Source organism: Pteropus vampyrus, unplaced genomic scaffold, assembly GCF_000151845.1.
Source record: "Pteropus vampyrus isolate Shadow unplaced genomic scaffold, Pvam_2.0 Scaffold1, whole genome shotgun sequence".
Taxonomy (NCBI): domain Eukaryota; kingdom Metazoa; phylum Chordata; class Mammalia; order Chiroptera; family Pteropodidae; genus Pteropus; species Pteropus vampyrus.
The window spans coordinates 5,844,896-5,984,846 of record NW_011888782.1 but is presented as its reverse complement, the minus strand read 5'-3'; the positions used below and the strand labels follow the sequence as shown (position 1 = coordinate 5,984,846).

The 139,951-nt window shown below is 35.8% G+C and overlaps 1 protein-coding gene across 3 annotated transcripts; it reads left to right on the top strand.

The window, feature by feature from the left end:
* The first annotated feature begins 45,110 nt into the window (after positions 1-45,110).
* Positions 45,111-123,013, top strand: SATB1 (SATB homeobox 1). 3 transcript variants are annotated; one of them, XM_011355712.2, is made up of 12 exons: positions 45,111-46,869; positions 49,614-49,848; positions 53,550-53,726; positions 54,498-54,624; positions 55,384-55,507; positions 73,222-73,333; positions 75,627-76,081; positions 83,311-83,523; positions 91,398-91,553; positions 117,345-117,548; positions 118,126-118,221; positions 119,887-123,013. In XM_011355712.2, the coding sequence occupies exons 2-12, from the start codon at positions 49,638-49,640 to the stop codon at positions 120,382-120,384; spliced, it is 2,373 nt and encodes a 790-aa protein (XP_011354014.2). In that variant the 5' UTR covers positions 45,111-46,869; positions 49,614-49,637; the 3' UTR covers positions 120,385-123,013. The 3 variants fall into 3 exon arrangements, with proteins under 3 accessions (XP_011354014.2, XP_023386795.1, XP_011353807.1); XM_023531027.1 differs by lacking the exon at positions 118,126-118,221 and having other exon boundaries at positions 45,112-46,869; XM_011355505.2 differs by lacking the exon at positions 118,126-118,221 and having other exon boundaries at positions 45,112-46,869; positions 119,884-120,384.
* Positions 123,014-139,951: the final 16,938 nt, after the last annotated feature.

Below are 139,951 nucleotides of genomic sequence, written 5' to 3'. Positions count from 1 at the left end.
TCCTTTAGGTCACAGGCCATACCTCATACTCTGGTATGCTCAATAGTTAGTAATATCTAAATACCTAATAGACATTTAATAAATGTATGTCAGTTTAGCATTCATATCAACAAATCAGCCAATATAGTGAGTCATCAAAGAAATAGTTGAGCACTGGGAAGTTTCCAGGAGCTATCTTATCTACACAGGAATGTTAAAAACTACTCCTTAAGATACAAAGTTAGGATAGCTGTGAAAATTGCTTATGGCTTTGATGGTATTCCAAGAAAATGTAACTCTGAGCCAGGGCAATTCTTATTTCTTACCAGGAAATAATTCTTCAGGATATTTATGGCTCATCTATTAATAAAGTAAATCGCTATAATATTTTACACTACCCTTTCAGCTTTGTTTTAGAACAACTATCTGATCTATTTGTTTTTTTAAAATCAACTACCTGTTACAGAATTATTAACATGTAAAGCTATTCAATTTTAAAAGGACAAATGAAAGAGTATTAATATAATTTATTGATTTTTAAAAGATAAATATCATTGTTTTTCTTATTGAAAATACATAATTGTTGAAAAAAATCAAGAAAATATAAGTAAATCAAAAGAAAATAGTTCCATGATCTCGACACCCAGAAGTAGATACCGTTAACATATTTTTCCAGCTTTATTGAATTGTAATTGACCCATTAACATTTTGTTGTATAACATACAGTATGAATATATATGGGAGGTATGTACATGTGATCATTTTATACAAATTGTTTTCTAACTTACTTTTTCCCTTTAATGTTTCATATTTCTCCTATCATAAAACATTTTCCACATTATTTCTTTGTGACAGTAAATGGAATTTTATAGACTGGATACATTACAATTTATTAAACTAGTGTCTATGTTTCGATATTATGGTGTTTCCAATTTTTCCCCAATAAATGGCATGCCATAATGCACATTCTTATGCTTACTCATGAATCATAAATTTCCTTAGCATAAATTTCTAAAAGTGAATATCTCTGTATAAATAGCTGTACATAGTTTAAGGTTTTTGTTTCTGCTTTTTAAAGGCTGTTGTCCAACTGTTGTACCAATTTACCATCTCAATCAACAACTACCAAACAATCATTTTATATTTTTATTGATCATTTAAAAAAATTGTTTTTTAAATCATTTTATATTTTTAAAGGAACCATGCTCACCTTTAAAGATGATGAAATAAGGTTACATTTTCTTTTTTTATTATTATTATGGGAGTGCCCTTTTTCCTGAAACTTTGATCAATTTTTAAAATATTTCCTTCCTGATATAAAAAATGCAGAACAACACGCATTATTTAGTATGAGTTGCAAAGAAAATACGAGGTCATTTGAAATAGAAAAGTCCAAGGGAACATAGCTACAGCTAAGAAAAACAACAATGGAATTTATTAATCAGGCTCCTATTTAAAAATCTCTTGTCAAGAACAATTATTTTTTAAAGTATATTCTCTTGCTTTCTTTGGTACTATTAATATATTTGCATGGAAAATAATATTTAACACTTTTATTTCAGATTCGCCAGATTTTCTTGTAAAAAAAAAAGTCAGGCTCAGCCAAAACTTGTGTGTACATAATTGAGAGATAGTTGCTACATGTAAAATAAAAAATTCCCAGTAGAAATCTGATCATTAGTTATTTAAATGTTCTTATTTGTACACTCACCTCTGCACAACAAATTTGAGACAAGTATATTTATATTTTAAGTGACAAAAATAACAAATAAAATAATATAATTAAAATTAAAAACAGACCAATAAGGCCAAGAAAAAGGAAAATACAAATACATTAACATAACAGCTCTGCTTGAACTTCAAATTTGGTTTCATGAATTGTTTTCTCCTCTCTATTTATGTAGACACAAGTCTTTGCTGTTGACACATATATCAGATTTCTTTCATGTGAAACATTAAAATGATAATTTAATAATTTCCAATTATTAATATTCATTTCAAGACAAAAATGAACACAAGTGCTTAAAGAAATAGCTGATATATACACATTCCCAGTCAGAAGAGCGATGTAGGCTTAGATTACTTTCAAACCATTCAACAGTTTTAAAAACCAGTCCCCTCTCCCCTTCAAATATCTGAAAGGCAGAGGATAAAATCAACCTACATTTTTTTTCTACTCACCTAACATCAATCAGGGTGACTAAATCTCTACAAGGTTGCCTTAAATTGAATAGTCCTTTAAGCTAATACTGTATTCTTGAAGTGTTCTTAAACTAATATTGTATTCTTAAAGTATAAAGGAGACAAAGTTGGCATCTAGGAAAAAAGAAACTATTGATCCCCAAAGAGATATTAAGAAAGCCAAAGATTGCACAAACAGCCTGTTTGGCAGTGGCATTAGTGCAAGAAAAAGCTAATACTAAATAAGACTCTGCCCACCAGGGTACAGGAATCACATGAGATTTAATTTTGCTATTTGTGACACTACTTATATTTTTTTGCAAATTAGATAATATATATCAGTAAGACAAGCAACATTGCTTCTTAAACAAAGAAATAGTGGATAAAAGAATTGATAAATGATTAGCAAACTCATGTCTATTTCAGTTAAGTATATTGCAATATTTATAAATCCCACATACGAATGCCAGAGTGCCTTCAGGACTACTGAGCAAGTTTTCTAGAAAAATGTATTAATTTTAAATGCTAGGAGAGTGGCTTTATAAATGCATGTTACACCTCAAGAGCTCTTATTAATGTGGGGGTAAAAACACGCACACACACATGCATAATGCTTTATTCTTGTTGTGATGTTCCCAATTCTAAAAATGTATGTTTTCTGACTGGCATGAGTTGTCTCTATGATACAAGAAAATTACCTTTTTTCTAGCATAAAATCTTGGCAGAGCTTTTTTGTAGGTTAAGAGTATACATTGAAAAAACAATATATTATTTTCCAGAAACCGATTAGAAACTTTTGAAGGAGGGACAAGATTCATGTAAATCAGCACTGTACAACTCAGTAATTCTGAGACCTTTAGTTCCTCGTTAATAGAAAATGTTGAATTTTTCCTTTCTAGTGAAATGGTGTGACTACATACAACGGTTCTTATTTGGGGCTTCAAATTAAATTTCAAAAATGGCTTCATTATATCCAGTGCATGGATAGTCCATCTTTTACTCCATTTCAATGTGTGTGATAATATCATATTTTGATTAATATGTTACTTCTTTGTTGAACTCATTTGTTTTATTTCCTGTCTTACAGAGGTATTGTGCATTTCCTATCTGTTTTTCAGCCTCTGGCCAGTAAATACTTGTCTTATGCTCGCTATGCATGAGAGGAACTGCGTCAGAAAAGGCCCTCCATTCTTATTACTCAGAGACCAGCAGCAAGACTTCATCTGGAAATTTGATGGTAAATCAGAGTATGGGTCCCCATTACAAACCCACTGAATCAGAATCTGCATTTTAACAAGATCCCCCAGAGATGCAAAGACAAATTAAAGTTTGAGAAGCATTGCCCTACAGCACATTTACCCTTGGTTATTCAGGGATTCTACTCCCTGGCTATTCTTCTACTTAGAAAGAGATGGAGCTATGAGAACCATGGCCCATTTTCAGACAGACATGAAGTAAAGGTAATATTTTAAATTTATATTATTCTACTTTCTATATGACCCCCTTCGTTATCTGAAGACATTCACTTTCAGGGTAGGAGAATTCATTTTGTTAAAGCAAGGTTGTAAAGAGAAAAGAAATTAAAGAATTAATGTTCAGCCTACAACATGCAAAATAAAAGTTTTTATTCTGCAATAAAGACTCGAAAGCCAATCTTTGTTAAGAGAAAAAGACTTTCTACCATCCCCATCTTTTGTCTCTTTTATCATATAATGAAGCAGGTGGATTCAGATCATATGTTTTTTTTTCCATAGAATAGAAAAACATGTCTATTTCACCTGTTACCAAGGCCATGAATGTTTTTCCTTCATTAGTTTTATTCTGAAATAATTGTATATTGACATAAGAGCTGCAAATATAATTCAGAGAGCTTTTATATACCCTCACCTAGCTTTGCATAATGTTAACATTATAGATAACTATGATACAATGATCAAAATTAAGAAATTAATATTGGTACAATACTCAGATTTATTTGGATTTCTCCAGGGTTTTTTTTTTTTTTACTATTTTCTTTCTTTTCCAGTGTCCAATCCATGAGACTACATTAAATATAGTGCATTAGTGTCCTCCATGCTATAATATTTCTTGGTCTTTCCTTGTTTTTCATGATCTTGAGAGTTTTTAAGAGAATTAGGAAGATATTTTACAGAATGTCCCTCAATTCTCAAGTTTCTCTCATGTTTTCTCATGATTAGACTGAATTTATAGGTTTGGGGGAAGAGTATCAGAGGGCAATATTAGGCCATGAATGTTTATTCTTACTGCGTAAGGATAAGCTGTGAAGGAAATAAAAAGGCTGAAGATTGCTCCTTCTGGTCTCGAGAAATGGTAGGGAGAGAAGGGAGACAGAAGTAGGGCAAGAAGATATTCAGGTTCTAGTTTTCAATATCTCTTCCACGCATCATTGGAGGGCTAATATTCAGGGGAAGGGAAGCTTTGTAACATCTAGATAAGTAAAGGGTGAGAAGAGGCCATTGGGTTAGTGGCTCACTTTCTCAGATTTAGGCTCTAAACAGTAGTGTGCTGGTGAATGTATAACAACTGGCCATGGGGAGGCAGAGGTGAGGGAGAGTGGGGACCCGACTTATAATGTTTGCTCATTTCCATGGTATAAAGACTCTTGCCTTGGCTGACTTGGTGCTATCAACATGAGCTCACTGTACTGAGATGCGAAGAGCTATGCAGAGCTACACTATTCTATAGTATTTCCTCCACACGCATATAATAACATAGATAATAGTAAAATGTAGTAAAACAAATAAGAAATGATGATTTCGGGTATCAATTATCTTTGCTTTTAATATAATTCATTTAAATGTATATTTATATTATTTTATTTTTAATAATAACTGTGTTTATAACAACTGGTATGCAAAATTTCTGAAAAATTAACAATTGGATTAGTTATGAGCTCCCTCCAACACTCCACTGCTTCTAGGAGATGCTGATCATTTGGCTCAGCAATACCACATGGCTCAGAAGCAATAGTACAGAGGCAGCAGCAGCAGAAGTCTTTCCTAGCAAGACTTAGAAAGCATTCCTGTCTCCTCATGACCTATGTGTGGGAAGCAAGAGTCTTGGAGTTTCTCACTTCCCCAGTGGGACTGCTGATGGATTAGCCAAGGTCTAGAAGCAGGGAAAGAGGCCATGGGGGATGGAACTTTTTGATACTAGGGGAAGTATTCAGCAGTAGTGAGGGCCGGCAGACATCACCTCAAAAGATCAGATGGGACCTAGTCACATTTCAGTAGTCCCAATTCCAGGGAGAAGATGAATCCATACCCTCTAAGTGGGAGATCATTGAGTGTCCAGAAGATGGTGTGTGACCCAAAGGCGCCACAAGGATACAATAAGATCCCCCTCATACACCCCGATGCTATCTTGAGAAAGAGGAGAAAGAGGGAGGTAGAGATCTGAGAAAGATAAAGTCATTTAAAACAATGTTACTCAATCAAAATATAGTTCATAGGCCAGTGCTAGTCCACAGACTATACTGGTCTGAGGTGAGATAAATACAGGTGAGATTTTGTGTTTAGAAATTTTTATCAAAAACTCATATTGCTATGACATCCTAGCATATGATCGGTGGACTCATCTTGTTGAACAGGATATAGACCAGTTTAGGTGTGTTGGTCTGGCATGACGAAATGCTTGGGGCACAAGATGCACATTGGTCATATGCAGGAAGGCCATGTATTTGATCCACAATTAACTGGAAAAATCAATCAATTTGAGAAACATTAATCTAAAAGACTTTTGAAACCATCACCTTTGGATTGGAATAAAATGCTGAGTAGTTTGAACAGAGATTGTCAAAGTGTGTTCCTTGGACCTGCAATATCATCATCACCTGAGAACTTAGAAATGCAAACTCTAAGTCCCTACCTGATGTACTGAATCAGAAACCCTGGGAATGGGCCCAGCAACCTGTGTTTTAACAAACCCCCTAGGTGATTCTGCTGCATGTTTGAGTTTAAGAACCACTGGTTAGAATGTTTAAAGTGATATAATTATGTTCAAGCTAGAAGTAAATGAAACACTATTAATTAGGTGCAAATTATATCTGCTAGAATGCAGAGCTGGAGACTATGCAGATAGACCACATAGAGAAAAAGGAAGGAAACTAAACTTTCTTTGCATATCTGAGTTGCTATGCAAGCGAGTGAAGCCAACATGCTAAAGCCAAATATTTTTAGAGGGGTTTAAATCATTTTTTATTCTTCTCTACAAGCTTACACATAGTGCTGTGGCTCCACATATCCACGCATAACTCATTTCTCAGCCATCAGCCTATTTTTTTTTTCTACCAAAACAGGGTCACAGTAATAGGAACAGAAGAGAATTTCTCTAGCTTTACTCTCATTATATAATGTGGCTGTCCTCACATTCCCTACAACTACTACAATGAATAGTTCAGGAGGCACTTACCTCTTGGCTATTTTGTGTCATTCGTTCTTATGTATAATCTTTCCCACTGCTTCTGTTCCTTTCCAGGCAATGTTAATATGGCTTCCGCTTAGACTTTGGCTGATCTGAACATTAGCCATATCACAGCCAGGAAATTCTCTCTGCTCTCCATCAGTGCTATATTTTTTTACTAAGGGATGCCACCCATGGCTCACAGGCTTTTCTAAGGCAGGCTTTCTCAAAACAATGTGCAGACAAATCAGTTGGGGCTCTTGTTCTTCTGCAGATCTGATACTGCAGGTCTAGGGTGGCCCAAGAAATTACATTTCTAAAAAGTTCCCCAGGTGATGCTCATTTCATCAGTCCACAGATAATATTTTGAGCAACAAGGTTTAGAGTGGAGATTTTTCTGCTTTAACCGTCTTCTCCCCAGGTTCCTGTGTGGTCAGGGAACATATTCTTAGAGAGGCTTGCTGTCCCTGTTTGACAAGGATGGTCTTGAACATCCCGTGCCCTGAGAAACTGGCCAGTCCTGGGCAAACCCAGTGATTGGTTGTCCCAGCAGTCCCAACCCCCTCTAAACAGCCCTTATCCAGTTCTCCCCAACACAGCCCCCAACTGACCTTGTGTCTTAGCTACTTAACTTTTCTTTCTCTTAACATAAATGCTTTCCCTTAAGGGTCTTGATTTCTCCTCTATACAATGTCCTCCCCTTCGACGGACCTGTTTCCACCAGCCCTTGGGAAGCTGCACTTGCAGCCAGTGTAGTTAGTTTAGCCCAGTTTTAGAAAGTGCTGCCCATTTAACTTGCTTTGGAAGGTTCCATTTGATGTTTCCCCAAAGTTAGTCAGGAATAAGAGACCTTTGTGAGATTGGCTGGGTGCATATTTGACAGTTCACTCATTGCTCTCACATAAATAAGCTCAGACCACCACCAGGTCTCTGCAGACCAAGCAGGCCTTCCCTAGGACCTGGGAGCAATACCTGTCTGCTTTGCCTCTTAGGTGATGATGTGAATAATATCTGGAATTTAAAAAAAAACACACAAAACCTTCAACTCTGAGGCATGACAAATACAATGTGTTTTTCAGTATTTTCCATCGTTCTTTCTATGTTGAAGCCATAAATTCTTTTAGGCACAATTTCATGCCTCATCATCCTAGAAATATACCTCTGATTATGTTCATCTGCAGCTAAAATCTTCATTAACACTAAATTTACAGCAGAATAATTTCCAAACTCCCCACGTTAGTACAAAGTCATGGTTCTCAAAACTTTATTATGCATCAGAATGACCTAGAGGGATTGCTAAAACAGACTGTTGGCCTTATCCCTGAGTTTCAGATTCGGTAGGCCTGGACAGGGGCTCCAAAACTTGCGTTACTAACAACTTCCCAGGTAACACTGATGCTGCCAGTTGGTCCATGGATCACTCTGAGAACCATGGGCCTAGTGGACCCATTCTACCTAGGCACAGGTTATATTCCCAATGTCCAGCTATAGCACATGTTTTCAAAGACAACACTTTATTTTCTGTTCCTATGTACGTTTTCTTTCCTCTGTGCCTTTGTTTTGTTTCATTTACTTATTCACTCACTCATTGTCTTGGCTGCTCAGGCTGCTCTAACAAAATACCATAGACTATGTGGCTTATACAATACACATTTATTTCTCAAGTTCTGGAGGCTGGGAAGTCCAAGATCAAAGTGCCAGTAGATTTGGTTCTTGGTAAGGGCCCTCTTCTTGGCTTTGAGATGGCCACCATCTCACTGTATCCTCACATGGTGGAGAAAGAAGTGTTGATGTCCCTTCCTCTCATTGTGAGGGCACTCATTCCTCATGAGTTCATCTAAACCTAAGTACCTCCCAAAGGCCCTACCTCCTAATATCGCCACATTGGGGATTCGGGCTTTAACATATGAATTGAAGGGGGTGGGGACACAGTCATTCAGTTGATAATATTCATGGATTCATTCATTTTATCAATGGCTCATTTTTTTATCAAACTTTTATTCCAGCTTTAATGGACAAATAAAAATTATATTTAAGATTTATCATGTATGTATATATTTGCATATATATATATATAAAATTTCATCAAAACTTTTTTAAAGACCAACATGACTGGCTTTGTCAAGTGCCCTCATGAAATATATAGTATAAGGGAGGTGAGAAAAAATATATCCTTTTCATTTACAGAGTGGATTCATGGTTTTCAAAGAGCTTCCATATTTAAGCTTCCATTTGATCTTCTCCAGAACCCTAAAAGACCAACAGGGCAGAGATTACACATTTCACAAATGAAATTGAAGACCAGAGATAAGTGGTTCATCCAAGGTGAGGCCAAACAGGTCTTTCCAGTTCCAAGTCAATGTTTCTCCCACCCAATCACATTACTTCAGTCTCAGCTCATTGTATCCCCACTCTCCCTGCTGTCTAAATTGTATCCCTTCTTTAAAACCCAACCCAGCACTACCTTTTCCATGAAGCCTTCCTTGGCAACCCTAGTTAAAATAATTTCTCCTCCTTATAAACTAAGAGAGTATTTTATTTTATCCTTCTACTGGCATTTTTTAAAAAATATAACCTCCCTTTCTAGACCTCAAGCTCCTTGAAAATAGGCTCAATACTTCACTCACCTTTTTGTCTCAGTGCTTTGCTTATAGTAGATGAGCATCAAAGCACTGAGAAATAAATAAAGGAATGAAGGATGGAGAGAGAAAAATTTCACTTATTCTGGGTCAATGATTATATTCATAAGATAATCAATGAAAAATATATTGAAGATGGAGGAGAGTTGTGTGCTATCTCTTTGCTTCCTATCTCTATAAATAGGGATGGGGAGGATTAACATTAATTAAGTGATTGCTGGGTACCAGGTGTTTTTTGTTGTGACATTTTGCCTTCATACCTAATAGACAAATTGCTCACATTTTCAAGTGGAGATATTGAAGCCCAGAATTGTTTAGAAACTTGCCCAAGTTCAGACATTGATGGCATGTTAGAGAGAAAACCAAATCCAATTCAATTTAACTTCATGTGGCAACATAAACACATGAAATCACTTCCAATTATACTATGATAATAAGGAATTGTAAGAATTTATCTACATAAGAAATTAGACTTGTCATTGATCCACCATTTCCTGGATGAACCCTTTGATCCATTTTTCCAAAAGGAGAAAGGAATTTCACTATTACTGTACTGTTTCCTTGTTGTTCGTGTGACCAGTCATCACTAATTGTGAAATGCTAGCCTCTGATTTAGACATTATGTCATGCCTTAACAAGTAGTATTGTGTTAGAATATGCCTATTAGAAAAAGTGGATGAAAGGTTGGGGTAAATCCTGGAACAAAGTAGGGGGGCGGGGTAGATAAACCTAGCGATGTTTTCATGAATAACCTCAAAAGGAATAACAACTTTAGCAAAAATGGAAAACTCAGACATTTACCATATTATAGAGCTGAGAATTATCGGGGAGTTCAACCAAAGGACATTGCCAGTGAATGTCACAGAACCTTAAAAGAGGCACATAAGAGATAGACAGTATTAAAGAAATGGCCAATTTACCTAGAAGGGTTCATATGTTGGTTCTGCAGCTGATGTTTTACAAGAGCAGAGGCCTGCAACATCCTGAAAAGCAGAGACACATCAAAGGTCACTATTCTCACAAGTGTATGAAATACCAATTTGTAGCCTTTCCTTTTAAAAGTACTGCAATATTCTACTTGGTGACTACCTGTCAGCTTAATTGCTGTATCATTTCATTAGCCATTAAGACAGCTAACAATAAATTTTGGAATCTTAACAATTTTTTTTTCTTTTTCTTTTTTTTTCTTTTTTTTTTTTTACAATTTCAGTGAAACTGTTTCAAGTAATGAGGAACTTCTATCAAAGTCTTCCAAACTTTTTGGATTTGTCAGATGGAAAAAAGTTTTAAAGCTCATTTTCAGACCTCTTGGGGTATTCAATTCAGAAAATTCAAGTCACAACAAGTGTCCTGTTTCTGAAACAGCTTTCTGTTGTTACTTATTCTGTCAGATCAGGGAGCTGGTAAAAAGTTATGCATCTAGAGAAGAGTGAAAATTGGGAAAGTAGATAAATATTTTTTCTAACTGAGTGCTAAGGATGTTAATATAATATTGGCTTCAATGGGCATTTTCAATCACTCATGAACATATCCTCAGAGACACGTAGAGAAAGTGTAGAGAGATGGAGCTGCTTGAAAATAAAAAACATTAGCCATTTGATTTTTGTCACTTCTTGGAAAGAGTTCACAAGTGCCTCCTCAACCAATGGTAGGTAGGTTCCTTGACATTTCTGTATTGTGGAGGACAAAGTAAGATCTGTATACAGAAACAAAATGTGTTAATAATGGATGTACCTATCTAAGGACCCATTGGAGGGAATTGTCATTTTCTCTGGTCACTAAGAGGTTCTAAAACAATGAGGTTGGATTATGAAATAACAATAACAATACTATATCATGCTTACATATTTCCTAACTTACAGACACTGTTCTTAATACACTTTAAGCATATTTAATCCTCACAATCACCTTATGGGGTAGGTACTATAATAATCTTCGTTTTACAAGAGAAACTTAGAAACTTAGAAAGTTCAACAACTTGCCCAAGGTCACACACCTAACAAGTAGTGACACAGGCAGTCTAGTTCCAGAGCCCATTATCTTACTCAATATATTCTACTGCTTTTTTTATATATAGATGAAAGTATATTTTTTAATATAATTTAATTTCTCAAAATTAAAAATTTGAGAAAATAAGAAATGGAAGGAAAGAAACTATAGTACTTCTAACCTCAAATAATTTTGTTAATTTTGCTTTCAATCATATTTATATGCATATTTTTGATTCATTGTAGCTCTATGATTTTGATTTTTTTCTCTTCACATTTTATCAGAAGTATTTCCCATGTTGCTAAAAGTATTCATGATACTCATTTTTAATAACTGCATAATATTAAATAGATTAGGTATACTGTACTTACTTAACAAGTTTCCAGTTAGCTGTTTAGGTAGCTTCCAATAGCCTAGAGCAGGTTAAAGTGTAGGCTGTAGCATCAACATTCTGGTTCAAATCCTTGCCCCTCTACTCACTAGCTATAATCTTAAGTTATTTGAGCTCTCAATGTTTCCATTTTCTTTTATGTAAAATAAGGCTATTAATAGTAACTACCATCACCTCATTGTGTTTTTTGTGTGTGTGTGTGTGAGGATTAACTGCATTAATTGAAGTAAAGCACTTAAAACATTGTCTACATATAGTTATTACTACTATAAGTTCATTCATAAAGTAATTCACCTTAAAAAAAAGTGGTTCTTTATGATACAATACCAGACATAAGATTATTGGGCCAAAAGATATAAACCTTTTTTGTTGTAATATCTTATTTATGTTACCAAATATTTCCAAAGATTGTTACATAGATTTATATGCCACCAGTTATGTAAGAAGAAACCATTTTTCAATGCATTCTTGCTGACTTGGGTATTAACATTAAATTTTTGTCTGCCAGTTCATCAATCCATTCTTCAAAATTTTCTAATCTGCTCTTAAACCCATCTATTGAGTTTTTAATTCCTATTAGTTTATTTCTCAGTTCTGGAATTTCCATTCGATTTTCATTTATAGTTTCCAGTAATATTCTGCAATTCTCTATCTTCTCATCTAAAATCTGTTACTCCTATATCTGGATCTTCTGTAAGTCTGTTTTTGGTCATTTCCTCTTGTCTGTTGGTATATCTGGTAATTTTATCAAATGCTAGATATTGTGTATAAAAGATTATAGAGATAAATTGAGCCTCTGGATGATCATATCCCTGTCAAGTAATGTTTTACTTTAGCTTCTGACAGGCAGTTAGGTAAGTAAGATCTCTCTTGGATTCCCTTCTGTCTGGATTCTTGGCCTCTCAAGTGCTCTCTGCCTTGAAGCTCTCTGATACCTTTGAACAAATATTTGTGAGATATTTTATCCAGCTTTTCTACGTGCTCTCAGAAGATGACTTTCTCTAAATGAAAATAATCTGTAACAGCTGGGAATGTAAGTCATTGACACTAATTTAAAAATAATGCGTTAAACCTAAATATAACTTATTTTTGTTTTAATGCATATTCACTTGATTATTAGTAAGGCTAAATATCTTTATGTTTGCAAATGCATTATATTTAATTTTTTTGTAAGATGTGATTTTATTGGTTAAATGTGATTCTATTCTTATCTCATGTAGTAGTTCTCAGTTGCAGTGTTATTATAAGTTTGTAAGAGCTTTTATGTACTAATTATATTAACCCTTTCTGTTATTATGTCCAAATAATTGTACTTAGGCTACTGCTTGCTTGTTTTATTGTTGTTTTAATATAATCAAATCTATTTTATTTTTCTCTTTATATTTAGTTACAGTAGTCTAGTCTATAAAATAAATACTTGTAGACTTCCTATGGTTTGAGTTTTGCTAATTTATTATATGTGTATGATGAATATATAAATAAATGTTTCCAAACTGTTAATCAGTCCATGTATTGCAAAATATTTTCCCTCTCCACTGATTTATGTCCTGCTATTATCAAATATTTTATTCTTATATAATTATTTTGATCACGTATTTTGCCTCATTAATCTAACTATTTTGGTGCCAGTATCACATGGTTTTAATTATTATAACTTTATAATATATTTTAATATTTGATAAGACTAGTCTCTCCTCATTACTCTTCTTTCTCAAAACTGATTTTTGCTTGCTATGCTTGCTCATTTTCTTTCTCCAGATTTATGTCTAAATCAAGTTTCCCTCACCATTACCTCAAAATGTGAAAAATAAAAGCGAGATTATTAGATTTCCATTAAATCTATACTCTGGAAAGAATTAACTGTTAAAAAATATGTTATCTTTTAAAGTAGAAGCCAGTCTTTCAAGTATTTAATAATTTTATAGCTTCCCCACCCCCAAATTTTTTTAGAACTTTAACTATATAGAAAATAATTAAAATAACCAAATAATAATAATAAAAGTATTTTGATTATTTAATATTTTTGGCTACCAAAAACTTATAGATAGGCCACATATTTCTGTTTAAAATCAGTCATAGAGCTTTATATATTTTGTTCCTCTTTACCTTCAATGCTTAGCACTAATCTTTTTTCCTGCAATTCTCTATTCTTGGGTTTTTATATTGTCTCATTTCTCAGTGATCTAGAAGATACCTCTTTGCAATTTTTGCAGAAAATATTCTTCCTTGTTATATTCTCTGGCAACTTGCATATTTTACAATGTTCTTCTGTTGCTTTTATACATAATCTCATAATTGAGTAGGCATAAAACATGCAAAATCAAAGTTGTTTCTCATCAAAGTATGTAGAAATTTACCTGTGATCTTAAAAAAAAATTGTACTATATAAAAATATAAGGGCTATCTACAAAAGTATATCTTTTTTTTCTTAGATGTTTGCAGGATTTGTTTGTCCTAGAAATTTTTAAATTGACTAGTCTATGACTAGGCATTTATTTCTGTTACTTAATTTTGTTCAAAAGAAATTTTACAATGTCTGTGCACCTTTTTCTTAAGAAAGTTTTTTTCTATTATAGTTTTAATATTTACTTCTGAATCATAGGTTCTGTTTTCAGGAGAACATCAATTCTTTTATTCATAAATTCAAAAAAGTTATTTTTTTTTTAAAGTTAAACACTTTGTTAGGGGTAGGGTTACAATAATAGATGTTTATTACTCTCTGGGAGCTTGTATTCTAAGTTAGAACTCCATAATTTGTCTTTCTAATTTCCTCTTATCCATTTTCTTTGGATGTTTAGATTATTTACGAAGTGTTTCTTTTGTATCCCTGATTTCTGTTTCTGCAAAACAAAATTTCACCTACTGAATTTTTTATTTAGTCACAATCAAATCCTATTTTTACCTGTTCTTATTTAATTAAAAACAATATAGTCTGTCCTGCTATATTGTTATAATTGCATTTCTAAGAAACCTCATATTATCAAAAGGTTATTATAAAAACAATTATTTCCAAGAAAAAAGGGAGCTATGGGTTAGAAAGTTACAACTATAAGATCATTTTTACTACAGTAATTTCAATAATAAATTTGTTTTTATATCTCTAAGTGTTTTTTAACTCAAATGACAATTAATAAATTAGTCTATCAAAATAGTAAATACAATTCTCAACATTACTGATCATGTAATGTAAGACTTACAATGTAAAGTAAGACGAGATTTTAGACAAAGAGTTTCTAGGGCTATAAAATAAATTATATTACAGTTTGCAACTATCCAAGGTAACAAAAAGATTATAAAACCCATGGAGCAGCCGACCAGCCATTTAAACAAATCTATTCCAAATATTTTTATGAAATAACTTCATTTTTACAAGTATAACTTTAGTTCTAAATATGTCATTACGTTTAAACTAATAATAGCCAGTACAATGCAAATGATGTATCTTAATGTATCAATGATGTTATTTCCAGTTTTATTTCTAAAACCATGGGAAGTAGGAGGAATGGTTGAAGTCTTATATGAAAACAACCAGTTTATGATACACTTCATTTTTGGGACATGTTCACTGTACTATCTCCAAAAACTGCAAGGAGACGCAAGAAAATGGGAGCCCAAGAGGAAAAGCCCCCATGCCTTCAATGTGCTTCCATAAAATTTCCCTTTTCCTACAAGCTTGCAAGAGTCCATTTCTAACACTTACAATGAGAGCAATGGAAAAAAAAATAAACAAATGAAAACAAAGGAGAACATTTTTGTAATGTTCATATATTTCAAATCGCTGGTGCACAAGGCCCAAGAAGCCATCAAAGATAAGTCTTTTATGTTTGACCATTAAAATTCAGAAATGGCCAAGATTACCTTTCACTCTGCAAACATAGGAAATGCCCACGGTATGTCAGGGACAGCAACATTCAAGGTCACATGTGACCATGTTAAAGAGCAAATTGAAATTGATGAAGCAGATCACTCATTCCTTTTAATATCTGGAATATACTTATTCTTATATTTATTTGTTGCTGCATAAAATTCATTTTTAGGTGATTCTAAAGCTTTTTAAAAATTAATTCAGTGGAAGAATGTTCATATACTGCAACTATTTGGTGTCTTCCCAGAAGTCCTCCAAATTGGAGTCTTAAAATATGCACATTGGGATGAAAACACAGCTTAAAAACAGTTTTGTTAAATGTCTGTTTTTTTAATTCAATGAATGATTTTAAAAATTAGCTTCATTGTTTTTTAATTTACCATCTGTTAACTCAATAAATACAAGTTCTTAAAGTTAACCTAATTGTCTTGGAATTTGCTGTTTTCGAAGCTGATTAAAGTTATTTAAATTAATTTTATTGTATATTCAGACTAGAACAAAGCATGTCTGCATTTGGACAGATCTTGGCTAATAATTTACAAATAAATATGTCCATTTTTTAAAAAGATTAATTTCTTCTACAGCCATGCCACCCTGAACAAGCCCAATCCTGTCTGTTGGAAGCTAAGCAGGTTCAGGCCTGGTTAGTATTTAGATGGGAAACCACCTAGGAAGACCAGATGCTGTAGATATGAAAAATAAGGGATTGTAAACTGACAAGGTCCTTGCATTCTGTGAGGTCAACCAAGGATTGCCTTGCCTAAAAAAAAAATATATAAAATAAAATAAAATAAAATAAAATAAAATAAAATAAAACAAAACAGACTAATTTCATTTATGGTCCTTAATATATACTAGTCAACCTGTGAAGAGTCAGAGATGCTGATATCAGACAATCAAAGAGATAGTATATTAATACACCCAAACTTGTAGCCATTAAAACCTGTGACCATGTTCAAAAAGTTTACCAACTTTTGTCTAGTGAAGAGGTAATGCAGAGTGAATATTAACTGGAATGCAATTTCTTTTCATTCTACATTCCCATTGATAAAAAGAGCTGCTATGTTACATTATATATTGTTCTGTCTCAGGTAATAGTTTATTAGATTAATAGAGGTCTCTGGACCCAAGTGGGCCAATGAGACTCATCTTTGAGAATTGTACAGGACAGCAAGATGAGTCTTTCTCTGGATGGCTTGACCAGAACATCTGTGGCTCAAGAACTACTGGCAACCATGATCTGCTAGGTAACTGAGGAGAGGAAGGAGCTGGACTGCTGTGAAGAAGAAAGACAAAGAAGAGATATGAAGGGGGATGATTGTTTGGGTTCCCTATAGCCCTTAGATACTGCTTCTATTCCTATGGCCCATTACACCAACTTTGGATTCCATGAAAAGCCCTAATATGCTTTTTCTTTTTTGCTTAAGCTCACAATATTAGCTTCTATCACTCACAGGTCAGAATAACTTGAACTATTGCACGAGAGGAACCCCCACTGGTGGTAATGATTGTTTAATCAGGAATTTCAAGCTTTGTTCCTCCCCCTGCTTTCCTTTAGATACCTTTTTCATATTGACATGTAATTTATTTATTTTTTGTTTTATGGTTATTGCTTTTATGGCTTATGTAAGAAATCTTTTTCTATCTCCAAGTTATATTATCTTTTCCTCTAAAAGCTTTATAGTTTTAGCGTCTACATTTAGATATATAATCCATTGCAACTGAATTCTATATATGGTGTGAGGTATGGATCAAGGCTTTTTATGTGTTTGTTTGTTTTATTTCTATATGATATCTAGTTATTCTAGCACCACTTACTGAAAATAATTTTGCACATCAGGTTGCTTTGGTGGAGGTGAAAGAGGTGGGGGTGGAGAGGCCAACTGAAACTAAACTAATGAGTCAATATTAAAATAAAGAGGTAGATGTATTTCATTAATTTTCTGAATTTGTTTAAGACAATGATAGTAGCTTCTTCACTTAACAAAGGAATGTGTTAATAATTCATTCATCAGAATTGACTTCTTCCATAAACTCACATGTAATTCACCTAAAACATATCTAATAACCAATAATCAACTTAATTTTCTGTTCCATGCTGTTGCCAGCTTATCTCTTTCCATTATTTGTATAATATGCATCTATATATGCTCCAAACATTAAAAGGAACCATGCTAAGATCTAGGCTGGGGCTGTATCCATTAGATGGAACAGATTACATTTGTCCAAGAATATTAAATTGTCCTAATTCTTTGTACCATAACTGGAGCTTCCAATTGTATAAACCAGCTTCCAATTTATCTCATGAAAATCCAAGAGTAATAATATTATTGTATGTTTGAGATGACCTTAAAGCATGAATGATTCTCAAAATCTATTGATTCCCAATGTGCAAGTCACAGATAACCTTCATATAAATCATCTTTATGGAACACATAAAAATGCTTAATATTTGCCAAAAGCTCTGGGATAAATGAATGAAGCAACTGTTTCATGGATTCTGACCATCCGAGGCCATGCTCAGGCCCTGCTGGGTCAGCTTGAAGGCTGAAGGCCTCAATATCCTGGCACACTGGTTATCCTTTTGTAACATAGCATTTGGCTCATTCATATCTAAGTATTTCTTTAAAAATGTACAGTAGTGGATGAAAATCTATAGTCTGGCTAATAAACGTGCATTTCCCCTCTTTCTGGAAAAATTACCCCCAAATTATCTTGGAGCACTATACTTCCTTCACTCCCAGTCTACCTGAGTAACATTTACGGTAGCTGCAGTCCCAAATCCAAGACTGGTGAGTTAAAAAACCATAGCCCTTGACCAGAGTGATCAGTGTGGGTATTGGTACGTGATACAATTTGATCTAGTCAAAGTGACATGTAGTTCTTTTGCTGGAAACTTTGAAAAAGAGAAGTACTCTTTGTGCTGAGCTTTCTATATCAGAAGAATAGAAGCCTGGAGGGACTAGCTTACTAGAGTAAAGGGAAAACCAGATTAAGAACAAAATTAAGACAGAAGTTAACATAGAAGAAAGCAGAGCCAAGTGATAGTGACATTATTCGAGCAGCTAGATCTCATTATATCTATAAGCAGTCCTTGCACTGTATTTTCCAGTTTATGTATATGTTTGGTTAGGGGTGGGTGAATAAAAAATGAAACAAAACCAAACAAAATTTTCATTTTTGAGTTGGATTTCTGCCCCTTGTAGCCCAAGTTCCCTCAATTCCTGTGCATTTCTGGATCCCACCTTGTTTCTAGCAAATCTGAATTTAGGAACATGGAGCCATTTTTAATAAGCATTCCATTTAATTCCTATACACACTAACGTTTGAGATCTACTGATTTAGCCCCCTTATTTTATGGCTCAGGAAACTGAGAGTAACAAAGAGTAGGTGTCTTACTCAAGATCATTCAACAATACATATTTATTCTAAGTATGTGAGAATTATGAGTGAAAATAATAATCAAGATCCCCGCCTTCATGGTCATCAACAAACTAGATGGTTAGTTACATAATCAGAACTAGAATTCATTTCGGCTCTCTTCTTCCGGGTGACTTGATTTCCCCAAGGTCATGCTCTAATACTTTTATTCCCTACTCCAAGACATTTTTTTGGTCGAAAATGTGAACTATTACTAAAGGTAAATATTCTACATTTGGATAGCATTCAAAATATGTAAAAATAGGAGGCGCTTTAATGATTTTAAGGTAAATGTTACTACTGTATATGGTCCGGAATTTGCAAACATTTCCATCAAAGCAATAGAGGAGAGAAAGCAACAGAAGACAGAGAAAGCAATATCTACCCTTCTCCTCAAAGTCGTGGGTAGCCAAAAGGTCTTTGAAGACTTGTATTTTGTTTAAAAGTCATGAAAAATGTTAAATTCTATTGTATATGTACCTGTTTTATTAGAAAAATAATTTCTTCCAAAATCTTTAAGAATAAATATTGAGAAATAGGAGCCATGATTATTCTTTGGCTTCGTGTACTCCTGGCACACCAGCAAGTCACCGGGAGGCACTTATTTCTACCTCACCTATACTCCAGTCAATTCATTTTCTATTCTTGTTTAGATCCCAGAATTTCTTTTCTATGAGAACACTAATGACAATAATAACATTAACAAAAATAAACAAATAAACAAAAAATAATTGTTAGTCTTTACCAACTACTATCTATGTTGAAGCACTGTGCATCTGTTAACTCCAGGAGGCAGGTACAACTATTTTTCCCATCAAATGGATGAGTAAATTGAGACTCAAGGTCATGCAAGTAGTAACTAGTTGAACCAGGATTAGAATCCAGGCAGATTGATGCCTAAGGCTTCTTTGCCCATGTGTATTCATTGACTCTGAAGTTCACTTAAAATATTACAATTTTCCCATGTTGTTCCTTTGTATTCAAAATTCCCAGAACACATAAAATGGGTGAATTTTGTCGTATATAAATTATACTTCAAAAAAGTTGAATTAAAAAATGACAATTTGTAGTCCTAAGTTAAGAATTTAAAGACTTGCTTATTCAGTGAATTGAGTGGCTTTAAGAATATGGATGTGTCCATGGGAACATAAACCATAAGAAACCAGTCAGCATACCTTATGAAAGGATACCTAGTGTTTCTACCATTTTATGGGAGTTTATGGAAGAGTGTGAGGTGTTCTTGCAGATCACAGACTGTGGAGTGGTTAACAAGTATGGTTTCAAAGCAAGAGAGGAGCTTAGAAAATTTAAGTGTTTAGTGAATTCAGTTTTTTAAAAAATTGAAAAACATTGTAAAGACAGTCTTAGGCAAATGGCTATGGGACAGATTGTTCTATAATATAGTCTGACGGGTAGTAATAAAGAGTTTAGGCTTTACTAAAAACATACATGAACTATACAAATGGGTCTAGTGCAGTGTTGTAGAACCTGAGCGTACAGGGTTTTAGGGTCTGGGACAGGACCCACCTGGTTAGCTTGCCTTCCTTTACAACATGGCAGGTCAGTGAGCTTAATCTTAGACAATAGACATTCTGATGCTGTGCAGATCTCTGTGTTCTGCATGGAATGATTTATGTATTTTTAAAAAACAGTAAAATTTTCATAGATACAGAGAAGTTATATATGATCAATATAAGATCATTGTTCTCTTGAAAAAGAAGCACCCTAGCAAAGGATGAGTATGGCATAAAGAGCACTCAAAAATGTGCCCATCTTCTAAAACTTTAGCTTTATTTTCTTTCATTCATTAACTCTGCAAATATTTATCAGATACCTCCTATATACTATATGGAGAGTTGTGTACTATAAAATGGGCAGGGTTATAAAGGGCTTTGTATCATTGCTCAAATGATTATGGAGTATCAGCTATAGCCTCTCAGACTTCAGACTTCCTGCACACTTTGACACCAGAGTAATTTTCTAAGATTTGATGGCATAAACTCCCATCCTTACAACTTTTAATGACTCCCTATTTCATACATGAGACTCCTAATGTGTCACATAGGAGACATTGACTGGTCGATCCTTCTCCTCATTTTGACCTGTAGATATAATCCCCCCACCACACACACACACATGTACTTTGAAAAATGAAAAAGTTCTCAACATTTAATAATTTGATTTTTCATATAAACTGAATTAGCAGTTTCTCTTTAGAAATTGGAAAATCTAACATTTGGCTTCATTAACATTGACCATTTCATTTAGACAGAGAATATATTCTCTAGTTCCCACCACAACTTACGGTCTCGATTTGAACTACTTTGCTCATCTATATCCATGCCTGGCCCAAGGTACATGTAAGAGTTTGAAAACCCTAATGGATGGGATAATGTCTAAACTTTAGAGCATGTCTGCAAGGTCTTCCACACTTTGGAACTGTTTAGTTTCATCCTTCAAAATGAGTTTATGTTCCAGCCATACTGAATTCCACGTAGTTCCCTAAACAGCAAGCTTTGTTCTAATCAGGGCCTTTACTGGTGCTGGTCTCTTTGCTTGACATATCCTCCCTCCATCTTCCTTTTCTGCCTAAGAGAGTCTCATTTATCCTCAAGACTTTGTTCAATCCTCTATGGCACTCGCCTAAATCCTGTCAGAGTTATTTGCTTCTTCCTAAATGTTCCCATAGCACTGTGTGCCTCTATTAGCATTGCAATGAGTTTTTCTATCTGCTCAGTTGGAAAATGTATTTCTTGAAGAGGAGAACTCTTAATCATCTCCATATCCCTAATCCTTAATAGAGTCCCTGGCATCTAGTAGGTACACGCGAATATTTATTGAATGAAACACAAAGGTGGATGAATGAGTGAATGAATACTTCCAAGAGAACTTTTTGTTACAAGATTTTGAAGTTCAAAATAAGAGAAGTAATTACTCATGACCAAATTTCAAATTTTAATTATCATGACATCTTCAGATAACAATTCTTCAAAGTTCCTGTTCATTGTACCCTTTCCAGGAAAACAAGTCTTGAAAAAATAAAATGCATATAATATTAGTAAATATATAAACAGTGACTTAAAATGATAAGATGCCACACTTTGGGCGGTGGGGGTGGGATTACAGTACAGCATTCAAAGGTTAAGTAGGTGGTGAAAAAAGTCACAGAATATCTCCCTATAAGTTGCTGGCCTCTCTGGCAATGTTTACCCAGAAGAATGCAACATTAGGGTCACAAAGTGACAGAAAGGACTCATTTTGCTACAGGCTATCATGTTGACAAGGGTCACTACAGAGTATGGTAGTCCTTAGAGATGTGTACCATAGCTCTCTACTTTGGGGCATGAGATGGGCTGCACTATCTGGCCTCATTGTGATGATTCCAAGGAGCCACGCAACTAGTCCTAGTCAATTAGTTGTAAGCTCAAATGATGTGTGTCACTTCTGGCCATAGCATTTAAATGGAAGCATGAGATCCTCCAGAGTGATCTTAATATTTGCCATAGCCACATGATATATTCAAGATGGCAACTGTTTCATCAGCCTGGGACCCGGAATGAGGACACATGGAACAGGTCAGGTGACCTGCAGTGGGCTCATGGCATGACCGAGAAAACATCTTTTGCCGTTATAGGCCACTAAAATTGGAATGTTACTTCAGCATAACATAGGCTAAAATGTTTTGCTGAAAATGACAGAACAAAGACCAATGATTGGAAGTTTTAGGAAGATCAATTCTATATAATTTAAGAAAGTGCAATAAAGTATACAGAGATGAAATAAACTGCTTAGGATATTACTCATTCATCCACAAAATATACATTGAAGTCTACTTTGTGGTGTTCTGTAGATAAAATCCCTTCCTTTATGGTGGTAAGTGGTGAGAATTCCCCTTAACCCAAGATATTTGTGTTGATGATTCCTGAAGTTTTGACTGGACAAATAAACTTTAAAAATACCCTGCAACCTGGAGCCTCAGGATGTCTACTTACTCTGGTTTAAAAAAGAAAAAAAAAAAACAACCTATCTTCTCAAGCATTCTTTGATTAGAACCACTTACTGATCTATTGAGTTGTCTTTTCACATTTTAATGTTATTTTCCCAGCAAATAAGTTCCTTGAAGGAAAATACTGTTTTATCTCACCTTTGCATCTTTCTCATACTACTTAGTAGACAATATTTTATTGTCTATTCTTCTAGGAAAATAATCAGTGTCAAACTAGGTATTATTATTGGCCATTTGGTATGTTTCAGATTTACTTGTCTTTCAACCATTTAAGTTAGACTTGGACTTGTTTAAAAAATCTAGGAGCACAAATGTATTACCCTAATAACTTTCATATAAAATGTCTTTTTCTTCTGGGGAAAAAAATAAATAAATAAAAGCCTTAGCCAGTACTATTGAATTTGTGGCCAATTACAATATTTCATTAACATCTTAATTCAGTAAGTTTTTAATGTATTCCTACTATGTGCCAGGGGCAAGGTTTATACAAGAGTTTATCAAGATATGTTACTTAATGCACTGTACCCTTCATTACATAATTCTGTATTATAATAGAGCCTATGATTTCTCTACAAGACTATTTGGGGAGGAAAAAAGCAAATTCAAAAGGTTGGGGCAAAATGTTCCCTCAGTTTAATACAAGGGAGTATATCATATCACACCTTGAAGTCTGGGGTCTTAGCTGGTAACTTGGGGGAATAGATGTAAGAGTGTGCAAGGGAGAAAGAACAATCCTTTATATATATATATATATATATATATATATATATATATATATATATATATATATATTTCGATTTCTGTTAAGCTTCATTTCAGGCTTTCAGAATTGGAGAATCAGCTGCCTGCTACAAGAAATTGCTAATAAGCAGTAATTAAAGGCAGAGAATTTATTTTTTCCATTCCAAACCTGATGTCATTCCCAGATGAAGATATTGGTACCAGTTAGGCAAGTCTGTGTTTTGGTAAATCAAGGCAGGAGGATTTGGTGTCCCCTGGGTCTTGTAGAGGCAGGAAAAAACTTGTGTTTCATTTTGTTTTGCTCATTACAATCATTTATACCTCTTTGCTTTGCTTTACAGAACCAGGAGTTGAGGTGGGCACTTGTGTCCTAAAAACGAGGGCTAGTTCTCTAAAAGAAACTTTTTGTATTCTTATGTTTTTGGAATTGTTGTTTTTGCCTAAAATGACAACTGAAAAAGACAGATACATTCCAGTGAATTTAATACCCATTGATAGAAAAGAACTGGCAGATCAGAAAGCAGCATGAATACATGTGCTACTCTCCTTTATTTAGAAAAACCACACCGAAATACAGCACAGTTGATGTGTTTGTTACCAGGGCTTGAAAGTAGAATCAACCACTGTGTAAAAGATAAAATAAGACTGCACGGGATATCAGAATTTTCCCAGCGTGCTTTATTCATAGACATTTGACAGAGAGGACCTAAAAGAGCTTTTAGGAAAAACTGAATTCTCAGCCCAGTCACTTTCCAGGAACTTCGCTGCAAACTGTGCTCTAGGCTGGCAGGCTGGAGATCTTAGCATTCTCCCTCCTGCTTCCATAGTTTCCTTCTCTCTAAATACAATTATTTATGGGGACTTAATGAGAGAGCAAGCCTTGTGTGAAAGGCACTCAAGAAAGTGCAGCTTCTAAAAATACACTGAGGCGGCTCTGCAATTCTTATTGTTACAAACTGACGTTTTGCAGTTCAAACCACGAACCTAACAACCACACACACACCACACACACACACACACACACACACACACTCACATGCGCGCGCGCGAAGAAAAAAAGTAAAGACTGTTTTTTCTTTCTACAATCTCCTTAACTTTTGAGTAAACAGTAGTAATTTACTGTTGTCATACTCAATGCAGATTTCCCAAAGAGGACGCAACACAAAAACAAGACCTGTTAGCTTCCTCAGAGCTGGGGGAAGAAGGGTAGGAGGAGAGGGACAAAGTTGATGTATTTCAGTTTAGCCTTTGCCTGGGGCCTTGAACCTCCAGTCACACTGATCTTGCAGAGGTTTTTGGAGTTTCAGTCCCCTTTTGGGAAGGTTCCCTCGCCTCGGTCATTAAACCCTCATCATGTGACCACTTTGCTTCCAGCTTTTGGGAGAAACTGGACCTCAGTTTAGGAGTCTTCTTCCACTGGGTAGTAAAGAAGTACAGCTTCTGATGGGAAGATAAATAGTAAACACATGATCAGGGGCGCGGCCTGAAGGTCTGCAAGGGGCCCCCACCTCTTCCTTCCGCCACGTGTTCCACAGTTGGGGTGCAGCGCTCCTGTACCGGGTGCTGAGAGAGGCGAGAGTGGGGTGAAGAGAGATGGATAGAGAAGACTGTAAGGGAAGGAGGCCCTCTAGGAAAGATCGTCTCGACCGAACATTGACGAGAGAAAAAACTGGCCCACATGCCCCTAGCGGGGAGCGATACACCCCACGCAGGCTAGGGTGTGTGTGTGGCGGGGGGGGGGGGGGGGGGGGGCCTCTCACCTGACTTCCTCCTCTGCTGGCACACACACTACAATTACCCCCCTTGCCCCCTCCCCTCAAAAAAAAAAAAAAAAAAAAGCCCAGCCAAACAAGGAACGACAGGAGGAAGCCGCAGGCGGCAAGAGGAGGGGTGGGCGACGTGGGGGCCCGGGAGAGGTGAGGGGTAGGGTTGGCGGGCGTCGAGAACTGCGCCGCGCACCCCCGAGCACACTCCCAGGCGCCCACACTTACCCCTCGTGGCTGAGGGTCCGGTCTTCGGCACCAATCCTAGTGCGCGCCCCTCGCTCACCCTAGTCCCTCTGGCCTGCCGCCCCCCAAACCCCGGCCGGCGCGCTGGGAAGGAGCCTGGGAGCGGCGCGCGGCGGCCGCGGCGGCGGCGGCTCGGGCTCGGCTCGGCTCGGGCTTCAGCGCGCCTAGTGTTACTGGCGGCCACCGAGGCTCCACCGCCAGGGGGAGAAGCCGGGGCGGGCGCTGGGGAGGCGGGCCTGGTCCTTGCCGCCTCGCCGGCCAGCCCGCGCCACACAAGCTCCCAGGCAGAGGCGACGCTGAGTCCGCGGAGCCCCCGGGCGCAGCGCGCCAGGCCGGGAGAGCCGCGGCTGGATGCGCGCAGCGGGTGGCTGCGGGCTCCCGCGGGGGGCGCCCCGGCCGCTCCGGTGCGCCTCCAGACTGCGGGCGCGGCGACCGCCGAGCGGTGAGCAGCTCCCGCCGGCCCCTTCCCCCTCCCGCCCCCGCCCCCGCCCCCTCTTTCCCCCCCCTCTGTTAACATCTCCTCCCTCCCCCTTGTCTTCCTTCCCTCGGCCCCGCGCGCTCGCTAGCTCGCTCCTCGCCTTGCTCTCCCCTTTAAACGCCCACTTCGGATGGGGAAAGAAGACAACTTGAAGTCAAGTTGCAATTAACTTCCGCGGCAGCCGCAGCTTCTGCGGCGGCGGCGGCACGGGAGGCAGAAGCTGCCGCCTCGGAAGTCCGACGCCGGCGCGCCCGCCCGGGGAGCCGTTCCCGGTCTCCGGCCCGCACTCGACAGCCACGGCCGCCCCCAACGCCCATGCCTCAGTGAGTTCTGCTCCTTTACCCTCCTACACCTCACCCCCTGCTCTTACTCTTTTATCTCCGTCTCTTTTTTTCGGAATCTATCCAAACTTCTTTGTAGCACCCATCCGCCGCGCCCCGGGTTGGGGTGGCTCGGCTCCCCTCTCTGTGGGCGCCCGGAGGCGAGGATCTGCGGAGCCCCTTCTCTCACGCGCGCAGCCGGATCCCGGAGGGGTGGGCCGGTGGAGTGAGAGAGAGCACGCGGGATGGGGGACTTGAAGATGCCATTCGTTCCCTCTCAGGGTGTGGACACGCTAACACACCTGCCCGACAGACCCTGGCTGAACAAACTCCTTCAGGTCCTCAGTATGACCCCTTTTGGAAGAGAAGGGGGAGTCGAAAAGACCGAAGGAAGCACACGGGGAAAGGGAGAGCCTTTCTGTGCACCCCGGAGCCGGGCTGGCAGAAGGGTGCCGGGTGTCATAGGCTGGGGTAGTGGAAACGTTCCCGGGGCGGATCGCAAGTAAGCTCAGCATCCTTTCCCGGTCCATCTCCGCCTTCCTCCGCCATCCCCCCGCCCTCGCGGCTGTTTGGGAGCGGCGGCGGAGAGGGGCCTGGGAAGTTTGTGACAACTTCTTTCTCCATCCCGGGAACCACTCGGGCGCCGGGGCGCTCAAGTTGGAGCCGGGAGTTTGAAAGCCGCGGCACTCCACGTTTCGAACTCTCGCTGGTTGTGTTGAGATCGGTCCTGAAGCGGGTCTTGGAGTGAATGTGGGTTTGGAGTTGGGTTGGAGGCAGGAAGAGGTGCCGCCCTCTTTGCAGGGACGACGAGTATCACAGAAGCGGTCTCGGGGTCTCCCTCCTACGGTCCTGACCCGAGCTTGGCGGTCTTCTCCGAGCGCTCCACCTCCGAGGCTCCCGGGGCGGTGGAGCCTGGGTCTGGGCAACGACAATGAGAGGAACGAAGCAGGCAGGTGGCGGGTCCGAGGAGTGACGCGCGCGTACCGGGGAAATTCACTGAGCAGGACTCTCGGGATGACCTCAGGACACCGAGAGGGGCGTAGGGCTCTTGCTGGAGGTTTTGGCCGGGACCTCCACTAGGGCGTTGCAGATTTCACTTACTAGAGTCAGCCACAAGATCGCCTCTCAAATTGCCCTGATTAGCAACTTTGACCTCTACGCCCTTCCTCGGTGAACTTTCTCAGCGGCATTCGGGATTTCCAGGCAAATGTTGTAAGACTTGGACTCCACATGGTTGTAAAAGAGACAGGGAAAACAGAAGGACGTCCTATTCTCTGGAGAGAACCTTTCCGCCCCGACTGCCTAGGGTTCCATGCTTGCATCCTTGGAGGCCAGGGGACCTGACTTTCTCCAGAGGACATAGGAGGGGGTAAGAATGAGTAAAACGCGACTGCTGCGTGTCAGGTTTTGCCCTAAGCAGTCCCCGAAATCTACAGTGTTTGCGCCGCTGACAGAGAAACTCATCCCGTTGAAACTTTATTGAAATGTACACCCTGTCTAGAGTGGATTTTCCTGAGATAGCAGGAACGTGAGATGTATTCTATAGTTAAATGTAGCAGCAAAAAGAAAGAAGAAAAACCCATACTTTAAGACTGGAGAAAGCCAAGGTTGAGGTATTTGCTCTAGAAACCTTTAATCTGCTGTGTGGTACTAGGGCAATGATTTAGCAGCAGTTCTTTATTTCTATTGCATATTATTTTAGTAGAACAGTAGTACATTCATATACTGGCTGCTCCAGTCTGCTGGCAAACATTAGCATTCAAGCTTACATTTTTGACAAATGTGCAGACAGGAATAGCATGAATAGGCATCTTAAATATTAACAACCTAAGCATCTGTTGTGAAACAAATTTAATATATTTACTCTGTTTTTCTCACATTGTTAGAAAAGGTTATAATAAGTGCATAATTTCAACTTTAGTTAGCAGAAGTAACTGGCAGTATCTTTCACTACCTCTCCAAGTGTTTAACACAATCACTAGACATAAATACTTTAATTAACTTGGTTAGGCACATTATTAAACACACTTTAAACAATGTGTATACTGTGTAACGGGAGCAAAATATGGATCCTATTTGTGCACATTTTAAATGACTATGCATTTTATAAATATGCCAAGCATGTTTATTCTTCATCTCCATTTGACACTTATTACTTCATAGTTTTTCTAATAGAAACAATATTTTAAATGTAGTGTTCAGTCATATGTAATGCATAATATGTAAACAGTAGCTATAAAATACAAAAGATTGTTAAATTTAAGTATGGCTACATGTAACAAGATTATACAAGAGAAATAAAAATCACTGCTCAATTTCGCATTCCTTTCTGAATAATGAATACAAATGATGTACGAAAAACAACAAATAGGGATTTCCCTCCTAAAGTACTAGTGCCTTAAAATGTGTGTGTCTGTGGAGGGTGGGGAAGCAAGGGAGAGAAGGGGGGAGAAAGAGAAAGAAGACCTAAAGAACTTCTAGAAGTCTGAATAGTTATTTCCAGAATCAATGCATTCCTCATTTTCCCACAAGCTGAAATATGTAATAAATAATAGTTCTTTGTATGTAAAAGTATTCAAAAGGAATGCCTTTTGTTGAGTTGTTGTAATAAATTAATATATTCTTTGGTTGATAATCTACAAAAGTAGTTCTTTTGTCTCCCAGCATCTTAACTAAATGAATATTGGCTTATTTCTGCAAAGAAGTCTGTTGCTAGCTATATGAACCTGTGACTGAATAAGATATGATATGCTGAGTGATAGTTAAGAAAAACTACATTAAGTAAGCAAAGATAAATATCTGGAGGAAATTTTTAAATTATTTTTTCGTGTGACAGGTTGTGGGTTGTAAATTAGGCCTAAAAGGTCAGGTGACAGACACCTGTTCCTCATTATTGTAAAATATCTTTTGGTTACAAACACTATTAAGCTAAACACAACATGGATATACAGTAGGGACTCTATAAAGCACTCTAATGGGTTTTCATCTGCTCTGTAAATTTCCAAAAGGGCCATACATAGATATGCCCTTTACACAAACACATAGTTTCTTCCAAGATATGTTATCTTGGATGACTCTTATTATATTAGTACCTGGGGTTGATTAAGTATATAAAATAAATGCATGTGATTAAATCAATCTTCAGATCATATCTAGACATGTAGTCGAATGCAGAAATATTTCTAAACCCCTCTTTTCTTTACAATCCATTGATTATCAGAAACTGTTCATGTTTTAAATAGAATCCTTCCTAAAATTGTCTTTTATACTTTTTAGTTAAGATGAGTTCTCATTTTAAATGATGCCATGAAATATTTTGCTTGGTACTTATATATAAGAAGAAAACTAGTTGCTATATACTGTCATAGCTTTGTGGTATATAGAAAATGGGAAGAAAACCACATTTTACATGCATGCTTTGAGGAAGGGTATCATCATTTGATCTTCAAACTTGCCACTTCTCTCAGGAGAGTTCAGTAATATTTCTGTTAGAATTGAGGAGTGTGGTTTGAGTTTTTTTTTGGAATGATTCACCTTTAGATATTTTAGAGACCAGAATAAGCATACATACTGAGCAAACCTAAGTAGCACAAAGTTGCAAAATATTGAAGGTGCCAGTTGCCTTAATTAGCAAAGATGGAGAATTTTGAGTAAATTCTATAACTCAGATTATTAAATTCTATATTTAAATCTGTTCTTTTCTTTTTTTTTGGTCCTGTATTGTTTATGCTTATTATATTAAGTATTCATTTTTAGCATTTGTGATCAGATTACAGAACAGTCATTATTCTTGCTTTTCAAATTGATTTGGTTTTCAAACTCCAAAACTCTGGGATGATTTTAACAAATTGGTTTACATTTTGACAGAACAGAGTTAAGTTAATTAATAGATCAGGCACGAAAAATCATCCACGATGGGGTGTATTTTCTGGTAAAATGGAAGTTATGTTTCAGCATGATGAGCATCAGGCTTCAGTAATCTGTTCCTCGTGTGGAATGAACACTTCCTACTTCGAGCTAGCAGGCACCTACTGTTTATTTACGCTGCATTAAACTGACAGCTCAGCAATCAGAGGAAAAATATTACTTACCTTCCTGAAGTAAATACCAGTTTATAGGTTAGTGCACGTATTTATATTCCTGTCACCACTAAATAACGGCTCTGTCTCCATTTTAATATCTACCTGTGTTATAATCCAGGGCTTCAGATTCTTCCTGGTTGGGGGTAGGGGTCGAAAGGAGTTTTTCTTATCATTTCCCAGTGGCAAAACCTTAAAGAAGAGTAATTTCATCTTTTTCATTTCTGTCATGTGAGAACCAGTTGGAAGAAATGTTACTTTACATACCTCAACTATAACATCAAAACCCCCAAAGAATCTGCATGCCACTTAAAATAGTCATCTTAGAGCAACCTCAGGACAAATACGTTCAAACACATTCAAGTGTGTATTTGTTAAATTAACTTTCTAAAAAGTTCCAAATAAATTACTTAAACTCTAATTACTTAGATAATAAATTTGATAAAGTGTCTTCCCTTCCAAGTCTTAGATGGAATAGTTCAGGTTTTAAATAGAGATCTACAAATATTAGTACAAAGTGGGGCTCAATGATTGCTTGGTACTCTTGGCTTTCCTCTGAAAATATTCTTGCCTCTTTTCTTAATCTGTCAACCTTAAGATAAGGGAAATTTCAACTTTTTTATAATAATAAATGCATTTTTTTTTAAATTAAAAGTACCTTCTCTTTCAGACTCTTGGAAACATCAAAATACTGTTAAAGTTGAATTCTAAAATTTATGATTAACCTGAGAAAATGCTAATTTTCACTTACATTCTATAGATAGCTTTTACACTCATTGTCTACACACAGTTGTCAATCTCTAATCACATATTTATTCTATCGACATCAGAGCAGAATGTGGTCTTAATACAGCATATAAATCGAATCTGTTACACAAGGTTCTTCTGCTTCACTATATCAAAGAAAAAGTATCTACTATGGTAATTTATATATCATTCCTAAGTGCTATTCTCAATGGTAAGTCTATTTCAACTTGATGTCTTCATAGAGTGTGATCAACACATTAACACACATTATTTAGTACTTTTGAACTTATGCCAATGGTACCTTTTGCTGTTTATTTCTTTAAAGTCTTTTTTAAGATCAGATATTTCATTTCAGAGTAAATAGATACAGATTGTGTGTATATATATTCGGGGTGAGATTTAGTAGCGTAGCTTTTCTCCAGCATATTGGCCTATTTTTATTCTTTCAAGTTATTTGGTATCACTTCCACAGTTGTTGCTGTCTGAGAATTTCTAATATAAATTCTAATCACTTCTTTCAATGGACTTTCAAGGATATAATTCAGTTTATGTGGTGATCTAGTTTAGTTATTAGAGATGAAAATTAGTTAACTGGTATCCCAGCATTTATATCTCTAGATTCTGCTGAAATGTATTTAGATATTTGACATTTGGTAGTGAAGTGTCTTGTAATCAAAAATAAGAACTAGTTCAGTTTCCAGTGGAGGAACAATCTTGCTGGATAAAACATTTAACTGTGCAATATTTTATTACATTCATCGCTCATTTTAGAAACCGCTTATTGTTGCACAAAGTTTTGAGTACCTCGGGGTGCAGGTCCCCTGAATGAAGCTGAAATGCTTGCAGAAGATGTCAGCCTGCACCTGGTTGTGCCTTTACTAGAATGTCTGTGGACCTGCATTGGCCCCCCTCCTCTATATCCCTTCCCCCAGGTGTGCAGGAAGTGGAGGGCGTCGTATAGGGCGAAGTGGGTGGACTCTACCCAGAGCTATGACCTGATTTGTGACGCACCCGCACCCTCAGAACTGCAGTAATGGTCCAGCTGCTTCACAGGCAACTGATAACCACCTCATTTGGAGATGCTTCTGCTTTGCTAGCAGTGCCAGAGAGAACTTCGTCATTGTCACCTCATCAAAGACTACTTTTTGAGAGCTCTCCTGTAGGGCTAGATTCAGAGAGCAGCCTCTGATATTTGGAGGGTAAGTGCCAGAAAAGTTTCTATCAATTCCATATGGAGAATCAGGGCTTTAGCCACAGGGAGAGATAAGCATGTAATGCCCGGGGGAGGTCTCTGTGTTGGGATGTTGCTTTTTCTCAGCTAGAGATGATTTGAGACCAGATACCAACAAAAATTCTTCAGTGGTCATCCTTCTTTGGGTGGTAAAATATGTAAGAAGCTCCCATGAGAAGTTATTAGACCATCTTTCCTCGAGATGGTAAAAGAAAAGAGAATTCTTTAGATGCAGTTTTCCAGGAAGCCAGGCATATAGTAAACTTGATTGCTAAGGTTCCTTTCTAGTCTTACTCAATAGTTTCTGATGTGCCGTTAAGAGCATATAAATGAGAATTTTGCCATTTAATGTTTATCATGTTCAGGACTTTAAGGTAAAGGAGATTTTATTTTATAAATATTTTATCGTAATAATTGTTATAAATAAAATAGAACCCAGTGTACACAGATATCTTTTGAAATGGAGATAGTCTTGAATATAACACATCCATAATTAGCTGTTTGATGTTGAATGCAATTGAGTTTTCCTGTTCCAGTGAACCAGACAATGGAAATCATTGGAGATTAACAGGGCGATGTGATTCTTGATAGAGCTAACCTTTCTTTTCCCATTCAAACATTTTTTTTTCAGTGAATGAGGTACTAAACTAAAATGCTTATACCTTTAAACTTTAAAAGAATGTACAGAATTGATAAAATAATCCAAATGTTTCCCATTGTATTTTCACTAATTAAAATGATGCCTAGATAACCCTGTTGAATGTTAGGTTTCTCCAGACTATGGAGGAAAGAATGATATTTTAATAACTGCTTTATAAAACAAATCTTAGAGGTGGGCTCTCTTTTGGGAGTTTTAAGAAGACTCAACAACAATTTAGAACAGTACCTTAAAAGTTAAAAAATGACAGCCTTACTTTGTATGCAGTCATTGTATTTTGATAATACTGTATGCTTATTAGTGTTATTAGAGCAGTAGACAGTTAATTATAGCCTTTTCTGAGACAGGTTAACTGTATATTAACAGTCAATGTTAAAAAAAAAAAAGAATGATGTATACGCTTACATACAAGCTTCTGCTTGCTCGACTCTTAAAAATATCCTTTTAGAATGTTTGTAGTCACATTTTGGTCCAGAATCATCAAAAATGTTTTCTATTAAAACAACTTAATTTTAAAACTTTTCACTGGGATGTAAAATTTTCTTCCTGTTTTTTTTTTCCCTTTTTTTATAGTTAGCATTGGCTTGATCACTTTTGCTAGTAGCATTAGAAATTGTTCCTCAGCAGTTTTAGCTTTCCCAGGTTGTATTTTGAGATGCCCACATTTTCTTGTTTTCTGATAACTTTGGCCAGCATACACCATCAAAAGCTTATTGAGTTGTTTTAGCACCTCTTCATACTTCTCCCTCCCCTCCTTTTTTTTTTCGTGGAATCATTTTAGCCATTGTTCCTTCATCTAAATTATGTTTTCTTAAAATTCTCTATAACCTGATATTTAAGATACATTTGAGCAGCGGATTACAGTGGTACCTCTAAGACTATTTCATTTTCCAAGTTTCAAACCTGGGTCTTTGCTTTGGCTTTTGGCATGGCAGAACAATGGGTGACTGAAACCAGAGGAGTTTGAAGCTGGACTTAGCCTTAGACAGGTCTATCAAATTGGTTAACTCTTTGAATTTCCTTGGTTAATTTGGATATGTAGACCTTGTAACTTTGTAATATAAAACTTAAAAATGCACTAATATCTCACTTTATGAATTTTTATGTGCAGCTTATATTTATTTCTCTAAGGTATTAAACTATAAAAAAGAAATTCACAGTAGCAATGGGGTCTGTTTTACCCTCATTATCTGACCTCAAGGATGAGGTGAAGTATCTCTACTTAGGTTCATGGTCCTTTGGTGTTTGATAACAAATTGTATTAGAGACAATACAGAGCACTCCCCTAGGTCCTTGCAGTTAGGGCACCATGTAATGGTCTTTCTGATATGCTGGGACCAAAAATACTGTGGACCAATGGTCCAAGGCTGATCGATCTCCACCTATTCTTTTCTACAATAATGATTTTTTTTTTCAGGGTCCCGTTGAATAAATATCAGCCATAATTACTGTATAAAAAGATATTTTTTTCTTATAGCTATGCACATTTTTTTTTAATGTTTTAAGATTTAGGGTATTTATATTAATGAAGATTCCACTCCATTTCTTAAAATTGATCCTAGAGTTCCAGTAGGGTTGTGTTAGCTGAATCTAAAACATTCTGAAAAGTTCCAGGCATTCTATGAAAGTGATCTAAAAAACACACTTCCTCTTTAAATTTGTTTTCTTTTAAAAACATGTATGGGGCTATTTGCAAGACAATCCTATTTAGTTACAGAAAGGAAAGTATTCTTAAGCGGTATACTGCTGTGTGACCTATTACATTATCATACACATTCTGTCTCTTTAAAAACAGTCTCCTCTATTTGCCCTATTAATTGTTGATATGTTGCCATCCACGAGACAAAAATTAGAGCTGTAATTAAATAATCATGTGATGCTCCTTAGTGCCAGTGAGAGCAAACTCATTTTTCCAGGCCCTGATGGTCACTGATTATTGTATTACTACTGGCTTGCTTTATTTTTTTTAATGATTCTCTATCTGTAGATTACCTAACTCCTGTCCTTCTTTTCAAAATTAAAGAAAGTAGAGAACATTCAGCCAGTTAATTGGCTAGAGGTCCTCAGGGATGTAAGGTAGACATACATTTTTTTTTGCTTTTGGTCACCTGGTAGGTTCTTTGGGGAGGCTACATCAGTGGTGTGGTTGCCTGCCATTTAATTTACACTGGTGTTTTGGCTGGGATGGAGGCATATGGGGAATGCCAGGAGAATTACAAAAGGAGCCGGGTATTAAAATTCAGAAATGATTAAAATTGAAATAAAAGGATGCTGTTTCTTTGCCAGTACTCTGGCAGTCATAATGACACATAGAGATTAGTTTCCACCTTCATCTTTTCCTTCTTTCTCATTTCCTCTTGTTTATTGTTGACACATTTTCCTTATGTCTGTCTCCTGTCTCTGTATCTTTTTGCACCATTATGCATTCCTACTTCTCCCTCTTTCCTTAAGCATGGAGAAGCCTACTTAACCTTTTTATAACAATAACAGAATAGGTTATTAATATTTAATATGCACATGATTAAAATTTCTCTCCTTTAAACATAGGTCAGCTGTATTATTATTAACCAGCATGTAATTTTTCATTTAAAATATTCTTATTCTGCCCTTGCTGTTTCTGAAATGTGGTCTACTTTAGTAATGATTTAATACATAATGTTTAGAAAACTGTGGTCGGCTAGTGAGAAAAGAACTTACCAGTCATGGATAATCAATTATGCATGAATTCAAATGTAACAGATGGAATCTGGTGAGTTAAAGTTTCTCTTTGCCTTAGTGAGTTTTTTTTTTTTTTTATATTTGTTTGTTTGACACCTGTCTCATATATAGATAAACATCTAATGTAGCACGTGAGAAATTTCTGTATATCTTTATATTCTCTTTGAGTGAACTTGATTTTTAAAATTAAATTTAGGGCAGAGAATTTTTTATGTGATCTTAAAAATGATCAGATTCTTTTCCATCACTTTATAGATATGGAACCTAATCTTGCTTGACTTATGAAGGTTCACTCAGCCAGCTAGTAGAGGAAAGAGCAAGACCCAAACCTAAGTTTTCTACCTTTTCTCCGCTACTTTTCCCACTATGTCATTTATTTTCTTTCGTGGGAGTTGCTTAATAAAAGAGGTACTATGCTAACTCTGGGTTTTAAAGAATTTCTAATGAAAACTATGGTAGACTAGTTTTAAATTGTGTAATATTCTCTTGTATGACATGCAAGTAGTATCTATGAACACATATTATTCTATATTTATATTATATACACATTTATTCATGTTTGGATGTTGACCAAACAATTGGATTTCCCAAATCTATAGAGAATGCCTCAAGATTTGGTTTATATCCTAAACGGCGGCATATGCTATCCACAAAGATGCCTTTACACTTGCTTGTAGTGTTGCAAATTCTTAGTGACAAAACCCCTTTGTGCAAAGCAAACTAAAAAGTTATTTTTGAGAGCCCTGATATCTTCATGAAGATACACGTTTGATTTTCATTAAATATAGTGTGACTATGTAGTGCTTTTTCAGTTGTAGCAATAATAGAAGAGAGGGTATTGTCCATCTTTAAAGAAATACAGACTCAAAACAGTTACAAGACGGTCCCCATCAAAATTTTTCATAAATATGCTGTTTGTTTCTTCCCCAAGTGTATTTATATATATTAAAAAACAATACAAAAAATAGTCTTTACAGAATAAATAAAAAGTGATTTAAAAAATAGCCTCAAGGCTCACTAGTTCTGTTTTTAAAATCATACAGTAGAATTATTTATCAACTTTTTGCTTCATATCAGCTGGAAATTTGCATGTATATTTATAGCTCATGTCAGTTATTTAATGAATTAAATTCCACAATAAACACGTTAATAAAGAGTCACCTGCAAAACAGGTAACGATATGCTCTAGCTGCAGCTGTACTATAAAACTATTTTTTTGGTATTTTATTTATGCTTTTGCATGTAACATATGTAATTTTAATTTTGTTTCACTATGTATTCATATTCCTTAATCATGCTTCAGAAAAAATATATATGTAGGTAGGAACTTCAATAAGATATAATCTATACATGAATATCCAATACATTAAAAACCCCATCATTAATATAAAAGTCTCCAATATAAAATAAATGTAAAATCAGTAAGAATAGATGATAAGAAACAATATAGATAATATATTATAGAAAAAGATAACATTATAAAGTATTGCATGCAGAACTAAGTATTTTAATCCTAATTACTATCACTAAAAAGTGACTGATAAAGTTAAATTTGAAAAAGTTTTGGTTTTTGATAACAAAAATTATAATTCTACTTTAAAAATAGAATCTAAAGCCTTTATGCAGATATAACTTATAAGTTATTACACTGACTACATTTATACAGTTGTTACACATCTGTGGCTGTACTGCATGTAAATGTTCGACATTCTAAGTACTGTTAAATTGAAAGGGTCTACTATTTCATGAGTATAGTTAATTTTTACTCATTCGAAATACATGCAGGAAGAATTTTTGGACTTAAGGTACTCTTATTTGTTTTTGTTTATGCGTCTTTCTCTTCTTTTGCTGAGGTACAATAGTATAGAATAAAACCTGAAAAGAGAACCCTTTTCTTGCATCAGAGGACCATCAGATTACCTACCCTGGGTGGGGTCTTGGTCTCTAATTACCAATCCATGTTAATTATCCTTGGGTCAGGTATTCATCGTATGAATTAATTATCTAGCATAGACAAGACTGTGGCATTTGGCTGGTAAAGACAGAGCAATGGAAGGTTGGCAGTGAGGATGGGGTTGTTCCAGTGTGTTGTAGCTTATTGTTTTTCTACTTGTCATGATATTTTCATGATAATATCTATCTGCCAATATTAGGAATAGGTAAAAGATCGTTTTGCTTTTTTTTTTTTTTTTTGGTTTAAAATATTTTTATTGTGATAATAGATATATAACAAAATGTCATTCTGACAATTTTTAAGTGTACAATTCAGTGGCATTAATTACATTCACACTGTTTTGCAGCCATCACCACAATATGCTTCCAAAATTTTTGTCTTCCCACATAGAATGTACTTTACTTTTGAATTAAACTTCTCCCTCACTTCAACAAATCTCAAACATTATAATCATATTAAATCATCTTCCAGACCTGATGTAGTTGTTTCTGGTGGCGGCTTTCCTTCCTGATGGACAATTTCTGTCCAGTGACTGTGTCAATGGGCATGGCAGTACAATATCAGATACTGCCTTTGGCTGATACTCCCCCAAAATGATCGGGACTAGGATTCAGGTTCATTGTAACTCCAAACTGTTTCTCCCTCCAATTAAGTCAGAAAAGATTAGTAAGAATATTCATATCCTATCACTAAGAAGATTTGGTTGATATGTCTTGGCTAAAGGTTGATTGCTGTTTGACTTTGTTGGAATTAAAAATTCTCGGAGCTTCCTGAGAGTACTGCATAGCACCTAGGACTGTGATGCCCGGTCATTGGCTTTTTGGTGTAGACAATGTGAATACTTCAGTTCTGCTTCAGTGCAGTGATTTAGTCTAGAAATAAGTTGAACAGTTTTCAACTGTTAAAGGAGAACCCTACTCAAGGTTGAAGTTTTCTTGGAAAAAAATCATGCTTAACTATGTTGACAAAAGAATTAGAGGAAACCGGGATGGTTTTGGCTCCAGTAAATAATAGACTGGTCTTAGAACCTTACTTCCATGTGTAATTTTGTGGTTAGTTGCTTATGTCTGTGATGATAAATCATATACCTACACAGGATTTCTGGCACCCTCGTAAATCTCAAGCAAGTGCCCAAATGCTAATCTATCATGGTTCCTCAAACAATATACCTTTAATTAACAAATCAGTGATCTAATAGCTTGCCCCCCACCTTTTTTTGTTGGAAACAAGTGGCTTGCCTGCACATACATTCCTTAAATTTGGGGTGAGTGCTGGTTCCTAGAACGGCCTTAACTTTTCCAAGTAACCTCATGATTTGGTTAAAAGCCCCACTTGAGGATGTCCTAGCAGGTATATTTGATTGCTTATATCCAAAACGCTGCCTAAACCAGTGGATGCCAAAATTGGCTGTACGTTGGAATCACCAAGTGCCGGGCTCCCACCCTCATTCTGATTTAATTGTAGTGGGGTGCTGCCTGGCTGTCTAAATTGTTGAAGGAGCTCCTCAAGTAATGTTTACATGCAGCACATTTGAGGAACCAGTGAGCTAGCTTCTGATCCCAGCACCTGGCTTTACTTCCTAAGATTTCTTACAAGTACTCACTCATAAAAACTGTTCTTGGGTTCCTGTGACGGCAGGCTCTGTGAGAGACTCCAGGAATACAGACATAAATAGACCCTCAAGATGCTTATGGACTTGAACTTTAGAGGGCAGTCTTGTAAATAGGGAATGCCACACTGAAGGACAGGTAGTGTGATGGAGCATCAAGAAGGAAATAACTAACAGCTGGAGAAGGCTTTAGACAGGAGAGGTGCAACCAAGCTTCATGTTAAAAGTATGTGGCAGAGAGAGGTCCCCAGGTAAAAAGAGGAGGAAGGGTACTCCAGAATCCATTTGGGGGAAAAATGAGGCAACCTGAAACTCGAAGTATTTTGGTGGTGCTATATACACTGAAGGACTCAACAGCCATCACAGAAATCCTTCTTCCCTACTCAATTTTTGGATCTAGATCTAAATAGAGGTACCAGTTTTGATGGAATTATTACTATTGTGTCTAGTCAAAGTTATGATCCATACTGACATCTATGGAAGAAAAGATTTAAAAAAATTTTGCCCAATAAATTCTTGCTCAAAAAAAAAAGGTAAAATTTCTGGATCAAAGGCCCAGATATCTTGTCAGTTTCTAGAAGCCAACTACAATGGCTGTTCATTTTTTTATCCAGCTTTCCCCAAATTAGCATCAACATTGGCCTTTCTTTGCTTGGGTTTCATAATGACCTTTGTCGATTAAAACTATATCACAAATTATCAGTGGATATTTACGTCCACCACAATGTAAATAGGAAAACTTTTGATCACTAGCAGTTTGGCTTTAACGGAAACCCCACTTATTAGGAAAAAAAAAAAAAAAAAAAAACCTTAAGCCCCATATTTAGATTTTATTACCATTTCTCCTTTATCTCCCCTGAAACATATTCAAGCCTTTTGCTATTATTTTCTGCAGTACACCATTATTTGTTTGGTATCTAGATGCCCTCCGAATTTGAGTAGGTACCTACATTAAAGCTTCCAAAAGAGCCTTTTCTAATGGCAACTATGATTATTTAATGTGGGGCGGGAGTGAGGATGAGGAATGACTCCATGATTTTTAACTTCACCTATGAGGTATTTAAATGCTCCTAGAAAGCAGCGTTTGGGGTAAATGCATATTATTCCAGATGTACTGCAGGACCCTTTCAAACTTAAAAAGTTCTCTAGGTAAGTGCTATCCAATAGAACTTTTTGCATTGGTGGATGTGTCCTATAATCTACACTGCCCAATACCCACATGGAACTATTAAACACTTGAAATGGAACTCAATTGTAAATTTATTTTATTTCAGTTCATTCAAATTAAAATGATATAGCCACTTTCCCCACTGTTACCTCCTTTTTCACTTCTGTAATCTCTAAAAAGAATTGTCATTGCATTTAGCAGTGGAAATTGGTTGCAAGTGACACCGAGCTTTTTGCTCTCGTTTATTTATTCATAATGTAAATATTGCAACGACAATGTATGAATTCCTGGTAATGCGGCAGTGAGCAAGATGATCTCTGCTCTCATAGAGCTTACAGTCCAGCATGGGAGACATTTATTTAGCAAATAATTATCCAGTTTGTTAGTTGATTAAGACTGTGATGTGACTGTTGCAAAAGAGAAATTCAGGAGGCTATGAGAGTAGAAAATGGGGGCCATACTTTCTCGTAAGATTAGTCAGAAAGTTTAATCAGAGTTTCGTTTATTCACTAAAACAAGAAAAGCATGAGGCAGCTTTCCTTCCCCAAGGTCAAGGCTGGGTCAGGCGGGCTGCAGGACCCAAGGCTCTCAGAGTAGGGCAGCTAAGTGTGCTGTGCCATGACCTCCAAAGATGTGGGGTCTGTCTGATTAAGCTGCATGCATACACATACTGCAAACCTGAACTTGAGCAAATAGATTCTGTCCTAAACTATGCAGTTGTGATGATGTCAGTCACAGATAAGATGTGAGAAGAAGGGTGCAAATGTTTACAGGATATTGCATTTCCTTTCCAATGTATGTTTTGACAAAGTTGTTTGGGCTCCAACCCCAGTTTTTTGCTCTCTGCTCTTATAAATTTGTATTTGGTCTCTTGAAGAAATGATGTGGAAATCAGTCCTGACATCCCAGACAGACAAAATGGGACACATGACAGCAAAACATGTGGCTCAAATAGACATCCTTATATGGCCAACACAGACCACATTCCCAGAAATTCATATATGGAAAACACCACCTGCAGCTAAAGCCAAAAAACAAAGAGTTGACACAACGAAAAGAGCAATATGCTACGTAAATTGTGCTGCTTTAAGAATGTAGAGAGATAGCCAACTGTATTTGAATTTAAAAAGATGAAAAAAAATGTCCTTAGAAAGTGCTATGGTGGTAAGCATTGCTTTGCTTACATAGTCATTGGCTGAGTTGCCATATCTTAAAAGCGTTCAAATTCTAAATGCTTTCTCTGTTTATTACAAATGTATGTGCTATTCAGAACTCTGAATGTGTTTTAATGCTTTAGGATATCTGCCTGCATATTTATCTTAATACGATGCCATCTGAAACATGTAGTCCTTTCATTATTAAGTTTTTTTTTAAAAAAACCTCGTATATCTGCTACTGTTTTATCTTTGCTACCCTTTTTGTAGCCAGTCTCAATGCCTTCTCATGTGATAAAAAATTGATGCACTCTGTTTTAACTGTACATCCACATGTTAAATAGTTCGTGTATTTGACTTGCAATATTTCATGTTTCTGAGGTTTTCTATTTTGATAACTAGGTTTATAAAGTTTTTTGTTTTAACTTTTTTCAATACTTGCTTGCATCTTTACTGCCAAAGAAAAGATGCCTGTGAAAAATGAATTGATGTTTTTTCCCCCTTCGCCATGATAGTTTAGTTTATCCTCACATATGCTCAGGAAGGTAGCATTTTTCTAATTATCTTTCTTCTTTATTTTAACCTGGGTTTACACTGACCAATGAATGCTCAGTGGCTATAATGAGTATTCTAAAGAGTAGATAATTTATAGCAATTAAGTTTATCAGTGTACTATATGACTTGGAGGGTATAAACCTCCGTGTGCCGCTTTACTTATGTCATTTCTTATAATCATATAGTTCTGAAATAAAGGATGTGCTTGAGGGAAAATTAGTATGTATACGTGATTAACAGATTCATAATTGTACTATATCATTAGCCTTTATAATAAAGTCATTATTAGGTGTCTTTATCCTCATTTATTCTGTTTATCATTTTTCTGAGGCCATGTCCATCCTTATTACACACTTTAATGTCTTGTGTTTGAGAATTAGTTTGTAATTCCTGGATAAAAGGTACTATTCAAATTTAAAGATTACTATTTTAATTCCCACATTACATTAGCATTGGCTAGGTCATTAGGAGGCTAAGGCAATCAGGAAGCTTTTTGTCTAATTTATTTGTGTAAATAATGGGATAAACATATAATATTTTATTCCAATGTGTCTTAATATTGATATTTTCAGGAACCCTTTTTTAGTAGTCTTTTCTCCTTGCTCAAATTTTGTCTTTTTTTTGAAAAAACATTCAACTTAGGTGAAGTTGCATGGATAATTTTTTGTAGTCTGTTATAATTTTTTTAAATTTGTTTATATTGCTATTTTTGTAAATTTGTACAGTGTGACACTAGAATGCACTTGTCCCAAATGAAAACCAGGCAAGTTTCAGGGAAATATGTCAGGCATCACCAGTTTGAAGCAACTATTAAAATATACATCTTGGAAATCCCCAACTTATCATGTTGCAAAAATCACTGTCATTTTAGAGATAATCGATTGCTATCTGTTTTTCTTTTAAATATTTCCTCATTGATTTCATCTTATAGTTTAAAATATCCTTCTCCATTTTTCCCCACATTCGACTTTTAAAAAATATGATATCATTTGGAGTTTTTAGTAAACGTTACCTTATATTTATTTTCTTGTTTGTGATGCTGTTTTGCGTTTTATTATCACACGTTTTGTTTTGCTCAAGGCTGGGTTTATTTGTGCCAAGATTCATGGTTGCCTTCCTCGATTTTGACTAACCTTTCCGGTTTGTGGGTGAAACTTGGGTGCCATTAGAGTGATATGTTTTCATTGTGTCTCTCCTCAACTTGTCCTCCCCAAGAGGCCTTCATTTCCTATACTTTATCTTCTGCTTTACCTTCTGCTTTTCTTAGATTTCCAATGTCAACAGTGTCTCTAAGAGGGCATTGGTAGATTTAACGAGATTAATTTGCATATTTCCCTCTTATCTCAGTACTTGTGCTAACTTGTTGCTTTTTTATGTGTAACAAAATGTTTATCTGACCGATTTTTCTCTTTTTCCCTACTAGTGTATTCTGAAAAATAATTCTTACATTTTGTTGTTGTTGTTTAATGATTAACTGTCTTCAGGACTGAGACGTTACTACTAAAACCTAGACAATAAACATTGCATCTCTTTTTTGGGTGAGATTATAACGTTCTTCGTTTTTATAGGAATTACATTTAATAGATTATCTGAATTAGAGGATCATACTTATGTGCTAATGACCATTTATTTAACTGGGTAACCTACCCTAGATGACAGAAACATTTATTGCTGACGACAGATGTACTTACCCACTCAAACTTTCCTGTTTTTCGCTCGGTGTAAATTGGTTTAAAAATGGTTGCCTCTTTTCCTTTTTAATAACAAGTCAGGTCTCTTTCAATTGACCCAAATTTTGTTTAACTCGGCCACTATGGGCCACGTATTTCTTCTTCCAATGTGTTCTATAGCTCAGAAGTGAGGGAGTTTTGAACTTACCTTTGACTCGTATGGAAAGCTCTTTTTTTTTTTTTTTAAACATTGGCTCTAAATAGTTTAGGATTCATTCTCCTTGGAGGATATATATTCGTGAGAGCATTTTAAGGATCCTGGCCTTTACTCCTCTGCAAACATTTCTGCACCCTCTGAGCTTCTCGGGAGAGCTCTCCGTCCCGATTGTCCCCTTCATCCAGTTCCTGAAGTCCCCTTACCTCAGTATTCTACGCCTGTCACCTGCGTGTCCGGGCCCCTCTCCCGCGGGGCCGGTGCGCCCTCCCCGCCTCGCCTGTCCCTTGGGTGCCCGCCTGCGACGCTCCCGACCTATTCCTTTTTGTGGCTTTTGTGGCGTGTGGGTGGTTGGTTGGCTTTTCCCCTGGCCCTCGCCCACTCCTCCCCATCACTTTCATCCCCCGCCGCCCCCTCTTCCAGTCCCGCCCCTCCTTCCGTCCGGCTCACTCTCGCACACCTGCCCCTGCCGCCCGCGCGCCGCGCGCTCCCCTCCCTGCCGGGCGGCCGCTGCTAGGGAAGCCCCCTCTCCTCCCCCCTGCGCCCTCCCCCGCGCGCCTGGCGGCGGCCGGAGCTAACCCTCGCGCAGCGCCCTGTTATTCTGGGTATTGTGTGTAATAAATGTCGGGCCGCCTCACTCTAATCAAGCTCATTACAAATTCTTGCGCGCCTGGGGCCGGAAATCGTGCGCTCTCCCCCCCGCCCCCCCTTCCCCTCACTCATTCACTAGTTACTTGTCTTTCTGCTTTTTTAACTAGCCGCCCCCGCCCCCTCCCCCGTTCCCGGCCCTCCAGCCCGGGTTTTAATCCCCATCCCTTTTCCGCCTTCTCGGTGCACCCTGCCCCCCCGCCCCCCGCCCCCTGCCGCCTTCCTCCTCCGCTCCGCACCCCCTCCTCCTCCTCTCGCTCCCCCCTCCTCCTTCGCCGCCGCCGCCACTTTCTCGCTCGCTCCCGCTCCCCGGACGCGGCGGATGAGCCGGCCCCGCTGGGGAAGGGCTCCGGGCGGCGGCGGGCGGCCGGGAGGAGGCTGCGTGCTCGGGGCTGGGGCTGCGAGCGGGGTGATTTTGTATTAAAATGAGGAGGAGGAAGAAGAGGCAGCCACAGCGGCGGCGGCGGCGGCAACAGCAGCAGCAGGAGCAGCGGCGTGGAGGGCTGCAGCCCGGGCGGACGCGCGGAGCCGAGCTGGGCACGGCGGCGGCGGCGACAGCGGCCGGGATGAGTCAACTAATAATTTAATGGGGGCAGAGACGGCAGCGAGGGGGAGAGCGAGCGAGAGCGAGCGAGGGAGAGAGAGAGAGACAGCCCCGTCCGGGGACTCGCGCTCACACGCACACACACACAAACGCGCACACACACACCTCTCCCTGTGCCACCCAGCAACAACCGGCCTTGTCACAACAACAACAGCAACAGCCGTCCTCTAGCCTGCCCGGGGACCGAGCAGAAAGCCAGGGCGACTCCAGAGGACGCTTCCCACCCCCTCTTTCATTTCGGGAAACTCCTCATCAGTTTTGTTGGGGTTTCTGGATTTCTTCCCCCACCCCCCACCCCCCAAGTCCTAGTGCCATTGTGGTGCTCGTTGTTTACCTCGGACTCTGGCTGAGTGAGAGCGTGGCGACTTTTTGGGGGGAGGGGGCGGGGAGTTTGTCGCTGCTGAGGCGGTGGAGGTGGCTGGGGGTGCCTTCTGATTCTCTCCCTCCTCCCCCTCCCCCCAAACCCCCTCTTCTTCACTCACTGGGCTCCCCAGACGCTCGCAGCCCCGCGTCAATGGGCAGGGAGAGGGTCCTCGGGGCTGTTGTCAGCGAGGGCCGAATCAAAAGTGGCATTTTAGTGCCTTTCCAGGGCTTTTTTCGCGACCTTCTGCCCCCCGCCCTCGCTGTTCCCCGGTAGATGCCCTCGTTGGGGGTGCGAGGCTGTGGGAAGAAAGTTTAAGGTTTGTTAATATTAGTCGCAATTGTTGGAGAGGGCGGTGGGGGCGATTGGAAGGGAGGCGAGGTGGCCTTCCTCTCTGTGTTCTCCGGGGTTGCTGGAGAATAATATTGCAAGTGACAACCAGAAGTAGACTTTCTGTCCTCACACCGAAGAACCCGAGCGAGCTGAGGGAGGGAGAGAAGCTAGGGGACCTTTTTTTTCCCTTACTGGAGACCTTGTCCGCAGTGATTTTTTTTTTTTTCTTTTTAAGAGAATCTTCAGTCACCACCTCGCCTCCCCAGCACCACCACAGTGTACAGCTCATAACGGGTTTTGCTTTGTTTTTAAGATCCCCCCCACCAACGAATCACTTGTCAGATCAATTTTATCTTCGCCCTCCTCCCTACTTCCCACTCTCCCCTCCTCCCCCATCGAAAACCAGTTCTGAGGTTAGACATTTTACAAACAATATATGTTGTTTTTCTAATTGTAATTTTTTTGAACACTCGCCCCCCCTCCCCCATGGCTACTCTTCTAGACGTTTATTTCTGCCCTTCCCCCGCTTAGGGGGGCGGGGGTAGGGGGAAGAGAAAATAATACAATTTCAGGGGAAGTCGCCTTCAGGTCTGCAGCTTTTTTTTTTTTTTAATTAAAAAAAAAAAGGGACAGAAAACATCAGTCTTGAACTTCTCTTCAAGAACCCGGTCTGCAAAGGAAATCTCCTTTGTTTTTGTTATTTATATGCTGTCAAGTTTTGAAGTGGTGAGTTTCAGGTCGGTTTTGCTAATTTCACTCAGTAAAACTGCAGTGTTTCTGTTTCTAGATAGTACTTTGCTTCTTTGTCTCTTTAAAAGGTCACAGTGAAAGCTTGGCCTGGATCATGCCGGCCATGTGGAATGGATAAGGGCACAATCTCTTAAAATGTGATTATTGGGTAGTGTGGGGGCGAGGGAGGCGATCCAGTAAGGAACTCGTTGAAAAGGATCCCACATTGCAAAAAATAGGTTCATGAAACCGGAATTTCGTGCTTTTTCTTTTTAAGGGAAATAATTGCTGTGTTTTCGTTCCCTGTTTTATTCAGTAATTATCACTTGTGGACTTAGGTTATGGACAGGGAAATGGGATTTTGAAAAGTAGCCTGCTTTATACGTGCCAACCAGACGTTACATTAAAATGGATTTTAAAATGTGTAACTCAAAAGAAACTCTGCAGCCTGGCATCTGTTGAGACCATAGTTAGTTCCAGTGCTGTCAGTCCAGGCCCCGTGGTGACTGCTCTTTGCAATCCCAAACTGAGGTTTGGTGAACTTTAGCCTTGGGCATAGAGTTTAAATGAGTAAATTGAGTGTTTTATGTGCATGTAATTTTGCCTTATAATGTAAAGCTTTTTACAAGATGACTAAGTTGTTTAATAGATGCTTATAGGTGGGTATTCAAAGGAAGATTTTGTATGACCTATATGATGTTTTGATTGTCAACACATTAACTCAATTATAATTTATCATTTTTATTTGCTGTACAGTTTATAATACTGTTAAGCCTCATGACTACTTAATATGTTTTGTAGCATTAATTTTGATTCTGTTGTTTACTTTTTCCTTTTTTTCTCCTTAAATTGCCCCACGGGTTAAGTATTTTCTTTTCAAATAATCTGTTTTAAAATTCATTTTCTGCTCTAGGGTAAGACAACCAATTTCAGAAAAAGCAGCTCTGTATTATAATCCACATGAAGCATTATAAAGAGTGCTTTGAATAAGTTAATAATCATAGCTCTCTAATTTTGGCTTTAGTTTAATATAATGGAGAAGAGTAATCTTGATAAAAAGTGGTTAAAAGAGGCACATTTATTGTTAATGAACCTCATAACCAAAAACAGATGGGACCTCGATCAACGGTAAACCTTTAGTTCTCAGCGTGCCACCCTGGAGTACAAGGATAAATAGCCATTATTTCTCAAACTTTAGAGTTCTTCAATTGGCATTCTTAAGGTTCCTTTTAAGCCTACAGATTACCATTGCTCCCTCCTCCCCATTCACCTCTTTTCTTGATTATAATGGACAAAGTAACCTATGGTTAAACAGAAGAAAAACATGCTTATAGAAAGGCCATGCTAATACAAGCTGGCTTTCAATATATCGGATTTAAATAGCTTTTCTGGTATAATAATTTTTTTAGAGTACAAGAGATGTCAACTTAATAGGCAGCTGGATGAATGTAATAATTATCATATTTTATCAGACTTTCCTAAATATGATCCCCTCCCCCTTTGGTAAGCTCAATACTTCAAGAACTATGAAAGTTCATAAAATAATTCTACTCATCTGTTTTCATCAGTTTTAGTTAAGCTTGTATTTTAGAAATGACTTTGATATTGTACTCATTGCTTTATCATAAACAGTGAAAATTAATGTCCATTGTATGACTGAAAATAATTATTAATTTTTTCTGAAGTAAATTAAGATGTTGACTTCATTGCATACTGAGCTTATTTTTGAACACTGGCAATTGTGTTTTATCAAAATCATCCAGATTTTTTAAAGTCAGTCTAGCATTTGAATCTAATGTGAATATCACAAGGTATTTTCAAGTTTTTTTACTACTTAAATGAACAGCATTTTCTTATTGACTGACTCCTAAGTTTTCACTCTAAAACATGTGAGTTGTACTGCTTTAGTACTTGGGATATTTGAAGAAATCCTCCACTTCTATCCATTTGCTTAGGAGCGAAATGATCCAATCACATGTTTGAGCCAAATCTTGACTAGATTTTTAGCAGGTCACATAACTCTTGAAACTTTGATAATAGAAAACTTTTTCTACAAATTCATCTGTAAAGCCAATGGAGAGTTTAAAAAGCAGATGTTTGCTACCTTCTTTTGAGGTGGTATATTTATATATATTATCCTCATAAAAATTAAGATATAGGTAAAAAGTATATCAGATTTAACTAATATTTTGAACCGGTAATTTTTCTATCCTTGATTAAAATTTTGCTATTGTGTTCTGTAAAGAGTTTCTAATTTTTAAAAATTAGGACTACATAAATACAATTATTTTCTAGGTATGCTTGTGGTAATTCTTCTTTTAAAAGTAAGCCCATTCTCCCTACGTAGTTGTGTTGATAGATGACTAATTACCTTTTATTCATGTGTGTTGGTGTAGTTTTCACAAATTACTTGGTTAACTTAAATGGAAATGTAATGCTGTCATCTAGAAATATAGTAACATCTGCATTATGTTATGTATCTAGCTAAGCAATCTTACAAATACCTTATATTTGTGCAGAGAGATATCTAGAGGTAAAACATTACATGGTATATCTGTAGGTACATGTCTGTGTGTGTATGTGTGTATGTATATATATGTATGAATATGTATAGGGGTGTGTGTGTGTGTGTGTGTGTGTGTGTGTGTGTGTGTATATATTTGGAGAAAAGAAAGAAAGAACCCCTCTACCCCCCACTCACCCAATTAATTGTAACATGTCTTCTTTTTAAATTCTGGCAGGTGATCTTTAGAGGGTAACTGAGTATGGATCATTTGAACGAGGCAACTCAGGGGAAAGAACACTCAGAAATGTCTAACAATGTGAGCGATCCGAAGGGTCCACCAGCCAAGATTTCCCGCCTGGAGCAGAACGGAAGCCCGCTAGGAAGAGGAAGGCTTGGGAGTACAGGTGCAAAAATGCAGGGAGTGCCTTTAAAACACTCGGGCCATCTGATGAAAACCAACCTTAGGAAAGGTAAATACTTTCAAGCCAAATCCTGGAAAGCTGTGAGCCCTGTGTCTACCCAAGGCCTTTTTGGGCAGGCGGGGGTGTGCGCATAGAGAGGCAGAAAATGTCTTTGTATGTTATTTTTCTTGATTCTCTTATGATCTGAAATTGGTCACATTCCTGGCTGCAGTATCAGTCACGTTTTGAAAGTGTAGGCTCTGTGCTTGAGTGGAGAATCTTACTCTACTGTAGACTGATAGCGCTGGACATTTAGTATGATAAGGACAAGACTTCCATTGATAAGGTGGTGTTATAGTAGAGGCTGCATAGGTGGCTATTGCTTAAACTCACCCTGATTAAGAATAAGATACTTAGATTGTTTGAGTACCACCCTAGCCTTTTCATAAGATTACTAGTTTTAAGGCAGTTTCAGAAGTAATGGAAGTAGTATGTGATATGATGTACAAGTTTTGTGATGTCGTTTGTGTGTGTGTGTGTGTGTGTGTGGTTTTCTTAAAAGCAAATTTATTATTTAGCAGTGAAAAATCTGACGATTCCAGATTTTGATTTTTGTTGTAATTGGGTATTTTTGATAAGGGTATATTTATGTAAATTTATATGGAGAATATGTGTAACTGTGACTCTTCTACCAATTTTATATTAAATTGATGAAGTTTAACAACTTTGTGCTCAACACTATTGTTTGTGTGAAACAGTGCCTATATTGGGTATGATGTGTATACCTCATAAGGGTCTTTATTATGTCTCGGAATAACGGTATGGGATTCAGATTTTCCTTACATTTGCTAAGCAAAGGATAAAAATGCCATCTTTTTAGCAACCAAGAATATTAAGTAGATAAAGTTAGAAGGCAGAGGAATTTCATTGTGTTTGACGCATAACATTTATCATACAATCATTTATTTTTTCCTTGGTTTGGCGAAAACAAAGAATATATTGATCCTGAAATGAACAGACACAGCAGTCCGTATTGTTAGATCTTTATCTATTAAAAATGGAAAAACAGCACTTCAGCAAATTCTTTGGCCTCTACTCATGATTACCCTATTTATTGATTGTTTGCCAAGAATGTATGCGTCTTAAGAAAGCCAGGGTAAGAGCATTAAAAATATAATTTATTACGGCTTTTCGAACAGAGTGCATTAATATTGTACTGTGAAGCACTGGGGCTCTATAAAAAAGACTTTCTGACGCCTGCAAACATATAAGTTCCATAAATTCCTAAATAGGAGATTTCAGCTGTCTCTGGTATTATGTGATATTTGCACAGCAAACTTTAATGCCAGGACAGTTTTAGACAAGGATTCTACAGACTTCACTGCTCCTTATGGCAGACGTGCTGTTTACACAGGCTCATAAACCTTGAGCAAAAGCTTCTAAGACTGCCTCCAGGTTTAAATCATGTGGTATTTTTAGCATTCAGCAGTGACCAGTGCACTCCCCTTTTAATGCTGGAAGGTTATGAAGTTGCTGTAGTTGGAAGTCTCGCCAAACACTAGCACAAATAATCAGACAGTCCTGTTCAGCATTACTCCCAGTATCAGGAGGGCAACAGTGACAGTTTGCTGGAAGATTTAGCAGCTAGATTTGTAATTGAATGACACTATTGTCACTTTATCAATAGCCACCTTAATTATCTACGGAGTACATCTAAATAAAGTCCAAAACAGATTAATATATTTCAATAGTTTGAAAAACCTACAGTTATTTCCTAGGTCTAAGGAGCAGCATATAGTAGAACAAGTCCGTATCATGCTATAAGGGGAAAAATCAATGCGTATGTTTTTGTCGTACTAACCCAACTCTTTGAAGACATCAGGACAGGGGGAGGAGAAACCAAAGTACAATAATTTCACTTCCTGCACAAATGCTTTTTTTTTCTTAAAGCATTGCATTGATAGTGACTTATTTTCGAAATGCAGTTTAATTGTAGAAGGTTCTCTGCTCACTTCAGACAACAAAATTACTAAAGCCTTTTAGTGGTGGTGGTGTTTTTCTTTTAATCTTATTTTTTTGTGCATGGTTTCTGTTTGACAGGTGCTAGATAAAAATTATGGCTGAGATGAGAAAGCACTACTTAAGTAAAAAGGGTTGAATGTTTTTATTTGTTTAGGAGATTTTGCCAAAGTATCTTCCAGCCAAGGAAGAAATCACCAGTTTGCATATTGCTTTTTTTGCTGTGGTCTCCCCAAGTCGTCTTCTGATCCCTGACAGGTTCTCTCTCTGGTATAAAACAGCAAAATAAATGACAAGAATATTGGCAAGCTCTGCAGCTTGTTTTTTTTTTTTTTTTTTTTTAATGCCTAGCCTGTTAGGTACCTCTGAGTTTGTGAGCTTTTCTAAGTAAACCTAAAGGTTTTTGTTTTTGTTTTTGTCAGAGCCAGAATCTCTTGTGAACAGTTCATTAAAGCTTTGGTGAAGATGCACATATAGAAAAATGTAGCTATTTTACTGCCAGCTTTTGTTTAGCAGAAACAAGCAAATCGAGCATTTTTAAAGGGCATCTCTGGTGGCATTAGGAAATCCTAGTTTTTTAGCTCTGGTTGGCATGCACTAGACATCTTCAGAAGTTGGTAGGATATTGTGAGTCCAGAGGACAGAGCTTATAGAGGCATTAATGTTATAGGACTAACTGGGGATCCTGGGTGCCCTGTTAAAGTAACCCTTGTCATCATTTATGCTAAAGATGATACCCTCCTGGCAGTTTGCCACAGTACAGTTCAGATGCATCTGCTTTTAACCCTTTTCCGTTTATCATTGGAAGTCTCACAGTACGCTGCATAAACACCTTGCGTACTACAGCATTTCGTGATTTCAGTGTCTAGAAGCCTCTTTTCTAACAATGGTGTGACCTGTGCTTATTAGTCATCTGGCTACTGAGTTATTACATTGGATTAAAGTAAATAAAGAGAATACATCTTCAAGTCTATGCAGATTCCTTTATCCTAGTATGTCCTGATGAGGCCAGTTTCCTTTTCTTTCTCTCATTTTTATCCCATTTACTTTAACAAAGATCATTCATTTTAAAGACATAGGATTACTGTGACATCTTTTTGGTCAGGTAGATTAAATGAGTAGCCATAAAAAGAAATATTATTTATCTACATTATGCACATATTGAAATCATATATTTTGAGCATCAGTTTGGTTAAGTTTTGTGTTTCTTTTATGGAATTGTTAAAGTAAGTATCTTTATAAAGGAAGAAAAATGCTAATAATTTATAGTCAAAGATAATTTGGACACAAGAAAGGAAAAGTTTAAAATTAACAAAAGCCTATAGGAAGCATGAAGGTGGTTCTTCTTAAGACAACTGTAGTGAGTTACGTTTGCACACTGCATACCACTCACAACAGATCAGACAAGACACATTTCTCTCTCGTCAGCATTATTATTTGATCAGAAAGGTAATTCTGCAGTAAATGGTTTTAATTAAGGTGGAGCCCAAGTTACCGTAGGACCAAATTCATGTTCTCGTTAAATATTTCTTACAGTTTAAAAAAATTAAAGACTGTGTGTGTGTGTGTGTGTGTGCGTGTGTGCGTGTGTGTGCACCCGCCTGTGTTTCTGTGCCCTGTCTGCCTTGGAAACAGTCTTCCCTTCCCTCACTATTGTGAAGATTTATTTTCATGGCTTAGTTTTTCCTCCCCCCAGACTGTATTTCTGAAGGTGGTTGGTTTGCATCTCTTTTTCTCTGTCTCTTTGATAGGAACCATGCTACCAGTTTTTTGCGTGGTGGAACATTATGAAAACGCCATTGAATATGATTGCAAGGAGGAGCATGCGGAATTTGTGTTGGTGAGAAAGGATATGCTTTTCAACCAGCTGATAGAAATGGCATTGCTGTCTCTGGGTTATTCACATAGCTCTGCTGCCCAGGCCAAAGGTAAATAATGCATACGTGGGGCTGGAAAAATTGTTTGGCATTCTGTTTACCTTGCAGAGAAAGCACTGAATATTTTTATTCAATGAGCTGTAGTCCGTGTATTATATTGGTTCCTTATATAGACTGTGGCTTTAAAAAATTGGCTTAATTCAGTTTGGTTTAGTTAACACACATTTTGCTTGTGTGGAATGTCGAGGTAGATTTTTTTTTTAAATTACTTCAGCTGAATCATTAGTATGCTTATTGACCTTAATAATCTGCTCCACTGAGGACCCACAAGGAAGTGAGGAGCGTATTTGAGCAGATGGACTGTTGAGAGTCAATTTGCATTTATGACTGAATATCTAGTTCTGTTTCTTTTATTCTGTTTCTGATGGTTTTATGGGCTGTAAAGTATTTTTCAATGCTGATTCCCTTTGCAATAGAGAATCTTATCTAAATCGTAAAGCCATTTAGAACTGGTTCAGCTATGTCTTATTAGAACTTCCTGTAAGTTAGGAAAATGTGGCCTATGCATAGGTTTTATTGATGGGGTTTGATTTCCAAAATAATAAACAATCCTATAGTCATTTACATAATTTCACAATTTGGAAAGCTAAGCTGTGAATATTTTCATTGACCTGCCTTTTAGAGGGAAGGGAATAATTCAAACAGAAATAACAGTATTGCTTGCGGTGAGGGCCATAAAAAACAAAAACAAAAACAAAAACTACTAAATGTATTATCTGAAGGGTAAAGTATTTAATGATATATTCTCTTTATTTGGAATAGGGCTAATCCAGGTTGGAAAGTGGAATCCAGTTCCACTGTCTTATGTGACAGATGCCCCTGATGCTACGGTAGCAGATATGCTTCAAGACGTGTATCATGTGGTCACATTGAAAATTCAGTTACACAGGTGAGTCGGGACAGTATTTTAGGGGAAGATGTTCTACTTACCTGATCTTTTGAATTAAAGCTATCTCTGGTCAATCTTCAGTTTTTATTTCCTGTGTTTCAGAAAGGTTAATTCAAATTGATTTTGTTACTTTACCCCTTCTGTTTTATTTTTCTAACTTCACTATTGAATTTCAAGGCAACCTTACCCCCCCAACTTAATTTGTAGGTTTGTGCGGGTTATCGAAAGACAAGACTTTTCATATTAGTCAATTAAATGATGCATTACAAGAAAGCATTTTACATAAAGTTTACTTAAGAGAAAAATATTTTTGCATATCATGAGCAGTGCCATCTGTGTACATTTTGTGAAAGAATGCTTTATTCACTATTGCCGCAATCTTATTTATTTATACATTTTTTACCATTTTAATTCGTATGAACAGAGTCATGAAAGGAAAATGGTTAATATGTTAATGCTTTTGACGATGGCTCGTGAGAAAGCAGTACACCTTAAATTGTCTTCCCAAGCGCATCAGAGCAGGAAGGTAGAAGTAACATGAAAAAATCGCCACCACAGGCAGCTGATGTATAATTCATGCATCGATACAGCAGATGTGTTGTATAAAGTAATTAACTAATCGGAACAATCAGGAGACCGAGAGCAATCTCCAGATGCATCTGTTTGATGCGCAAAATGAAATCTGTCTGTCTTAAAGGAATGTTTTGCAGCGGGATGCAATCTTGTAATAATCCCCTTTCTAATCTATGTCTCAAATAGTTGCCCCAAACTAGAAGACTTGCCTCCTGAACAATGGTCGCACACCACAGTAAGGAATGCTCTGAAGGACTTACTGAAAGATATGAATCAGAGTTCGTTGGCCAAGGAGTGCCCCCTTTCACAGGTACTTAGCATAACATGCAATAAATAATAAGACATCATGGGCAGCTCTGAGTTGAGGTTTGATGGGGCTATGTAGTCTAAAGCAACGGTATTTGAAGCAGGAATCTGCCAAAAATGCAAAGTGACTTGATCACTAGTGACTTTTAAAAATGTGCCTGATTCATTCTGGACAGAGCCTTTATACCTTTTCTCCCTTGGGGAAAAGAGTGAAGGAAAAACGGCTCAGCAAAAGACTGTTAGCATGTTTTTCAGTTCCTCTTCTCAGTGATCTGAGCATGGAAGCTGTGTTCTCCTGAGTGCCCCCAGTTAAGGAAGAGAGAAAGTGGTCTAACTTCCAGGAGCCTTTGGGGAGTGGCAGTGGCAGTGTTAGTGTTAATGTGGAACACTCCGCCATGCTGCCTGAATGAAATAAGAGTATAATTTTCACATACTTGGTTTATTAAAACAGAAATAAAAGTAAAAGAGAGCATTTAGTAAAAACAATTATAAAAGAACAGAAATCTTTTTCTTGTAACTAACAATTGAGTAGTTATTGTCCATTAGGATTTATTTTGTCACCAGTTTCGGGGCATTGGTTTACTTTTTTTTTTCCCTTTTGAGATGTCTGTCATACCATCAGAGATTTTTGAAATGAGAGAAAGATTTATTATTATTGTGCTGGAGTTTTTTAATGAATTTTGATAGAGGGCAACTGAAATTCTAGGTAGAGACTGGCCCCTGTTTCTCAGTGTAAAACCACACATCATTTTTGATAATGCTAAGCTGATTTCAGATACGAAAAAGAAAGGGTGCTCTGAACCTACTCTTAATGGGCAGTCTGCATAGCCACTGTGTAAATATGTTATAATGGGACCTTCAGTGCCTAAACCCAGTGTAAGGTCATTCTGCGATATAGTATGCTGATCTAGATTTTTAGTAAATCTTTAAAGGTTTTCTTTTCATTGAAGTTTAAAATGTAATTCTGCATATTAGTCTGTCAGTCACTTGAACTTGAACTATATGACTCTGCTGTAAACATTTCTGCAATTGAGATATTCTCAGAATGTGTTTCTAATGTGATACTGGGTACCTTTGGAAAGAAGCTTGTGGGCTTTGTGTTATCGTTTCATGGAAACTCAATGCATTTCAGGTTTGCTGCATTACAGTCCATCAGCTTTACTTTGATATTTGTTAGCAATTATAGGAATGAAGCAAATGCATTAAGTTTATAGTTAGTAATGGCTTTCTGTATTCTTTTAAGGTAAGCTATAGCCACAGGTAAACTGTTCTCTGTGTTGTTAAGTGTCAATTTCTTGAAATTCAGAGCAAACTCTTTTTGTCATTTTAGCTTACCTCCTTTCATCCTCCTGCTCTCACCCTTGGAGTAGAGAAGATGTGAATTTATAACCATCCAATAAAGTAATTTAAATTAATTAAACACAGTTAAATCAATAGGATGATATAATGAAGCAGGTGACTCTTACCTCTGGGACTTTGGGTTTTGCAGACAATTCCAGATAATATGTCACTTAGTTATTAGCATTTGAAAACTTGAAATGTCATAGAAATAAACTTTTTTTAATTCAGAGTTAAAATATGTATGAACACCCAAGATAGGAATCTCATGTATCTTGCATGTTGCCAAGTGTCCCATTGATTTGGAAGTAAATTCAGGCAAAGATTTAATGCATTTCCTGTGAGCTGGAGAAGAGGATGCTAGTATAAGCATTTATTGATATAGGCAGTGAGAACTAATTGTTAAATGACATCAACATTCAGCCAATAAACTCCACCTCACTGTAGCTTATAAATATAATTGTGAATTTACTTAATGTTATCATGGGAAATGAATTGAATACAGGCAATTATAACGTTAAACAGAATGACAAAATGAAATTCGGGACTTGGTTTTGGAGTCATATATTGGTGAATTTCTGTAGCGAGGCCTTTAGAAGAACATGTGGCCACATGTAGCTGATGACCCCGCTATAATCATTCAGTGGTGAAACCAGGCTGTAACTTCAACATCAGTTGTAATTATGGTCGTCTTTTCTTTAAAAAAATCTTTTGAAAAAATCATGCATATTTTAGCCGTGGCAGCAAATATTAGAAAATAATTTAATGTTATGAAAGAAGGGCAACCTGTCCTCTAAATGAGGGACTTATTTTATATTCTGCTATATTATCTTCTGTTTCTTTCTCTAGAATGAATCCGTAAATCTGATACTCAATTCAGAATAGTTTAATAGTGAACTATTTTTCATTTCTCCTTTATTTTCTTTTCCATCATAAGTTATTAGTTAAAGACCAGAAATGCAGGCTCTCTAAGGCCTAAGCCCAAAATATATGCTGAGCGAGGCAAAACTACTCTTTCTCCTATGGCTGAGATTTATTTGGTGATGAAGATGCTATGGTGAAAAAATGCCTAGCAAGTAAATATTCTCTCAGTCTTGTACAAAATGGGACCTAACACCAAGAAATGTTATGAGTTAAGACTTTTTTTACCCTCTGTGGAGTTTTGACTCATTCACTTGAGAACTTCAGCATTATAAGTCAGGACACACATTTTACTGTACATCAAGGGTTTTGTTTTGTTGAATATAATAATACCCCAGGAGCAATAATGGCTACAGAGGCCCTTAATATTATGTTTAGCAGAATGTCCACTGTGTGGGCAATAGACTCCCTTTGCAGAGAAGAGGCCAGGAGAGAGTGGAAACGGGAAGCCAGCGGGAGTTTTACCTGTGGTGTCTGATAAGCCCTGCCTCCAGAGAGGATTGTCCCGCACTTGGCTAAGCAGCTGTTCAGTTCGGACTTGGAATCTTAGAACTAGAAGGTGTTATCTTTCCCTCATTCCTCTTTGAACAGATGAAGAAGCCAGTGTCCCTAGAGATTAAAGTCAAATGCTAGTTAGTGACTTACCCAGAAGTCCTTTTTCAGTGATAAATTTTAAAGTAAGTGTTGATTGTAAAGTGAATACTTACGTTGTGCTGCAGAAATTCCATAAGTGTGCATATGGTTTGATTTATAACTCATACCTTTATTTCTGGTACTGCTTTCTTATCATAAATAAGGCCAAATAGACTGTCATCCATTTGTTAAGTTTTCATACATGTTGTTTACTTTTGTAAAACATTCTAAGACATAAGAAACACTTAACTCATTATATAGATATGAGGTCGGGTGTTGTGTTGTTACTCTTGCTTTTTTCAGTGGATATGGTTAGATAAGTTGGATGTTGTATTTTGAACTGCAGGTATTAAGGAAAGAATAGAGTGTGACTTGGGGACAGGAAATCCTGTGGTTATGAGAACTTTGAGAGTATGGATTCCTTCAGGAAATAAATTGAGAGTTAAAAAAATAAACATTTTGATTTACAAGAAAACATTTCATTTTGATATTAGTTTTCCCTGAAGTTTTAGATATTGAACTGAAACACTGGATTAAAGTATATACATTCAATAAAAGGAAAGATTAATTTTGTTAAAAGTACCATAAGTAAAGGTCAGTTATTACTTCTACCAGCCTAATATCTTCCAATCTAAAAATGTTTAGGTCAAATATTCCTGGAGATTTTAATCTGGTATGTGCATTTTTACCACCCATCCCCACCACATGCATGTACACACACGCACACGCACACATACACATACACATTCACACTCACACATCACAGCTTCCACATTTTTAAGGCCGTGGATTGTTTTCTATTTCATTGTTTTCTATTTCTCACCTGGGAAAAAGTAGCTCCAAGCCTGAGTCCTACATAACATAAGAACGAATTGTCATTTTCATTTTCATGTAGTAAAAGCTGTATAAAGTGAATTTAAATTTGAACAATCCATTAGAAGTAATATTGAGAAAAACGATTTTTTGTTTTTTCTTTTCCTGCCAGCATCTAAGTATCTAAAATATGTCACTTTTTTTTATTATGTATTGACAAAACAGGTTAAAAAAGGACACTATCCTGCCCTCCCAAAGCTTAGCCTTTAACCGGGTTGATTCTCTGAAATTTGATAGTAATTTCCCTGGACATTTAATAAACCTCTGTGTTCAGCTGGTTTTCAGTCTGTATTATGTATAACACTGGAGGAACAATTTAAAAAGTTCTAACCATTATATATAGGTATATAATGTTTTAACTGTACTTTCTTGCTAATACTTGGACTGAAATGACATTTTTAAAAGGTTTTTAGTAAACATTAATAATCACATTCTCAAGGGAATATGCAGTGTCAATATTCATATATTGTATTTCACCTCAGAGTCTAACCTATGACATTTATTTATATATTCACATATTTATTCATTCAAAAATATATTTGACAGTCAGCTGTGTGACTGAATACTCCAATTTCTAGTGTACTAATAAGGATGATACATCTTAATAGCTGAAGTAATAATTGTTAGCTTTCATTTAGTGCTTTTGGTGTATCAAGAGCACTTCTATCACCGTATTAGTTTTATATCCCTATTTTCAGTTCAGGAACCTGAAGCATAGAATGTTTAAATGAGTGCCCACAGTCACATAAAGTAGAGGGGCAAGAATACATACCTGGAGGCTGTGAACTTAACCAAATATCCTACTTGGTTAATTTGATGTATTTTACAAAATACTTACATTTCTCTAAAGTAGTGGTAACTATTTATAGTTCTCCAATTGTATTTATTCTTACTACTGAAATTTTTCTTTAACACATGTGCTTTGTTTTTGTATGTCTGATTCTGTTGTTAGTACATTGGCTTGCTTTAAAAGTGCCATCATCTCATGTCCCTAATTTAGAGCATGCAAGGGTGATTTAGACCATGAGGACTGACTTCTGGAGTAATCTGGTATTTTGGGAAGTTCCAAAAGGTTTGAATGTAACAATTCTGTCTCAGTCACTTCAATCCCCCATCCCCACATCCATCTGTATCAGTAGGTATAATTGAGCTAATAGCTCATTGATTTGAACCCCAAGGCAACGTTGGGTATTCACATTGGAAACTGGGCAGTTGAATTTCTTGAGTCTATTTGAAAGCATAGACCTTAGTCATTCACGAGTCTGATATGATGGACAAGGCTATAACTGTCAGCTCCATTTAAAAATAGAAAGTTTCCTGTTTGAGGTGTGCTTGTATGATTTTGTACTTGCCCCCTCCTAGTACAATATTATAAACCTTGTTAATTCTCATGTATTTGGGGGACTATCATGTATTCTTTCCTTTTTTTAATTACAAAACTTTTCCCAGTCCTTACCTTACTGGCCATGGGAATCTCAGATTATGAATACCTGCTTTTCCAGGCACTGAAGTACTTGATACTAATTGGATTTTATTATCACTTTCAGCAATTGTATTGATGGTGAGCTACATAAAGGAAATGGAAAAAACAGTCTTAAATAGGCAGTTATGTGCCTTGCTAAACTTCTACCAAAGAATATTTTTCTGCCTCCTTTTTTGAATCATTTATTACTTCATTCTAGTTCCTCTTTCAACTTAGTGAGACATCTGCTCTGTGTTAATAGTGTAATATTAACCATAGAACTGTCCTCTAAATTGCAAGTTTTTCTTTTTGAATCTCATATATCAGGCTTATTTTTAGCTGGTTTAGATAACACAAAGATATTACTGTAGTTTGATGTTAGTTCTCTATAACCTTTCAGATCATTAATCAAAAAAACCGAACTTAATAAAGCATGTAACTTAAAATGGATTGATCTCAAATATTTTATGGCCACTATCTTTTCACAATAGTACAACATAAAAGAGTTTAAGCCATGCCAATTTAGGGAGTGTTTAACAATGTGTAAGTACTTCATTTTCACTTAATAGATTTTTACCTATGCTTTGTTTTAGATCTGAACAGGTTTCCTTTGACCTCAGAATCGCTAATGCAAGGAAAATTACAATATCATGAGAGCATTTTCTCTATTTTTTTTTCTGATTTGCAGAATAATAAATACTGCCAAGGCTTAGGTGTAGTGGCCTGGGCCAAAGCCTATGATATGGCTATTTTCTAATTTTTTTTTTTAAGTTAACCAAATCATGCTAATCAATCTGATTTTCTTGCTAAAGCAGAGCTAGTTTTAGAGTGCCTTTTGAGCGTCTTTTTTACAGTCACTAAAATTTCAAGTTGGGCTCTATCTAGATTTGCTTTTTAAACCTATTTTATTTCATGTCAGATTTGGGCCCCATACAAACTCATAAACAAACAAAAAAATCCTAAACTCAGAACAATCAAAACAAACAGATACTCGCACCCAGTTTTTTCTGTCTTTCATTGGAAACTGCTTTATTATAACGTGCTCTGAGCATAAAAAAACATAAGAGAGCCTTTAACATAACAGGAGAGAGCCTCAGCCGAGGCTCTGCAGCTCATTGCCAATTGAAGTAAGGAAAGCTCTGGCTGTTGGGACTTTTAAATCTAGACTTAAAAGTTATTTGTTCTGTTTAGCATTTTTAAAATGATTCTATTAGGAATTGTATGTGCTTCAGTTTTAATTTTAACTCATAATGATTGTAAAGCACCCTGGGATGCTTGCATGACGGGCGCTACAGAAATATAAGATTGTATTGTGTTCTAATATACAGTATTATTATGGGGTGCTGGAGTTTCATCATGGACAATTCATAAGGTTTCAGAATTCCTCATTATAGAGAAGGTAGCTGACTTCTTTCAACATTCTGTTTTTCTTTCTCTCATTCTTACTCTTAAACTTTATTCTCTTCAGTCGTCTTTTCCTTTGCTTTCTTCTTTTTAAAAAATATTATTTTGTATTGCAGTATTTTCTCATAAAAATGCTAATCTAATTTAGTTTACTCAGAAGGGTTAAAGATGCAAACCAGATGATATGTTGAAAGTTAAGAAAGAGTAAAGCCTTGATTATTAGCATCATTTGAGATCACATTCTTATCTAGATAACAAGACAGGATACTTAATCACTGGGTACCACTGATTATCCTAGCTTGTCCCATTTTGTTGTCAATCTAGCAAATGTGGAGCTAACTGAAATAAGTATTAACTATTTGACATTTCACAAAATAGGTGTGTTCCAAATGTATTGAAACCTTGGATTATGTTAACATAGGACAGAGCTTGATTTTGTTTTCTTTTTATTTTTTAATGGAACTATTTCTTGAAGTAACATATTTTTTCAGCAACTTTAGTCTGTTACTTTTTATGTGAGTGTGTGTCATTGCTCTTTGCCATCACTTTGATTAGTGAGCTAGTAGCATTCATTACAATAGGGGTCAAGAATGTGAGCTGTCATTACCAACTCTATAAGCTTGGGCCAGTGACTGATTGTCCATGCCTCAATTTCCTCATCTGTGAAGTAGGAAGGTAATAGTATCAGTCTTTCAGGATTGTTATTAGAATTTGATGAGTTAAAACCTGTAAAACATTTAGAATGATGTTCAGTTCTAAGGTGTACAGTAACTTCAGTTATTTTTCTAAGACTTGGGGATGAAGAGTTTGAAATCACACTGTGGGTGCTGTACGATCTAAGAAACTTTACTGCTATATAGAAGATTTTAGTGTAAGCTTCATTTTTTATGAAAGCAACCAAGAACTTTTCATTTATGAAAAAATTAGAAGACCATGCTATAACTCATTTCTACCCTTAAGAGACTTATAGCACTGTCCTTAGAATCATTAAAAAATTCTGATATATTCTAAAATGGAAGTCAGGCTTCCTCGTGCCTTGTGCTTTCAATAAGCACATTTGCAAATTAAACAAATATGATATAACTTTGGACAGTGTCAAAGAGGATAAAAATGCTTTGTGGAACTGTCATCTGGATGTGAGTTTTTCTGTGTCCTTTCCTTTAACTTCTCTCACCCCCACTTCTCACACTCAAGGCTCTGTTCTTCCTTTATGCAGCCATCATAGTACTTTCTGCATTGTTTTGAAATTATCTATGAACTAACTAGCCTCTCTGTGTACACTATAATTGACTATATAGCAAAGGGACTAAGTTTTAGTCATCATCGCAGTCATAGATGCTGGCACACAATAAGATCTTAGGAATATTTGTAAAACTGAAATATCCTCATGGGATTTTCACCATGGTAATTTCACGAACCAATAAACTATGTCAGTGGTTTTATTAGTTGTATTTTATAGATACTCTTTATCTATAGTATTGTACCTTACGAAATGTTTTTTATTAAACTTCATTCTGAATTTTTAATTTACCTAACCAAGAGCAAATTATTTCTGAAAATTTTTAAAAGAAAACCTACTGATATTCCAAGCTGTTTCATATTTTTACTTTTATTGTAATATTCTTTCATAAATGTATAAAACATATTTGTAAGTAGAATAATAGTTTTTGGAGTACAAGGGATCCAGCAATCTAAAAAAATGCTATAAAAGACTTAATTATATATCACTGTTAAGTACAATCTTTAGCAACTTATTTCTATGCACATTTAAAATTTTTCTTCCATAATTGAACATATTTCAGTATGGCTAATACTTCATTTTGTCTCAGTTGTGTTATATTTGAAATTGACATTTTTTTTACTGAATCTCAAATCTCTTTTACCTAGTAAAATACTTTACTAACATTTTTACTTCTTTTTGTCCATTTCTCATATTTAAAAAATAAACAAGGGAATTTTCAGTAATGGGGTCAAATTTATAGACAAGGGTGCTGATGCTGCCAACATGGAAATGCTAGGGGTCAGTACAACCCCAGGGAGCCCCCAGCGTCCATTCCTCAGTCGATATTCTAAAGTTCACGTTTGGCATTAGAGACTCTGTTTAGGACTATAAACGTGTATAAAAGTCAGCTGTATAAAAGTCAGCTGTATAAAGGTCCAGAATCACTTGAGTTTAGAGAGAGCTATAGGTGTAGTAACTGTTCAGCCATTCCAGAAAGGGTCTCGTGGACTTGGTTGGTCCACCCTTCTGCATGAACACTAGCTCAGCCTGGAACACACACCTGTGATGGACAGGGCTCGTTATCTCATGATGTATAACCTGTCCAACACATTTTTACCATTTCACCATAATAAGTGGCAGTATATAGCATTTTCCTAAACTGTAAAGTATTTTTATAATACTAATAGAGATGACTCAGGATAATTTGATTTTTCTCTATGACCTAATCCAGAGGTGACATGGATTTATATTTATCTAGTAGACATAGGAAGTCTTGGCTAACAGCTAATAGTGAAACACAAAAATCAAGGACATGATTTAGCCCTTAGTCTCCTCTGAAATCTTGGATCAGATTTGTGTGGGGTCCACAAAACCTGCAGCCTCTATAGGTTCATGTAGACTTTGAAGTTATAAGTCACTTTTAGGAGCATATGTGGGGAGAGTTTCCATAGATTTCATGAGATTCTCAGAGTTCTGTGGTGCCATCAAAAGCCAGAAGCCAGACTGTCTTTTCTCCCTAATTTTTAGGCACTGTGTCTTAAAATCTAAAGAAGGAATGCAAAGAAGGAACATAAAGTCTGTGAAGAGTTCAGAGCCTAATTCTAGTATTTACTTTTGAAAAAGTAGATTGTTCAGATTACTTTCATTCTTTTTTTCACTCTGTGGCTTAAAATTTTTCAATATGCTGTATTTAGGAGGCCTGGAACTTAACACAAATTTGGTATCTTTTTTCTGCTATTTCTAAGGAGATACTAGAAAATTTAATCTCCATAGAGGATAGATTTAACCACACAAAGGCCATCAGAGAAAGTAAGCAAGCATTCTCCAGATGTGCAAGTTGATACAGATTCAGAATTTTAGGAAACAATTTTTATTATAAAATCAAAATCATTGGATTTCGATTTATCTAATGAAAAACTTGTGAAAATCCTATTTGGAGTTACATAATGTTTAACTTCATGATGAGTATATTTTTAATAATCATATTATAAGCAAGATACCAAGGGACTTTAACCATCCTAAAAATAAACTATACCTGGGGACATTTGCACAGTAAATGCCTGAGAATGGATGATGTGTATTACAATTGAATTGGTTTTTAGTCACTAAAGGAGACACTATAGAACCTCTGGGAAGACATATGGATTTCATAGAATGTTAAAGCTCTTAGAAGGGACCTCAAAGATTATCTAGTTCAATTACCTTCATATTGCAGACGAACAAATGTAAACTTCTCTGTGCAGTTAATTTGAAATATTACATGCCCTTAGTAATAATACATCTTTTAACAAATATTTTCTAATTTAAGCTGTTTGCTAAAATGTTTGATTAGTTTGAATAAAAAGGTTTCAGTGTAGTAAGAAAGATTTAGGTACTTATACAAAAGGAGTGAAAAAAGAATCTGGTCAAAAGATATTATCTGGGTCTTACGTAAAATTACTTTAGGTGGAAAAGCCATCTGAACTGTGAACCAACATTTTAAAAAATTATGAATTGGATATGTAAATAATTAAATAAAATTTCTGTGTCTGAAATTATCGCATTGTCATCTTTAGGAGATATACTAAGAAAATTGAAACAATTCAGTGTGTTTTCCTGTGCTTCCTTTTGTATTCCCGTAGAGCTTTGTACTGAGTTTCCATTTCTGGTGTATTTTAGTAACCCTTGTAGGGTTACTTGGTGTAAAAAAGCCATTTTCAAGCACTGGGATTGACCAAGATGGCAAGAGCCATAACTATGACAATTGGAGTTTAAGTAAAATTTAGAAGTGATTAGTCTCTTCTCGACAAATTGAGATTCTGAATATACCCCAGTGTATTTCCCAAGAGAATAGTGTAGAAAGCAGTAGAGGATCCAGAGGGAAAGATTTGGGGAACATAAGCAAGCATGCACAAACAGAATATTACACTTAGAAACCCTGTCATTTGCTTCTCATAAATTGAAGCCCATTTCCCTTCTTTCCCACCCCCAAATACCAGATGGGGACTACCTGTTAATTTTCAGCAAATTTGTTTCATGTCACTACCTCATATGATGCCTTTTAGAGCTTGTTTGTAGTATTTGATATCCTTTGGGATTAAAAGAAAACCCCATTTCCTGAGAATCCCTATTAAAATTGTATTTGAATGTGGAGAGTTGATTCCATTTGACCTGAAATTAAAGTTTGACCTTTGAGTTTTCCACATGCATACAAAAAAAAAAAAAAAAAAAAAACTGCTGTAAAAATTCAGGCCATAGGCAAATAGGACATGGAGAAAGACATTGAAGTGTATGAAGTTACACTTCTCAAAAAATAAAAAATGTAAAGTATAAAGAGCCAGCAGTTTGACAGATTGTTCAGTAAATGCTCATTTTATTGAAAATTATAAAAAGGTGCTTAATGCCTCTGTGCCATTAATACAATACATAAAAAGGTTACTGTCAAGATTAGTGTTCCAATTCTGAAAATTAACTGTAAGGCTTTATGCATCACTCTGGATTGACTGAGAAGTTAAAGGTTTCTGTATATATATTTTGCATGTGCGGACATTTATTTCAGAAAACAATTATTTTAGACTTTATGACAAGGACATTAGCAGTGATAAGCTATCATTTCAAGCATGTACATAACATATACACACGTATGTATATATATTACAGACAAGGTAGAACCATAAAAATTGCCTTATAGAATTAAACTTGTACAAGATTATTTCTCTTTTTCTCTTGCTGCCTCTCTAGAGTATTCCAATTCAAAACATACATTCCTTCCTACAGAAAAAGATATTCAGATTCCTTAGTTGAAATTAATTAGCATTCAGAAACCAGATAGCATGTTTTTGGGTATTCATGAGATCTCTGTTTGAAAAAAAATGTTTTTAACTTGTAGAAATGTGTTGCAACACACAGATGGGAAGAAAAAGAAAAAAAAATCTCTTTAGCAAGCACTGTGTGTAAAAGGAATATTACATTTTGCACGCTCCTGATTGCTCTGTGTAAACAGTTTTTGACATCTGTCTTTATAGTTTTCGAGGAGAGGAAGACTTTGTTAAAAGAATCATTTTTATACAGCAGTCACCATTTCAGTCTTGCTTTACCTGTATTATGAAAGCAGATGGTCTGCATGTCTTTTGAATATTTATAACTATCAAAAACAATCTCTTGCTATTCACCCTTAGGCTTATGAGATGTCAGGACTGTTCTGGTTGAAAAAAATCATCTTGGGTGTTTACAGAAAGAGGATTACATTAAGCTGAAATGACTATACATTTTCCAGTTTAATATTTGTCCATCAGCTGTTTAATCGTATTTAGATAATTGTGTAAATAAGATGTTGTAGCCTTTGCCCTCTCTGCTGATGGAGCCTGAAAGCTTTAAACATGGGTGAACCACCATTTTGTACATTTTCTTGCTACCTTCTCCTACTTCAGTTAAACCATCGGCAGATCTTTAGTAAGTTTTGATCATGATATCACAGTCCTGTTTAAAATAAAAAATAGTGCACGAAAGCCAGTATGAAGATCACATGAAATGCTAAGGAGCTGCTGGCTTCCGGTACAGGCTGTTTAGTTTATCAGAGTATATTGTGATGTGCAAATACAGTACCGAACTCCAGTTGCCCTTTAAAGATGTCATGGCTTTCTCTTTATTCCCCATGAGCATGCAGAGCTTTGAGGGTATTTTGGAAAACTTTTGGTATAGTGGGGGTTAACTGTTTTTTGACTGGAAGCTGAGCAATCAGAGATAACAGATTTTGCTGTGGTTGGTTGATTTGGCAGAAAAGCATGAACAGTTTTGGTTTAAATGATTGAATAACCTGATTAGCATTGTTTTGGGGTGGGTTTTTTTTTGTTGTTGTTAAAGGCACAACAAAGCAATTTTAAGGGTAATCAGATCACTGCATTTCCCCAATTGATGAACCTTTTTTTCAGAAGGCCTCACCTCTCTCAAAACCTCTTTACTGGCTAATAAGATGACCAAGTAGAAAAATAAAACTCTTCTTTTAGTTTCTGAATCTGTTATAAATATATACCTGCAATATATATCCTGTTCTAGAAGGGATTGAAAGAATATAACATTTTGAAAAATTATATAACCTCCACTGATTCCTTGTGGAGGTTTTTTGTTGTTTTTTTTTGTTTTTCAAATTTAGAGACCTGCTGTATTTTAGAGCAAAGGTTCAGAATGTTCTAACTATATCTAAGTCAGGCTTTAGAAAAATTCCACCCTTACCTTTTCACAATTAGAAAGGTTATAAATAATGTATTTGGCTGAAAAGGAAGCTCAGCCTGTGGCAGATGGTATCATTCTAGAGTGCCGGGGTTTCTGTGAAGATGGCATTCTCTCAGATCGGAACTTCAGCAGACTCCCAGAAAGAACCGGAGCTTCTCATAGGGAGTAGACATGTGCTTTATGGATCTTAGAAAAGCTTACAACTTGGCTCCTAGGATGAGAGAATCGTGTCACACTGGGGTTATGAGACCCACAGCCAATTTCTGCCGACTTTCAACTTCTGTTTTCCAGCACTGGGAGCTGTGACCTATTCATTGCTTGGTATTGTATGTAGCACTTGAATTTGGGATTTAAACCGAGTTTCGTCAGCCTAATTACTTTATTCCCTGAACATTGATGTTTTACACAGACTGGCCACTGAATAGGAAAACTTGCGATACCAGTTGTGTCTTTCTCAACACGCTTTAAAAAGCTCATATAAATAGACACCCAGAGAGAATGGGAATGACATAACCACCGAGCACTGCAACTTCCGAGACATCTGTGTGGATGCATTTTGGAAAACCTGGGAAGGGATCTCTTGCAAATTAATGAACATAGTTTCTTTAAACTATGAGTTTTAAAATGACAGCAAAAAATGATGGATTTAGAAGATTTATTTGACAAGCTGACATTTTTGACCTTTAAAGAAAAAAAAAAAAGGAGGTTTTTTTTGGTAGCTTACAGTAATGGCTTATTCCAGTGCTCTTTTATTGATCACTTAATATGTGCCCAGCCCTGTGATGAGTCCATGCTATTTGGAGATAAGACCCAAGGCTCCCAGTCTAGTAGAAAATCAACAGCATGATGAATGCTATTGTGGTACTATGTGCATGATGTTTGGAAAGTCAGGAAGGGCAGAAGGAGAGATACTTGAAATACATCTTCAGGGATGAGCAACTGTTAACTAGAGATGGGAGAGGGCACTGGTTGATTATCCAGGTGAGGGAAGTGGCGTGTGTCCTCTTGATGTCAGCTACCATGTACAGGCCATCTTTGGAAGATAACCACCGAATTGGAATATTGCATCAAATGAAAATTCTCTTTTTCTTTGTTGTTTTCCCTTGTTAGCACTTGACCCGACTTGTAACTTAATAATTTAATTGATATACTCTTCATTTTTCATAAGAAAATATATTTGACTTAAAATATATCATTTGAAAATTTTATCTGATACCTTTCTGTAATTTACATCATAGTCTTTTGACTGATCTGAGATGTGATCATATAATCAAAGCCCAATGAAGAGGTGGTGGCAGAGGATTGTCATAGTAATTAACATACCTTAAGTTCATACTCTGTATGTTCTAGAGACTGTGGTAATTACATCGCATTCATTATTTTATTTACTGTCCAATGTCTCGTCAAGTCATTATTTTTTTAGTGGCTTGCCCAGTGCTTGGCACATATAGAAGTTCAATAAATGTATGCTGAATGAATAAAAATGCCAGAATGAATAGATTCTCAGAACAATACATGGGATGAGTGCTACCATCATTGCCATTTAAGATGGAGAATTGGGATAGAGTAGTCGCTTTGACCAGAGCGTCACTCCCAGTGTGTGGCACATCTTGGGGACTTGAATGCAGATCAAGCTGATTCCATTCATCAAACAAACATTTAGTGTGTATTTAATATATGCCCAGTCATTTGGGCTGGAAAATAATATGGAACCCAGACCTGCATGAACTCTCAGCTATGTGTAATCTTTTTAAACCAATGTCTCCTTTTGATTGACATAAGAATCCCAAGCTTCTCACCTTAAAAACATGGATCTTAGTCTATGCTCTGTATACCCCAACCATCTAGGAAAATATTAATCTTGACTTTCTGTCATTTATATTATCAAAACAATAGGTTTTTTTAATGCTTTTCCAAATTTAAGATAACAATACTGAATATTATCTTTCAAATGCCGTGGGCCCTATAATGTTCTGAAACTTCTCTTCCCTGCTCTTGAAACACTAGTCTAGTCAGATGTCCTGCCTAAGATTTCAATAAAGCTTTTACTACAAGAAGAAAAAAGAAAGCTCACATGTGATATTTAGTGCATATTGTTCCAATAAAAATTAAAGTGACCCCAAGTTACCTGAATTATGGAATATTTACTAGCCCTTCCCCCTCCAAAGCACAAAAACATAGAGAATCTAAAAAGTTGCTTTGGCAGGCATCATAACCTGTGGATTAGCCTTTTGATTTATGTCTTGCTTAGGCTAATATTTACATTAATCTGAGTTCCCTAAGCACACATCACTTGATAGACTAGAAAGCATCCAGAGAGTCACTTCAGGACAGAGCCTATCAACTTAGGGTTAAACAAGAGCTGGGGGAAGCTTCGATGAACATGCACATGTGGATATTATTTTTTCACGGATAATAATGAACTACCATAGTACTATTACTTATGGACTCTAGTTTTATAAAGATATGTCAGACTTTTTCCTATACTATGAATTCTTACCCCTCCCCATATATTTTTTTTCAATGTTGATGTACTAAATCATATTAAAATAAAATGATCTGTTTACATATTTGTCTTCTTAATAGATGATAAATTTCTTGTAGGAAGAGGCTGTGTCTTCTCTGCCTTTGTATCCCTAGTACCAGCCAGGCACATAATAGGTTTGCAACAAAGAGCAAATTTGACATATAGAACTGTTGGCAAACTGAAGTAGACTGGATGTTTGTCAAAAACCTCAGCAAAATTTAAATACTCCAAACATTTCGGGAAATTAAGATATAAGCTATATCTAAAATTTATGTGTAGTATTATATTAACATTTAAGAAACTGCCAGAATATCTAAGTATAAGAGTAATAATTTTTTAAAAATTGGACCAAAGTGGAAGAACATCAGCTGTCATCCATTATCAGAATCACCGTTATCCATCAGCAATCTCAATAGTTTTATTAGTGTCTGACTTTATTGATCCATTATTACAATGGAGTCAGGGTGATTGAAGCTGACAGATTGTTAACTGGATCAGGTAATCTTCTGGCTCTGGTTCTGGCACCCTTGCTAAGTATCTTTTTGTACTCTGGACTGAGGAAGGCTCTTAGTAAAATTGCAAGCTACTGGATTAATGGCAGGGCATCATGAGTCCATTAAAGATGTCTTTTTAGAGAAGTAAAATGAGAAAAGGACTATCAAGTAGAAAGTGTCCCCAAAAAATGATGTCACAATGCCTCTGAGGAAAGATAGCCATGTTTTATATATGTAATGTAACTCTAGTTTATCCTTCACTGGAAGTTCTTTAAAGATCTCCAAGGTTTACATATTATGGGAGTGTGTTCATATTACAAAATGAACACTGATAATGGATGTCAGGAGAATCAATAATAACCAAAAGAGCTTTATATTAGAAGTAGCTTAAAGAAGATAATGATATAACATACTTTTGTCCCCAAACTGGCTTTTCCGCTTGTTCACTGCCTCCCAAACAATGCTGCCTTCTGTAAGCTATTTCACCATAGATCAGCTCAAGTCTGAAATGTAAATTCTCATGTTTCTACACATAGAAGTCGGGATAGATTGGTGCTGCAAAGTCTAATTATTCTAAAATTAAATTAATTTAGCTGCTACTAGAGAATATGGGTGTTATGGTTAAAAATAACAAGTAAGTCACTGAAATTACCATAACCAGAATTTGCTGGGAGGAAAACACTTTTCTTTGTTGAAAATGAATTGAAAAAATTCCTAGTAATAAAATCATTGTCATTTTTGCCTTTATTTTTATAAACTTTTGACTGTTTTCATGCGTTTGTTAAAAGCAGGATGAAGACAAGTGACAAAATAGGTCATTTTCTTTTTTGTGATATCTGAGAAATTTAGTATGCATGAAATGTATATATTTAAATTTTTTATGGTTAGTTTGAAATTCAAAACTCAAGCTTTACTATAGATGAAGCTAGCAATAAGATTGTAGAATCTTTTTTTCTTCTGATAGAGGATCTCTGTGAATAGTATGTTTTCGCTTTAAATGTGGTCAGTCAAACTTTGAACAGTGTTAAGGCACTTAATGTACTTCCAGTTGAAACCCAAATAATAAGATTGGAAAGTGCAATTGGTGTTTTCCAAACTTTAATGCGCACGAAAATACCCTGGAGATCTTGGTAAAATGCAGGTGCTGATTGACTAGGTCTGGGGTGGGGCTGAAGATTATGAATTTCTAATAAGCTTCCAGGTGATGCCAATATTGCTAGTCCCTGGGCCATAGTCTGAGTAGAAGGATGGCAGAGTACAGTCATGAAACCTCCGAGTAACGTTTATTTATGAATTGCAATCATAAAGTTGTCTTCACGTAATTGGATTTATTGGGATCAGTGAAAGTTTGTCAGCCTAGGAATAAATGACATTGACAGAGGTTCCATAAATACTAGAGCAAAGCCTGTGGGTTTGATAGCTTTATACTGGTCTCAGTGGGCAGTTGCTTTCTATTTAAATAAGCATTTGATGATCTACTTAACGAATTTTAAAGTCAAGGCTTTAGGTTAAGTGTGAAACAAAAATGTATTGGTACTCAGTTGATTAAAAAATAAATTTTATAATTGTAATCATTTCTGTGCTCCATCTTGTGCCGCTATGTATTACAAATGTTTCCCCCCTCTTCATGCAGAGTATGATTTCTTCCATTGTGAACAGCACTTACTATGCAAATGTCTCAGCAGCAAAATGTCAAGAATTTGGAAGGTGGTACAAACATTTCAAGAAGACAAAAGATATGATGGGTAAGCAAAAACAGTTGCAGCGGTGGCTACATACCATTACGTGTCATTTGGGGGTTTATCAAAGTCACATCTAAAGCCAGGTCTTTTGATTGCCCAATTAGAGATCAATTTAGAATGTTTCTTTGAGGGTGGGAGTGGATATGAGTATAATGAGATAATTAAATTCAATAAATGTTTGTGTTTAAATCAGCCAAACTGACTTGGTTGTCAGACATGCAGGAAATCGAGGCGTGAGGAGGGGAGCTGTCATGTTTTAACATCTCAGTGAAGACCTAACCAGGCCTTGAATAACTAATATTAGCTGGGATTTCTCTCAGAGATAAATAATGCTTTTATGCTTTCTGTTTCTGTTCTAGAGAAAAATAAAGTGTCTATTTTTACACCCAATTTTTAAGGAAATTAAATTGTCTTTATGGTTTCCACAATTGAGATCAAGTAATTTTTATATCTCTAATCCCCAGCCCCTCATATAAACATTTCTGTGAGCATACTGCATTACCATCCATACCAGAAAAATCATTGCATCATTTCTAAACTTTTAATTCCAGTATAGCATCTTATCTGAACATGTAACTTTAGGTCAAAATTTATTACTTAGGAAATATATTAAAATTATCTGCAGTGTAAAAAGACAGATAAAAGTTGTGCGTTACACCTAAGCATTTAGATTATGACATTCTCTCCGTGGTGAGTTTGTTAGTGTTAGTGAAAGCAAACACTGTGATTAAGGTTAATGTTTTAATTTCTATTAATGTTTTCTTTCACATACTTGTACCTTCCAAGTAATATATTTTAAAATAATGTAGGAATAGGATGTTTAATATGTGTAGTATTATGCCCTGTTTTAAATCTATTTCTGTTTACTTCTATTACATTCATTTAATAACAACAACAATAACTTTTCCTAAAGACTTTAAGAGACAAGAGAACCTGAATTTTGAGCATGTTTTAGCTTTTAATATTTGAAGCAAACCATCCATCTACCACAACAGATTCTTTGCCTTTTATAGCTTAGAGCTATAATGAAGACGATGCATCATTTTTGGAATAATTGCCTGAATTACTATTCCCTGTGAATGGCCCACTTGGGCTGATATCACTGGTAAAATGGAGGGTTTCTTCCCCAATTCTTAGTTATATTTTGCATATATCAGTGATTAGAGCAATATGATAAATTCCTCTAAATGTAAAACATGAATATTTAGTGAAAAGAGAAATGATTCCTAAACAAGTGAAGTATGGTGTGGAAAAACCACCAATTTCCATTCAGCATCATGCCCAGCTTTTCCAGTCAAGAGCATCAAACCAGTCTCTTCCTTGCAGCAGCAAAGTATTTGACACACTTAGAGCTGACTCTCAGCCAGTGCACATGAGGGATCTAGCCAAAGCAGAAGCATTCCTCTCAAGTAGGTGGTAATAAATTGCAAAATTGTGACAGTATCACCATTGTACCAGAACAACTCTCCGCCCTTTCCTTGAAAGACTGTCTTTAGCATCTGGCGATAGCCATAGCTCCTTCAAGAAACATTTGGGTCTTAGAAGCACTGGGTAGACTGGCTTGCAATACAGTAAATCATTTGCTTCATTCTGAGAAATATTTGCAGATATACCTGCCGCCCATAATGGTTAGAATTAAATGAAGCAAGCCATATAAGATACTCAGCCCAGTGTTCAATATGCTCTCAGTTATTATTACTTATCATTATGACCATGTTCATTATTTATTATATTGATTGCTTCTTTATATTCATGTCTGGGTAAAAATTGAACATACATAACATTTATCATCTTTTTCCTTTCAAACCCTTTGCCTAGAGTAATAACAGTTAATATATATCCTGAGAAAATATTTGCATATTTCTTTTTTCTTTAGTTGCATATGATGTCTTTTCTTGGTTCAATTCATTCTTTCTTGTTGCCATTAAGCAAATGATACTCGTTTAGAAGCTATCATAAAGTAAACATTGCTTATAATCCTTCATAGGATAATGAGAATGAATAATAGTTTGACCCCAAAACTCTAATTATATAGAATTTGAAAATAATTGATTTCATGCCTTAAATCTAAACCACATGGAATTAGATCAGAGGTACTGTCCCACTTTTAAAGTTTGTGGAATTGTGCAAGGGAAAGTAAAAACACAGTCAGTTAAGTTTTATCTTGAAATATTCTTAGTTTAATTGGACCTTTGGTATGCCTTGTGCCTGTTGTCTCTGTTTAGGAAATGATCAGAAATCCTATCAATACCCATCATTGTTAGCCTAACATGATTTTACCTCTTGTCCATTTTAGTTGAAATGGATAGTCTTTCTGAACTATCCCAGCAGGGTGCCAACCATGTCAACTTTGGCCAGCAGCCGGTCCCAGGGAACACAGCCGAGCAGCCTCCGTCCCCCGCACAGCTCTCTCATGGCAGCCAGCCCTCTGTCCGGACCCCTCTTCCGAATCTGCACCCTGGGCTTGTGTCAACGCCCATCAGTCCTCAATTGGTCAACCAGCAGCTGGTGATGGCTCAGCTGCTGAACCAGCAGTATGCAGTGAACAGACTTTTAGCCCAGCAGTCCTTAAACCAACAATACTTGAACCACCCACCCCCTGTTAGTAGATCTATGAATAAGCCTTTGGAGCAACAGGTTTCAACCAACACAGAGGTGTCTTCCGAAATCTACCAGTGGGTACGTGATGAACTGAAACGAGCAGGAATATCCCAGGCAGTATTTGCACGTGTGGCTTTTAACAGAACTCAGGTCAGTTTTGTTTTATTTGTTCAGGTTCTTCTCTCTCTTTTGCTCTCTTTTACTCTCTTTAGTCCCATCTATACTAACGTTTATTCTTTTACTTTGTACTAACATTTTACCCTTTCTCTTCATGTGATCATATTATCTGTCCCTGGTGGTGCCTAAATTTTATCATTCCTTTTCCAATCATAAAACTCCTCTACCATAAGCTATGTACAGATTGATCCTGATTTGGGAGTCTTGAAAGAATACATTAAATATCAAAAATGTTTCAAACTGGCTTTACCTGTACTTTTACATAATGGAATCATGGACTGTTAGTGGTGGCAGGTTGAGAATTTTCATGACTTGGTCAAGGCCATTGGTGGGACTCCAGGCTTCTAGCCTACTGTCTTTCCCATGTTACTACCCATCTCAAACATGAGTATATAACTGTGCCCCATTGAAGTTCCTCTACAACTTAAAAAAAAAATTGGGGACTCAATAGCAATTTCTGCCATTTAATCCTGAGTAGCCATTTAGAAAAAAAAAAAAAAATGACTTATTAGCATAAAATGTTTCTTAGCTTTGTCCTCTCCCCTCTTCACATTATTGTTAAGTGTTTTTCCCAACCTCATTATGAGGCCCTGGGGTAGGTTTTGTCTGCAGGCCTCGTCTGCAGACTTCTCTCTGAGATCTGCATATGCCTCTTGTGTCCTCACCTTTGTCCTCCTGCGCAAATTCCTATGAAGATGTAATCATCATGGAAGAGGTTTAGACAGACAGAGAAAAAGGGTGATATTATATGTGAGAGCCCTAATATAAAGATATTTGAAAAGTCCTAAACAAATTCATTCTATTAAACTGAATGAGAGGATTTTTTCATTTCTTTTTTTGGAAACTGGTATGATACATGTGGCATTTATTTTTGGCCCAGGCACACAAACACACACCAGAAAACCCCCTAAGAACATGTAACCTTGATTAGAATGAGGACATTATGTCTTTTCGACTTTCTTCTATTACCACTGTCCTCTCTTCAATTCTTTGGGGGCCCTGATTCATACTTTTCTCTCATATATGTTATTACATGTTTGTTTATTACATGATTATAAGAATAAAATTCTGATACAAAAATAATCTAGTATTAATTCCTGTTGGCAGAGTTTCTATACCTAGGAGGATCCCAGCTGTGACTTATTTTTGGTTTGCCTTAACTGGATTGAAAGTTAGGAGGCCTGGCAAAGCCTTTAACTCAGTATTTATTTTCAGTTTCTTTATCTTTTTTTTTTGTACATCATTTGTCTGTTTTTAAAAGACAAGTTGCAAATGTTATGTCAGGTTAAAATTGTATGGTTTTTACCTAGTTCTATATTTTTACAACTTAAAAAAAATGTTTATTATTAGCTGGTATATTTAATATGACACCAAATTCAGCTGGAGATAATTATTAAAGAAAATAAAATGAATGAATGAATCAGTCAAAAGTCAACCTTCTAGATACTCCTGTTTCTGGCAGTATTCATTTTTGTAAATGGGAGTAACTGCTAGTAGTTCTTAGTACTAGGTGAAAAATAGGTCTTTATATATAAAGTTCAATAAAATGCTTGTTGTATGGAATTAAAAGCTCACAAAGACAATATTGACATAGACACAAATGACATACAGATTTACTGATAAGCATTTAAAAAACTGAGTAAATTATTTCTTAAAGCATGAAGGAAAGTGTGTGTTACGTGGTGAAGAATGACAGGAGTCCGGGGGAGGGAGGTCAGGGTGATGTAGTTTCTCTTCTCTTAGGTTATGATGTCATAGCCATTACTCTAAAGAGTTGACCATTTGTTCTGCCTTTGGTTCTCACATTGACAAATTCTATAGGTACATATAGGATTCGTTACTGGAAGAATTCTCTTTTATGCCATATTGATCTCTTTGAAAAGGCTGTCATCTCTGGGTTAACTTCAAAAATAGTGGCTGTTTTGCTGAGGGTAGAGGAGAATAAAAACCTGGTACAGCTTGATATCAATCTCTGTTTATTAATGATAGCCAATTTAGAAAAAGTCATTACCAAAATATTATTTGGAGTCCTGGATGATAGAGAGGTTTGGTTTTAAATCCTTATATTGGTAATTGGTTGGGCCATATTTGAAACTGTTTGATTTAACTAAGAGTAATTTTCTGTGTACATTGACGTGTTCACTTTTGGGGAACTAGCTTTTGAACACAAGCATACTTGTATTTTTGGTGGTCATTCTTAAAAACCACACACATGCATGCATGTGAACACAGCTGCATTTATTTTAATGATTATACATTCATATGAATGCATGTAGTGTGTTTATTTCAAACTGTATGCATTTCAGTAAAAGCAGGTGCGGAGTGAGTGTATGGTGTGAGTGTGGAGTACGAAAATATACATGCTGATGCATATGTATAGAAAGGAGCTCTGCAGAGTTAAATCACACATCATACATTGTGTGCACTTATTACAATGTGCAATTCCAACTCCAAGTTTAAAATTTAATGTAAAATATGTACATTACCAATACAAAGTTACATGATCAGAAAAAAGATTGGTGCCCTATAAGCACTATGTTAAAACACCAGTATAATAGATAATGCTGTTATGACTTGAGAAAATTCAGTCATTGACATCTCTGTATAACTTTAAAATCCTGGATTTCATATTTTAATTCTTAATAGGGGAATTTTCTTATTATAATCGGGTCTCCTAAATTAAATCACACTCCTCTCTTAAGACTTTCACACATGACTATTTTTTTAAAAAAGTCTACCTTTTCTGAAAATTTATGGTGAAATTTATATAATTACTTGTTTTAAAGACTTTTTCCCCATTTGAATTGATGTGCATATGTTCTTTAATTGCTACCGAAGACACCAGCTTTTAGCATATGCCATTCATTCAGTTATGCCTAGTTGATGTCTTTTTAGTGGAAACCTATGGCTAAAAATAATTGCTGAAACTTCTAGATTTATACTTTTCTATAGTTTTTAACTCACTTCTCTGTATTATTACTATTAAAGGTTGTGATAGGAGAAAATACATTCTTTAATGCCTTTTAAAAACTAAAACCCAGAGTTTAACTCTGATTGCATTCTGTGTCCCCCCTCCCCCCCACCTCTTGTCTTTGGCACACTTTATTTTCCAGTAAAATAAAGAATGAAGATGGATTATTCAAAACTGATAACAGTAATGGACCATCATGTAATGTTTTATTGAATTTGAGTTCTGTAAATTACGTGGTAGAGAGAAATTTTCCTGCTTAAGTATAACAGAAATTGCTACTGTGTTTCTATAATTCTTCACAGTGTAATTTAAGAAAAGTCCACTATCCATATCACTATTAAATAAAAGGTAAAAAGGTGCTATTACCCCAATGTGACAGCTCTCGCTTAGCCTCCCAAATGACAGAGATAAATGTGTCTGCTTATAACTTACTTGGCATGAGTCCAGCATAGTAGGTAGAGTTTGAAAATAGTCTTTCACCTGGACTTGTGATTAAAAATTCACCAACAACAGAGGCAGGTAGCCTCGAAGAATATTTCACATATTTTCTTTTTAGGAGGGAGGTTTTATCAAATCATATTTTTCTTTTGAGGGCTTTGAAGTTCCATGAAACTGATAAAATCTATTTGAATCAGTGATTATGTTCAAAGAGGAGACAAATGGGAGGCCAGACAGGCTTTTTGTTCAGATTGGCAGTCTCTTTTGCTTATCTGCTGTTTTAAAGAATTCGTAATTAGCATTTGGAAGTACTGATAATATTTATTGAAAGATTTTTTCTTTCTTTTACAATTACTAATGAATTTTACTTGTAATAACTTGTAAATTCTTTTTGGAACATAAAAAAGGTTTAAGAATTCATCAGTAAGTTCACTTTTTAATGGAAGAAATTAGAATTCTCACTTAACCACCATGTGATGACAGTGCAGAATCATTTTGTTTCCATATATAGAGCACATATCAAATTATTTGAAGATGTGAAGTCCCAATGAAAAGCGGGTTCTCATTTCCAATAAAATTAATATTCATGAGGAGCTGGTAACTTACTGCATAACAAATTCTCAGATTCTTTTCAGAAACAAGAATGGCTAATGATTTTGTTTAATTTTGTTCAACAAATTTGAGTACCTATGGTACACAAAATTGATATATTTTAGTCCTGGTGTTTTAGTATATTCTCTGAGATAGTAAATAAGGTACATGATGACCTTGACATATTATTTTTTAGCATGAAGAATTATTGGTAGGATATCCCTCTTACTATCTTCTTTGGATTACTATAAATGACCTTGACCTTACTTGGCAAGCCTGAACTGTATTTTCGACTATGGAAAATGGGAAACGGGCCACATACATCTTGAATCCATAAATGCAGCTGTTCAAGTAACAACAACCTGAACAGGACCAAAACATTCATTCCCATATCTGGATTCTAATAGCAGTCATTTTGCATCCAGAATTATTCTCAAGTGACATGATTTTTTTTCTTTTGTAATTAACACATTCTAATCAAAACATTTTCTAACAATATTTTCAAGCGTTTCCACCAGGGGGCACTCCCCTCATTGAAAGCCTGGGCCAAAAAAAAAAAAAAAAAAAAAATCAAACCCAAAGGTTTCTAAAACATCCGAGATGTCTACACTGGTTGCTTAGAGCTCTTTGACTGTTCAAGGTTTGAAATACCACGTTAGACCGTCCACATAGTACAAGCAGAAAAACTGTACTTGTTCCAATCAGATAATTAAGTAGAAATAAAATGATTGCCCCTAAAACACTTTATATGCTAAAATAGGAAGTAATGCCAACATCAGAATATGGATGGAGAAGTTTCTAAAGTCTCTCCCAAGTGACCTGCTATCTTCTGCTCAGTCTCATGTTAGCAAGACTTGATAGAGAATATTATTATATATATTTTTATGTGTTTGCTTTTCTCACTATAGTTCTCTGCTGTCTCTGGAAACATTTTTAATAGAAAGAGATGAAATATTTTGTTATTTGAAATTTATAAATGTCTAATTTCAGATCTCCCAAATATAATAACATCCTAAATATTTATAGGCTCTCTTTTGACCTAATGTATTTTTTAAGTTACTAAATACTTAGTATAGGTAAACGTCTTACCAAGTGCCACATAGCTTTTCATTGAAAGCTCACCTTGAGTAAATTAATAATTACCATTAGAATTTACCCATGGGTAGCATATCTTATTCTTAAGTTTCTATCACCCATTTGTAATTTTTTCCTTTTGTGGTCTGAATAATTAATCTACTTAGTAAATATTTATCAAACACCTGTAGGTACCATACTGGGATGACAAAATGAGTATTAGATTATTATACTTAAGGAATTTATAACATTCTATTTTACTGTATGTTTCTCTCTCTCTCTCTCTCTCTCTCTCTGTTTCTGTATAGTTAATATATATTACTTTGCCAAGCACTTGCTTTAACACGTAACATTTGGTAGGGAACAGTGGAGAGCAAAGATGATTTTTTTTACACCTATTTGCAGACATTTTTTTTGAGATCTGTATTTTTTGGTTCCAATATGACACATCAGAAACACAGTCAATCTGATTACTTGGCCTTGTGCAAATTAAATAGCTAAATGATTGACTGCCTGTTTGACTGAATTTTAGTTAAATTGACTGGATGTTTTGCTCTTGTATAAACACAGTTGCAACATTGCTTGTCAGTATTAAGAATGAAAGGACACATACCCTTCATTCTTCAGTCACATTTCTTATCATGAAACTGAAAGTTTGGGTCTTATTTCCAGGCTTCAGTTGCATTGATCAAGTGAGAGAATAAAATTTACTCCTAAGCCCCCTGAGCCTATTGCAGGTCCTTTTTTAATAACCTATAAGTCATTTTCAAAGTAGAGAGTGCTTTTATGCTATCTGCACCTAAGTGTTATATTTGGGCAATATGATACTTTATCTCTGACGAATTTGGAACAAAACTAGGTTTGTACTTCTAGGAAACCATGAAAAAACCCAAATGTTATAATCTTGGGGCTTGATTGCTTTCACATGATACTTTACTGCCCCTTCCCCAAATATGCCTTTCACCTTTTCTGTAGGGTTATTGAAAAGTAAACTTTGCAAATCTTGTGTAGAGATCTTGACAACATTTTATTCTTAACTATATTGTGATAAACTGATTCTGGCTATATTCTGGCTACATTTAGAAAGCAAATGTGCCTTTATATTCCAGGCATTATTTCATGTGCAAGACTGAAGAGGATAGGACTCCTCAGCCCCTATCAAATAGAAAAATTTTCTAATCCTATTTCATATAATCCCTTAAACAAAATTGGGGACAACCACCCATTTTTTGAAAGCATTCTTTCAAAAAACCTTTTTAAAGGTTTATTATTTGGTAAGAAAGGCACTTTGAAGGAGTTTACTAATTGTTCGTAAATTTCTTCTATCACTAATATTTTTATTCCTTGAGAAATTTGATAATCATAGAATTTGATGATAGTCTTTTCCTTGGCATGCTATGATGGATTTTTGCAATGTGAGAAAGGGGTTATATATTTTTAATTTGATTTATGGTTTCTGAAGTTCAAAATTTCAACTTGTTACTTGGAGGTATAGCATAGCAAGATAGTATTTAGAATCACTGGAGTAGTCAGCATATAGTTTCCTTAAATGGTAAATAGAATCATTTGTCATTGACTCTAATAATTTGAAAAGTAAGGAATAACTTAAATTATCACCTGTGAAAACAGCATAAATCTTAGATGATACTTTCATTACATTTAATATGTTTCAGTTTATTTTCTAGTATTTTCTTTGAAAGTTTTATTTCTCTAGAAATAGCTTTGTATCTTTACATATTGGGCTGTTGGCATTCCACTGCCTTTGTCTAGGCAGCTTGAGAACTATACAGTTCAATGCTGTTGTATTATGAGCATTTCATTTATTCTTAACTTCCCTCCATCGTCTCCCTGTGAAAGATTTCATGGCAAGTTAAGCTACTCAAAGGAAGGAGACCAATTAGGCCGTTTCAGTTTATGTTATATGTAAAGCAGATGCTTAATAAAATTAAGAATACAATTGAGGCTCTCTTCTCTACCACTTCAATTGTAACTAATATATTCCTATGTAGAATTAATGCTTCTGACTGTTCATTTTCTAAACTGAGTGGAGAAGAAAAGGGAAGATCATCGCTGGCTGGGCCGGGAACAAGAGCAAGCTCACTCATTCTGTGCTTTTCATTCTCTGCAGGGCTTGCTTTCAGAAATTCTCCGAAAGGAAGAGGACCCCAAGACTGCCTCCCAGTCTTTGCTGGTAAACCTTCGGGCTATGCAAAATTTCTTGCAGTTACCGGAAGCTGAAAGAGATCGAATTTACCAGGATGAAAGGGAAAGGAGCTTGAATGCTGCCTCGGCTATGGGTCCTGCCCCCCTGATAAGCACACCGCCCAGCCGCCCTCCCCAGGTGAAGTCTGCCTTTCCTCCTTGCTCTCCTTTTGCTTTTTAAAAACTGTCTGGTGAAGAATTTCAACAAGAAATTAGAAAGATGGATGTAGATTTTTTTTTAAAAAATAAAAATTTAGTTGCTGGAAGAGAATTTGGTCCCAAATCACTAATTATGATATAAAAACAATAAGCTACTAATTAGAGGAAAGAAAATTGCTTTGTGTTGCTTCATCTGTGGGGTTCTTTGGGGGTGAAAAGTAGTATTTAAATGGGATATTTGTCTGTGCTACTACTAAGTAGGTTATTTTAAACTCAATGGGGAAAAAAGTTAGAAAGTCAGTTTTATTCCTATGTTTTAGAACCACCATTTGAATAGTAAATAAGTAAAAATAAATAGATAATTCCATTTGTATTTATTCTTTCCAATACGAAATGCAGCTGGTACCAATTACATATCATCTCGTTTGTAATCTTTCATAATTAAGTTTAATATAATCCTTGAAGGCAGCTTTAAATGGGGCTGATAAGGAATTCCATCTATATTTCCAGAAATGGGCACATTTTCTGTTTTCCAAATTTTTACACTTTTGGGGAAGGACCAGTGTCACCTTCTAGGTAACACACAAGGCCAGACTCGATGGGCTGAGGGACAAAGATGCGTCTGTATTGGTATTTTTTTAAAAAATTAAGTTTAAAAGTTAACCTTATAACCGTTATGATAATTCAAGAAGTTAATTTTCAGTATAAACCATTAGATAAACGTTTGATAGTGGATTAGACTCATAATCCATAAGCAAATATATTTCTTACACTTTTAATTTGGGGTATGTACAACTCTTTAAAATAAGGTTAGCTACAACTGGATAAAAATTGAATACAGAATATAAATTTAAAGTATGTAACATACTGTCATAATGAAATTGTATCTCGACGTTAATTTCTTTTTATTAGTAAAAAATAATAATGTGTTTCCAAGTATAGAAATATAGAAAAAGCTTATTCAGCACTAAAAATGAAACTGGTACAGATGCTTGATAAATAGGGAATAGACAAAATATTCAGCCACTTGTCGAGGATCTTGATTATGTTCTGAAATGGTTATATTTTACAAATGTTATATAAATCCATTTTCTCCATTTTATTTAATGAAAATCAACTAAGTCTTGATGTCCATAGGAGCAGACTATAAGGAAGTCATTGCTGTAATTGTGAATAAGAAACACATGTTTTTCTAGCAGAAAAGAATGGCATTTGTATACATACATACATATTCACTTGCCTATATACACACACACAGTTATTGAATTTGACCTGTAAAGCCTTCTTTAAAATATTTCTTAAAAGAATGAGGAACTCTTTATATAGATATATAACTTTGGTAAGAGTAACTAAGTAAAAAATATTGTACTTTAGACTTGGTTAATACAACTGCTGGTATTTACAGTTAATATACATACCATCATTACTTAACTTTCCTCTGTTATCACCGAAAGGGCTCTGGTCAGAGAGTTATCTTACTTATCATTTAATCTGCAAAACTAACAAAAGAATGGCTTACTTAAGACCAATAAGAACTTTAGCATTCGGCATCTCTTTTTCTAAGAAAAAAATATTCAAATATTTGACCTAGTGATTCTTAATACAGCCTTTGTTTCTAATTTTTCTAGGATTTTAATGCTTTCCTTTTCCAAATGTTATTCTGTTATCCTTATTCATTAAGGTTTTTTTCTTTACCAAAGTTACATTAATTCTTAAGTGATATTTCTTTTTATATCCTATTAAGATACTCTTGAGTAGCTTTCCTATATATATGTGTGTGTGTATACACACACACACACATACACACACTCATGTCTAAAGACTATAACTGCTGATAAGTTGGGATAGAAAATATAATTCGTTTTGGTTTGAATTATTGATTAACTGGTTGATCCACCCTTAACTGTATTTGTTCTCAAGAAAGGTTGAGGCAAGCCCTTAGCTAGGAGAGTCAACCAATGATGAACATATAAAGTGTGTAAAATTCTTTCAAAGAAAATATTTTTTCTATTAATGCAGTATTATTGGACATCTAACCAAATTCTGAAATGATTATCTGATATATGTGTATAATTTTATTTCACTGCTATAATATAAATCTTTACAGTATCTTATTTGCCTCACTGAGAATCCTTTTGCATTATTTAATGTTATTATAATAGAGCTCACAACCAGTTTGTTCACCTTTTATTCTTTAACAGTAATTCAATGAATTAAATTTTGAGAATATTTTAATGGATTAAAAGCATTATCAATGTCAAACGAGTCTTTTAGATTTGAGAAAATGTGTTAAAGAGCAGTTGAATTAGTACTGTTTTGAAGCAATTGAAATCTAATGCTTAAACTGGAACCCATACACCACACCTAAGGTTTTAATACGCTTTTACAAATGATGAAAATAGAAGGGGAAAAAAGGATGAAACCATGGACACAGAAACAGGCTGCAAAATTTTGTCTTTTTTTAATTTTCTGTTTCGCCAGATAAGAGTCTATGCGAAATCACTGTGCATTTCATTTTCCCCCAAGAGATTCGAAACATATATTGAGACAAGTCTCGGGCTTCAGTTAGACCCGAAACCTGATTTCTTTCTGAAGAATTGCATGTTTCAGGCAGAGGTCCATCCCTCTCAACTCACAGAAGACCCCGCCCACCCTTAATCCTGAGAGGTTGGGTTCTTTTCCAGCCCTTCTGTAGAGTTTAGGTCATGCGAAAGATGATTCGGACGTCCTTGGTTCATACCAGACCGGGGACCTAAACTGTTGAGAGATTCACATTGTAAATCATCTTCAAGAAAAGACTCCCCTGGTTTTAGTCAGGGCCCAGGTTTTATTCTTAGAAATACCTCCCCTGGAAAAACCCACACTAGCCTTAGAAATCGCCAGAGCTCTTGGCTGGCCCTGCTTGGGTGAGAGGCTTCTTGTGCAGACCTGTGTCTTGTGTTTCAGTAGGGGCAGCCATGCTGTGGGCTGCTTCTCACCGGGGCAGTAGGCTCTGGGCCAGACCTGTTTACTGACAGCGTATTTTCACAATTGTACATGCTCTAATTCAAGAAAGAACACCGTGCACTTGATAATGGTTCACAGTTTTCTCAGCACCTTCATGTACATTAATTCATTGAATCCTCAGACCAACCTTTTTGTGGGAGAGAAGATGAGAAAACCAAGTCAGGTTTAGCCAGAGTTTTCCAATCCCGATAAGTCTGTTAATCTTCCCCCACCTCAGGCCACCTCCTTAAAACACAAATGGACGTTTTAGAAAAGGGAAAATGAAACTTGGGGACCTTTTGTTTGTCATTGAGGATGAAAAGTTTTATTGTTAGATTAGGAGAGGAAGACACATGAGAATATTTTCCTGACAGAATACAATGACTATTTGACGAGTGATCCATGAGCATTTCTGAAATTGTGGAGGAAGTAGCCCCTTCCAGTCTTTCGTTGTATAAAAGCACCCGGTCCCTCCAAAGCTCCCTGATCTTAAAGGTTTCTTTTCTCACTTTTCTTAGCAAATTTTCCAGATGAGCTTATTAGAGAAATTTTATTAGTAATAATTAATGTTTATTTTTCTGGGAATTCTCTGTTTTACAGAACAGATCAATTTTAAGTTGAGGACTTCTATTTAGATGTGCGCTCATTCTGGTTTTATTTGTGTGTTTTAATATGCGTGACTTTTGGAGTTACATTAGCAATTTCTGTTTTCACAAGGACTGTTTGAAAGCATATAATTATCAAGTTACAACTTTGTATTAGTTATATAATTCTTTTTTTCCTTTATTTTTTTACATCTCCTTATGTAATTCTTTTATTCTAAAGATGTGATATTTTATTACGATGCTTTAGAAAATGTATGAAGTTCATATAAGCAATATATAATTAATTTGGTAGCTGTACTCCTTTGTCACTTTACACTAAATCCTTCTATAATATAATGAAACATGGGTCCAGTTATGGGCAGCAACTTAATATGTGATTAATGTTTTATTTCTTATGAATCCCTTGACCAGCATTATTTTAAGATCTTTCTTATGTGCTTGTAAAGTGTGTCCCATTAATAGTCATTTTTTAAAAGCTAGAGGACTTTTAAAAGTCCAGATTTCGAAAATAATATTATTTCTACAGAAGAAAGAAAAGTGTAAAAAGATAGAACCATAATACTAAACACCGTTAATATATAAAAATTTGAGAATGTGGACTATGTTCCAGCACCAATAAAATGCCTTAAAATAGCACATTTCTTACATAACATTATTACTAAGAAAACATGTATCGTTTACATACCTTGAAATATAAATTCAGATTGGCTTTGTAAAATTAATGATAAAGCCATTCACTACTAAAAATTAGACATTAACGAGCTAGGCTTAGCAAAGGGCCACCAACAAGCGGGTCCAGCATGTCTTTAAAAAATAAGAATTTTTTCAAATAAGTCCCCTGTAACATCATGACCCAGTATTGTTGCAGTGGTTTCTAAGATAAGCACTAACATCAGACAGACTTAGGTTTAGATCTCATCTTTCCTTGCCCATGGACAACTTTTTTAACTTCTTCGTTTTAAGAGCATTTTATCAATTTTTTAATGGGGAGGTAATGGTGCCTACTCAGGCTGTTGTGCAGCTTAGAGTTAATGTGTGTTAGCATGACACACAGCACGTAATAAGCAACTAATAAATGTTAATGTTTATTATTCTCATAATTATCATTAAAACTACATCAAACTTTGTGTGTGTCCATGCTCACACGTGTGTGCTATGTGCTTGCAGGTAATTGCTCCTGCCTCACGGAGCAGCATATTCACAATCAAGACCATAGAAGAGTTTATTTAGTGTAGTATGCCCGCAGTGAATAGGTGAATAGGACGTTTGTAGTATGTATAGTTCATTTTGTAATACGATTTGATGCATACAGCAGTACATGAAGAAACAAAGTAGAATTTTCATGGAAAATTTGTGTCCTACTTCACGATGGTAGCGAACTAAAAAGCAGCCCCCGGCACTGCACCTTATCCCACGTGGGAAGGTTGATAGCAGAAGCTCCAATTCTTAACTACTTCCCCGGCGCCGTGGTAATGATGGAGTAGTACACCCCACCTTGATAAAAGCTATTCGGAAAGCAACTGCATTCATTTTTCCTCCTGTGCTATTTGCGGAGAAAAGCTGAAGAGTAGTTTGTTTTGCCTGGAATGAACTACTTTATGAATTTTAATGTGTGATATAATATTAAAAGCTAAACCAGGATTAAAGAAGATTTTTTTTTTGTACTAAGCTAAAATAGTACTTAGTAGATTGAGGTATAAAAGATTTTTGTTTCCATTTTTACCTGGGGAAAAATTCAGCTTTCATACTTTTGAAAAGCTGTCCAAGTCAGTTCCCCCTTAAGCAATGGCTTGTGTTTAGGAAAAAATGCGATTCCAGAATTCTAATAGCTTATCTATGATAAGATGTGTATCTGAGCCAACGAGATGATAAATAAGAGCTTTTCTAAATCTTTTTTAAAGGAGCGATACAGTTTCTTACTTTGTTTTTAAAAGTTGTAGCTCTCACTTTCTTTAAAAATTTTTTTTTAATATTTCATGTGTACTTCTTTTCCACTTTTGATTGTGTTGGCTACTAGAAAACTATTACTTGATTTTTTTCCCCCCCGTAATTTAAAATTCTTGCTTTTTGGTTCAAGTTATAGTTGCATTTGAAACAAAAATTTAAACCAAAGAAATTTTTAGAAACAAAATCACAGGGTTGCAACAAATGATTATAGCCCACCCGGAAGATAAATTCTTAAACGTAATTTTTACAAAAGAATGCAAATTATTTTAAAAACATGAAACACTAAGTTTGCAAAGCCTGCTCTCTTAACTATGGCTAAGCAGATTGCTACCAAGGAACTATTTCTTTCCAATGTACTGGACTTCATGCCTCCATTTCCATAACATTCAGTTTTCAAAGCGATTGAAATGGCTTTTCTTTTCTCTTTCATTTAAGCAGTGAGAAAAATAGGTATTAAAAGGGACCCCATGGGGTGATCAAATCTATCCTTCTGCCTCAAAGCAAGACCACCCCAGAGCAAAGTTGCGAATCTCACCAAAGCAACTTTGTAGGCAATTTATGGTAATGCGTTAACTCTTCTGGTTCCTAGAGGGCTGTTTAGCAGATTATTGCTTCAAAGCCCTGTGTAGGTTCTTAATGGCCTCTAGTCGTTAATGTGTACCTCTGTGAGTGCCCTTGCTCACTGGAGTCACAGAGCCAGAAGGGGAACCCTGGAAATCCAGCCTAGTCTCTTGCCACTCCTGTCTCTATTCATAGGAAAATGAGCCTCATTCGACCTCACCTTCTGTGTTCTCGCTTCAGGCATGTGGTCCCACCATTTGATAGCATTGTCCTTTCAGTGTTTAGGGTGTCAGGGAGGAAGACCCTGGCTGCATCTTCAAGACAAGCCGGAAGTGAGTTATTTTGCCAACTGGCTAGAAGTTTGAAGGATTAGGAGGCATGTTCTAAATGGTCTCGAATTTGCTAAGTGCAAAGAATTGAATAGCCTAAGGTAGCCTCTGTCCCACTTTTGATGCCAAGTATTTTAGGACAGGGCGAAATAAACCTGGAAGACTTTCAATATGATTTAGGATGCCATTTAGTGCCAAAAAATCATTCATTTATTCTAAAATGTATTCTATTCTTTAGTATTTATAATATTTGTGAGAAATGGTCCAAGATGGTAAGTTTCTAGAGAACAAAAATTTGGGTTCTGTAAAGAACCCTAAGAAATTAGATCCTTAATGTTTCACACTTTGCTGGGAAAAACATGGTCCTGCATTTGTGGTAACTTTTCATTTACATTTTCATCAGTTTCTCAGTAAAAAAAAAAAAAGCAGCTACATAGTTCGTAAGTAAATTTGCCAGGCTGGTTAATATAACTGCATAATAAAAATTAAATTTGGAGTTTTAAAGATTAATAATAGTATTAATAAATTTTGAGGATGTGATTTAATTTTCCCCCTAAAATTTCATAGCACTTTTCTGCTGATAGCTGCTTATCATTATTACCAAAGGCATCAATACTAATTTTTCACTCAAGATTATACATTTTGAATATATTTTTAAAGTCCCTGATTTTATATTTTGGGTAACTTGCAGCAGCATTCTATTAAATATTGTGAAACATTTTCTTATAGTTTGATTCCACAAATCAAAAAGAAATAGTTATATACAGGGGTGCCAGAAAAAGATTGAAATAATTATACAGAACAGCTTGGACATGCACGTGTAAAACGCAACTTGCCTTTATGATAATTAAGCAAGGAACTCTACCTGTTTCATGGATGGATAGAAGATTTAAATATGCAGCTCTGCAAATGGCTTTGTTATGGAAGATTTTGAAAATGAAACATAAGAGAAAAAGGCATAAAAAAGAATCTAAAATTAAAAAGGCCATAGTATATAATAGCTATCAGTGATGCAATTGTCTGTTAGGCACCAAGCACCCAGTAAAGATACAGCACTGTGCATTATGATTTTAATTGTGAATTTCCTTTGTTAGGATTGCAGTGGAAGCTAATTGGGAAACAATTAGTTTAGGGTTTTCAAGTCTTTGGAACTATTGCGTTTTCCAGAAAACTTACTTTATGGCTTTATAATTCCTGGTTGTCAGCTGGCAGTTGCTGTCATATTACAGAAGCAATCACCTGTGACAAAGTGACTTCCTTAACTTAAGCAATCTGATCTCGGGGTAATAACTAATGTTGAATGACTGCACTGTTGATCACCTTGATCGTAAAAGGAGCAGCAATGTCCAGTTTGGATGCTGAGCCCGAGAAGCTTCAAAACAATTTGACCAATGAAAAATGACAGTCATGTTCAAAATGTTTTGTAGGTGAAAACAGCTACTATTGCCACTGAGAGGAATGGGAAACCAGAGAACAATACCATGAACATTAATGCTTCCATTTATGATGAGATTCAGCAGGAAATGAAGCGCGCTAAAGTGTCCCAAGCACTATTTGCAAAGGTTGCAGCAACCAAAAGCCAGGTAAGAGCCTCTATTAGGTATTGAGAATGTTTATCTGCAAAGCCTGTGAAAATTTCATTCAAAGGGGTGTCTATTTTCAATGTGAATTTACATCACCAAGAGGTCACAGTCTCCAGGATTATTTACAGAGCTCTATGATGAAACAAAATGTTCAGATTCAGGTAATAGACACTTGGTTTCGTTTCCTCCAACAGCCAGTCTCAGACCAAGTATTTCTCAGTAAATCCCTGAGTCAGTTTATAGTTGTTTTCAGAAGAAGGGTATTTTAATATATAGGAAGTTTTCAATCTGGTCTATTGTAGGTGGAACAAATAACTTGAATTATTATTGTTTCGTTATTACTTAAGATGACCTCGATTTCCACCCTACAATACTACAAACATTATAGTTTCTTCTGTTCTGACTCAGGCACCTACAACTCTTAGGTGCAGTTATTAAAACAGACACATATATATCTTTTCATATTAATGATTTTATTTTTTTCTATAGATGTATATGATACAAATCGAATAACAATTAGAAAAATTGTCCATATCTGATGAATTATAAAGGAGTAGAATTGAATTGGAAAAGTTACAAATCTCTACAAAACAAGATAAAAACATAACAAAAAATAGAAAATGCAGTTTTTTGTCAGTATAATTGTCATACATTGATAATTTATGTTCATTGAAAGCTGAGTCATCTATATGAACAAACTTAAAATTTTCTATAAACACTTGTTCAAAGCCAAGACTACTTCTTAAAGAATGAGAAGAATACTAAACCTTCTTCCCCTTTGCAAAAAAATTCAATAACACTATCAAGGTGAGAATTTAGACACAGTCAGGCTCAGGTGAGATTTTCGCAACTTGAAATTTTAAACAAATATATTCTTATTATCATTAATGAACTCTCCTTTATAAAACAGCCTGATTGCTGTCAACTTCTGGTGAAAATATACAATCCTGAGAGTATTTATGATATACTTTTTTTAGCTTTTCCTAAAACTTTATTCTGTCAACATAAATAGTGGTACTTGCTGAGAGTTTTGCTTTAGAAAAGGTTGTTCTTGTTTAAGTTATAGGCTGGTTGAAATACTTAAGAGATATCTTGGAAATGTTATATAAAAATGATTAAACTCAAGCTGTGGACTGTAAAAATTATAGCTTTATAGGCCACATGCCTGCCTACCCTTCAATCACTGTCAAAGTGATAATTTCTACAATAATACGTTTCTTTTATTGTGAGATTCTAAACATCAAGTGCTGTTTAAACATTAAACTGAATTGTTTATGTTAGTGCTGTACTCAGCGTGTCATACATCAGGCCACCGTAATCTCTCATGGAATGTAAAATTCTGTCATGAATCATGGCTTGTATATCGGAAATTACTGTAATTTTGATTGGAAATTACAGGGCTCTTGAAATGTTTCTAATTATGATAGAATGTTAGAGCCGCTTCAAACCTGTGTGCTTCTTCAGATGTCTTCATTTACATGCCAAGACTATGCATTAAGGAGAAATGTCCCGTTCTCACTTTACCCCTCACCCACCTATCCTGCACAGCCTTGTTTAGGCTATTTAGTCTAATTATGATGAAGATCTCATATTTAAACACATATTATCTTGCCTTTCTTTCTGATCTTACTTCTTTTTTGACCTATCCAATTAAATTATCAGGAATAACAGACTATATTCTTAGGCCAAACACTTTCCCCAAATCTCCAAAACAGATAAACAGAGAAATGAGACATGTATTATTGTAATAAGGGTCAACCTTAAACAAACAAAAATAAATATTAAAACTTTTTGATAACTGTCATTTAGTTGCTTGTCGTCCTTCATTTAATCTAGTCCCCCAACCCATCCAATTTTTTCTGACTATAGCACAGCTCATTATGGTTAGTAGCCTTCATTCTTTCTTGTTTTTAAATGATATCCCAAATTTTCTCCACCTGGGTTGAGTTACTGATTTTTTTTTGGACCTATTTGACAGCATCAGCAATTGGTTGCTAATGTCACGTGACTGATATTCTGGGAAGTTTTAAATATCCTTATTCTTTTATCCCTGTACTACAAAGCTCCTCATGAGTCTCTTTCACCAGTGTCACTTGGCATCTTCTATGTGTCTGCCATGATGGTGTTTCCTAGAAACCCCAACGCTGTTATCTAATCTCATTACTGTTTGAGAGAGAATCCATGGGCCAGTTGTTGGCGATGGGGTCAAGCAAACTGTTAACCTTAGTCCCTCAGATAGTTATTCCTTACTACTAATTTACTGTTAACTCCCTAGCAGAGCATTTTCATATTTTTCTCTTAGTTCAGGTTAGATGTTAGCACTACCCTATTTATGAAAATAGGTAGAAAGATTTATGATTACTTCAAAATAAGACAGTCCAAAACCTGTATGTAATATTAAAAGAGGAAATCTGACATCAAGGGAGGGTCACCTATTTAAGTCCTGATTACTTGCCATGATTTTTGTAAAGGAAACAGAAAAACTAGCAAACACAAAAATAACAAAAAATCTTAAGACTGACCTTTATCATGATCAAAATTCCTAACTTCTAAAAGAGTTATCTGCGCCTTAAAGATATATGCCAAAGCGTGTCAGAATGAGGCACATGTCCCAGAAAATGGAGCATGTATAAAGACGAAAGTACCAGAGTTACTTCTGTTTCAGCCCGTCCAGCTCCATCTGCGTCTTTGTCTCACTCTGATTCTCCAGGTTGACTTAACATTCATCACCTTTTTTGTGCTAGACCCCATCAAGTGTTATGTATTATCTACATTTAACCCTCAGAGTAACCCTCTGAGCTAACGTCATTTTCCATGTTGTACACTGGAGGGTCACTTGAGTAATAAATAGGAGAGCCAACCCCCCACTTCTCTGCATCTGTCCTATTTTAGTGTCTCCTTAGGGTTTCAGGTAGCATCGGTGCTGAAGTTAAGAGGAAAGAGGAATTAGAGATATTTCCTGTTCCAGGAAAGAGGAATTAGAGATATTGTACTAATTGATAGTGGAGACGGCGGTGGCTTTCCTTTCTTTATTGACATATTCATGGGATATGGGTCCTTACCAACAAAGCAAGACTCTTGGAGTCCATGCTTTTTCATGCCCACTGGGGAGTAGGCAGGGGGGGAGATGTGGCAGAGGACTCAGAAAAGGCTAGAGTCCAGGCTGTGTCACTGGTATTATAAGATTGTGAAATTATTTAACCTTTCCAAGCCCAAGATTTTTTTAACATGGAAAGAGGTCATGTGCTGTAATATATGCAGAAGAGCTTTTAAATCATACAGTACTATACACAAATGGCTAATGTCTTATAATGTGCCCAGCAAGAGGCTCAGCCCTCCACACAGAGACTTTTAAATTATATCGTCATGTATCTAAAGTACTTTTCATTTTAAAAGGTAAAGCGTTAGGTTGATACCTTGAACGACAGGCAGCTTAATTATTTTAAAGTTACTGCAGTCTCAGAATGTTATGGAACCAGACACATCATAGTTGTGCTATGCAGTTACTAATGCACAAAGTATTTTCTGTAAAAGAAACCAACTCTGTAGATTCTGCCATTTCGCATGTATTATATTATCGCTTCCCTTCGATGAATAATAGAAATGAGATTGTTTTTAACTCTAATAGAAATGTCTGAATAAAATATGCAGGTACACACTGAAGATAGGCTACTTTTTGTGCTTGGATAGGAAAGCAGGCTAATGCAAACTTTAAAAAGATGATATGCTTTAAACATAATGTGAATAGCTACAAATGAATACACTTTATATTCTGGGTATTCAAATAAGCAGCAGTTTTTTCAAGTGAATCATATTGGAATTTTATCAAACATTTAGTCTGATAACATTCAAATAATTATGAGAGCAGAATTTGCTAATTTTACTGTTTTAAAAAAATAGTTGATTTGGGTAATAACCATTACGGTATCAAGGTTCAGTTACTGTTCATTGGTTATAGTGTTTTCATATGGGAGATGGAAATGGAATTTTTTCCTTAATGGTGGCAGATGTTGGAATCTAATTTTATTTCCCAGCAAACCTCCTGAGAGCTCTGAGACTTAAGGTGTATGTCCAGCAAGGGGACATTAACGGCACCGTAGGCCTTGCCTTGTACATCGAATTATTACATTGATTTTCGTGTTTGCAGAGGTGGAGCTTGCAGATACAGGAATGCAGTAAGAGTGAAGGGCTTTTGCAGAGCAGCACTGCATCGCCACTTGTGTTTAGAAAATGATTTCTCTCTAGTGCTTTATTGAACAGGGTATTTCTTTCAGGTAAAGCAAGTAGATGATGAAAATTCCATTTGACTGAACATGCTTTCCGTGTAATCTTTTGCAATCTACCCACCAGTCCTGGAGAGTTGGAGGACTCTCTGGCGGCTGCTACGACTTCGGCTGGGTGATAGGTATGATTTTTAACACTAAAAAAAAAAAGAATTTCTGCCTCTGTGAAGATAGGACAACCAGTAGGAGAGACAAAATAAAGACTTGTGTTTTCTTCCATCTCTTTTCAGACACTTTTAGCATTGAGACTGAAGGCCTTTAGCATGAGAGAGAAGGGAGGGCAAAGAAAAAAGAAGAAAGCTTGAGTGTTCCTTGGGTTCATGGGTGAAAAAATAATAATTTTTTTAACTTTTGGATTGGAAATTTTTAGATGGTGGTTGGAATTCTTAAATAGAAGTAAGACTTGATATATCATAAAATAGGCTAGAAATGGGGCTAAAAATATCATTTTCATTGATGGGAATAGGAATCTATAGTGATAAAATCCAGGAAAAATTCAAGGAAACGTGACTGCATGCTATATTCTAGCATAGGAGTGAAGGCATCTTTTATTTCGTGAGAATTATATTACACTTCAAGGAAACTACAGTTTGAAGCGCTGTGCTGATTCATTCTTTTGGAATCTTCATGTGACAGACATTGCTGTAGCATGATTTCACCTGCGTAGCCTCCTCTAAGACACACAGGAGGCCCCTGCAGATGAGAGAGTCACAGTTTCTGTTATTTCTGGTGCCACACCCCTTTCTGGCAGTCTATGGGAAGACACTTACATTGTGTCTTCATAGCGCCTTCCCTTGGTCAAATAGTGTTTTCTTCAGCCACGGTCAAGAGAGAACTTCCTCTTTACACATTTCTCCATCTAGTGCTTTATTTTATTTTATTTATTTTTTGTGGGTAGAGGAGACCCTGGGGAATGCAGCTTAGGTTTCCCTGGATTGGCTTCCTTGGAGGAGGAAGGGGCAATAGGAGTATTTTTGGGGAGATTCAGGAGAAAAGTAGGACAACCCAGAGTGCAGCCATCTCAGCAATCTGCTCGTGTGTAGTTTGACACATTTTGGGGGGCCTCTGTGCTCTATTCTTGAGTAAAAAAGCATGTGAAGTTCTATGAGTTTCCTATTTAAGGTGTTCTGTGCTGGTAGCCAATCTCTAAAAATCTCCTCTGTATGAATATTGGGAATCCATATTGGATTTAGTTCTTATAAATGTAGACCTATCTTTATATCTCTCATTGATTGTTATACAGGACTATGGAAATTAATGGCTTGAAATACATGAATATCGACATACTCTAACGGTGTAAAGGTACATAATTGTATGTTAAATGCTGTTTTAAGAGCTAATTAAATTTGTGGATCTTTCCACATTTCTACATTATAAAAACAATCATATGTTTTAGTAAATCCAGACTTTGATTGAGGAAGTCTAAAATTATCAGACAGAGCACTTGTTCATTGTATTTTTGGCTAAAAAGTAGTGTGTAAATGAGTGTTTTTTCCCCCCAGACACTTGATGTTACCTATTTAAACAAGTTAAACAGAAGATTTTTGGTTATCTTATTGCCACTTTAAAATCATTTAAAAGTTTCAGTCTTTTCTCCTAAATTGAAAATTAACTAGAATCATATAAATACATTTTCTTAATTGACTCACTTTATAAGTTAACTGTTACAAATACAGTCATAACTCATTAAGCCCAGTTTCTCCACCTTCAGAAAATGTCATAAAACAATTTTAGACGAGATTTGAAACGAATCAGTCTATGAATATTGGGCCAGCTTTTTAAAGAAGATCCTGATGTGAGGAAGTCCAAGGACAGTCACCACATAGTGGTCCACCCTAAAGCAGGTCCGTGTGTATATACGAAAGCACGAGTATACCAATTATGTATTTGTAGACTCTACTCTACTCTGAGGCCACATTAGTGTAAGTTGAAAAGTTGGGACTAGGAATATTTTATGGAAGTTCCCTTTTTAGAAGCTCCTCTATGATCAGCTTTGACAGTTGAAGTGTTAGTGCTTTAGGATAGGATCAGGTATCTGCCAAATGGAAGTGAGGAAGAGACCGAACCAATGGAGTTTAACTCTTAGTAGGAATTAATCTTCAAACTGAATGTCATTCAATTAAACTTAGTGCATAACTGTGACACCGATATAATCCTTTAACAAAGTACCAAGTTAAAAGACAAAGTGTTTTCTGAGAAGTCTCAACAGTTGTCTTTTATGGTTTTGATAGTAAAGTTAGGTTTTATTTTAGCTTTATCTTCTTTTTCCCTCATTGAGAAATGAAAATACAGGCCCTGTGAAATGAATGAGCTATGAAAATGCATTTATGCAAAATGACAATAGAAAAATAGCTCTGGAAGAAACTGCACCATTAAAATTTCACATCGACGAAAGGTGCTAAGAGAGGGATAGAAGAACTGACGTTGGTAATACAAATCTAACGTAGATTTTTCTTCTGCTCTGCTGAAAGGATACCTTTAGTATCTTAAAAGTAACCTTTGAGATGACTCATTTCTTAAGTATGGTTACGTTTTTCACACGCAGTTCTTTTACGTGACAAAATGACACAGCTAAATCATAGACCACCCATTTAACAATATGTTCAGTATATATGTTAGAGATTAGTATATATGTTAGAGATCAGTATATATGTTAGAAATATAGCCATTTCATAATTTATCATTAAATACCTTATAAAAGTGTAAGCTTCAAACTGCTTGTGGAGTTCCATACAATTGTTAAATTAATGAAGTTGTCTTTTTTCTAAGTCTTAATCTACTTGCGTTATATGTTAATAGAGAATCTATTCTCCTTTGATTTCTTGATTCAACAATTCCAGTTGTCTGTGTATTTTTTTTTTTTTTTAAATAATTCCCTTTTCAACCAGTATGCTTGAGGAATTGGGTTTAAACTCACTGTTTCATAAACTGCCAGCCTCCTCGGCCGCCTCAGTGCCTCTGATTCTGTAAATCAGATCATAGGCAGCATGCTGTCATATAATAAGGTGTCTGATCCTTATTACCAGTTTGTTGATGCACAGACTCCTTCAAATTGACCATTGCAACACATGGTTTCCCCTGAAACTAGCTGTGATAATTAGCGTGGTTCTAATGAGACAGAATGTCACTGATCTTGTGCTGAACTGTCGAGTATCGATGCTACGGATGGGAACTGTCAGAGCCTGCCATCTGTGACAGCGCTTGGCATATTCCAGTGGCAAGGTAGAGCATGCTCAATAGAGTATTTTCAAACAAATGGCCTTTTTCTTGACGAGGGCTCTGTGTTCTGTTCAACTGGAAGAATGTTTGCCCCAACTTTGGCCTACACTAAACCCATTTTGAGATCCAAATGTGAATAAATACTTAATCTCTGTTATGTGTTACATAAGAGAGAAATCTTTTGTTTAGCAGGTGAATTTTAAGTGGCATTCCTTCTCTTGTTTTTTTTTTTTTTCTTTTTCTTTTTCTTTTTCTTTTTCGTCTCTCCCAATTGCCCCATATTGTCAGGTAACAGTGAAGCAGTCATTTAAGATACTTTCCCCCAATTTTAAAATTGCCATGTTTAAAAGAAATTTGTTGGGAAATTGGAATGGCTCATAGTGATAAAGCGGTCTGATTTAACCGAGATAAAGGGGAAAATGGGGAAAATAGTTTCAAATGTGTGTAAGAATACACAAGTTGAATAGAATTAAAATGGACAAGACAGTTAGATCTACAGGCTCCAGAGAGAAGTAGACTACAATTTTTTGCTGGAGTAAAAGTCCAGCATTGCTTATCATTCCAAAATATGCTTTGTTGCTTTTTATTTCCTCCTCTCTGGCAGACCACACAGGGCTTGATCTGAAGAACATTTTCACTAATCTGATCAGGCAGCCAAATACGCCGGGAAAACTGCTTTAATGATCCCACTAATTACCTCAAGTCAATATGAACTGTATTATTAGACTGAGGGAAAATATTCCATTAGGTCTCCCCCTTGGGAGTTTCTCCGCTTTGTGATGTCACTGAAGCCTTCACCCTCTCGCTTGTAATTAATTTTATTTACACACGCAGGCACGCACAAGGTCACACCTGCACAACCGGCGCTGGCCAGGGAGCTTGTGGCACTCCGGCTTAATCAGATCTGTCATAATTACCATTCTGCATGTTTCTGACACACGCTGTGAAATATTTCAATTTAACTGCCGCTACCAGCACAACCAGATGTAGTGCGAGTGTGGCTGCATTGGAAATATTATTCCTCAGGATAAACTCTCTCCTCCTCCTTTTTCCTCCCCCCCTCCCCCTTACAGCTAATGTGGCACAGAAGCTGATGTATCCTGTAAATCTTGAATGCAGTGCTAGATTGATAACAGGCGATTAGACAGTTTAACCACAAACAGCTTGTTCATTTTTCACAAATGAAAACCACATGTGGTGTAACTAAAATTTCAGGCCTTTTTTTTTTTTTTTAAGAGTTGGGGTATGTATGTGTGTGTGTTGACGATGTGCTTAAATAAAAATAAAGTGCAATGAAAGGAGTGTCTAGAAAAATGGAGAAGTTGCCTAGTTTTTTCCAGGTTATTTTATCAAAACCTTCATCAAATCCCATTTTTTCACTTTCACCAAAACTGAAATAGGAAAAAGATTGTATTCTCTATTGAGCTTCCATTTTTTACTGTAATTTTTTTTTAAATGAGAGAGATAATAGTCTTTTGAGCTATGCCTTTTTTTTTTTTTGTGTTTTACCTTTTTTTTTTGCATATATTTTGTGAGAGTGTTTTTGTTTTTTGTTATATATTTTTTTTTAGGGGAGTTTTTCTTTTTTTTTTTTTAATGGAGAGATGTTAGTTTAAGCTTCATGGTCATATGCCAGACAATCCAAAACCAAAAATGGACTCAATCAGAAATTTTATTTCATAGAGATGTTTTTGGATTTGCAGAATCATTTTGAAAGGTGGAGTTGAAAACCAGAGAATTTTGTTTCTTTAGGAATATTGGCGATAACTTGGCCGAAAGTGTAGGCACAATAGGTAATGATAATAAGGCCAAAGTTGTCACTAGTCTCAGAAGAATCCAGCCATAAAAAAAATTAGTATTGGAGCCATAAGAAGACAAATAAGCTGATAGAAAACTGAAATTACGAGAGGAGAAAGAAATAGGAGCAGTGGTGATTTAGACTCGTGCTTCTAGAGAAGGTTCACAACAAACCACTTTAGAGAACATTTAAAACATAGATGTAGCCCAGTGAAATGTCTTTTAATGCCACATATATTCTTTTTCTTTTTATCTTTGTTTTACTACTTCAGTTATGAACCTCACTTAGAAGCTTCCTAGGGTTCTATGGTGATTTCTATTATCTGATGAAAGGTGCCATTTCTCATAGAATAGTGGGAGTTTTTTCCCTTTGTTCCCTTACTTTATCTGTTGTCTCTCTTTAGTTATTTTCTCATATTAAAATAAAATCTTTACTTTCCAGTTTTTCAGTAAAACTTTCTTCTCTTGTACCCTGGCTATTTTATGTGTGTTTTGTGTTTGTTCTGTATCTTCCAACTTTGAAAGCTAACATTTCTCTATTTATACTTTCTTCTTGCCTGAATATCACTTTAAAGGGGGAAAAAAGTATTTGCCTTTTAGAACTCTTCTTCCATATCAGCTGCTAAGCACTTCACATGGTTAATACCAAATCATTAGGTCAGTTTCTTCACACAGTCTTAATGTACCTCTATAGTCATTTTGCAAGATGCAGTCCTTGTGGAAGATTTGTTTCAATCCCCACCTCACCTGTCACAACATTATTTCCTGTTGAGTACAGATAACACCTCAGAATCCTGTTTAACACAGAATTGAAAGCACCCATTGCTAATTAGAGCAACTCATCGCTGCTACTACAGTCACTTGCATTTTAGGATTCCCAAGAAGAGATTTGATGTAAGTAGCATAGTTGCATGGAGATGAGTCTGGGAAATAAGAAAAGTGGAGGTTAAAAAATACAACTTATAACTTCATTGTTACTGCCCTTGCTTTAATAACTCTGAAGTTTTTGCACAGCTACTTCAAGATATGTTAGAGACAAGCCAGCATGCAAATTGAATCATATTTTACAGTCACTGGTAGAGCTTGCCACTTACAGGAATCTTGACTTGTTCCTTTGCAAGTGAAAATTTTCATTTACCACCTGAAAAACCATCCCTAGTTTTCCAGATTTGCAAACTTTTGTTTTTGTGTTAGGATTTCTTTGTATCCAGCACACCTGTTGATACAAAAGGGGACAGGAAAGACAGCAAAGAGTTGCTGTTTAGAGATGCCATGGTGTATATGGAGTTTGGGAATATTCAATATTTTGGGTATGAAGGAAGAGCATGTCTTTTCATTACACTTAATTAGACTACAAGAATCCCGTTGTGCAAGGAAATTATTATAATTTTCTTTATGGACCCTGCTTAGTCCCTGTCTAATAAAATGACGGTTTTCATGTATCTGTTATCAAATCACAGTTGAAGATTCAGTAGAAGTATAGTTTACAAACTATCTGGCCCCATCTTAGTTCACCTTCCTCAGCCATTCTGCAGTTAATGTTCTTCATTGCTCTCAAATCCTCACGAAAATATACAGGAAGAAGAATTGGTTCCTTTTAATATTCTTTACTATTTTCTTTTGGACCCACTGCCTGATTTTTCATCATCATTGTTAAATTCATCAATATCGTATACAGTGCAGCTCACATTTTTATTCTGAGCTGAAAGGAATGAGAGGGCATGCTTCGTGATTATCTGCATCAGATAGAAAGAGTATTAATATGCAAACACAGATGGCTTATATAACAACCTATACATAAAATTCATTTTTCAGAGAGCACTGAGGATTGCAAAGAGAGGTATGCCTAATTCCACTGCTGCCGTGTTATGTAGCCCCAGGCAAGTTGCTTAACCTTTCAGGCTTTGAACTTCCCCTTCAGGAAGGTGAAATGGGTTGAGTCGGATTGCAGTTCCAGGTTCTGTGAGTTGGTTGCTGAAACAGGTGCACAAGTGTGAAAGAGGATGCTATTTTGATTGAAGGTTCTGCCGACAGGTGTGTGAGTCTGGGAATGAGTCACAGAGGCAAGGTTCTGAACAATGGAAGGGCTCCGTTTGGGGGACCAAAGTGCTGTTTTGGAGTCTGTGGCCAAAAAGGATTATTCATGAGTAGTACATAGTGAGAAGAATGGATTATTTGTAATCCATGTATGAACTCCATGTTATATAGTGTGAAGTGAGCTCTAGATTGATAGAATCTCATCTGAGACTCGCTATTAGAAAACTGGAAGATCTCTCTCATTAACAGAAACCTAGCAGAGTCAGTACCTTATAGAGATGAAATGAGCTCAGTTTGTTTGAGGAATGGGCTTGGCTTACCATGGGGTAGGATAGTGGTTGCCAACACGATATGACTTAAAGTTTGCTGAAGAGTTTCCTCCTTAAACATGTCTTTTTTTGTTTTTGTTTTTAACTGATGCTTGAAAGTCCACCTTCTCTCTCTCTCTCTCTGTCTCTGTCTCTGTCTCTGTCTCTCTCGCTCTCGCTCGCTCGCTCTCTCGCTCTCTCTCTCTCTCTCTCTCTCCTCTCTGGATTGATATAAGTTCTGGGAAGAATAGCACATTAACAAGGAAAATATATACTCATTCCGTGAGAAATCACAGGTTTAGAAGTGGTTAATGAAATAGGGTGTAAACAAGGAAAAAGAAGCAGGGCATGACAGCTGATTTGAGGGACTATCTTGAAGCTCAAATTCATAAACTGGCACCTGTAGCATTTAATAGCTGCTAAGGAGTGCCCATCCCCAAATGTCTCCTTTAAATGTTTACCCATTTTACTTATGGTACCAACAGGAGTGCTACTTGTCATGGGTGCTACTTAGCTGGTTCATTGATAAGAGTATTTGGTCGTTTAAATTAAATGCAGATTAAGTGAAAATAAATTACTTTCAATAGGTCAAGGAAGTGAAGGCTGTAAATAAAATATATATTCACAAACAGACAAATGCTATTAGGAAACCCAGCTCAGTCCATGCCAAGCTGTTACTGTTTGAATTGCTGTCTTTCTTCCTGGAATGCAATTAATTTTTGCTTGAATGTTTAGAGATTGGGGGCAGAGTAACAGCCTAATGGGTAATAATTTTATTTTAGTATTTTGATTAAAAATACTAAGTAACTTGGCCCTGAATAACCATAAGGACTAAAGACTTATCCATAAAGCTTAATTTCTAGACAGAAAGTTTTATTTATATCTCCGGATAAATTTAGCATTGAGCTATATATAACATAAAGTTATGAGATGGTTATATGCCTACTTATTTTCTACTATCCCCTATCCCCCCCAACCACTCCACCATGTTTCCTACTCACTTTCTTTTTTTTTTTTTAATCCTCTATCTGATTAGCTTCCTTCTGCCCTATCTTGAAATCCTAAAGGCAAATACTTTATATCCATGTGGTTTTTGAAAAGTGATGATGAAAGCAAAGACCATTATTTGATTTCTGCCGGTTTCCTAGGGTTTGCATAGCTTCCCCCTCCTTTCCTGCCCTCTATGGCATGCCTATGCCACTGTCCCATTCCTTTTTCTGCCTCCATTCTCTGTCTGCCCTGCTACCTTACCCCGTTCTGTTCGGGAATCCAAGTCTCTTTGGGAAAACTTGTTAATGTTTCTCTCCGGGCAGATGGACATGTCTCAGAGGATACTCTGCTAATCTTGTTTACCTTTACAGTCACTTGGATAGTAGGGAGTTAACTAAGTTAGAATATAGATGCTTTATTCAGAGGTCATAAACCTATTTTTCTGAGTTAGTAATAGGATCAGGAAAAAATAGTGAGGTATATATGTACCAATGTGATTATTAGTCGAAACATTTTAAGCTGGAAAACTGTTGTTTTATGCATAAAATCTCATCCAGAACTGAAATATATAATAAATAGGATAAAAATCTTCCCCCATTTTGATTGACTTGAGAATTGAGGGGCCTTCTCATCAACAGCACCCCTAATGGAAACCTGGGGCTCCTCAGGACACTGTGTGGGAACCACCGTATGAGTAATTAACTGTTTTTTCTCCAACTTGTTACTAAGAGACATGGTCTTTTAATGGCAATAGATAGATAGATAGATAGATAGATAGATAGATAGATAGATATGGTCTTTTAATGGCAGTAGATAGATAGATAGATAGACAGACAGACAGACAGGAAATCTGTTTCATGAATCCATAAATATCAAAGTTTTCTAGTCTACGAGGAGCTTATGTAATATAGTTCTAGGAAATTATTTGAAATATGTATATATATGTATATGCACATATAAATGTATATGTACACATATGTGTGGGGTGGCACCCTATTGTCCCCCCTTCCCCCAAGGAGTCTTTGAACTTAAATAAGAAAAACATTTCATTAATGTTATTGAAATTTGACATTTTCTTCAATTATCAATATAGGCAACAAATCACAGTAGTATTAGCAATACCTACGAATTTATCACCAATAAAAACCAGAAATGTTTTCACATCATATTGTTATTGCAATATCTCAAAATATTTTTGCTCATCACTGTAAAATTACAGTAGTTATTAGATCTGTTGCTAGATCTTATTTAGTGTGTTAATAAGAAAGCACATATATTACTATATCACAAATTTTTGATAATCGTATTTCATAATTGGTTTCCTTCATAATTGTGTGTGTTTTATTTTAGGCACATAAAAACATTGTTCTGAAAAAACATCATCCATGGGCTTCACCAGGTTTCCAGAGGGTCCATGACACAAAAGAGATGACATCAGTGATCAGATAAATTTTGCGGAGGGAAAAAAATTATATTTTTAAAACACATTTGCTGCGGAATTCTTGAATTTACTTGAGAAATCTCTGTTATTTATTACTTTTTAGTTTGTTTATTTTTCAAGTGCCCTTCACTCCCAGAGCATGTAAGCAGAGGTTATAGGGAAATGACTCCCTATTCTATCTGTCCCCAAATCTCCTCTTAACCTGCACAGTAAGTGGCACATTGACGGCACTCAGCAATTATCTGAAGAAGGATGGAACGATTCAGAAGCAGATTTCATCTGCTCACAGTTTTGTCCTCACAAAAGCCAGCACATTTGTAAGGGATTCCAGATGAAAGCAGTAGGGACTCTGAGCTCTGAAAGACGGTCTGGTCAGACTCCGCTCCTGTCCTGTTCTCCTCTCCCTGGGGTCCTCTATGAGCTTGCTTTCCCCAGGTAGAAAACAGATTCAGTGGTTGTGACAAGTAACTGAGACGGCTTGTGCAGAGAGCCCTAGCCTCCCTTGTCTCCTTTCATTGGCAAAATTATAACTTGGCCATTGTCACTGGGACCCACATGATATTTCCAGAAATATTTATGCTTTCTTTTTTTAATGCCTTCTAGAGAGTCTCAAAATTTGATTCCCTCATTTAAGCTAACCTCTGATTAGCAGCTTGTTATAATGGATAAAATAATGTGGTTTGGGGCCACAAAAGTAGGTGGCCCCAAAAAGTAGTTTACTCTATCGGCAAAACCTTAAGCGACATGGGAGCTCATAATGACCCGCCCACCAGATTGTCCCTCTTAGGATATGAGTCTCCTGACTTTTACAGTCCTGAGTTGCCTTATCCTAGTTTTAAAAATTCTTCGTCATCTCTCCTGGAATATCATAGATAGAAGATTTAAAATTTTAATTCCCAGACCCTAATTATGCATAATGGGGAGTATAGCTCATTTTAGGAGCTGTCTGCAGTGTTCAGAAGTTTTATATAAATCAATTAAAATGCAATGGCAGAAATATTTGTTTAAAATAACTTGGTATGGAATTATTTTTGCAAGCAAACAAACCACTATATCAGATAAATCGTCACCTAAAAATTACTCATTTTGTAATTCATAGTTTTACAGGTTTTTTTTGCACATGGCATATATGGATATTCAGTACCATTTTTTCTTAGTGAGATTCATAATTTTGTATAGAAAAATAAATATTGCAAAATTATAATAGTGATTTTAGGATACAGCATGATAAGAAATTTGCTTCATAACGTAAGAGCACATAATTATTGGAGTTGAGGGGTTTGGAAAAAGTGAAGTTTCCCATTAAGCTTCTTTAAATGATCAAATGTATTTGCCTTTGATAGAAATCTTTAATAGTGTTTCCCTGTCTCCTTAAACCTAGTAAGGTGAGCTCAATTTGAATCTTAGTTCTTGAAATACAGCATCATTGTGAATATAAGTTGTAGGACTTTGCTACCATACATGAGGCTCTCAGGAATTACAGAGGGGTATATAGTTTCTTGCCCAGATTGTGCCATTATTATATCTTTCTCTGTCCCCCACCCCAACTTATTCCCACTTCACTGTGTTGCAAGGAATCTTCTGCTACAATTTTATGCTCAGTCATTGAAGTGTGAGCCTCAAGGCACCTCCAGGCCTGTGGGTGAAGGAAAGTGAAGAGTGTGCCATTCAAAGGGCTATTTGTAATGATCTTTGTTTATGATAAATGTAACTCAGCACAGATGAGGGTGGACTGGAATAAAGAAACCCATCAGCATTAGTTCATGGAAGAAATGCCAAGGACCTGAACTGGAGCAGTAGGAATGAAAAGAAGGAACAAATTCAAGAGACATTCTGAAGGGGAGGTGAAATTGACAGGAATTTTTAATTCAAACTTTTTTTAAATTAAAAAACAGTGCATAGCCACTCTAGAAAAACATAAAATACTAGCATAAGGAAGAATATAAAAATGCCCATAGTCCCAGTTAACTAGGGATAGCCTAATTTATGTTCTTTTTACACATACGCACACACACATATGTATATGTATGTATATACATACATCTTAAAGATGGCTAAGGAGATTCAAGTAAGCTTAATTAAACCTGTATATTTGCCTATCAGGAAGTTCCATAGGCTAAATTAAACATGTATACATACATATGTGTGTATATGCATGTATATATTTTACATTCATTTGTATGTTATACATGCCTTTGAATATCCTATTGAGGTATATTTAAGTTATAGTCAACTTTATCTGTCACATATTATGCTAATGTAACATTATTATTGTTAACTATTTGTATACATCTTTAATGATCATCTCCTTAGGATAAATTCTCAGAATTAGAATCACTGGATCAAAAAAAGTCACTTTTGTTTTAAAGGTGATTGCTAGACATTTCTATGTTCAACATTTTCACATTGCCCTTCAGAAAGATTATACCAATTTATACTGCAAATAACAGTCTTTCAGCACAGGTGACTGGGTGGGTGGTGATCACTGTTAATCGAGTTAAACTACATAGAAGGAGAACCTAGTTTGTGGGAGGAAAATACTGGGTTCAGGTTGGTATGCTGTAACTGAGTTATTTTCATTAACTCCATAGATATTCAAATTCCTTTGGATTATCTTTGTGATAATGATAACAATAATAAAAATAATAAAAGTTGGCATTCATCATACTATTACTGTGTACCAAGCCCTTTGCATGAATTATCTCTTAATTTTCAAGACTTTACTACTGTTGGGAAAATTACCCTCATTTTATAGAGGAGAAAATTGAAGTCTAGGGAACTTGATTAACTTGACCAAGTTTACAAGGCTAGTAAGTAGTAGAATAGGAATTCAAATTAATATCCTGGCTTTCTTAACAAATAGATCTTAGATGTACAGTATATAGAGGAGATGAGATCACAGCAATTGTCATATTCTCAGGAATAGCTAAAGAGTGGTATGCATGGTCAATTCAAAAGTAACCGGTCTGCCTGTTTTTCCTCGCATATTGCTAATTTGTCTCACTTTTTTTCATTATTATTCCCACCGTAAATATCGTCCATTCTTCACAGCCAAGCCAATATCACTCTTCATCAGTAAAGACTTCCTAGACCATCCCAGCACATCTCTTCTTTCCCTCCCTCCACTTGGATCCTACTTGATGTCTGCCCATCATTGACCATCACATACTGCCTTGCACTAATAGGTATTTTTGAATGTCACATCTTCCCAAATGTACTGAACCATTTAAGGCAAATGCTTTCAGTTAAGTTATCAGCCCTCTTTGTAGTTCCTTGACTGAATGTGTTCTATTTTATTTTAACAGCCACAATCCTGTGAGATTAATACGATTGTCTGTACTTTGTAGACGAACTGAGGCTCAGAAAGTTAATTTACTCAAGTTCACATACATAAATGCCTATGCAGAATATTGTGTACTTAGATTGTTGAGTATGACTTGAAGGAGAGTTAGTATTTGTATGGGCAGAATAAAGGAGAAAGGATTTTCCTGTTAGAACAGAGAAATGGGGAATAGAATGTGGGGAAGTATAGGATAACGCTAACAAATAGTCCAGTGAATTAGGACATGAGTGTGACCAGGAGGAACCCTCAGTGCACCTCTGGGAGTGTGAAGTTTTTCTCTCTAATGGGAAGCCTTTGAAGGTCATGTTGAGCAGTAGGATAACTTTAGGCAGTTGAAAAGCAGACGACCACAGCAATGATTTTTATCCTAGAATCCTTTTTCCGAGGGCATCTCAAAAGATGGTTAAGGGAATTCAAGAAAATTTAATTAAACCTGTACATTCTCCTATCAGGAAGTTCCACAGGCTAAATTAGACATCATGTTTTTTAAGGAATCACAGTTTTGATAACCCTCATTCTCTCATTGTTCACTGAAGCTCAAAGTCATCATTGGTGTACTTTGTCCCCTAGTTAAGAGAGAAAAAGGAATGATTACTTAAAACTTTTTTGTTCAGAAATAAAAATTACTGTCCATGGGAAGTAATTAAAAAGAATGTTTGGTGCCTAAGAGCATAATTTATGGTAGAGGTGCCCCGGCGAACAGAACAGAAAGGAGTAGGTGGTTCTTTATGATAGAAGCAGAGGCCAGAATTGATGATAGTATATTTGGGGTATTGAGCTTTCTAATGACGCTAGCTAGGAACAATGAGGAGAGAATAAAAATTTAAGTAAGGTTTTAAGGCAGACTGTATAAATCTTAAACAGGAATCAAATCATAACACTGAAATTTATGGAATGTCAAAAACATCTTAGATTGAGGGGAAAAAACATAAGTAATTCTTTGTAGAGTCTATCTATACTCAAGAATCAGACATATAAACCAGAATTTTATTAGTTTTGTTTAAGCTTTGTAGAAACCAGCTTGAAAGTAGACGTGAAATATATGGGAAAAAAACAAACATTTAAATTAGATATTTTCCAAATCAAATGTTTTAAAAATAAAATTTAAGCTTTTCTTTTTGAAATTTTCTATTTCAATCAAGAGATTACCTTTTCTTGCTAGCTAGTTTAATATGTTGTTTAGAATTTCATACTTTTATCTTCACTTCTCCTTTATTCCCCTTCTCAGATTCTCCCTCCTGAAAATACTCTTTAAAATGTGAGCTCTCCTTGCCTGACAACCTTTTTACATGAGAACCATTTTTATCTTTGTACAGATTGTCATCTGATAATCTTGTTATGGACCAAACAATCTATAGCAAAAGAAAAACACCATATTGATGTGTCTAAGTCAGTGTCTATGAGAAGTGAGAAAAGAAATAAATATAAAAACCATAGAAAACAAATGATTTTCATTTTTTTTTGGCTTGGTTAATTTTTAAGCAAAATTGAAAAATAAATATGATTTACTAATGATTCTGAATATTCCTTTTAAATTCACTAAATTTTAATGGGAACTTTCCCCCAGATTATATAAACATTTCTTTTTTTGTAATGACAAACCTCCAGAAACTCTGCTAGATGTGTTTAACCTCTTAAAAGACAAAATGGCAAAAATTTACAAATGAGAAATTTATGGATAGCCATTTTATGCCTTCTTATTACCACAATATGGAAACCCACAGAATTTTGGCTGAGATATTTAGTCCCTTAAATAAACTGTAGAGTCTGGAGAGTTTAAAACAGAAACAGTTTAGAAGTTTAAAAATAGTAATAATTTAAAAGAGTACCTTGGTTTTTTTTTTTTCTTTTTAGCAAATATCATAAGACACACCTTGAAAATAAATATATTTGGGGATTATGTATACATATTTATGTATTCCATTTTTATATGTTTCTTTTTAAAACTCATCTTTGAATAAAATGATGTAATTTGCTACTTTTAGAACGGAAAATGCATTTACTGGTACATCTCTGTTCAAATTTATTTCCCATGTTTTCTTTAATAAGACCAGTGTTAAGTTAGCAGGAAAAGTTACTTGCAGACCTGCTGAGATCCTCTTCAGTGTAGATGTTATTAAACTGGGAGAAAGATGAATGTATTTCCTACTAATTCCATAGAGGAGAAGATGTATCTTTATTAATGTTAATGGAGTGGCCTCTCATTATGTTATGGAATAATCTGCTTTACTAAAGGTTTTTTTTCTAAAGAACTTCATAACATTTAAAGGTTAATATGTTAGGTAAAGAACAATATCTTAAGATAAGCGTTTTTATTACAGGACATGATGGGATGGTTCTTATTAAATTACATGATGATTTGAATGGGGAAGAAGAAAAAGTGCATCGCTTCTTGCCTTCAACTTTAATGCCTTTAATCAAATAATGACCTTCTGGAAAATAGTTAATTTTAAGCATTTGGAAAGATCAATACCACTTTGCCACCAAAAAATGGCCTAGATGATGAAATTTGATGTATTTAAAGTATCATTTCACCCTTTTAACCTAGTAAATAATTTAAAATGCTTTCAGTATTGCTTTGCCACCGTTTTGTTTCTCACTGTTTAAAGTGTTATGACTATTCTCGAAAAAAGATTCGAAGTTAGTGTGTGAAACAACATACAGGCCTTGGACCTAAGAAGTGGGGTTGTACTTCCATTAGGCCTTGTGTGTCTGCGTTAGGACCCCAGAAGAAGTAGCATATTTTAATATTATTTTTGAGGCAGAGTGTATATAAAGCATACAAAGTGTGAAAATGGAACCCTTCTGGAATATTAAAGGAGTGATTTAAAACATTATTAGTCCCTTTGTATCTTTTGTGATATCTTTAAACCTTTATGCTAAAGGTGAAAGAATTGGTAGCTCTGACGATTAGAACACATTCCTCCCACCCTCAGCTTCTAGAACATTGATATGAAAGTATCTTTGAATGTGGACGGCTTTGTTAAAAAAAAAAAAAAAAAAAAAAAGAATTGCCCTCTATTAGCATGTTTGTGGGCAGATTAAAAACCGTCTTCATTAGCATAAGTAACACTTACAGATTCTTTTAAAAGTAGAAAATTATTTGCTGAATGATAAATTGCTAGCTTTATAGTTAGTTGTTCAAATGTACTCATTCAAAATGCCTAGAGTAGTTTAGTCTACAATACTGAATTTTTTGTGTGAGAAGTACTATTTAATGGATTATGTACTTAATCCTTGTACTTACTACTTGCTAAAATGTAATTCATGCTTTCCACTAAAATGTTTGTATCAAATACCTCCCTATTTAGCTTGATTTCTTTTAATATATATTATTATACTATATGCCCCAGAGATTGGAACAAAATACTCCTGCAAATAACACATAAAAGATGGGGGGAGGATAAATAACAGACTATAAAATGTTTTGCTTTTTAGAACTCAAATTACCATTCCGTTTTTTAAAATGTATTTTTCCTTCTTGGTTATATCAAGAATTGTCATTTTCTTTCCCTTTTTATAGCTCGGATTTAAAATGTATACATATACAACAGTAATATATACATAATCTGTATATTGCATTAAATTTTTTTCTCAGAATTCTGAAGTCTGTTTTCCCCTGGAAAACTAATTGTGTTACATGCTTCCAGCTTTGTCACAGACTTGGCCCCGTATGGATTCTCTTTTTATGTGTGTGAGACCGTATAGGTACAGTAAATTCATTCATGAAATAAGGTTACTTTCCTGACTATTAAAATCATTGCACACCCCTTATCTGTTAAAATGTTAGTAGTGAATTGACTAGAATTAACTGTCTAAAAAAGAGTGGAGTGGAAATCAGAGATTGAATTTGGTTGGAAATTAGCAGCTGAGAGATGAAGGTGCCAGGATTTTTATTTAAATGTGGTACAACAAGATTCTGTCAGTAAAGCACATCATTAGAATGTTGAGTTTAGAACTGCTAATTTTTCCTTTAAAATGAGCATACAGTCATGTGTTTCATGGACCATAATAAATTGCCATTGTGTTGTCATTGAGTTTGTTTTGCTTTTTTTCAGTACTGGTTTGGCAGTCATTCTGCATTTTCTTTTTTTCCCTTTTTCCCCCCCAGATCTTACATTTCTTTAATAGATCCCTAACCAAAACCAGTCAAAAGAACGTTATTTATTTCGTGTAGTCTTAGGTTTCGCATCTTTTGCACCATTTTCTTGCTTACGGTGGCAAGACATTTGCAGATGGTTCTTGGTTACCATAAAGTACATAACAGTATTTCCTTTGTGGCAGATGGATTTAAGACTTTTGGTTCTCAATAAATGTAGGTTTACAATACATAACTTTACAGGATTTGTGTTGTATATAACAGGTTTGAACATATTATCTCAGAATTCATCTGCATGGCATTTTCAGCTTATTCAGGGTCCATGCCAGTTTTTTTAAGTAATAGGGGGAGCGCTGTGATTGATAGCAACAGCTCAAGGCGTGATTTTGAATAGAAACAAAGGGTTTAGAACAGAAGGTGTCAAATTAAACTTTGTCAGTTTGAAAAGTAGTAACATCCTGAAAGTTTTACTAATTTATTTACATGTGGCTACTGTTTATATTTTGCCCTCTTTATATGCAGTGTAATGTTGCTTGGCAAATTTACTACATTTAAAGTTTAGGTTGTTCCTTGTACCATTTTAGTTTTCTGAAAATGGATCAGTCTCATTATTTTAAAGCTGTTAGTCTCCTGTCTTTTCTATCGTTCAGAATAGTTGTGATTGAATTTAATTTATAAAGTAGGTCTGTACTGCTGCCTATGGTCTTACAATATTTCAAGTCCCAACGACCTCTCATAAAAATGTAATTATGTTCACATTTTGCAACAAAGTGTTCATCTCTCCTCAACCAAATAAATCTATAAATTTATCATTTAAAAGCCCATACAGTACTTAGGGGAATCATTATTTTTATTTGTTAAATATTACACATATTCTGACATGTTTCATATTCATTGTCTTCCCAAATTTATATGCTCTTAACAATATCACTTATGGAAAAATGACCTAGAAAAAGGTATTAGGGAATTCGAAAGCATTTGGCTTTTTCAGTCACTTTCTGCAAAACATATATCAGATTACCGTCATCATTAATATAGTCTCAGTCAATAAGATTTGAGGTAGTCACAATATTTCTAGATATTTAAATAGCATTAGGATAAATTAATCTTACTTTTGCCATTGTAAATTGGGAATGAGCCAATTTATTTCTCTGCTGACAAAGAACTAGTATGTCAAATATCTGTTTTCTATTATTTTTTAAGAGATACACACATCGAGAAAAGTACCCCCCCTTCTGTTTTTTTGGAATACCCTTGTAGAACTAACAGTTCCCAGCTGCACTGTTAAATATTTTTCTAAGAAGCATCTGATTTCAGTCTCTTAAAATCATCGTGTCTCTGGTAAGGCTAGCAGAGACATGCTTCAAACTTATAATTCATCAAATTATTTTTAGATAAGGAATTAGAAGTATTATTTAAGGGCAGGGGTTAATAGCAAAGTACTGGAAATGTTATGTTAGTCATGGGCAATTAATAAAAATAAGGATCTATCTCATAAGCATAGAGACAGAAGTGACAATATGAACAAAATATTTGTTGAATGAGTCAGGGCTCTTTTCCTGAAATATTTGTTAAACCAGTGTGAGTGTGATTGTTTAGGAATTAGCTATCATTATTAGCCATTTTAAAAGAACTAATGATTTTCTTTTCCAAAGAACATCTGTGATCCACATGTTTTTTCACATATATCCAAGTGCTAACTGATCTCTGCATTAAAAAGTTTCTAACAGATTTGAAAATTACTAGAATTTTCAGCTCTCTCCAAGCTTTTCTTACATGAATCGTTCTTAATTTAACTTTTAGCAATTTTTAGTTGGAAGCATTTATTTCTTAAAAAAAAAATCTTAGATGCTCAATTTTTAGCATTTATTGCTATAGTAAAAGACTTAAGTAAAAAAAAAAAAAAGCAACTGTTCTTTACGAACCTTCTCACATCTTTTGATAGGTAAAAAATTATAGCATTTGCTGTGTTTAGGCACAGGGGCTCTCACTTGCCATAGCTGACCAGTGGCGATAAGGGGGAGGAGGAAAGTAATCTTAACCATAGTTACTGCCGAAGGCTACAGGAAGATATATATCTAAAACCTTCACGACTTCAAAACTTGGAGGTAAAGTGTAAAGAAATAGCATAGATATAGGAAAATATGAAGTATTTTCATGGCTTAATCTAGATAGCAAATATTTGCCAGTAAGAAATAACCATCTCCAGGGCACCACATGCAAGTGGGTCTCAAATATTTCAAATACTTTCAAATACAATTTTGTAGTTAGTATTATACTCACATAACTAGACCTGAATTATGACATATCATCATATTATCCTGGACATAAACATGGAATAGCCATGATTAAAAGAGAAGCATGTTTGATAACACTGTAATAATTGTAATCACAATTATCATTTTTTATTTAGATAACATTCTTTCAGGTAAATCTCCAGTTTACTGCCTGCTCTCTCAACCTTGAAATGCATTCAGTGGCACTCAATGAGTGCATGATTGCATGACCGTCCCCATGTGCATATTTGTTTAATTAAAAGACTTGTTGAATAGAGAATCAGAGCTCTTGTAGAAAAATTGGTAGATCTCATGAGGTTTAGCAGCAGTAACCTTGGCTGGTTAGTAGGTAAGCCTTAGGAAGCTCATCTGTCCTTCATCTTTTCTTTTAAAATCTTTCAAATAGGACATTTTGGGGAGAATGTGCCTTGCTACTTCCCACTGTGTATTGCAGTTGGAAGAATTTTCTCTCCAGTTGTTCAGTTTGAGAAGAAGGGGAGGAAAGTCATACCATTCTCACCCAAAAGGTAACACTGAAAACAAAACCAAAAAGAAAAAAAAAATCCTCTCCTTGGCTAGTTCTAAAAAGCAGATAATAAAGAAACTGTATTCTCTCCATTCACATCCAACGAGTTTACTTTGAATTTTCAGGAAGGCTCTTTGTTTTAGGTCACGTTCCCTAAAGCAGAGCTTAAGATAGGGAATCTGGTGCTCATGATTTGGTTAAGGACCTGGAAGGAGCAAGGGAGGATGGGAAAGAAGGGGTCTATCATGAATGTGGTCTCAGGTCAAGTCTGTATTGTTGGCAAGAGGGGAGCAGGAAGAATGGGAGGGCCTTTCTAGAGAGTAATTTGCAGAGTAGAGTGATTATCACTTTGGGGCAAGGAAGCAGAGACTCTGTACCACTGGACCAGCCAGTTACTGGTCACTCGGGTGAGGGGGTCAGTGAGGAAGTAGAGTATCTGTCCAGGCATCACTAGGTGAGATAGTCCCAAAATATTTCTCCAGACAAAGGTGTGGTTATAAGCTATTAGCAGGCAGCACAGCAGCTGGGGGTCATAGCCTTGGCTAGTTCAGGGGGTCTGGATGAGATACCTGTCCCCCGCTTCCTCTCTGTCTGATTACTTAGCATCCATCATGGCAGCCAAAATGAAGAAGATTTGAGATGGTGATCAGAAAATGTTAGACGGTGTACTCTGTTGGACCACTCAGTTCCTGATGAATCTGAGGATCAAAAACTGGGCCTTAGGAGGCATCAGAAAGGTTCAGATTTTGGTATTCATTGGACATTTCCTTCTTTCTTTGCTCAGGAAATCTATTAAAATTATTGCCTGACAAATCATATGTGTACACTGCAGTGGGCAGAAAAACAGACTCCAAGGTATCTTTTAGGAAAGTTCTTTCTTGGAGAATTTTTCTGTTGCCCGTTCTGATCATTATGCCTTACATTGGACAGTGTTCGTACTCACACGGTTGTACATGTCCTTTCTCTCTGATACACACACTGACACACATACATACACAAATACTCACACATAGTTTCCTTTCTAATACAAAAATTATAAACTTAGGAAATACTTTTAGAAAAAAATTATTCTAAAAACCTGTTGTATCTCTTCTTAAATACTTTCAGGACCTCAGGTGGCCAGCCCTCATCAGACAAGAAAGTGGGGCAAGATTCGAAGCATCCTCAACTTTGCTTTTCTTCTGTTTCACATATTGCAAAGTCCGTGGTAAATCCGTCTTGCCCTTGGAGTCTGAAAAATATGGCCCTCCTTTAAGATGCAAATCTAAACGTTTATTAGAAACAGCCTGCGTCCTCGACAGCCACAGCTATTCTCTCTTAACAGGTTTTAAAAAGAATTTTTTTCATGCAGATTGGAGCTTTTCGAGCTTATGAAAAACGTTAACTTCACAGGGCCTTTCCTTTTTAAGCCCCTGACAGAAATTGTCAGCATCCACAGGCATGAACTGACCTGTTATTCCCTTATCTCTAAGGGGTGGTTGTGTGAGCTCTTACGCTGGAAAGAAGATCCTTCTCCAGAAAACAGGACCCTGTGGGAGAACCTGTCCATGATTCGAAGGTTCCTCAGTCTTCCTCAGCCAGAACGCGATGCCATATATGAACAGGAGAGCAACGCTGTGCATCACCATGGCGACAGGCCACCCCATATCATCCACGTTCCAGCAGAGCAGATTCAGGTTCGTTTACCTTGGCCCATTCAGTATAGCACTAAGTAAACAGAGCTTTAAACTTAGCAGGGAAATTAGTGTTTCTCTTCTTCCCAGCAGTCTAAACACAGGGTTTTTAGCAAGAGATAGCAGCACACTGCCATCTTGCTCAAGGGGATAAAAGGAAAATTAACACGTTTTCTCTGACATGTGTTTTGTGTTCCTCTCCCCTCATCTCCCCACCCCCAAAGTAGCAGGAACCCCCTTTTACACCTCTTGTTTGGCAAGTGTGTCTTTGTTAGAATTGGGTTGTTTTGTGTGTGAGAGCATAAAATTGTTTTAAAATCAGAATTTAAAACATACCACCTATTTTTTTAAGTAATACCAACACTACCCCTGAGGAAAGGAATTACTGCTATTTCTGTAGAGGAATTTTGTAGAATCACAGTTTTATACCTTGGATTCTGTCTGAAAGGAGGAGGGGAGGGAAACCTACTTGGAACCGTGCTTCTGACTCCTTGGCCCTTCCTTCACCTTGTACCTGTCTCCCTGCACCCTCACAGAACACCGGTTAGGGGTGAGTCATGTCTGTTTGTCTTTCCTTTAGAGCCCCTCTCCCACCACCGTTGGGAAAGGAGAGTCTAGAGGCGTTTTCTTACCAGGCCTGCCGACCCCTGCACCGTGGCTCGGTGCTGCTCCTCAGGTGAGCGGGCACAAGTTACCTTTGCCAGCAAGAGAGGGAGACAGAGAGGGGGTGGTGTAAAGACCTGCTCCCTTGGTCAGGATATTCAGACTTTCAGAGGACATACTAACCATGGCGGTGGCAGAAGACAACTGTGCCAGCAGAGTCAGCCTTGTGCTTAGCTTGTCATGTCATTGGACTTGTCTCCATTCATTCACCGAGGGCACTCCCCTGGGAATGCAGATTGGAAAGCTCTTGGATCAGGTAGTTTGTTGGTGCTCCTACAGCCATGATTACTTAGGAAGTGTGTTGAAATTGAACTTGAGCTGTATAACTTATTTCTGTTCAATCTAAGGGACTGTTTTTAGCTTTCCTCTTTAAGAGAAAATGCTACTGACTTCCATAGTCTTAAAATTCTACTGTCTTTGGTGAATCAGCTACATGACTGCTGGGTATTGCTGTGAAAAAAATATATGTAGCTAAAAACAGTAATAGGATTATCCATCCACTAGGAAAAAATATCCTTGAGTGTGTATTAAAATTGGAAAAGAGAATTCCTTAGGATATCAAGCACTAAACTATGTGAAATCCTGAAAAACTCACTGTTTGGCAAAAACAAAAAAAGAGAAAGATATATGTTAAGTAATAAAAATAGTACTTGTTTGAAAATGTAAATCACTTTTAATAAAATTACTTCTTAGGGGGATAAAAGGAAATGCTTAGGTACAGTATAACTGTTCTAATATTTTGCTGCTTAGGTTGATTTGCTTTGCTGATAAGAATTGTGGGTATAGAGTACAGTGTGTGCATGTGTCACACATTTTTTATGTATAATTGTGTATGGAAATTACAGCACATATACAGATACTAATTATGAAAAAGTGTCTGTATACACTAAATTTAAATCTTAATCACATCCAAGTCTACTATAGACAAAACAGTTCACTAACCATTGTGCGACGGATTGAACCTTTATTTTTCAGTGAGAAAAAAACTTGCAGTGTCAGCCTAGTGCAGTTTGGTAAGAAATTGTGTATGTGTTAAATAAGAACTATCTGGTAGGAAATTTACCAACGTGAGAATCTCAAAAGTCCTTTGGACTCATAAGAGATAATGCTGAAGAAGAGCAGAGGTATCCGTTTTATTGGTAATTTAAGTAAAACTTTCTCTTTTTGTTCCATGTTTTGACGATCAGTGACATGGGGCAAAACACACATTGCTTTCCTGGCTCCGTAGCTCACCTTTCTAGAGTACCTTTGAAATCCTTCTGGATCTTCCTTTTAAATCTTTGTTAATTATTTACATCAGAATTTGCTTTGCTGTCTTTGCCTTTGCTGCGTGGCCTTCTGGTGAAGTTTATGGCTCACATTTTCAAAGTGCTGAGTTTTTACTTCCAGTTAGCCAGACTGAAAATCACAGGTAGGGATACTCCACTGACCTCTGATAAGGAAGACTAGTAGCCCCCTAAAACCCTATTCATTCCTCCCTTTTTAGTTCTTATCATTTTGTTTTTTTCCTTAATGCCATGGGCCGTTCAGCTGGCCTGCCTTTTGGGCCTGAGTCTTTGTCCCCATCCAAGAAGCTCTATGTGGGATTCATGACCACATGCTTGCTGATTCTAGACGGCTTCCTGCACAGCTAGGAGAACGCAGAGCTTCTGATCGTCTGCTTGTTCTTTTTCAGCAGCAGCAGCCACAGCCACAGCAGCAGTCAGCCCCGCCACCCCCACAGTCGCAGGCACAGCAGCCAGCTGGCCCCCGGCTCCCCCCACGACAGCCCACTGTGGCCTCGCCTGCCGAGGCCGAGGATGACAACCGCCAGAAGACCCGGCCACGAACGAAGATTTCCGTGGAGGCCCTGGGGATCCTCCAAAGTTTCATCCAAGATGTAGGCCTGTACCCAGATGAAGAGGCCATCCAGACTCTGTCCGCCCAACTTGACCTTCCCAAGTACACCATCATCAAGTTCTTTCAGAACCAGCGGTATTATCTCAAGCACCACGGCAAACTGAAGGACAACTCCGGGTTAGAGGTGGATGTGGCCGAATACAAAGAAGAGGAGTTGCTTAAGGATTTAGAGGAGAGTGTCCAAGATAAAAATGCTAACACCCTTTTCTCGGTGAAGCTAGAAGATGAGCTAGCAGTGGAAGGGAACACAGACATTAACGCTGACTTGAAAGACTGAGATAAAAGTATTATTTTCATTCAACAGTGCCACTGGTATTTACTAACAAAATGAAAAGTCCACCTGTATTCACTCAGAAAACCTTTGTTGTTCATGGTTTGGCCAATGAATCTTCAGAAACTTGCACAAACAGGAAAGTTGAGAAAGGATAGTACAGACTGCACTAAACGTTTTACTCTGTTTTACAAACTGCTTGGCAGCCCCAGGTGAAGCATCGAGGATTGTTTGGTATTAAAAATTCAAATTTCTGTTCGTGGGACGCACTGAGGTGTGTACCCTATAAGCATGATACCAGTGATTTTTTTTTCAATTATTATTATTATTATGGAGCCTCAAACAAGCATTATAACTTCTGTGATTATTATTTCCTTCCTTTAATTATTTCTGTAACACTCCACACTGATCTTTAGAAACTCGCCCCTTATTTTAAAAAGAAAAAAAAAGAGAGAGAGTTTGTTACTCTATTGTATGTTACAAAAGAACTATAGACTGTGGAATGCAGTTTAAAGATGACATATGCCAACAAATGCCTTGTATTATATGGCACTGCCGTAATTCAAATTTGTTTTTATTTTGGAAATAAAAGTTCACTGTAATTTTATTTCATTCTCATTGTTACATGATTTTTTTTAAATGAAAAGAAAATGTGAAACACAATTTAGTCCTCATTATTTATTTGTAGATCCTGCAGCATCATGTTGTAATTAATTTTTTGGAAGTTTCCGTTAAATGTAATATTGCTTCTCTTGTTACCATACTGATTCTTTTCTATTTATAAATGTATTTTGATGGGCAGTAAAACAAAGTGTCTTAAAAGTTTTAAATAGAGAAAATGTGCTTTACACAGTTGCCTATAAAAAGTGCTCTATGTTATCCAAGCAATTCATACTATAAGCTTCACTCTTATTGTTGTATGCAATTTTTACTATCATGCAAATAAGCTTAGGTAAATAAAACTAATAGATCACCTTAGAAAATTATGCAATTAATGTGAAAATAATTGATGTTTGCAATGTGTCTTCCTTTGGTTTACAATCAATTTTAAAGCTACATCTGTATAAAATTTCTGTATAAAGGTGTATTTCTTTTTTATGAGTTTATGGCTATGAAAACACCAGCTATTTTGTTACAGCTGGCTGTTTTTATAAGTGTATCACAATTTTCTTTATGCAGAAATGTTCTGATTAGGAGTGGTTATTGACTGTAACTACACGATTAAAATTGTTTGTATGGTATGACATGGTAGGGTTTGTCTGCTTATGTGAAGTAACTTTGAAGAGTCAAAGATGGCCCTCTCAGTTAGGTGCATGATATTTTACCGATTTGAAAAAGAGCAATTGAAAAGTCACTTGAAACACTGTAAATTTAAGTCACAAACACATGCTCATTTTTAAAGTTTATGAAGATGATAACCTGTTTTTGGTTAACGTTTTGCTTAATAAACAGAGATAGCAGGTCGGTCTAAAGACTCTCCAACAAAAACATAAATCCAGTCTCTAGCAGTTATGTGCCTAGAATGGCTTCAGCTGCTTTTATTTTACGATACTTCAATTATGGCAACGCTTTTTTAAAACTAATGCACAAATATTTTTAAAGGCCATTAAATAGTAACAAAATAAGTAGGGGAAAATGGGCCTTCTATATAAAAACAATAAGCAATGTATTTTTTTAAGTTATAAATGGAATATAGGTTAATAACAGTTCATTTGGCAGTGTATATCATAACTTATAAGAACTATATGAAGAAAATAAGAACACCTAGAAGTTATATACGATCTTCAAAATTTTTGCCAAATGAAACTCAGTAAACTCCAAGATACAAAATGAGGTGTGCTAATGGTCATCACAAGGATAGAGGCCAGTGTTGCAGTTTTTGATTATTATTTTCTTTGTATTCGCTTTATCTTTTGCTTCTTCTTTTTAAAGTTTCCTACATGTTAATAAGGGTATCTGGTTTTCTTGATACTTGGTACAGAAATTGCCCATTCTCTCTTTGCCAAAGCTCATTGGTAGGCAACGGGACTGCTTTAGTGTTAAACTTTTACTTAGGAAACTGAAATGTCATTGAAAACTCCCAATTCAGCTTTAAAAGTACTATTTACTTCTGAAGCACAGCTGAACTACTCTGAAGGCACCTGGTTTGCTGCAAACTTGACTGAGAAAGTTTTAAATTCTTTTATTAATTGAGAAAACTTTTAAACATTTTTGCTCACTAGAGTTCAGAAAAAGTCATTTGAACAAAAGGAATTTGAATTAATAGAAAATAGATTTCATGTATTAAAAATATAAATAAAAGAAACTAGTATGCCGCGAAGTTAAGAAAAGTGTATCTTCCTCTTTTCATCTGAGTATAAGAGGAAAGCTAGAGCAGAAAGAAGACTTCTTTTTTAACCAACCCAACATTTAACATAAGGTTTGAGGTATGAAATTTAATAGTTTTTTTGTAAGGAGAAATTGGTTTGCAATTAGATTTTCCCATTCCCAATAACCTACTTTTGAAATAATATTCTCAATGAATTGATGAGAGTCTGTAAAAATCAGCTTAGCAATACTAACAAAATTCTTATACCCCTTAACTTAAGCAGCATAATTCTGCCAATATGATATTTTAAACTAAAAAAAAAAAAAAGCACATGTCAGTAAACAATCATGGTCATGATGGAGTGAACAAAATTGTTTTCAGGAAAAATGGCACATTTTGGAAAAGATCTGTCTGGGGATCATCCACATTGCTTCCCCAATGTCATTTATTGCTCATACCAGTCCTCTTGTTGCCAGTAACTATGGTAATTCTTGAACAAGCTTCATTGTGTCCAAGGATTTCAGAGACTTTTAAAAGCTCGGCATGACATAGCGCTTTGTGCTGTTAAGACCTTAGCAGAGTCAGGTAGTTTACGGGTAATATTCAACCTTGTACATCTGAGTCTGTCATGGATTCCTTCTCTCAGCACTTTGCCACTAATTTGTATTACACTCTGTGGCCATATAATACTTGCACATTATGCAAAAAATAATGTTGATAGTATCTCCTTGGCACAAAATATGCAGAGTTGACACATAACCTTTGAAAACCAAGGTAACTAATATCTATATGTGCCCTAGTAGTGTGGCACTTGGTTACAAAGTCTGTACATATTATGTATAAAATGTTTATAGGTTCACATTTAGTGTTAATTAATTCTGAGCTTAAAAGAAGTGGTTTTTTCCCAAGTAGTAATATCTATATCTGTGCTTATCTAAAATATATAGCTTGAGTAGAAAACATTTTCAAATTGTTCAAGATTGAGTAAAATTGACAATCCCATACATTCCATTATTAACTTCTGCCCTATGCCCTATTGTTATCATCAGCTGATATTAAGGTCCTTGATTGTCACGATATTATCAATAAATGAGGTATTCTAAACTGCCTGGTGATATTTTCGAAAAGAGCAATTAAAATGTACATACCCTATCAAATAGCCTGTAGAAATAAGACTGTCGTGTTAAAACAAGGCAGAAATTTGCATGGTAGTATGGAAACCAACAGAGGTCCAAAAATATTAATTATATCTAGAATATCAATATATTGATGCTATAGCCTACAAATATTTTTTACTTTTTAAGGGGGGTGTATCATGGATTCATTGTTTCTTCTAAGGCAATCCTTTTAATGTAAATACTACTTGCATGTCTTTTGACAAAGGCTAAGATATAATTATTAACATACACATTTTTGATAAAATATAAAGTACCCTTATTAAAGAAATGTGGTAGAAGGTCTATGTCCAGAATACTATTCCTGTTTACAATACCAAATGTTAAATAAAAATAGTTTGGAATTAATGTTTAAAATAACGAGCAACATTTTTAAGCCTTTCTTACATTACCCTATTTACGTGGTAGGTTATACTTATTGCCTTGCAAAATAAACACAAAAAGAAAACTAAAGTGACATATTTTGCACTAAGTTAAATGTTGAACATTATTTCTTTACTGCTAGTTGATTTTTTTACTGTTATTCAATATTTGCTTTTTATGATATTCAAATAAGTTTTCATTCCAGTGAGTCTCTAATTCATGTCCTTATGCCCCCAAAAAGAAATGATGCATGAGCTGCTCTGATTTGCCCCTCACAAAAGAACCAATAGTATCTATTAGATAAGAATGTTAACAAGGTTCAAGTATTTAAATATGTCCATTAATTCGTTGAGTCTGTGGCAATGTGATGTAAAAGCACATGTGCAGAACACAATCCATCCGATAGCAACTTAATGTGGGGACAGGGTTCACAGTACCCAATGAGTGCTTCCAATTCTAACTTCCAAGTATTTGTTTTACCAGAGCTCATAAAAAGGCTTCCTACCTTCTGAGGCTCCTTTCTTTATACATCATCCTCAAATATGATGACAACAATGACATCTGTTGAATCCTTCATTTTAAAAGGCAGTACCACAAACATCTCCATTTCACTATGAGATACTTAAGGCAAGGCACTGAAATTCTCACTTTAAAGACAAAGGAGAGGAAACAGGGTAACTGACTCATGCAGCTAAGTGGTCACATTCATCTCAAGTAACCCAAGTCTTCAACCTACAAATTTTCTCCTTTCTCCTTAGTAAAAACTTTTTCAAATGCAGAAAATATAGAAAAAATTAATTGCAATTTGAAAATTTCAGAAATATATATTTTGCTAATATAAAAAAGTTCATCACTAAAGTAATTGAAATCAAGTATATGAAATGTTTCATTATGAAATATTAACCCCCAAACTCTGCCATCCTAGTATAAAATTCATATACACCAAATAAAAAAAATATATATTTATTATAGGAATTTTCAAATACACATGAAAAAGTAGAGGTAATAGAATAATCAACCGCAAGGATTCCTCACCCAGTTCAAGAATGTAACATTTTCCATTAATAAATTGTAAAACTTGTTGAAATTAAGATGAAGCTCTTAAAGATATCCAAACTGTTCGATGGCTTTTACTCATAATGATGTTATGACATTATCTTACTTTTGAAAAGTAATAAATTTTCTGATTCCTAGAAAAAATATTAGAACTTGATGTTTTCCCAGAGCCCTCAGAATTTTCAAAAAGCCAATTTTAGGAGAACCAGCGAGAATTCCACAAATATTTGAAACAAAAAATAAAGGCAAACCAGCCTCTATTTATAAACAATACATGCTTTCATATCATTGTTGAAACTAAAGTACATAATTTTCAGTTATGCATAATAAAATATGTAATTAAGCAACATTCCATGGTGGATTAAAGAATTAAAAGCTTCAGGTGCAGAAAAGAATTTGTTGGCATTTTCTTTTTCAAGGTGGTATTTTGAGGTGTTACGTTTCATTTTCCTTTGACATCTTATACACAAATAAATAGACAGAAACAGGTGAGAAGCAGAAAAATGAAGAATTGGCTCTATTACAATGAATCTGAAAAACATAGCGAGGTAGAATATTTGCAACATGCCCAAGAAGGCTAAATTAAAAAGGACAGGAATCTTTTTAGCCTGGGGAGAAAAAAAATAGTTAACTGGGTTTGGTAATGCTTATATTTTAAACTACATTAAATTCGCTCTCCAGTTGGTACAGTCCAGTAACCTTATTTTTCAAATGAAGAACTAAATTTAATTAATAATTCTGTAAAGACTGAGTTCATAGAGGTATTTGGCATTTATCTTATTTTTTTAATGTGTAATACATTAAATAAAATCAAACCACTCAAATGTCAGAATGTGGAGGACAATTCTGAAAATAAATGATTCTACTGAACATCTAAGAAAAAAATGTTATAGAGATGAAAATCTGCATCTAGCTTCACTAGAACTTTCTAGTATCTACAGTTTTTCATGTAATGCTTAAACTACTGTTACACTCATTATATATGATCAAATAAATTCAAATATCATGTATTTTTATTACTCAAATCTGGCCATAGAAATATGTTTGGTAAATGAGTGAATGAATAAATGAGGTTAGACAATTTAGAAGAAATTTGGGGTATTTAGTATAGACTCATATCCATCCCATGGACAGTTCTCTCAGTGGCGCATTTTAAACTGACATATGTAAACAGGCTCCTACTAGCCTTTAACATCTCATGGTCCTGCTGAAATATGACACTGTTGTATTTGCGTGTTTTTATACCCATCTTATCACACAAAGAATTTGCTAAGACTTTCATATAACATAGGGTAAAAAAGAAAAAAATATGCAAAATTTGATTAGAAAATAATACAAAATGAGACATATGTTTGACACACAGAAATGCATATCATGAGATCCTATATAATTTATTAGAGTAGGCTACCAAAAATATTCACAATTTGTTGAGGTATAATTGACACGTACAGTAAACAGTATATATTTAAAGTATATAATTTGATGATAACTTTGACACACGTTAAATACAAATATCACACATACACACAACTGGAAACATAATGAATATATTCATCATTCCAGTAGTTTCCTTGTGCCTTTTTGTAATATTCCCTCCTGCCCACCCTTCCCATCCTCATTTATCATCATCCCCATGAAATGACTGATCTGCTTTCTGTTACTGTAGATTAGTTTGCATATTCTATAATTTTATATAAAGAGAAAAATTCAGAATGTACACACTTTAGCTTCTTTTGCTAAACATAATTATTTTAAGAATCATCCATGTTCATTTAATTTATTATTGAGAAATATTACCTTTTGTGGTTATAGTGCAATTTGTTTATCCATCAAGCAGTTGATGGATGTTTATTTGGATTGTTTCCAGTTTGGGGCTGGTACGAATAAAGAGGCTATGAGCATTTACATGCATGCCTTTACATGGAAATATTTCATTTCTCTTGGGTAAATTCCTAGGAGTAAAATAACTTCTCATATCATAGGTATTAGTTTAACTTTTTAAGAAAATGACTGTTTTCCAAAGTGGTTGTACTGAGTTCCCATTGCTTCACATCCTTGCCAACACTGGATATTGTCGGTCTTTTTAATTTTAAACATTCCAATTAGTGTATGGTGATATCTCATCATGATTTTAATTGGTGTTTCCACAATGAATTGAATTTTCCTAATTGAATACCTTTTCCTATGATTTGCTATCCATATATCTTCTCTTATGAAGTATTTGTTCTTTGCCTATTTTTTATTGGGTGGTTTGTTTCCTTATTATTGAGTTCTAAATATATAGTTAGAAGTCCTTTGTCAGTTATATGATTTGCAAGTATTCCTTGTTAGTCTGTGGCTTGTATTTTCATTTTCTTAATAGTGTCCTTTAAAGAACAGAAAGAAGTTATTGATTTTAGTGAAGTTCAATCTAACTCTTTCACCTCTCAAAATGTAGCCGTAGTTTTTGCCTTGGCATTCACTGCTTTATTCTTATTTGCCACGAGCGTCATAGCTTTAAAACTGAACTCTTGATTAGGTGGTCAGGCTATGCTACAAAATCGTATTTGACTAAAATAAAGTTGAACTATAAAAAGGAAGAAGGAGGCGGGTTTTGCAAAAGAATGAAACTAAGGGAAGACGTGAAGAGAGCTAGGAGAAAGAAAATGGACACAGGAAGAGAAGGATAAATATGTTAGGGAGGAAATAGGAAGACTTTGGCTGGTAAGTGAGATTACTCAAAGGGGAAGCATACCTTCTGCATATTTCTGTGTTATGAGTAAACAAGAAGTATGGAAACCACATGACAAATTGACTTCTTATAATGATTTTAGAAACACTGCCTATTTTTAAATTTGGTGGTTCCATAAGTGCCCTAATTTTGGACAAAGAAAATATTTCTATATATAATATTAGAAGGAACCAAATGACGATATCAATGTCCTAGATCAGAGAGCAGCAAACTATGATCCATGGGTCAAATCTAGCCTGCTACCTGTTTTGTAAATAAAGTTTTATTGAAACACAGCCATGTCCTTTCATTTACTTATTCTCTATGGCCACTTTTGTGCTACAGTGGTAGAACTAGAGTGGTTATCAGAGAGAGTACATGGCCACCAAGTCTAAAATATTTACTTTCTAGCCCCTTATAGAAAGCGTTTGCCAACCTCTGAGCTACATAATTAAGCTGTGCCTAGATTTTCAAAAGTAAAGAATTAAAGCAAATTTCTGGATAACATGTGTCAAAACAAAATAATCATTTCAGTGTTTTTCAGAAGAGTTGGAGCATATGTTAACTAGAAAACTCATTCTCAATTCCATGTTTCACTTGATGTATATGAAGAACTTAATTCATTCATTCTACTAATTATCTCATTGGCCTACACAGGAGTGTAAGACCAGAGATCCTACACCCTGTTGCTCACCCGCAACTATTCTATAAATTTAGAAAATTATTGACTAGAAACTTCACCCCTTTTTGATAAACTCAAGAAGTGTTAATATTCTTGGCAAAATTGTTTTTGCACTAATTGCCATATCCATCTGCTCTGTGAGATTGATTAAACTTAGAGAGCATTTGTTCTCTCCTGCAATCAATGCTTCCTGGCCCAGCAGAATGCTAGATCTGTCTCATTTCCATCCTAAGAGGACACGCCACTGACAACTGCAAGCTTTTCCTTTGAGGATGTGAGATTAAATTGGCACTTGGCTTGATGGCCCTTCAGGAAACAATTCCGTCTAGAGAGTTCTGTTGAAGTAAAGCAAGACTTCAGGGATTTAAATGATACCTTCTTACATAGAGAACCTCCACTGTTTCAGAAAAGCCATTTCTGTAGACCTAGATGCTGAAGAAATGTTCTACTGACCACGAGAGAACCCAGGAAAAGCAAAGGGCCCTTCTCTCATCTTTCTTGACTCTCTTAACTGCAGAGACTGAGTAATGCTGTCAGTGTGCCTAGGGGAAAGCAGATGCAGAGCCTAATTCTGTCTGGATTAGACCCAATATTTTATTTATTTATTCATTTATTTATTTAGTGCTACACCTATCACAACAGCTTCCGAGCATACACCTATCACAACAGCTTCCGAGCATACACCTATCACAACAGCTTCCGAGTTAAAAAAAAAAATGGGGGAAAACATAGGAAAGAAAAACTTATAATAAACATTCATCCAAAATAACAATAAGCTTCTGCTATTACAGTCCTCCTCATAGACCTTATTACAACACCATATTGGACAATTGGATATATGTGGTACAATGTCCTACAGGAAACAAGCAACTTAATTTTACAGATAAATGTGAAAAGATACCTTTCTCTGCAATCTCACAAAATGAATCTGGAGAGAATTTTATTTAACACAATTTTATACTCTCCTTACTATGGGCCAGGTAATGTGGGTTTAAAATCACATTGCAAACTAGAGGCAAACTAGAACAGGAGTTCCTACATGCTTGTCTCTCAGTGGGTACTTATGTAAAGCTGAATTTCCACTGGACCAGAGGGAGTTGAGGAAAATCAAAAAGACAATGAGGTAAATTTTGTTATAATGCTGTATTTGTACATTTTCAAGGACTGTAACTTCTGAGATTTTTTTATGATAAAACATCTCTTTTGTGAAAACACGGTGATAAATCATCAGCAGACCATTTGTTTTAACTGTTTGTGTAGTATAATAAATAGAAAGCAACCTTGAAACCACCCTCAAAAATCTGTTATTTTGTTTTACATACCTATGAAATCCAAATCCTAAGAACCTTTGAATTTAATCGGCAGTTTCTCAAAACTTTGGCCTCAGGACTTTTTTATATGCATAAAATTTATTGAGACTTTCACTTCCAGGAAAATGGAGTAGATATGCTTTTCTTCTGCTAAATACAACTAAAAACCCTGGACATTACATATAAAACGAACATCAAAAGATCCTGAAAGGTGGCAAGAGGAAGGCAGACAAGCTAAAGACCTCAAGACTGAAGGAACAACACAGTAGTATGTTCCTTTGGTTTCCCTTTCGCCTCATATATTCCAAAACTTGGAGTTGAAAAAGGCAACAACCCAGAAATGTCAATGGGCATGAACAAAACAGGCCCTCCAATGCCTGCTCTCACAAGCTAAAGAAAGAAAAAGGGCAGCCTAGCAAGACAGAAAACTTTTACATAATAACTGCCCTACTCCAGCCAGTCTTGCTGGTCAACCCAGGAATAGGAGTTGGAATATCAGAAATTGTGAGAGAGGTAAAGAGATAATGTAGAAGGTGTTTGTCCAGAATTTCACGGTACATTAACATTCTATTTGTTGTGTTCTATTTTTATGAAACTACATTTTAAAATTTACCCAATAAATATTTATTGAATATATTCTATGAAAGCATTTGTCCACACAAAGACATGCACACAAATGTTCATAGCAGCTTTATTCATAGTAGCACTAAGCTTTAAACAACTGAAATGGCATCAGGTGGTGAATGGACAGATCAATTGTGGCACATCTATACTATGGAATACTACTCAGGAATAAAAAGGAATGAATTATTGATATATACTACAGTGTGGATAAATTGCAAAAACATTATACTGAATGAAAGAAGCCAGACACAAAAGAGTATATACTGTATAATTCCATTTATATGTAATTCTACAATAGGCAACACTGACCTACAGTGACAGAAAGCAGATTAATGGTTTCCTGAGACAGAGTTTGGGGAGAATTGAGAATAACTGGGCATGAGGAAATCTTGTGAGGTGAAGGAAGTTTTCTCTCAACTACAGTGATAGCCTTGCAGGACATTTGCTCCTGTCCAAAATATCTATGGAGACATTTGGTCCATGCTCATCCATCTACCTAACCCCATGTGCCATTATCAGCTAAGCTACTGTGACATGAAGGGTTATAATTGACGATACATCCACAATACAATTATTGGACCAATAAAACATGATAGTATTTTTAATGTATTAATTATATAAACCAAAAGTATAAATAAATGTTATGGGCTGCCTGAACCCAGGGACATTTTGGACAGAACCAAATCTCAAGGACCTTTTTAACATGTACCAAATGTCTTTGTGGATGTTTTGGACAAGACCAAATGTTTAATCAGTGTAGATACACAGATAAATAAGTTTGCCAAAACTTATTGAAATTGTTCCATTTTAATGGGTGCATTTTAATTTATGTAAATTATATCTCATTACTGTTGCTTTAAAAACAAAGTCAACAATTTTACTATCTTCTACCAACCATCTAGCTTAGAATTGTCTTTCCCTTCCTTTTCTTTCCTTCCTTCTTTTCCTTCCTCCCTCCCTTTCTCTTTCTCCTTCTTCCTTCTCTCTCCTTTTTTCCCAATCAAATGTTCCTTAAACTGCAGGTGGTTCCACTAATCTTGAGAAAATAAGGAACACTATGCCTTACAGTCAACTTACTGGAATATGAAAAAGGGTCTGACAATATGCTGAAACTATTTGGAGTCAGGTGTGATGAAAATATATGCAGTCACCTGGTTGAAGGCATAAATCAGATCTGTACATGTATTTCTGAAATAAACTCAAACTGAAGTGGCACTGTTGGCAGAAGACAAGGCTCTTGATATCCAGAGACTGCAGGGGAAGAGAAATGTTTTAGAGGAAAAGGTATTTATTGCCAATGATGACTATGCTATTTGAACCATCCTAATGGAAAAGACAAAAGAAAGACAGCACTTCCTCTTAACATCAGATTTGGGCTCAACACCAGGATGAAAGAAAATAAGAGAAGGAAGGAATTTCTCCTCTGGAACAATATGGTCAAAAATATGATGTGTTAGCTCTTGCTTTATATGGTTCTAATGTTCGAAACCTTATTTCTATCTTAAGATAAATTTTATTTGGCTCAATGAAGAACTATTCCTTCAGAGAGAAAAACCTCTGCTTGGTTCACTGGACAATAGCTTTTCTTTTTTATTCATTTAACCGTTGAGATCAAGGCTCTTCCAAAGGACAACTCATTGAATAGCTAAAACTTCAATCAAATCAACGTCTTAACATCATTGAAAATGGGCATTGATAAGACATATTTTCCTAACCCATTTGATTGCAGGCCCCTTTTGAAAAGGAGCATCTTATAAAATTTGTGTTTCACATAAATAGTTCTTCACATTATTTAGATTATTTCCTTGTCAGAAAACTGAGGCCCAGAGACATTAATTAACACTCAATTTTACACAGTTAATTTGTGACAGAATCCAGACCAGAATTTATAAATAAGTTTCCAGTAATAGAACTTCTACAAAAATCTCCTTTATTATGTTGGCTGAAATACTCTCACACTGCCACCAAAAATTCTGTTAATGACAATTCTATGAATATATTCTACAACATAATATCTTTCCATTGAGTCAATGGTACAAATGGAAACTCTTCTTTTTACCTTAGAGAAAAAGATGCAAAAGACTGAGCGAAAAACCTCAGGACATATACTGAATGAATGATGCCTGGAGACCTAGAACTCTGGTGCAGAAATTAACAGAATAAATGCCTAAATATATGCAGATGCATGCAAATTGTTAATAGTTTCTATACATTGGGAAAACGAAGGAATGTTATTGAGAAACTACACCAGGAAAATTTTGAGGAAAAAGCTTCAATTTTTGCTGTTACTTCCTAAAATAAAACTATTAAAAATCTTGGCAATAGATCATAACTCACAAGGAAAGAACTTTGTGAAAGAATAGGTTTTTTCTTAGTCTTAGAGTACTTTAATTTTGATCCTGAAACTCGACAAAACACCTGGCCTGCTTGCCAGAATTGGTCGATGAAACCCCACTATATTATACAGGAATATATTCTCGGTTAAATGAATAAAAAAGAAAAGCTATTGTCCAGTGAACTGGTCCAGTGAACCAGTATAATGTTTAATATAGTTCTTTATTAAACATTATACTGGCTCACGTGCTCAAGTTATTTAAGGGCTACTCTATTGGTAATGTCTTAATTTAAAGCAATGTATGTCACACTTTGTCACCTAGAACCTGAAGCAGACTTGCTTCTTCCCATAGCTTCACAAAGTCCTTCATGAAAGTTGTTCTGTCTGATTGTAGCCCTCAGATACTTCACAAGCCAGACCCAATCCTACCCCCAAAAACTGGGTAAGTCAGAGATGCTTCATCGCTTTTTCCAGAGTGCTCATCTCCTCCCTGTGTTTTCTGAATTTTGCACACAACCAGAATCCTTCCCTTCTAAACTAGTCATAAAATGTAAGTCCCCATGAATACATGTGAAAGCCACCTGATACTTGTGGTGGCTTGGGAGTAAGTGAGTGTCGATCTCGCCAGTTGCCACCTGGATCCCAAGTCAAGTAAAAAAAATACCCCTTTCCACTTATTAAAAGGCATCAGCCCTTGGAGGGATAAATGTGCACATTAGTATATGTAAAAAGACTTGCATAAGTAACAGGGGAGAGTGAGGAGGGGTGGGAAAGCTGGGATGGAACCATCTGGAGCATTTATATTGAAATAGCTGTTTCTTGGATATTTATTGAAAGCATTGCCTGTTGACAGCATAGACTCCTCTATCTCTACTGAGAAATGACTTCCTTCTTAATTCCACACAGAAAAAATGCATCAGTATCTTTTCATTTTCTTTTAAATAGTAGAAATTTAAGTTATAGGCCAACGCCTTCAGATTTAGGGCTGCAATAAAAATCTGACCTTTGATTTTTCCAGTTTTAAAACATAGATTCTGTAAAGGAACAGCAACACTGGTGGTCGAGAAGCCATGGTCAGTTGAAAACTTTAATTATGTTGGTCAAATTCTATGCCAAAAAGTTCCTTTAAACACTTAGATATGATGCAGTCTTTCAAATAAGTTATGAAGTCCCAATCAGTGGAGCTGGAATGTTTCCAAGTTTATAAACTGGTAATAATCCAAAACTGATTTCACATATTAAATCAATGTATCAACACAACTGTAGCCTCTAATATGACTTTTACTCTGCTTTTTTGAAGTTACCGTGCTAAAAGAAATACACAAAAAGTTAAAATATGACCACGTAACACAGAAAATAATTTTACTTTGCATTGAGAATTCTTTTAATATAAACTTATATGGTCATTGCAGCTCCAAAACATATTGCTTCATAAGTAGCAAAAATGGTCAGTTTCTCTGATTGGATTTAGATACTAACTCCAGTAGCTTTTATAAAGATGACAAATGATTTGTCAGTGTAGAGAAACAACCAGTGAGGATGCAGGAAATATCTCAGAGGTACAATCTATAAGACATGATGACTGGGTTGAGATGGATAATGAAGAGAGGTAAGTTTAAGATAATTATTCCTGGACCCAAAATCCTAGAAGAATGACATTTAGTTTATCCTGTTAATAAGGTCAAGTTGATGAAGACATACATGCATATAATGCTACAGTTTAGTGGATAGAGGGAAGCCTGGAGAAAATCTATTTTGGGCAATGTGTTTGAAATGAGACCTTTCTACTAAAGCAGCTTACCAGATAAATAAAGGGAAAAAATAACCATCCTTTTTATTCAAATTTATTTCTGGAAGATAAGTGTGTGCAGGTGGGGCGGGGGATGAGCAACAAGAATACCGCACAAACATTTTAACGTATTCTTACACGTGTGAAAACTAGGAATATTCACTCAGGAGCTGGTGGTTCCACCAGGTGGTAAAATGCTGGATAAAGAATTCAGGAAAGAATGTTTAAGGTTTCTATTTAGCACACTATAAAGAGCATTATAAATGATATTCATTCTAATTCACAAAAGTCTATAATTCTTGTGAAATACTCACTTTATATAAAGATGAATTATTATGCTGTACACTTTTTTTTTCCCAGAGCCTTCTTGGATAGATAAATCAATCATGTACTACTTCAAATAATGGCAACAAAGCTACTTAATTTTTTCCCCAGCAAGGTCACTCCGTGTACTCAATATGGATGTTCAGTGCCTTAAAATTGCTTGTCTAAGAATTGGACAGACTTGGGTACAAATCGTGACTCAACCACTTTATAGCATAAGATTTGAAGAAAGTTACCTAACTTTTCTGAGCCTGTTTCCTTATCTGACACTGGAGATAGGCATATTTGTACTACTATAGGGCAATATGATAATTTGAGAATATAATTATGTAAAGTGTCTAGCAAATTAACAAGTGCTCAATAAATCGTGCATGCTGCTATTGTTTATTGTTATTATTTCTAAATGATAATTTCAATATAATAATGCTTGATAGTTGTGAGTCCCCTTTCCAATGTTTATTTATCTTGAATTTTCTTGACCCTGGTGATTTTAAATAATTTTTTGAATATGAATAATTGAGTTTAAATTAGATAAATTTCAATTAAAATTTAAAAGAAAATTCTACTTGAATTAGAATCAGAATATTTTTTTCTTAAAAGAGGAGAGACACACAGAAATTGAGAGAGAGTCCAGCTCATGCAGAAAAATGTAGAACACAAAGAAGAAAAAAATCATAAATAAAGGAACGCATAAAACTAAGATAGATGCTTTGTATTATGTCAGTGCTCAATAAATATTAGGTATCACTAGTGTGAAGTGTTATTACTGAAAAACATTGCATCAACTTACATAGAGCAAAAACTTTTGAAAATACAAGAAATAATATACAAAACATTATTTTATCAAACTACTTAACTCACTCAGTCTAAAACAGATAATACAGGTAAAAAGTAAATAATGATATATAGGATCTAAGTAATATAATTTTTATAATTGAACAAAGTTAATGTTCTATATGTATTAATCTTTAGACCTTTCCAAAAAATACTATAGAACATGTATCAAATTTATGTGTCAAAAAAAGATCCTTACTACTTCTAAAAAGTTAAATTTATATAAGCTCTGAATTTCAGTGCAGAGAAAATAGGAATTAGTACTTCGAGTTAAAATTTAAAGGCCAAATTACTCAAAAAAAATTAAAAACTCAACTTTTATGCCAATGAGGAAGCCAAAAGTATAATTACAAAAATATTTTTAAAATAATGATGACAACATTATGCATTGTGGTCAAAGATATACTCTGAGGAAAATTCAGATGCTCTCTTCTTAAACAAGAATTTAAAAACACAAAGTAGATGTTTAACCCAGGGGACAGGGGGATATTCGGAGACCCTAAATAGTTTTAATCAGATAATATTTACTTTAATCAGATATGAGTCTCCTATATCTGTCATTTTAGGTATGTTGAGGTAACAAATGACTCAAAAATAATACTGATTTAAAATGATATTTATTTTTAAATTATTTTACATGCTCATTGTGAGTTGGCTACAGGTCGGTGCCCTCACTCTCATCTCCAGGATGATGATACAGACCTTAGGGAGATGGGTCATGGCATGGGGAAAAGACAGGATGGCAGAACCATACAATGGATCTTAAAAGTTCCTTTCAGTAACGGCATGTGTGTATTCTGCTTACACATCATGACAAAAACGGACTTCGATCGGATGTGAATGTTTAATTCAACCACAGAAGAGGACAACAAATATTTTGAACAGTACTACAATCCTACTATAGTCCTCTAGTCCTCTATCTTGGTCACAGATATTTAATTCCTTTCCTAAAGGAGATAACACAAAGTTTCCTCCAATCATATTATCAGACTCAAAAAACCAGAATTCTTGTGATCCTCTACGCCAGATCTACAAGTGGCTACTTTTGATCTGGAGATGTAAGAACTAAAAAGGAATCGGGACAGAATAATCACAACAAACACAGATTTTTGGAAAGACAACGTGCAGGAGGTCCACAGAGGTCATGGATCCGTAACATTGCTAAAAGCTTGCGTACACAGCCAGGACCCTAAATCATGCGCTGGAAAATATTCTTTAGCAGGTCCTGGTTCTGCCCTTGAGTAGCTGCCCAGTCCATTGTTCTCCATGGCTATTGGTTCTACCTCTGGGATATCCTTTCTTTTCCTTCTCTCTTCTTGGCCATGTATAAATATCTTGAGAAGATGTCCTCCTTAGGTGCTGTGCAACTCCACTGACCTGCTTCTTGGCTAAAGAAACACGAGGGTCTGAGTGCGATCTTCCTGAGGTGAGAGTGAAGGGAGCAAGACATACTTTACACAATAATACAATGTACCACACATGTATTACATTTGTTGAAACCTCGCATGTAAAACCAGTTCCATTGGCTCATGGTCATACTGGATTCCTTTTAGAACATTAGTTTCAGGTTCTGTGTTTTTGGCTTTTTAATGAGCTAAGAATTTGCCTCAGAAAGAAGCTGTTTTGGGTTAATCAGCTTATTCTCTGATATGACCACATAGTTATGTTGACTTGGGTTAGAACTCAAATGGGTCAGTAGCTCCTAGGAATTTATTCCCTATTTCTGCATCGGTCCCTCAGGTCAGAAAAAAAATGAACTTTATCAAGGTATTATGGCCCTTCTCGCCTTATTGTAATGACCTTGGCACATTCTACAGGTAATGGAAAAGGGACTCGCCTTCAGGTTCTGCAGTCTTTTCCTTAAATTACTCTCAGAAGGTCATTGTGAGTTACTTCATGGTTTCATGTCTCGATTTGATTCAAATTTACATTTTGTTTTCAAAATGGAAATATATTTATTATCTTTTCTGATTATGAAAGTAATACATGCTCAGTGTAAAAAAAGTAAACTGTGAAATTGACAACCTCTGACTTGGTCACCTCACTTGTTGAGAAATAGGAATTTCCATTTGGACAACTCAGTGCCTCAGACTCAAAGAAGCTGAATATAAAGCAGAGGCAGCTGGAGGCCATAACCCAAAAGATGCCCCCCCGCCCCGCCGCATGTGTGCAGCAGACCGTTTCCACTTAGTGTTTATTTAACTAACAAGTCCAGCTCATCGCCAGCTAATCAACACTCCGAGACTTTGCCTTCTCATGTGGGGCACAAGCATGTGGAATGTTCTGTCTTTAGAAGACTTTCTCCATTTTCTCTATCATAGACTTGTTCCTCAGAGCCTCAACTCTGTAATTAGATTTCGTGATTGGCAGTAAAGTTTCTCCACTCAGTACTCAATCTTTGAATCTTCGGTCTTTTACTTTCTTTAACAAAAATTTTTTTATGATCTTCTTGATAATTTTAACATCTGCTTCTTGTCATTAACAGTACCTGAGCTTCCTAATTTTTGTTTTCATCGTTTTGTGTTCTTTAAAAAATTTTCATATTTAGTATTATCCTTTCTTTAAACATGTTCCAAGCTTCTTTCTAAGTTGTTGATTTATTTTTATATAAAAATTTAACTTTTTTAAAAAAGTCAAAATTGCTAATTCCTTTTTTTTACTTCTGATTTTGATATCTCAAATTATACTATATCTCATTTCCCTTCTTTTTGATCAACTTTAGGGAACAGATTTTAAAACTTAAATTTTGATATACCTACAATTTCATTTTATTTACAAGAATTTTCACTTCATATGTGTGATTACAATTTTATTTGGTACAGGAAGGTTTATAATTTTTACATTTTCTTTGTCAAATATACCTTTTATTAATATAAAATGATTCTTCAAGACAAATAGCTTCTTTATCTGCTGTACCGAATTCTACATTGTCTAATATTAATACTACTACATTTTTTCTTTTGATTAGCATTTATTAAATATATTTTTACCTATACTTTAATGTTTAATTGTATACTTTGGATCAGTTTTTGATGTGCATCATTGTCAATAAATAGTTGTTTGTTTGCTTGTTTGTTTGTGATTTTAATTTATTTATATTTTTTATTACAACTAAATATTGGCTTTTAAAACTATCACCTTCTTTTGTGCAATCTATTTTATACTTTCTTAATTTTATTCTCCTTATTTTTGCTATGTAAACTATGTTTTCACATTTCACCATCTCCCAGGTATATGAAGATAGGTCGTAATTTTAATTATATCATTGTTTATATTTAATAACTTCAAAATAAATCTTTAATTTATATTTCTCTAGTTTTCAACAATTTTAGTGAAACAACAAGTTTTGAACTGTCCCCTTTTTTTATAACTAAAAGGGCTCTTCCCTTTCTCCTCTTTACCTCACTTCTCAATCTTTCTTAATAGAACCTGGGGTTTTCTATGTCTTTATTACAGTTACTTTTTTGGAAGAGAGTTTTATATCTTCAATTTTGAAAACAATTCTTGACAATTATAATCATTGAATAACTAGTTTTCAATAACATTATAATGCTAATACTGATACCGTTAATTGGCAGTGCTTACTGCTTTTGTATCAGTTTCTCCCTTTTCTTGAGCTTTTTGTTTCTTCCCTAAATTATTTGGAAAATATCGCCTTTTATGTCTTAGTCCCAAAGTCACACATTGTCATTTCTACCTTATTTTACTTGTTAGAAGCAATTCACTAAATCTGATCCACCCCAAAAGGAAGGGGAATTAAAATCCACCTCCTGAAGGGAGGATTATGAGAGATTCTGAGGGCATTTTTTTTTTTTTTAAACCACCACACAGAATAAGTCCAGTGGTAGGTATAATTTAACTGATTTTTTTTTCTCCTACATCTCTTCATTGAAATAATTTTTCATTGTATCGATTGAAGATGCCAAAGACTTTCAAATTTTTTTTCAGAACTAGCAGTTGACGGTTTCCATAGTTAAACTCCTAATCTGAACCTTCCATATTGACATTAGTTTCTCACAGGCTTACTGGTGCTTTCTTTTCACTTTTGTTGTAACCGTGACAT

Excerpts from the sequence above, each read along its gene's own strand:
- SATB1 (XM_011355712.2), top strand. The coding sequence starts at position 49,638 with ATGGATCATTTGAACGAGGCAACTCAGGGGAAAGAACACTCAGAAATG. Across the intron at positions 73,334-75,626 it reads GAAGACAAAAGATATGATGG|TTGAAATGGATAGTCTTTCT; the intron begins GTAAGCAAAAAC and ends TGTCCATTTTAG. Across the intron at positions 118,222-119,886 it reads GGCTCGGTGCTGCTCCTCAG|CAGCAGCCACAGCCACAGCA; the intron begins GTGAGCGGGCAC and ends CTTTTTCAGCAG.